General features: G+C 43.9%; 1 protein-coding gene across 1 annotated transcript; it reads left to right on the forward strand.

Annotated features, from left to right (window-relative positions):
* Positions 1-21,722: 21,722 nt before the first annotated feature.
* GRHL2 (grainyhead like transcription factor 2) lies at positions 21,723-119,799 on the forward strand. Its single transcript, XM_077270979.1, has 16 exons — positions 21,723-22,073; positions 63,359-63,545; positions 66,522-66,589; positions 69,605-69,992; positions 71,804-71,856; positions 72,004-72,157; positions 85,423-85,534; positions 86,618-86,712; positions 101,826-101,984; positions 105,048-105,138; positions 106,090-106,229; positions 109,178-109,209; positions 111,056-111,147; positions 112,779-112,864; positions 114,432-114,496; positions 119,167-119,799. Exons 1-16 carry the CDS (start codon positions 21,862-21,864, stop codon positions 119,282-119,284), a joined length of 2,052 nt encoding a protein of 683 aa, XP_077127094.1. The 5' UTR covers positions 21,723-21,861; the 3' UTR covers positions 119,285-119,799.
* The last annotated feature ends 24,380 nt before the right edge of the window (positions 119,800-144,179 follow it).

Here is a 144,179-nt window from a genome sequence, read left to right on the forward strand (position 1 = left end):
ACCCGGTATCAAATCTATGGCACAATCGCACTCACGGTGCGGAGGTAACGACCCAAGCTTGGGTTCGTCAAAGACGTCTTGATAATCTGAGAGGAACTCAGGGACTTCAGAGGGAATGGACGACGAAATAGAAACCAAAGGTAAGTCCCCATGAATACCCTTACATCCCCAGCTCAACACAGACATTGCTCTCCAGTCCAAGACTGGATTGTGAGACTGCAACCATGGCAATCCCAGTACCAAATCGTCATGTAAATTATACAGCACCAGGAAACGAATAATCTCCTGGTGATCCGGATTGATACGCATGGTTACTTGTGTCCAGTATTGTGGTTTATTATTAGCCAATGGGGTGGAGTCAATCCCCTTCAGAGGAATAAGAGTCTCCAAAGGCTCTAAATCAAAACCACAACGATTGGCAAAGGACCAATCCATAAGACTCAGAGCGGCGCCAGAGTCAACATAGGCGTCCGTGGCAATGGATGACAAAGAGCAAATCAGGGTTACAGACAAAATAAATTTAGACTGAATGGTGCCAATGGAAACAGACTTATCAAGCTTCTTTGTACGCCTAGAGCATGCTGATATAACATGAGTAGAATCCCCACAATAGAAGCACAATCCATTCTTCCGTCTAAAATTCTGTCGCTCGCTCCTGGACAGAATTCTATCACACTGCATACTTTCTGGCGTCTTTTCCATAGACACCGCCAGATGGTGCACCGGTTTGCGCTCCCGCAGACGCCTATCAATCTGAATAGCCATTGTCATGGACTCATTCAGACCTGCAGGCACAGGGAACCCCACCATAACATCCTTAACGGCATCAGAGAGACCTTCTCTGAAAGTTGCCGCCAAGGCGCACTCATTCCACTGAGTAAGCACAGACCATTTACGGAATTTTTGGCAGTAAACCTCAGCTTCGTCTTGCCCCTGAGATAGTGCCATCAAAGTTTTTTCTGCCTGAAGTTCCAAATGAGGTTCCTCATAAAGCAAGCCCAAGGCCAGAAAAAACGCATCCACATCGCGCAACGCAGGATCCCCTGCTGGCAATGAGAAGGCCCAATCTTGAGGGTCACCCCTGAGCAAGGAAATCACAATCCTAACCTGCTGAGCAGGGTCTCCAGCTGAACGAGACTTCAGGGACAAATAAAGCTTACAATTATTTCGGAAATTCTGGAAGCTAGCTCTATTCCCTGTGAAGAACTCCGGCAAAGGAATTCTCGGCTCAGATACTGGAGCATGTACCACAAAATCTTGTAAATTTTGTACTTTCGTGATGAGATTATTCAAACCCGCAGTTACACTCTGAAGATCCATTATTGTCAGGTGCACACAGAGCCATACAGAGATGAGGAGGAGAGAGAGAAAAAAGACTGCAGCAAGGCAAACTGGAGGGAAAAAAAAAAAAAAAAAAAATACCAGCAGACTTCTTATAACTCTCCTTTCTCAACCTGGGTCTTTAACACTTTATTGGCCGGTCAAACTGTCATGATCTCTGCAAGCAGAGATCATAGCAAGCCTATAGAGGGACAAGCTCTCGGAAGATGGAACTATACTGACCATGAACTAAGCCTGCCGCGCAACTAGAAATAGCCAGGTAGCATTTCCTATTTATTGCTAGATGCCCAGCTCTGGCCTAAGACCTAAATAGCTAGCAGAGGGAAATATAAGACCTGGCTCACCTCTAGAGAAATATTTCAAAAGCAGACAGTAGCCCCCCACATATAATGACGGTGAGTTCAGATGAAACACAAACGCAGCAGGAAAATAGTCTTAGCAAATTTGAGGTCCGCTTACTAGATAGCAGAAGACAGATAGTATACTTTCATGGTCAGCAGAAAAACACTAACAAAACACCATCCAGAGATTACCTTAAACTCTGGCATTAACTCATAACACCAGAGTAGCAATCCCTGATCAACGAGAGCTTTCCAGACACAGTAACAAAACTTCAGCTGTGAACTGGAACAAATAGGCAAACGAAACATGGACAAAAGTCCAACTTATCTAGTAGTTGTCAGAAGCAGGAACAAGCACTGAGAGGCATCAGATAACATTGTTGACCGGCAAGAAACCACCAGAGAAATGAGCTTAAATAGCGACACCCACTACTGATGGAACCAGGTGAAACAGGAAAGAGGATGACAAGTCCAATTCCACAAGCGGCCACCGGGGGAGCCCAGAATCCAAATTCACAACAGCAGATATACTTTCTATGTCTTTAGTTAGATGTAGAATATTTGTATTATCTGCTGTGGATATTTTTAGGAATTTAATACTGACCGCTTAGAATTCCGTCCTATCCTTTTCTATTTAGCTAGAAGTGCCTCTTTTGCTAAATCCTGTTTTTCTGCCTGCGTGTGTCTTTCCTCTTATACTCACAGTCAATATTTGTGGGGGGCTGCCTATCCTTTGGGGTTCTGCTCTGAGGCAAGATAGAATTCCCATTTCCATCTATAGGGGTATTTAGTCCTCCGGCTGTGTCGAGGTGTCTAGGACGTGTTAGGTACATCCCACGGCTACTTCTAGTTGCGGTGTTAGTTTAGGGTTTGCGGTCAGTACCACCTACTCCTGAGAAAGTCTCTCATGCAACTCCAAGGTCACCGGATCATAACAGTTAACCTCTGCGACATGTCAATGGCTGTAAACAGAGAGAAACTTGTAAATAACTCATGAAAGAATAAAGTTACGTTAAAACCAAGCACACCATTGTTTTTCTTGTGAAATTCTCAATAGGTTTGATGTGTCAGATGACCCTCTTCCCATTGGAAAAAATAAAGTTGGATCCAAAATGGCTGACTTCAAAATGGCCACCATGGTCACCACCCATCTTGAAAAGTTTCCCCCTCCCATATACTAATGTGCAGGAAGACAGGAAGTTGATATCACCAACCATTCCCATTTCCCATTATCAATATACATGGCCCACCCTGTAAGTTCCAATAGTCTTAAAGGAGTTATCTGGTGCTTTTAATTTACATTTTGGGGGTGAGTGGCTCTTCAGATGTGGCGCTCATCAGCTGCTTGATATGATTCATACCGGCACCTATCCTAGTAATTCGGATTCGGCGTACAATGTAACTGCTGGTCAGTCTCATCTCTAAATAGAAGAGAAAGGTGACCGCTAACCTCGTTAATAACTTATAGAATGGGCGCATTATCGCAGATCCTGCAGAACCTCTTTTTAAAGAATAAACAAGAGCTTTATATCTATGATCAATTGAATAGTGTGCAGAGGCAGAAATGAATATAATAATGAAAACCACAGTGCCCTCTTACAATACCACCCAGATATAAGCAATGATGCCCCCAAAGCAGTGTCTGCCCCATTATCACCATAGAGGAGACAGTGCAAAATAGTTCCAAAGTCTGTAAGACTCCCTATGGGGGTTATGAGGCCTCCGCGCACCCGCTTAGCTGTGTGTATGGGCACTGCACTGGTGAGAAGCGGCACTGGAATAGTATTATGGGGTATACGTTTTTGAAAGATAATTTGGTCAGAGAATACAAACACACTGTTAAGCTTATACAAGCGTAAACCGAGTTATGTAAATATGAAAAATAAAAGCAAGTTTAATGAATGTTCAAAGTTGACGTTTGGTATTTTACAAAATACGGGACGTAACAATTGTTCATAGTGAAGGGCGGTAATACAGGTCATCACCAACAAACATTATCCTGCTGTGACCAGCTTGTTTACTGCATCTTCCACAATTCTAAAAGGAAACCTTAAGAACATAGCAGATCAAAAGGTTTTAAAAGATTTAAAGGGAACGCTCAGTTGTGAGCTCATAAATGATATGTTGATCAGCAGCAACAAAGGATGAGGACCTGCTGTTTTCCTCAGTTCTTGTTGCTTGGGTTGCTTTTCAGATTAGTCCCTTTAAGAGAGAGATTTGTTCTGTGACTACAATTTATCTACAGGTTCTACAGGGAGTCTACTGTAGTCTGAGACACGCCCCCGTCGCTCTATTGGTTCAGGCTGCTGTTCTCTCATTTCTCCTTGCAGCTCTGTCTCTTCTGATTGGCTGCGGTATATAAACACGAGTCTATCATAGGCATAACAGGAAGTCAGTGCACAGAGAACATTGTATTGTCGGACATCTCAGGGTCTCAGTAAAGTTCGCATGGGGTTTCCCTAGTTTCCTCTCACACTCTAAAACATAAATTTGACTTTCTATGAAATTAACTCTAGTAGAAAAGCACAAATATAAGTTTCTATGAAGCCCGTTATCTGTATGTCATATATTATTGCTATAGATTGAAATGATCCTTTAAGCAATATCCTATTTTCCATAGTAAACGCGAGGAGCGGGTAAGACCCAATTATCTGAAACATCGGTGGTTTGAGCATCTAACAGGGAATTCATTAGAAGACTGAAATTTAGGGAAATTGTGTCCCGTCATGCGGATGAGCAATGTTCCAGGATGCGAAGATTAAAAATTGCCCAAGGCGGTAAAACTTATAAGCATAGCTCTGAGAATCACAGTGAATAGTGTCAGCCTCAGAGCAGGCGGCATTAAAGTGACAGATTTCTCCGCTCCATTTTATTATTTCTGGGACGCTTCGTTTGCTTGACTTGTGTTTTAGAGAATTAAGTACCAAGAACATCCAATTTGAAAACTTTACATTTTTTGAATACTTTCAGACTTTATAAAACCAACAACTAACGTTATATCATGCTGTGCGCCTTTTTTCCATTTTAGAATTGGATTCGATCCTGATTTTGTTAGAGAGGTAGGGCTGCTTTTTTGTACGCTCCCTGGAATGTAATGGCATAATATCACTATAAGTGTGGTCCAAATGCGGTTTAATTTTCATGGACTGTCAGAACGTAGAAGTGGAGAAGGTGGAGAAACTTTGTTTTTTTATTTATCCACGTACGAGAGAAACTAACCTATTATACCGATCAGAGTGTCATCCATTTTTCTCATACATGGAGGAATTAATAAAACAAAGTTTCTCCACCTTGTCCATTCTGTCAGTCTATGAAAATTGGACCGCACTCGGATATATCATCCAGGTGCAGTCTGATTTTTTTTCACGGACCCTTTGACTTGCATTGCCGATTTTGATCCGACTCTAGGATCAAACTTGGACATGTCTCCGAGATTTTCCACACACTTCTCCTTCTACGAAAAATCAGGGATACGTGAATGGCCCTATAAGTTATCACAGGTATGAGTGCTGTCCATGAAGTGCAGATAGCACTTGTATGTAAAATTTGTATGGCATTGTATTTGGTGGGGTGGGGGGCCTAACTGTAGGAATTGAGACATTCCCAATAGTGAAGCAACTGAGAACTCTGGGTTTTTTACCCACGTGGCTGAGCAGGGAAATGCTATACAGATCCATTGAAGTGACTTGCGTTGTGTTGTCGATCCCTGTACAGTGGCACAGTGCACCAAATTGCAGCAGAAAATCAGCACTTAGCAGAAGTCCCAGAAGAAGGACCCTCACCAATCAGGAATTTATAGCAACTGAAGAATGCCAATGATACACGGGAAGCTTAGGCTATCTGCAGTCACATCTAGATGTAGTGTACTGCAGCCTTCGGGGATATGTATAAATTGTTAACCTCCATACGCAATAATAACAATAGAATAAGGCTGTCTTTTGTATTAGGTTATCGGAGAGAAGGATCCTGCCTTTGAAATTTCAATAATCGATCTGTCACGGGGATGCCACAACAGAAAGGGGCCAAAAGATTGCATCGTTTGGTTTCATGAACTTTTGCACTGATTAGAAGTACTTCACCATCTTATTAAACAGTGAAGGTTTTTTCCTTGCTGGCAGTGCAAGGGTTAATCTGTCCAGTTGAAGCTCCTGGAGTTTTCCTAAATGGATTGACTCAGCTGTTCAGTGTTGGCCACTCCCTTCTGCTATATAACTTAGGAATTGCCAGTGTCCGTTCTTACTGCCTGGTTTGGAGTTGGAGGTGTACATCATGGTTGGAGTTGGCATTTGGAGGTTTTTGTTCAGGAGGCTGTTGCTTGGAGTTTTGTTTGTGTGCACATCCTAGTCCTCTCCTATTTGGTTTTTCCTTCCCATAACTCCCTTATTTTCCACTCTGCTGTTTGGTGAGTGTATTTTGTGTGATTGGTATTTTCATTTATCCCTGTCTATCTTCCCTTGTTTGTCTGGTTAGTGTAACCCTATACACTTCGCCTTATCACCTCCTTAAGTGGGGTAGGGGACAGATCAGGGTTGATATAGGAGCATAGAAAGGCATGTGAACCCATCGTTTCCACCTTCAGAAGAAATTCGGGAGACAGGGATAGACTAGGTTGCACCTAGTTCTAGGGACCTGGTTAGCGACCACAGTTCCAAGGCACTGCGTGACAAGATCCTTTTGTCATAAGTTGCTGCTGAATGATTCTAGCATCCTCTCTCTTCTAGAAATCAAAGGAACGAGCTGATCATTTCTGTATTTGGAAGAGATAAGTGTCAGCCAACAATCATTCTGCCGATAGCTACCTAATGTGCATGAGAGGCTTAAAGGGAACCTGTCATGTGCAAAACTCTATTTACCTGAGGATACACACATGGCCAAATTATTGGTAACCAGCCAGAAAGTCCAGAACAGTCTGTAAAAATAGGGCACTTTTTTGCTTTGTCTATAAAAAAAGTAAGTGGTACGTGATATTTTTGCAGCTGAAGAAACTTGTACAGATTATTTTGACTATAATTATTATCATTTTACACCTTACGATGAATGCAGCTGAAGTCTTCATATCAGAATTATGTGTTGTAGACATGTATCACTCATAATCATGATGGTTTGCTATGGTTTTCCAATGTGTCGATAAAAATATTGTATGTCTGATTTTTTGATAAGCTGTCCAGTTGACAACTCTGTAGCCTTCTGGTTAAGTAAGAAAAAAACACAATTGTCACAAATGAAATTGACACTGATAAAAGTACTTTTCAATTTACATTTATTGAATATCAACTAATGAAAATCAGACATTGCTTTTGAATTGTGGCTCAATAGAAAAAAAATAATGAAAATGGCCTGGACAAAAATAATGGTGCCCCTAGTAAAGATTGAAAATAATTTGACCATATGGACAAGTTAAACTAAGCTGTGTCCTGTAATTAGCATCACAGGTGTCTACAAACTAATCAGTAAATCTGCCTATTGAAGAGATGAAAAATAGTCACTGTGCTGTTCGTTATCATGGTGTGTACCACACTGAACATGGATCAAAAAAGATGAGGAGAGAGTTGTCTCAGTAGGTTAGAAGGGAAATTATAGATACACATGTTAAAGGTAAAAGCTATTGTCGTGGGTTTGTCAGAATGCTGCAGACAGTTGCTCTGCATCTGGCTGCAAAAGGTCTCTGTGTTTGGCATTGCAGACACCTTCTTAATCCTCCTGCCTCTTGGATCCAGTGGCAACCTCCCTTCAGCTCTGACACACCTGGACCTGGGTGTTTATAGACTCCCAACCTGCTTCAGGGGGTCGCCGGTGATATTCACATTTTTCCCTTGTGAAGGCTTGGAGCTATAGCAGTCGGCTTATTTCCTCTCTAGTGCTGTTTGAGGATGTTTGGTGTTACCCCTCTGATATTGTATCTTACAGTTATTAGGTTCTTTAGAAGGATGTAGATCTGGTGATTTATTCTGACGGAATATAGGCTGAACTGGATGGACAAATGTATTTTTTTGGCCTTGCTATGTTACTATGAGTCTGCTCAAGCTAAGTTACTTCCCTGTTATGATCCGGTGACCTAGGAGCCGCATGAGAGACTTTCTCAGGAGTAGTGGTATCTGTACTGACCGCAAACCCTAAACTGACACCGCAACTAGAAGTAGCCGTGGGGTGTGCCTGACCCGTCCTAGACACCTCGACACAGCCGGAGGACTAAATACCCCTATAGGTGGAAATGGGAATTCTATCTTGCCTCAGAGCAGACCCCCAAAGGATAGACAGCCCCCCACAAATATTGACTGTGAGTATAAGAGGAAAGACACACGCAGGCAGAAAAAACAGACTTTAGCAAAAGAGGCACTTCTAGCTAAATAGAAAAGGATAGGACAGAATTCTAAGCGGTCAGTATTAAAATCCTAAAAATATCCACAGCAGAAAATACAAATATACTACATCTAACTAAAGACATAGCAAGTATATCTGCAACTCCTGAGAATCCAGCATGACTGAAAAATCAAAACAAAGTCTAAGCTGGACAAAAACACAAATGGATTGCACTGAATTACAAGCACACTGCATGTGTGCACAGAGACAAAAAACCAGACACTTATCTTAGCTGAATTGGCAGCAGAGCATGAGGAACCAGAGAGAGCAGCAATCCCTCCAAGAACAATGGACAACTGGCACTGACTAATGAATCCAGCAGTCCTAAATACCCCAGTCAGGCCTGCAATCAGCAAGGACACCTGACCAGAATTGCCAGCCAGGAACAGCTGCAATACCACCAACAACCACCGGAGGGAACCCAAGAACAGAATTCACAACACTTCCCCCTTGTCTGTCTCCCTTTTTGTCTTTAGTTCACAGGGGGTACTGACCAGAGTTCATCCTCCTCCCTCCCTATCCAGGGCTTAGCTCTAGGGAGATACAGGGCTTACGTTTCCTGTTCAGCGATTGGTGAGTAACCAATTTAGGGATGTTAGGGCAGGTAGGATGTTATCAGATATGCCTAGGGATCTCTACTCCCCCTTTCCCTAGTGTCTGGGCTTCCTTCCTCTCATCCCTTTGTGTTGCACTTTGTCTTTCCCACACTGTGCATGACAGCTATAAAACCTTCTCCAAACAGCTTGATGTCTCTGTTACTACAGTTCCACATATTATTCAGAAGTTTTTGGGACTGTAGCCTACCTCCCTGGACATGGCTGCAAGAGGAAAACTGATGACAAATTGAAGAGACTGATAATGTGAATGGTAACCAAAGAGCTCAGAACAACTTCCAAAAAGATTAGGGGTGATCATCAAGGTATATTAGTGTCAGATCGCACCATCCGTCACTTTCTAGGGCTTGGACAAAGTGGATTTCATGGAAGACGGCCGAGGAGCATATCGTTGGTGGATTCCGGGAGTATTATAAGTAAAGGCAACATTTTAATGCTACTTATAAGCAGAATGACGCTCAACAGCATTTTTGCCCATGACAAATTCCCTTCAAACAATGATTATAATGGTTGCTCAATGTTAATCTCACCATGGAGCTGACATTTTGCACAGTTTATTGCCAAATTGTAATAAAGCATTGTGTTGCGATCTTCATCCGAGTTATATGGCCATCTGACTCTTCCATCAAGGTGAATTTCAACACCATTCCTTTTGATCTCAGCTGAAATAAGCAGCAACCGGAGGTGTCTGGCAACAGCTTATTCCCTTCTCTCTATTTACACATTAGCCAAGGAATGAACTAAGCTTGAATGTGCAAAGCGTGATTCAAAAAGAATTTGTGGATGGTTTTTGGACACTGTTAAGTTCCCGCTCTGCTGTGTGAATTGAGGTAATATGGCTCCATAGTGCTGTAAGATACAGCAGGAACTTGGGATGCAGTAACGGGCAGGAGGCAGAGCAAGGGTTAACAGATTTATTAACAGGGGAATACTCCATGCAGGGAGGTAAAGGGTTAAACAGGGATTAACAGTATAAATGGCAAAAGGATAAGATGAGGCAAAGAACAGCGATCCAGATAACGGCAGTTCGGTAGCACGTGTATCAGGAAGTCCGTTAACTGTAACTCCTTCTGTGAACTCAATAGCGCCGGCAACGGCTGGCGAGGTGTATCTTCCAAGGAGGTCCTGTATGCAACAAAAGCCAGCCTTCTGGTGATAGCGGTCGGTCTCTGGCACCTTCCGCCGCCCCTAGTCCATATACTCTGTGACCAGAGGAACGTGGGTCACGGTACTGTCTGAGCCCAACGTGGCTCCACAACTATTCTTCACTGATGAAGTCAGGTCAAAAGTTTCAGGGCAAATACTCGCTGCCAACATCAGGGCGAAAGTGTCAGTCTCATATAAGGTCCCTCTTGGGCAGAGCGTGTGCGGTACTCACGGTCACGTAGTGTGTGGCACCCGGTACTCTGGCAGTCACTGGACGCACACTGCACATCCCGCTCTCCCTGATCCCCGCTGTTGGCGGCGAACGACGCTGGTCTGCATGGCACTGGTGCTCCGGAGCGGAGCCCTCCCCTCTGTGGCTGCTGCAACACCTGGATCAACTCAGCTCTGTGTGCACGGTTCTGCTCTGTACGGCTCTGCTCTGCATGGCTTTGCTCTGCACGGCTTTACTCTGCAGCAGTCTCTCTCTCCAGATTGTTGCTGAGCACACTACTCCCCTCAGAGCTGCAGTCCCCGTCCTTCAGGCCTGCTGCAGCTCGGCCCGTCGCAGCCCCGGCACTCTCTGGTGGGAGAAGCAGAGCATGCTGCTCACTGCTCTTCACTGGCGCCACACTCACTTGCTTTGCGCGCTTTTTCCTTTTATTCCTCCGCTGCTGCACGTGCTTTTCTGGCTCTCCCCACCCCTCTTGGTCAGGAGAAAGGTCCAGCTCACTCAAGCTTCCCCCCCAGGAACAGTGGATGCAGCCTCTCAAGTTCCAGATCCGGCACACAGATACCCGCGGTCTGCTCCTCCCCCTTAGGGTATGTGCACACGTATCTGTGAGGGCTGCGGATTTTTCCGCAGCGGATTTGATAAATCCGTAGGGCAAAACCTTACAGTGTAAAGCTGCACAGCCTCTAAGATCGCTGTGCAGCCTCTACACATTCCTGCGCAACCTCTACATATTGCTGTTCTTGTATATTCAGGTTCATATGGAATCCATCCACCCTTCATATGAAATAGGAGATATAAAGAGTTACAGAAGAGGAATTTTTGGATGGTTTATGGACACCATTAAGCTCACAATCTGCTGTGTGCAACGAGGTAATATGACTCTGTATTTCAGAGATGCAAAACCTTTGCACATGGCTGCGCAGCCTCTACACCTTGCTGCGTGGCCTCTACATGCTGCTGTAAGGCCTCTACACATTGTTGCGTGGCCTCAACACGTTACTGCGCAACCTCTATTCATTGCTGTGTGGCCTCTACACCTTGCTGCGTGGCGTCTACACCTTGCTGCAAGGCCTCTATACATTGCTGTGCAGCCTCTACACGTTACTGCGCGGCCTCTACACCTTGCTGCAAGGCCTCTATACATTGCTGTGCAGCCTCTACACGTTACTGCGTCACCTCTACACCTTGCTGCAAGGCCTCTATACATTGCTATCCAGCCTCTACACATTGCTGCAAGCCCTCTATACATTGCTGTGCAGCCTCTACACGTTGCTGCGCAGCCTCTACACATTGCTGCGCGGCCTCTATACATTGCTCTGCAGCCTCTACACGTTACTGCATGGCATCTTCACCTTGCTGCAAGGCCTCTATACATTGCTGTGCAGCCTCTATACATTGCTGTGGAGCCTCTACATGTTACCTCGCGGCCTCTACACCTTGCTGCATGGCCTCTATACATTGCTGTGCAGCCTCTACATGTTACTGCGCAGCCTCTACACATTGCTGCACGGCCTCTATACATTGCTGTGTAGCCTCTACACGTTACTGCGCAGCCTCTACACATTGCTGCAAGGCCTCTATACATTGCTGTGCAGCCTCTACACTTTACTGCGCGGCCTCTATACATTGTTGTGCAGCCTCTACACGTTACTGCGTGGCATCTTCACCTTGCTGCGCGGCCTCTATACATTGTTGTGCAGCCTCTACACGTTACTGCGTGGCATCTTCACCTTGCTGAAAGGCCTCTATACATTGCTGCGCAGCCTCTACACCTTGCTGCGTGGCCTCTATACATTGCTGCGCAGCCTCTACACATTGCTGCGCAGACTCTACACCTTGCTGCGCGGCCTCTATACATTGCTGTGCAGCCTCTACACTTTACTGCGCAGACTCTACACCTTTCTGCGCGGCCTCTATACATTGTTGTGCAGCCTCTACACGTTACTGTGTGGCATCTTCACCTTGCTGCAAGGCCTCTATACATTGCTGCGCAGCCTCTACACCTTGCTGCGCGGCCTCTATACATTGCTGCACAGCCTCTACACATTGCTGCGCAGACTCTACACCTTGCTGCGCGGCCTCTATACATTGCTGTGCAGCCTCTACACTTTACTGCGCAGACTCTACACCTTTCTGCGCGGCCTCTATACATTGTTGTGCAGCCTCTACACGTTACTGCGTGGCATCTTCACCTTGCTGCAAGGCCTCTATACATTGCTGGGCAGCCTCTACACCTTGCTGCGTGGCCTCTATACATTGCTGCACAGCCTCTACACATTGCTGCGCAGACTCTACACCTTGCTGCGCGGCCTCTATACATTGCTGTGCAGCCTCTACACTTTACTGCGCAGACTCTACACCTTTCTGCGCGGCCTCTATACATTGTTGTGCGGCCTCTACACGTTACTGCGTGGCATCTTCACCTTGCTGCAAGGCCTCTATACATTGCTGCGCAGCCTCTACACATTGCTGCGCGGCCTCTACATATTGCTGTGCTTGTATATTCAGGTTCATATGGAATCCATCCACCATTCATATGAAATCGGAGGTATAAAGCTTTACAGAAGAGGAAACCCTATTAGGGGTACGTGGAAAACTGAGCCGAAACACGGCCATGTATATCAGGCCTTTACTGTACATTGAATATAATGTAATTTTCTGGGCAGAGGTACAGCTTCTTTCTCCAGATATAACCTAAACTGACCCACCATCTACCTGGATGTGGCGCAGCCATTAGGAGATCTCCAGGCTGCAGAGATCTAGTTACAGGCTGATAGGATCTGCAAATCTGAGGGCTATTGGTAAAGCACAAACACAAGATCAGCTTCTTGATATCCTGGCAGCAACATTTTTGCCAACCAATGTCCTACCAGGTTACCTGACTATTATTATGACTGTTTGTTGTTCTCACGCAACCTGGGCCACAGTGTATTGTGCAAAAAAAAAAAAATTAAGCGCGAAGCTTCCTTCTTTCCTCCACAAGGTAACGACATTGCAAATGTCTGCAAGAGTCACCAGCAAATAGAGACAGCCTGGAGGAATGATGGGTGTGTGATAGGATTACAGGTGGGGGAGGGCGAGGACTAACATGGAGAGTACACAAAGCTTTGGAGAGCTGCAAGTCTCCAAGAACCAGGAGTTTGTGTTCGCAACATCGCAGAATGAGCGTTAGTAGGATTTTGGGGGTAAAAGGGTAACGACACTTTGGAAAAACTTCTTGACAAGTGATATTTCTTGATCATTGATGTTCCAGGTGTTGAAACGCGTCGGTTACTAAAACCAAGGGGCAGACAGCGAGCGCAATACAAATAAACATCACATACACATCTCATCCCCAACGCCGTGTCTTCGGTTTACTTCGAATGCAACCATCAAAGTCCAAATGACGGCTGCAGTCAGTCACTGGACAGATGTGATTGGCCGCAGTTGTCATGTGAGGTATGCACAGCTGCAGCCAATCTAAACAGATGACGAGCGTGGAGAATTGGGGATTGCGGCGCTATGAGGGCAGGGATGAAATAGGGGAGTATATCTTATTTACTTATTCTAAGGCCTCATTCAAACAGGGGTAAAATAAACCAAAGACCAAGTGATTTTGGTCAGGTTCATCAGAGTTTGGTCCAGTTTTTTTATACGTGAAGAAAACAAATAAACAAAAAAAAGTCTCCACATTCTCCAATCTAACGGTCTGTGAAAACCAGACTGCACTCGGATGCCATCCGAGTGCTGGCCATTTTTTTTAACAAACCTATAAACTTGAATTGACAATCCCATCAAAAACAGACCTGTCTCTGCGATTTTTTTTACATTCACTAATATAGATACAAGTGATATCTGCTAAAAGCATGAATAGCCGAAAACTGAGGCCTAACAGTATTGCAGAACGTGGACAACTTTTTTAATTGGAATAACCCCTTTAAGGTTCACCTTAACCCGAACTTTTATTAAATTAAAACACCTATAAATTTAGCTTTAAAAGTAAGTAACCGCCTTATTTCCAATCCCATCAAATCATTCTTAGGAAGCTGATATCTCGACTCCATCCATTTATAGGGAATGTCTTACGAAAACAATCCTTGACCATATGCAGTATTAAGGTTTATGGACATGAGAGAAGTAGGGGTCCTATTTTAGTTTCGGAGTCCTTTTAAATGTAGGATTATGCAGCCATTCTTAAGTGGATTTTCATAGTAAGTACACCAGCCCCACCAGGTCTCAAATATGTGTTTAATAATGTATCCAGCTTGTATGATGACGTGGTGTCAGATCTGCTTTGACATGGTCTATTAGGCAGTAGGAGAGACTACAGCTACTTAATGTGGTGTTAGACCCCCCCGTGCTGTGCCCGCCCCTGCCTTGGTTATTATAGGTTGTATTATCACTGGGGTTGAATTTTCTTCTACAAGCATCACTGATGGCCAACACTTATGTTGTCAGCTATGTTGGAAATGCATTTCCAGAATATAAAGCAGTGATTATTTTTTTCTTCCCAAATATTCTAGATATGGGGATATTCTAATGCCTGAGGGTGGAAGGCTGGTGCCGGGGGTCACATCACATCTAGTAAAGTGCATTTCCATAAACTGTTGGGGTTCTGTGTCATGGGAGACGCAATAAAACTACCTTAATACATTAAAAAATCTAAAATGTTCCCTTTAATCTTTTGCAGCTAAGCCCCAGGTTGTCGGCTATTGAGATTCCTATCAAACCACAGTATCTCGCTATTTCCTACTGCAGTTCCCAGCACCGTCCTGGGGGCGGATTGTGCGGAGCCGCTGGAAGCATTACACTATAGGCTGTTTTCACATGTTGCGTTTTTCCAGAGATTATTTTTTATTTTCAGCTTTTTTTTTTAAAGGCAAATTTTCTGCTGCGTTTCCCAGTACCGGCAAAGTGTATGAGATTTCAGAAATCTCAAGCACACACCTTATTTTTTTTTTTCCTTGTTTTGTCAGAAGGGCTTGGTTTTTGCAAAATGCGGCAGGTCACCTCCTTCAGCGTTTTTTGGGCATTTTCGCAGAGTTTTTCACCCATTGAAAGCAATAGATAATGCAAAAAATGAAGCAAATGGTGACAAAACCTGATGAAGGTGAATCGGATTTTTTTTATGCTCTAAGCTTTATCAGTATGTACAAGAGACAAATGTACCCTGACAAAAACGCAGCAAGAACGCAGAAAAAATAAGCAAAAACTAAGCGAAATCTGCTTTTTGTAACCAACTTAATCGCAGCTGAAACTTGGCATAAAAAAAGCTGCAAAAACGCAATGTATGAACATAGCCTTAAACTTCCTCTTGCTTTGCTAGTTGCCAGTGGTTCACATGCCGCACATCGCTATTTATCATGTTCTAACTATTTATCTCCATTTTCCTGTATTTTACCCAGATTGAATAAGAAATCTATTTGACTACCAACTGTGATTACTGATCATGCAAAGGTTCTGGGCTTCTTGCTTTTGCGCCCTCTTCTATAGTGTTAGGCATGTGCCCGCATGTGGTTCTACTACATGAAAATTAATAATCAGACTGTAATCCTACATCCGCTATGGGGCATTCGACCTTGGAGGATTCTCTTTGGTGAATAAGGAAGTATCTGGGTCAGATTAATACAAGGGTGGTCTTTACTTAGATCTCTCCTGCGGGCACTCAAGACTGGCGAATACAATAAGGCGTAGAGTCTGAACAGTTCAGTTACAGGTCATCAGATATCAGAATGCATATCTATGCATTACTAAATAGATTTAATCGACTTGTATTTATTTTGAAAATCCATGTCAGAGTGGCAGTATAATCCTTTTGGAAAAGTTTAACCCAATCTTCTCCCAGCTAGCCTGACTGTCAGCTCCTCAGTGTCCCTCCTCCCTGCTGAGATCTCACACTGCTCTATATAAGCTGCAGGGGACAGTCAGGCTGGGTGGGTAGAGACTGAATACATTGGACACATGAGCTATATCATTCTATAGATGGACTCATCAACTGATTATCCTAAAGAGGTTATCCGGCTCAAGGGAAATATAGTCACTGTTAGGATTCAGCTCTGCTTGCTGGGTCGATTTGCCTACCGGCATACCTGTTGAATCCTAACAGACTATATACTTGTATTACACACTGTTAGGCTTTGGTAAACTCCAGTGCTTGCTGAAAATTTCCCCAGGGTTGGAAAACCCCTTTAATTTGAGGATTATACAGCCTTCCACTAAATGCAATTCAACTAATGGCTGGTTAACACTAGACACTCTGCGGCATTAAACGACTGCCGATCTGCCACAGGTCTCCTGATCTGCAATCGTTTAGTAGCTTGGTTACACAGGCAGACTGCTTTTTATATGTGACACAAAAAGATCAGTGTTCAGTGTGCATAGACTGCCATTGTTCTCGGCAGCACATTTCCTGTTTACACAGGACAATACGCTGCCGAGAGTAATACGTTTTCAGTAAGCCAAAAGACGATTTAACCCCACGAACGGCTGTTCTGCTCATTTGTTGAGTGATTAGCAACCTGTTTACATAGCACAATTATTGGGAAATGGGTGTTCCTGATTTTTGCGCAATGAAAAATGTGTGACACAAGAACCTCCAGACTGTGATTCTATACTTGACCTCAGCCTTATGTGACATGCAGTTAGTGGCTGTCGCTGTAGGATAATAGGTGGGAAGCCTCATTCTCAGTCCAGTTTGACTCCCGGTCATAGCTACTTGAATGTTCAGCCGCTCGGCCGCCACAGCTCCTCAGCAGTGGCCCGAAAGACTCTATGTAGTGAGACTATTGCCTTACATCATATGATGCGCTGGCTCAATATTGCACCCACTGTGCCTGTATGCGATGGCCAGACCCTAGAACCATGATGCACAGCTTATCAGGGTAACTAGTCCGGAACATAACCAGGGGGACTCGTCTACTCCTTATAGGACAACCAACGGGCAATGTTGTTGCGATCATCCAACTATCTAACATGTATTTGAGTCTTTCCTATCTTCCCTGGTGGCAGGTGACAAGGAAAAAGAGGAATTGGACATGTCGGCTTACAATAAGTCTAATCAGGGGTGCGCCAGGGAATGAAGAGGTAGCGATCGTACCCTGATCCCCGAGGAGGTCCAAAGGCCTCACTGTAAGAAAATCACCAATATTAATGATGGACCGGACAAGTACGGGGGCCATGGTACAGATTTTGCATGCCTACAGAAATAGCTGTCAATCAATGACTAAGACCACCCACTGGACTCCAAAGGCCAGAATGAGTCAGGCAATAAATAACAAATTATGCTGACTTTTTGCCTATAAAACCATATAAATGTTTGATACCTGCAGATCAAACTGCATATTCGTGACAGGTTCACTTTATATGTATGACCATCTCCCCTACATCTTAGGCATTGAAAAAGGAGAACTTCATGCTATAGCACATGACGGGTGTTCTGATGGAGGGCGCTCCTTCGCTTTGCATAGGTTATATGCGAATATAATGGGAAAGCAAACACATTGCATCATCTATGCTGTGCTGCCACAATGGCTATGAAAATAAGGGGCGGCTTATAGGGTAAAGGCTATGCTGTGGTCAGAGGGTAATGCTGTATGTCACATGCAATGCACAACTACCACCAGGGAAATATTTCCTAAACAGTCTTATAGACTAATGTCGCGGTCTCCATTACCCTGAGGACATATCACTTGATCCGATGTAGTTATATAAGCATAAGCCTCAAATACACATCAGCCCGGCTTCAGAATTCACATAGACTATTAACCAGCACCTGCACAATGGATGGCTGCAAAAACCTTATGCCCTGCCAAGTTCTGTAAAAATTATATAATGCCAGGAACGAGGGATGGCTAGATTGGCATTGAAATAACCAGCGAATGTTAAGGTAACACACACGATCTGTGTCAGACTGGGGTGATACTAGCTCTGGGGGCCCACTGTTCAGCTACATGCAAATATTACATTAATAATTCATGATAATCATGATTGATAAGATGCCGCCTTTGTCTGTACGCAGTGATTCATGTTTATTGTGCCAAGTATTGCTCATATAGGAGTATGAGAGGCCCACCGGGAAATTCACCAGCTCTCCTATGGGCCAGTCCGAGCCTGCATACGCTAGACTAAAGTGGGCCACACCTGCCGATTTAGGTGAGACTGGATGACCATCTGTTGTGTAAGGAGGCATTTACACTTTCCCCAAATATGTGACTTCCATATTGCTGAGTGTACACGTGCTTTGCATCATGAGAGGAGAGTAAACCACTGAGTCACTGGTGGTTGCTATGGTAGCCATGGGGCCTAACACATACAGAACCTGACAACTAAATTTACTGGGAATGGACCAAATTTTGAGAAGCAAACCTGGACTGAAAAGGGATGGGATTTGTGTAAACCCTGTTCCAAACTCTATGTTCTTGAGTGTCGTTTGAGGATGTTACTTGGTGTGTTGGTGGTGTTCCTTGGTATGGGGCTATTAACCCAACACAAATGGTGGTAATCATGCCAAAGGCCTGGATACACAATCGTTCAGCCGATAGCTATCTCGCCTGACTTCGCCATACACAGCTTCCTGTGTTCCCTTTGAGAGAGTCATTGCCAGAATCCTCTCCTCAGTACCAAACAAGAGGCTCAGGCACTGAAATTCAACAGGCCGGATCATTCTTACCCCCAACCTCATCTGTCTTAAAAAACTCAAGGGGCTCTCCATACATATGCTGAAATCACCAAGTTTAGCAAACTTTTAACTAATGTGTGTTTATTATTCTTATAAATTTTTATAGCGCCATTTATTCCATGGTGCTTTACATGTGAAAAGGGGGCAAGTATAGACAAATACAATAAACATAAGTAAAAAAACAAGGCATACGGGTACATAAGGAGGGAGGACCCTGCCCGCGAGGGCTCACAGTCTGCAGGGGATGGGTGAGGATACACTAGGAGAGGGTAGAGCTGGTTGTGCGGCGGTTCAGTAGGTTAAGGATCACTGCAGGTTGTAGGCTTGTCAAAAGAGGTGAGTCTTCAGGTTCTTTTTGAAGGTTTCTATAATAGGCGAGAGTCTCATGTGTTGTGTTAGTGAGTTCCAGAGTATGGGGGAAGCACGGGAGAAGTCTTGGATGCATTTGTGGGAAGAAGAGATGAGAGGGGAGTAGAGAAAGAGATCTTGTGAGGATCGAAGGTTGCGTGTAGGTCAGTACCGGGAGATGAGGTCACAGATGTATGGAGGAGACTGGTTGTGGATGGCGTTGTATGTCATAGTAAGGGTTTTGAACTGGAGTCTATGGACGATAGGAAGCCTGTGAAGGGCTTGGCATAGGGGAGAGGCTGGGGAGTAGCGGGGAGACAGGTAGATTAGTCGGGCAGCAGAGTGTAGGATGGATTGGAGTGGTGCCAGAGTGCTAGAGGGGAGGCCAGAGAGTAGAAGGTTACAGTAGTCAAGGGGGGAGATGATAAGGGCATGCACTAGTGTTTTTGTGGTTTCGTTGTTGAGGAATGCGCGGATACGGGAACATTTTTTTAGTTTGAGACGGTAGGAGGAGGCAAGGGCTTGGATATGTGGCTTGAAAGAGAGGGCAGAGTCGAGGATCACCTCATGGCTAACACTATAGTACTCCTAAAATGCCCTGCCAAAGTTTTACAGTGACAGTACTGAAGAGATTGTGAATACATGGTGAACTGAAAGGCCCCGTCTCACTAAGCGATTTACCAACGATCACGACCAGCGATATGACCTGGCCGTGATCGTTGGTAAGTCGCTGTGTGGTCGCTGGGGAGCTGTCACACAGACAGCTCTCCCCAGCGACCAACGATCAGGGGAACGACTTCGGCATCATTGAAACTGTCTTCAACGATGCCGAAGTCCCCCTGCAGCACCCGGGTAACCAGGGTAAACATCGGGTTACTAAGCGCAGGGCCGCGCTTAGTAACCCGATGTTTACCCTGGTTACCAAAAAAAACAAACACTACATACTCGCCTTTCGGTGTCCAGGTCCCTTGCCGTCTGCTTCCTGCTCTGACTGAGATCCGGCCGTACAGTGAGAGCAGAGCGCAGCGGTGACGTCACTGCTGTGCTCTCACTTCTCACTGTACGGCCGGCAGTCAGTCAGAGCAGGAAGTGGACGGCAAGGGACCTGACGGACATCAGAAGGCGAGTATGTACTGTTTTTTTTTTTTTACATTTACGCTGGTAACCAGGGTAAACATCGGGTTACTAAGCGCGGCCCTGCGCTTAGTAACCCGATGTTTACCCTGGTTACCAGTGAAGACATCGCTGGATCGGTGTCACACACACCGATTCAGCGATGTCAGCGGGGCCTCAACGACCGAAAAAAGGTCCAGGCCATTCCGACACGACCAGCGATCTCACAGCAGGGGCCTGATCACTGGTACGTGTCACACATAGCGAGATCGCTATGGAGGTCGCTGTTGCGTCACAAAATTTGTGACTCAGCAGCGATCTCGCTAGCGATCTCGCTATGTGAGACGGGGCCTGAAGTCCCCGAATAGGGCTAAACAAACACAAAAATGTTGAATAAAATGTTGAAAAATATTTAATAAAATACAAACATAAGCACGCACATAAATAGTATTGCTGCTTCCATGAACTATAAAGTTTTTATGTTATATCATCCACATACCATGAATGTTATAGAGGCCAAAACTGCCTGTGGTTTAAAAGTGTCACCATTTACAGGTATACAGGGGTATCTCCGCCATTATGTTTGCCCTTTTGCAATCCGATCTTAGCGTATGGGAGTGGTGCCAACCAGTGCATGAGACATTTATTATAGTGTATGCCAAAACTGGAGGGCTTTGTAGCTCGAATCTACGCCATCTTGTAGATTTCATTTTCTTAAAGCCTATTTAATTTAGAGGCACGTGACTCTTAATCCAAGTGGGCTTATGGTTCAAGATTGACATATGAAACTTCTGTCTTGGCAGATTTTCCTTTTTATTCTGTGAATAGGTGTGGTTTAGAGGAAAAGTTGCTCAAAATGCAAAGAAAAAGTGCACCATATTGCGCTAAAATTTAGGAGCAAAAATTGGTGCAAAATAAGGTAACGAAATAGGTGATGTAAAGTTAAGCCCCTCCATAAGCATTAGAGTAATGTAGGCCAAGCTGGAAATACAATCAAGGGGTTTGGCAGACAGACTAATGTATATGGGACCCCCTGTCAGATGGGGGGAACATAAGCTTCCGGCCTGTTTGATTTCGGAGTGATGATGGTTTTGTTTTCTCCGAGATCAGCCACCGCCAGAGACATCTGGCAGCGGCTCTCTCAAAAAAAAAACAGGAGATGACTGCCGACCGAACAATTGGCCAAATGATCAACAGCTATCTAATGTGTATGGGGGGCTTTGTACAAAAGTGTCTAAAAATGTGCAAAATTGTCATCCAACATGATCCAGTGTGTCAATATTGGACTGGATTAGGGGGAAGGGGGTGTTTTCCAGTGTTCCGACACAACCACTACGGGCTTGAGTCCATTTGTATGTGTGCAATAATGGGTTAATTATAAACAATGCACATTCTTTCCTCTCCTTCCTGCTTTACGGTCATGATGTAAACGCCTTACCCGCGTAGATGTTCATCTTATCAAATAAAATATAACTTTTCTTCGTTGCCAGCCACGCACCCCTGTGTATACAGGTGATATCTGTATACAGGTGATTTCTCGACATAGATTTAACCCCTTCCCTTGCAATGCGTCTCTGCAGCAGCGTACATGGGAAGGGACATAGGACAACACTGACCTGTGTGACTGCTCTACAAGAGGTGGAGACTGGGGAGGAGAGACCTGGGGGCGTAGCTGTCTACCTGTCTCTCACCTTTCTGGCTGGGCTGGGAATGAAAGAAAAAAAAAAGTCAAAGGAGGGGGGAGGGGTGGAAGGTAGAGAGGAAAAAAAAAAAGAAGAATTACCAGTAGCACTTGTTCTGCCATCTCTTTCCCTTCCACACACCTTTACCTGCACAGACTTGAAAGTCCAGTTCCACCAGGGAGCTAGGGAGAACATAAAGGGAGAGTTCATTGGATCAAACATGTCACAAGAGACGGACAAGTAAGTGATCATACTGGTTTTGGGATCTGGTGGCAGTGAGAAGCTGGGAAAGTTTTTTTCATTCCTCTTTTTTTCCCCTTGCGGTTGGATTGATCTTATGAGAGCCCCCTAACTTGTACTCTCATTCATCACAAACGTATCTGCGACCATGCTGCTTTAAAAAAAGTTTTTATGACTTTTTTTTTTTTTTTGTTTCTTTTTTTTTTTTCCTTTACCTGGAGAGTTTCATGGAGGCCGCTGAGCTGGAAAAGGGCCCAGGAAGGGAGAGAGATTGGCTTTTGTGTGGAAGTAACAAAAGACTTTTCTTTAGCTGGACTAGGAGCCCTACTCTGTGACCGGTGGGCTCTGGTGGGAGATGCATTCATAGGACTTGTTGTGCCTCTTTCTTCCTTGTAGTCAGTCCATCTCAGAAATGACAAATGGGATGTGTCCCTATGGGTGCCACTATTTTAGTTAACCCTTTTATAGTACAAAGTAGGGACAGCACATCTTATTTTAAATATTTTTTTTTTCTAATAAAAAAAAAGGCATGTCGGTAATGTTTTTAATATTTTTATCAGTTTTTTTTTTTATATACATGACTGAAATGATTTTGTCTTTTTATCACTTTTTTTATTATTTTTTTTCTATAAAAGCATCTGTGTAACATTCTGTGATAAAACATAATATAGGCTCATAGATTGACAGCCGGGAGAGACCCGGTGATACATCTCGGCTACTAATATCTTCGGCACGGTTTTGACTTAACCTGTTCTAACCATCCACTACTTTTTCCAGTAAACATACTATATCATATATTTTGGATCTCACATTGTCTGATCATTTTGGATTCATACAGTCCCTGGATTCCTGAGGGTCTATTATTGAGCCATATGTTACTTGGTAACAGACCACAAGATGGGTGGCTTTTCAGGAGGTCCTGTCATGGTCTTGTCTTTGGTACAGCTGGAGAACTATTGATGACCCAAGTCTGGTCTATCATGACATTTGACTTATAGTCCACCAATTTTTGTGCCGAGAAATATTTTTTGATATATGATCTGTATGGAGGGTGGCTTCGTTGTCCATCCTTGGGTAAGTTTGGGAAGTTTTGGGCTGCTCATTCTGTGCCCCAGGCAGATAGACTGTTTGTCTCTGAGACAAGTTGGGACATTCAGTCTCCAGAGTCTTGTCTTTCATCTCATTAAGATTGTCTTTTCATGCCCTGATTTGCTATTGTTCTTGGCTCAGGAATTAATGATGGACAAGCGCATTGAATGGACATTACCATTGGTGTAAAAACCCTTGCTGACTCTCAGATAAGCACCATAAATAACTCTTTGTTAAGTTTCTTAGCTCAGTCAATAGAGGTGAAGAAGTTTTCCCCCAAAAATACAATTGGACTTAATCCAGGGATTGTAATTTGCAATAACGGGTCCACCCATCGCAGCTATAAAGTGCTGCAGGCATCAACATAGGACTTCTGATATGCTGCAGCTCACTATAGCAAGCCTAGGCAAGTTGTACGTCAACCTCTCAGGCATGACACAGGGGAGAGATAAAGCAGCTAAGATTTTATCCTGTCTGTGAATAAAATATTTGCATTTGATTTATTTCATGGGATCATCAGTTTCACAATACCCCTTGAAGGGGTTGTCATCGTTTAACTTTTTCAATTTTTTTTTTAAAGAAAAGTTCCCAGATTATAAATTGGAGAAGAAACTAGGGAACCGAAAAAGAGCAATAAAGTTTTCTCCAACGGACAGTGGTATAGGTGAAAGGTTATGCTCAACTGGTCCAGTTGTGTGAGGCACAACACCTAAAATGCATAGAGACCAACTGCTGCAGCCCCATGGGTTGGATAAGCGATGTAGTGCCAATTGGAGAAAGGAAAAATGGGTTTCCCGAGGATCCAGATGAAAATTCCACAAGACAGATAACGTGTTAATGCGGCTAATTTTCAACGCGTTTCGAAGTCACTGACTTCATCAGGAAAAAAACACAATATTGTGTGAAGCGCGTTGAAAATAAACCGTATTAACACGTTATCTGTCGCTTCGAATTTTCGTTTGGATTCTCACCAATAGCGCAGAAAACCCATTTCTCCTTTCTCCAAATGGCAGATTATGAATTGAGCAATAGGATTTCCAGCAATTAGACATGGTTCACGCCACTTTTTTGGGGCAGGACTTGATATATCCATTTGTACTGTAAAAAAATGTATTTAAATACATAAGTCTGTATTTACATAGAATATAACGGGGAAAAAAGTATGCCTTATGGGTTTCTGTTTGACATACGTTTGTGCACATATTCATTTTGGTCTTTTACATGATGCAAAAAGCCGTTTACTGCACTTTTTCGTCTTTAAAAAAAAAGAGGATGAAAAATGGATCCATTTTTTTTTTTAAACACTGTAGTTTATGGAAGATGCATGGAAAAGTATTGTATGCATCCATTTTTTATTTTTCTAGAAAATAAGTGACATGATCGCCTGACACTACCCAATGTCATTTAAAAATATTGGATTCATTTTAAATTAAAAAACAAACACACGGATGCAAAATATATTCAAAATGCAGACATGCTTTAAAATGCATCAGTTTTACAACAAATTAGTTTTTTTTTTTTTTTACAATATAGAGAAGTGAAGCTGCTAAAAAATTACAAAAATGTGAAGTAGGCCTTAGCTGGGAGAAAGTGTTCAGTTATTTTACAGCGCCCCCACAGGATAGATGAAATATTACACAAGGCATACAGAAATTAATGGGTTGTTCGTGTAATGAAAGGATGTCAGATTTTTCAGAGTGAGGGACACACTTTTGTAGCCCCTCTACTTTCTAAAGCCCTACTACATGTTAGATATCTGTCAGCTAAACAATGGTTCCGGTGATCATTTGGTTGGCAGTTTTCTCGGCTGTCTCTCCCGTATACTGGAGAACTCGCTATGCCACGTGATCCTGTGTTCTCTATGAGAGAAAAGCTGCCCGGACCCTCTGACTTTGCCTCATTTCTTAGAAAACAAAAGTCAAAATCGGACACGCCGGATCCTTATCTCCCCCGACATCGTCTGTCAGGAGCCCCATACACATAAGTCCACATCAGTTAGTCTAATATTTATGGAGGTCTTTATAGTGATGAGTATCAAGTAGAGAGGCACTACTACATACACAAGGCATAGACATGAGGCATTGATGCTGACCTATCACCCCATGATACAAGTATTCAAGGTGGGGAGAGGAGGTCAAATTTACTTGGCTAGAAAAAAAAGCCTTCAGCATTAGAGGGTGCCTGATTGGACATGGCAGACCTCAAACCCCAAAAAATTATGGGTTGATCTTGTGGGAAAACAACTTGATCGACCAATATAGACCTACTGTCTATGGGTGACTTGAACTCCTCTGTTATCGTCTTGTTATAGGACAAATTGGTCAAACATGGCCATTGCTATCTGGATCTCAACCAATTTTGACTTTTAGAAAACAGTGGGCAAAAGGATGTTCACAATGGCCGACTATCTGCTGTAAAGATTTGTCAACTTGTTAAAAGGGTCCCCAGTGCCCACCCAAAAATCAGGACACATAGGCCCCGATTCATCAATTGAGGATTTTTTAAGTCACTTTCCATTTTTTTTTTTTTTTTTGGCTGGAGTTATCCACTGATGGGTTTTTTTTTGTGTCAAATTCATTAAAATGATGCGTTTGATTCATGAATTTTGAGCAAAGTCAAAAATGGTATTTTTTTTTCTTTTAAGGTATGTGTCCACAGGCCGTATTACATCTGGAATAGCTGTGGATTGAACGCTGCGTGGAGCCGCAGCGTTCAATCCACAGCGTTTAGGTGTTACAGTATAGTGGAGGGGATTTTATGAAATAGGGGGCGGCGTGAGTTTTCCGCTCCGTCCAAAGCGCCGGCCATCCTGAACGTGGACACGCACCCTAAGGCTATGTTTCCACGGTCTGGAATGACAGCGCTTTGGACTCAACAGATACCCGCTCCGTCCAAAGCGCTGCCAGCTTTTGTACGTGCAGTGATTCCGCATGTGCGGAATCATTGCATTCTATACATAGACTGTGTAATCTATCTTGCGGAGACTGAGCGTCTCCTCAAGCTAGATAGACATGCTGCAATCTATAAAGACGCGGCGCATGTGCGTATACATAGGTCTGCCACCTGCGTCTTTGAACAAATAGTGGAGATGGGATTTCATAAAATCCCCTCCACTATGCTGTAACATCAGGACTCTGTGGCTGTACGCAGCGCCTCCTGACCGTGGAAACATAGCCTAACTGTTTTTGTGACTTTTTATCCCTTAAGGTCACCCATTTTGCAAAAAGTTTCAAAGGTTGAGTAAAAATTTCTGGAGTGAATGAAATCACACCAGGGGAGACAGGAGTACATTTACGACTAATTTTGCAACTGTGCTAAAAGTCGCAAATGATGAATTAGACGAAAATATCTGGAAAAATCTAAACCCTACGCACAGTGATGAAGTAAAAAAACAAAAAAAACAGGTGAACACATAAAACTGACTTTAAAAAAAAGAGGTGCAAATGGAAAAATGAAATAGTGCGAAACGCCCAAAACGTAAACGGGCACAAATAAAATAATAAATTGGGCCCAATGTGACCTCCACTTGGAACCCCCATCGATCAGATGTAATCTGTGAGGAAACTAACAGTAAGGCCGGGGTCACACTTGCAAGTGTGATGCGATAAACTCGTGTGAGCCTCTCTCATCAATACTCGGCACTGCCGCCGGCACTTGGGACCGGAGCATGCGGCTGAATAGAAATACATACAGCTGCAAATTCGGACCCGAGTGCCGGCGGCAGTGCCGAGTATTGATGAGAGAGGCTCACACGAGTTTATCACATCACACTCGCAAGTGTGACCCAGGCCTAAGTGTTGAATTTCTTCAGAGCACCATCATAGGGGAAATAGAGCATTACACGGTGCCCTTTCACATCAATAGGCTATCTGTGTAATACAAGACAGGACAGGTTCTTCAGAGGCAGAAAACCTTTTTCTAATAGCTCTCCACTCTGACCAATAGATGATAGTACTGGTCAAATGGACCTCCAATTTCGTCATATTTTATCAATGTGGTATATGAAAAAATACATATTTTCCAAGCTTCTTTCACCTATTAAACAGTAAAAACAGACAGCATTCACATGATGGCCTTTTTTTCACAGACCCATTTACATGAACGGACGCTTTCGATCTGCAAATCGGATCGATAAATGGACAAGTCTCCTATTTAAAAAAAAAAAAAAAAAAAAACAGAACAAACATGTGAAAATGCCAATAGACTACACTTAGGCTACTTTCACACATCCGTCTTTTTGTTTCACGCTAAATCCGGTTCTTTAGAGAAAAACCGGAACCGGTTCCCCCATTGACTTGTATTAGCGCCGGATCGCGCCACATGGCCCAGCGTTCCTTCCGTTTTTTTCCGGATCTGGCTAAAATTCCGATTCCGGCGTCTGAAAAAAACGTCTACTGCAACTTTTTTTTATCTCTGGCGAAAAAGCCTGAAGCACCGGATCCGGCGCGTCCGGCTGCTTGCTACAATGAAAGCCTATGGGAGCCGGAAGGTGCCCGATACGGAAAAAGGCAGATCCGGTGGCCTGATCTGGTTTTTTAAAACTGAGCATGCTCCCATTTTTTTTTTTTTATCCAATAATCTAGATAGGCTAGCCAGATCCGTCAAAAAAACGGATCTGTCTCATCAGTTTTTCAAAATCTGCGCCGGATCCAGTTTTTCCAACATTTGCCGGATTTAGCCTGACACTGAAAACCTGATGTGTGAAAGTAGCCTTACATACTTGTTATATCGAAGTGAAAACATGGATTGAACATGTGTAAGAAACACTTTTGTCTGAATGAAGCCCAAGTTTTTTGGAATTTCCAGCCAAATAAATCATCTAAAAAACTAAGTTCAATAAGATATGTATCAAAGAACTGGCTGTCTGAACAATGCCAAAAGAAAGTTGATGCTTAGTGTCCTTGTTATGACCATTTCAATACAGTATAGCGTGCATATGTTTTGTCACCATTTGACTGTTTTTATATTTTTTTTACATCCAGGTTTTGGATTGGCCTCATTCAATCATTTGTTTTTCATGTTCTACAGGTTCGTGAAAAAAAAAAAAATCAGACAAAACTCAGATGCCATCCCATTGCGGTCTGATTTTCATGGACTGATAGATTGTAGAAGGTGGAGAAACTTCTTCTTTTCTCATAAGAGAAAAACTGATAAAACTTTCACGAAACTCTGACACTCTGCTGAAACTCAGATCAATAACACTGATGAAACTCAATATGTTTTTCTTGCCTGAATGAGGCCTAAAGCAGAGATTTTTCTCTAATGTACAATCACTTTAATAAAATACATCAGCCACATAGAAAAGGGCCGATAAAAAAAAATACTTCTTTACCATGATCATTACGTGCTATATGCCAAGTTGGTTGAAGGGAAAATATGCATCTTTGTTTCTAGGGGCATAACTTTGGAACGGAGGGTCAAAGAAAAAAAAAAATCAGAATCAGTGGGATAGTGTCAAATGGAGGAAGGACTGAGTCTTAAGGTACCGTTACACTAAGCGACGCTCCAGCAATATAGACAACGATTCGACCTAAACTAGATCGCTGGAGCGTCGCTGTTAGGTCGCTGTAGAGATGTCAAACACAGCAGCTCCAGAACGATGCAGGAGCGATCCAGTGACGTAACGGCAACTCGCTTATCGTTCACGCTCCATGTAAAAACATTGCTGACATCGTTGCTTTTGCTGTCAAACACGACGATACTCGCCGATCTGACGACCAAATAAAGTTCTGGACTTCTAGCTCCGACCAGCGATATCTCAGCGGGATCCAGATCGCTGCTGCGTGTCAAACACAACGAGATCGCTATCCAGGACGCTGCAACGTCACGGATCATCGTCGTTCTCGTTGTAAAGTTGCTGAGTGTGAAGGTACCTTAAATGAAAATAGTCTAGTGAAACCAAATTTGGTTCTCCATGGAGCGTTCCCCTAAACAGCTCCATGTTACTCAGCTTCATGGACCTTATTGACTATGACATAAAGGTAATTAAATGATGGGGTTCCACAGTGGAGACTTTCCGAGATACCTTTGCAGATTTTGATATCTTATGGTACCGTTACACTAAACGACTTACCAACGATCACGACCAGCGATACGACCTGGCCGTGATTGTTGGTAAGTCGTTGTGTGGTCGCTGGTGAGCTGTCACACAGACAGCTCTCCAGCGACCAACGATCAGGGGAACGACTTCAGCATCGTTGAAACTGTCTTCAACGATGCCGAAGTCCCCGGGTAACCAGGGTAAACATCGGGTTACTAAGTGCAGGGCCGCGCTTAGTAACCCGATATTTACCCTGGTTACCATTGTAAAAGTAAAAAAAAAAACACTACATACTCACATTCCGATGTCTGTCACGTCCCCCGCCGTCACCGCTGTGCTCTTCTTTACGGCCGGCACTGAGAGTCAGTGCGGGAAGCTGACGGCGGGGGACGTGACAGACATCGGAATGTGAGTATGTAGTGTTTTTTTTAGCTTTTACAATGGTAACCAGGGTAAATATCGGGTTACTAAGCGCGGCCCTGCGCTTAGTAACCCGATGTTTACCCTGGTTACAAGTGAACACATCGCTGGATCGGTGTCACACACGCCGATCCAGCAATGACAGCGGGTGATCCGCGACCAAAAAATGGTCCTGATCATTCCCTACGACCAACGATCTCCCAGCAGGGGCCTGATCGTTGGTCGCTGTCACACATAACGAGATCGTTAGCAGGATCGTTGCTACGTCACAAAAAAGCGTGACGTTGCAACGATATCGTTAACAAAATCGTTATGTGTGAAGGTACCTTTAATGGTGCAACTTCAGGGTTTCCTCTGTCTGGGTGTGACTTACTGTCACAATACTGCTCCCTTGGGGGTCGGTGGCAATGGCCTGTGATGTGGAATAGTGGAGGAGATGGACAAGGAAGCCGGAGAGGCCAATCATAGTTAACAGCAGATCGTGTTTTATTGACATAGAAGATGAAAAGGGAGAACATATAATTGGCATCAGATTGCCTGGTATTCACATTTGAATTTGATGGAGTTTTCATTCAGATGGTTACACATGGCCCTACGTTACAGTTCTTCTCCAATATAATCTCACAGTCATATAAATCCATAGAATCCTTCTGTGATCTGTTTGGCTGAAGCAATTACCTTTTTACAGATGCTCCCATGAGGCAAGAAATATAATTCCTTCTCTAAATCTTCCACCACTGTTACAGGGTGACCTTGTCCAGTCCACAGCAGTCTCAGGGCTACCAGTAACTGCTCAGCGGAGGTTCACAACTCTGCTCCTGTCTGGGCTTTTGCCACTTTTACTGAATCCATGTTCTGACAGAACCTACTGCTGTCTAGCTGATGCTCCCTGTGCTGTAATTACAGGCACTCAGGTATGCTTGGCCTAAACAGTCCCTTACATAACTGAAGTAACTCCCTGAGATTCCCACTAATTGCTAACCCTTTCGTTACCAAAACTCCTACAGCTAGCAATAGTTTTCACAGTCCACTTATGAATAAATGCAGCAGCTGAAAAATTCATCAACATAAGCATACCTCCCAACTTTTGAAGATGGGAAAGAGGGCCAAAGTTTGCGGTGCGCAACACGTGGCGCGGCAAATTTAAGGACACGCCTCTGACCACACCCATTCATAACTAGTCACACCCATATCCACATCCCAACCACACCCATTTAGCACTGCTGATCACACTGTTTCATAAAGAATAATTATAAACAAAAAAATATGGCCACACAGTGCTCCATACTGTATAATGGCCACACAGTGCTCCATACTGTATAATGGCCACACATGATGCTCCATACTGTATAATGGCCACACAGTGCTCCATACTGTATAATGGCCACACATGATGCTCCATACTGTATAATGACCACACATGATGCTCCATACTGTATAATAGCCCCACATGAAGCTCCATACTGTATAATGGCCCCACATGAAGCTCCATACTGTATAATGGCCCCACATGATGCTCCATACTGTATATTGGCTGCACATGATGCTCCATACTGTATATTGGCTGCACATGATGCTCCATACTGTATAATGGCCCCACATGATGCTCCATACTGTATAATGGCTGCACATGATGCTCCATACTGTATAATGGCTGCACATGATGCTCCATACTGTATAATGACTGCACATGATGCTTCATACTGTATAATGACTGCACATGATGCTCCATACTGTATATTGGCTGCACATGATGCTCCATACTGTATATTGGCTGCACATGATGCTCCATACTGTATATTGGCAGCACATGATGCTCCATACTGTATAATGGCCCCACATTATGCTCCATACTGTATAATAACCGCACATGCTCCATACTGTATAATGGCCCCACATGATGCTCCATACTGTATAATGGCCCCACATGATGCTCCATACTGTATAATAACCACACATGATGCTCCATACTGTATAATGACTGCACATGATGCTCCATACTGTATAATGACCACACATGATGCTCCATACTGTATAATGACTGCATATGATGCTCCATACTGTATAATGACCGCACATGATACTTCGTACCGTATAATGGCCACACATAGCTACTCCTACACACGCAGCTGCGCTCCATACACTTTTCACACACAGCTCTGCTCCGTACACATGCGCTCCGTTCCATACACCTCGTACACATGCAGCTCCGCTCCATACACCTCGTACACCTTTAGCTCCGCTCCATACACCTTGTACACATTTAGCTCCGCTCCATACACCTCATACACACACGGCTCTGCTCCATACACCTCATACACACACGGCTCTGCTCCGTACACCTCGTACACATTCAGCTTTGCTCCATACACCTCGTACACATTCAGCTCCGCTCCATACACCTCATACACACACGGCTCCGCTCCATACACCTCGTACACACATGGCTCTGGTACATCCACACTGTAAACACCTCCTGACCCCACACAAGGCAGCTTACTTACCTCATCCAGCAGCACCATGGCAAGTTAGCAACCAGCACAGCCGAGTCCTGCAATCCATGGAGGTCCCGATCATGTGACCCCTTACTCCTCCCCTCCTGTGACCTCATCACAGGTCCTGTGCACACAGAGCAGGCAGCCAATATGTGGTGTAAGGCTCTGCGGGTGCAGGGATGACCGGCTGATATGTGTCCCCTCTCTCTCCCTCTCTGAACTGTACCGCACATGCACACTGGAAGACTCAGAAACATACGGAAGGGGCGTGGCCTAACACAAGGGGGCATGTGACGGCTGCTTCTCCTGTTGTCTGCGGGAAGCAGAGTGTCCCGTGTGGGACAGTGGGGAAAAGCATCAAAACCGGGACAGTCCCGCACAATGAGGGACGGTTGGGAGCTATGCATAAGGTGCAGACGACCGTATTTTCAGTCCGAGTGCAATCCCACAAAACATCTGATCACACTCAGACCAATGTTATCCTATGGGGCCATGCACAGAATCTGTTCGAGGAAAAACTTACAGCATTCACAATTTTGCAAATTTGCATCGCATTCGGCCATACAAGTCAATGAGTTTGCCAAAAACATCATACTGCACCCACATGACATCTGAAATCAGACTGATTTTCATAGACTGAAAGAATGGAGAAGATGGAGAAAACTTTTTTTTTTTTTTTTTCCATCTTTTCTACATCTGAGAAAATCAGGTCACACCAGTAACCAACTCCAGGGCCCCACTTTTCAGCTTCATGCAAACAGTCTCGGACTGGTGCATAGGAGAACAAGGGAAATCCCCCGGTGGGACCCTGTGGAGATCTGGGCCCCCAACCCCACTGTATGGACAGTACTTGGCATAATTCACTTGATTCACTGTGTAGAGTAAAAAGCAGCATCTCATCATTCATTAACCAAACTACCCAGTGTATTAACTATATAGAGATATAGGTACTTTTTTGAACAAGGGTAGTGTGATATTTGCATGCAGGTGAAAAGTGGGCCCCACAAAGTCAAAGTTACTGGTGGACCCTTGTCACCCCAGTCCGACACTGCATGCAAATGTGACATTTTTCTCACTCACAAATTTCTATAACAATGACCTGGGTAGATTGGTAAATGAATAAGATGCCGTATATATATATATATATATATATATATATAGATATATATAGTAATTCAAGTATATTTTGCCAAGTACTGCTCATATAAGAGGGTGGTGGCCCACCGGAGGATTCTCCTGTAGCCAGTGCAAGCCTGCACTATGCTGTGTGTGATCATTGTGTGATTTACCATAATCTGCCCCTTCTCGCGTATGAGAGACCATATGGTGGTGTGACCGTAGCCTAACACATTACAATTATCATATGATCATCAGAGGGTGCTGATCATTCTTCCACTCTCTTCCACAACTATACAAGTCTGCTCTCACCACTTTGTGACCTGAAGTTCTCCCACATTCTTACCTACTAGATTATTAGCACATTTCTATCATTTTTAATGGACGTGAGCAGTCATTCACGAGCTTTCACTGTGAGATGAATGACATATCATCCATATGAATAAGCAGCCTGCTAGGAGTAGTCAGGAGAACAGATTAGCGCCGCTGTGTTCCTGTGATCGGTTTCTCATGATCCCTTGCTTCATGTTGAGTAGGACACCTGTTCCTGAACAAGATATCTCTGTGTTTGTGTAAGTGAATGCTGAGATTTGTAATCTGAATCTACAATGAGGCTCAGCGCTCCGGGAATCATATTGTCTTGGTTCAGATAAATCCGAGTGGTGATTCAGCTTGAGAGCAGATGATGGTGTTAGATGGGCATTTGGCTGGTTATATGGGCACTTGAGCCTCAGAGCAGGATATGGATCCTGCATATCAATGGGTGTATGTACTAGAAGTGACATTAAGTAACTGTAAATGGAGGAATTAGCCATGAAGACTGCAAATGGTCGATTTATTTTCACCGAGTTGAGAATTTGAGAGAAAAGAACATGGAAAAACTAATGACGTGGTTGTTACAAAGTGTGCAAACCAAACAATGTTCTGACCACAGTCAGCACTTGTGTTTCTTGTATTGTTTGCTAATTACACAGGTCTACAAAAAATATTTTTTGTAATCATCGCGGGTGACTTTGAACTTTTCTGAATCATCTTTTTGTCCTGATTTAAAAAATGTATACAGTTTTTCTGTAGTATGTATAGTTTCCATGGAGCAGCATCATTATTATTAGGTATAGGAAATATTCTGGTGACATTGAGGCTACTTTCACACTAGCGTCGTGCACTGCACGTCGCAATGCATTATTGTGGAGAAAAAACGCATCCTGCAAAGTTGCCTGCAGGATGCGTTTTTCTCCATAGACTTTTATTAGCGACGTGTGACGATTGCGTCGTGTTTTGGTGCACTGCTGGCACAAAAAAAGTTACATGTAAGGGCTGTCCCACACGTCCAGATAATTCCGGTACCGGAATAAATCGGTACCGGAGTTATCCGTGTCCGTGTGCCTGGGAACTCACGGAGGCCATACCTGCGGCACACGTGTGCCGCCCGTATGGCGAGTGGGTACCACACGGAGCGTGTGGTACCCACTCTGCATGGTGCTGAAGCTGCGATTCATATCATCCCTGCAGCAACGTTTGCTGCAGGGAAAATATGAAGAATAGTGTTTAAAATAAAGATCCATGTGTCCGCCGCCCCCCCACCCCCTGTGCGCCCCCCCCGCTGGTCAGAAAATACTCACCCGGATCCCCCGTCGGCAGTCGCTCCTTCCTGGTCTGGCCGCGGCTTACTGTATGCGGTCACGTGGGGCCGCTCATTTACACTCATGAATAGGCGGCTCCGCCCCTATTGGAGGTGGAGCCACATATTCATGAGTGTAATCGGCCGCATACAGTAGGAGGCGCGGCCAGACCAGGAAGGAGCGACAGCCGACGGGGGACCCGGATAAGTATTTTCTGACCAGCGGGGGGGGCGCACAGGGGGTGGGGGGGCGGCGGACACATGGATCTTTAGTTTAAACACTATCATTCATATTTTCTCTGTAGCAAACGGTGCTACAGGGAACATATGAATGGCGGCTTCAGCACCATGTGGGGGGGACAGCGCTTACTGTAGCGCTGTCTCCGGCACGCCACACGGACCCCAGACGGAGAATGTCCGTGTGAGGTGCGTGTTTTACACGGACCCATTGACTCTATTGGGTCCGTGTAATCCGTGCGCTCCCACGAACACTGACATGTCTCCGTGTTTGGCACACGGAGACACGGTCCGCACACGGTCCGCACAAAATCAATGACATCTGAACAGATGCATTGATTTTTATGGGTCTACGTGTGTCAGTGTCTCCGGTACGGGAGGAAACTGTCACCTCACGTACCGGAGCCACTGACGTGTGAAACCGGCCTAACTTTTTTGTGCGTCGGGACCGCCATTTTCGACCGCGTCATAAGACTGCTTCCGCTGCCCACTTCCGGCATTTTTGTCAGTGTGCGTCGGTACGTCGGGCCGACGCAGCGCGACGGCCCTGTACCGACGCTAGTGTGAAAGCAGCCTGAGAAAACGGTAATCTACATATCAGAAAAAAATGCTTCACTTTCAAAACAGTTTTTATTGAACCAAAATAATTTCACATGCAAAATAGAAACCAAAATATGAGCAGAAATTAAAAGTGCTTGACATTAGACTGTCGTTGATGCGATTTTTCAGGGTTGTCCCTATATAACATCCAACAGTAATCTGCCATCATTGAGTCATTCCAAAAACCCTGGAAGCGGTGTTCCATTACTTTAATGTCCTGGTGAAACTGCTTGCCTTGTTCATCACTTACATCCCCAAGATTTTGAGGGAAGAAATCTAAATGTGAGTGCAAAAAGTGCATTTTCAGAGACATGCGACATCCAAGACACTGGTATGCATTTAGCAGTTCCTCAACACCTGCAACATATTCTGGAGATTTTTTTTTTTTCCTAAAGGTACCTTCACACTAAGCGACGCTGCAGCGATACAGACAACGATGCCGATCACTGCAGCGTCGCTGTTTAGTCGTGTGTGGTCGCTGGAGAGCTGTCACACAGACGGCTCTCCAGCGACCAACGATGCCGAAGTCCCCTGGTAACCAGGGTAGACATCGGGTTACTAAGCGCAGGGCCGCGCTTAGTAACCCAATGTTTACCCTGGTTACCATTGTAAAAGTAAAAAAAAAAACACATACTCACATTCCGGTGCCCGGCGTCCGCTTCCTGCACTCCTCCTGCATCCTGTGTCAGCGCCGAACATCTCCGGCATCTCCCACAGAGCACAGCGGTGACGTCACCGCTCTGCTTTACGGCCGGCACTTACACAGGATGCAGGAGGAGTGCAGGGAAGCGGACGCCGGGCACCGGAATGTGAGTATGTGTTTTTTTTTTTTACGTTTACGCTGGTAACCAGGGTAAACATCGGGTTACTAAGCGCGGCCCTGCGCTTAGTAACCCGATGTTTACCCTGGTTACCAGTGAAGACCTCGCTGGATCGGTGTCACACTCACCGATTCAGCGATGTCAGCGGGAGATCCAGCGACGAAATAAAGTTCTGGACTTTCAGCAACGACCAGCGATCTCACAGCGGGATCCTGATCGCTGCTGCGTGTCAAACACAACGATATCGCTATCCAGGACGCTGCAACGTCACGGATCGCTATCGTTATCGTTGTAAAGTCGCTTAGTGTGAAGGTACCTTTAGGGTACCGTCTCACAGTGGCACTTTTGTCGCTACGACGGTACGATCTGTGACGTTCCAGCGATATCCATACGATATCGCTGTGTCTGACACGCAGCAGCGATCAGGGACCCTGCTGAGAATCGTACATCGTAGCAGATCGTTTGGAACTTTCTTTCGTCGCTGGATCTCCCGCTGTCATTGCTGGATCGTTGTGTGTGACAGCGATCCAGCGATGCGTTCGCTTGTAACCAGGGTAAACATCGGGTTACTAAGTGCAGGGCCGCGCTTAGTAACCCGATGTTTACCGTGGTTACCAGCGTAAAAGTAAAAAAAAAAAAACCGTACATACTCACATTCCGGTGTCCTTCAGGTCCCTTGCCGTCTGCTTCCCGCTCTGACTGACTGCCGGCCGGAGCAGAGCACAGCGGTGACGTCACCGCTGTGATCTGCTTTCACTTTACGGCGGCACTCAGTCAGAGCGGGAAGCAGACGGCAAGGGACCTGAAGGACACCGGAATGTGAGTATGTACGGTTTGTTTTTTTTTCCTTTTACGCTGGTAACCAGGGTAAACATCGGGTTACTAAGCGCGGCCCTGCGCTTAGTAACCCGATGTTTACCCTGGTTACCCGGGGCCTTCGGCATCGTTGGTCGCTGGAGAGCGGTCTGTGTGACAGCTCTCCAGCGACCACACAACGACTTTCCAACGATCACGGCCAGGTCGTATCGCTGGTCGTGATCGTTGGAAAGTTGCAGAGTGTGACGGTACCCTAAGAAGTTTTCACAGATCCACTTGAAGCTTTTCCAAGATCTCAATTCCTTATCGTTTAGAGTTCCTTCAAACACATCATCTCTCATAAGCTCTCTAATTTGAGGACCAACAAATACCCCTCCCTTCAGTTTTGCTGGTGAAATGCTGGAGAATTTCTGTGAAATGTCAGATCAAACAGTAGAGTAAGTTCAGTTCAGTGGTGGTGACAAACTAAGAAAAAAAATGTGATGAGCCGAGACTATATGTAGATATTATCCCAGAGATGAGAAAGGCAGCTTGTATTTAGAACTGATTTTCCTGGAGGTAATCTGGTAGATAACTTTTTACAGTTGTGAGGTAAACAGGTCAGCTTATTTCTAAGGCTACTTTCACACTGGTCCGTCGGTACGGGCCGTCGCAAACCGTCGGCCCGACGTACCAACGGACAGTGTGTTAGGCCACGTTCACACTTTGCGGCCTGCTCTGCGGGTTAATCCCGCAGCGGAATTGATAAATCTGCAGGGCAAAACCGCTGCGGTTATCCCTGCAGATTTATCGCGGTTTGTTCCGCGGTTTCCGCCGCGGGTTTCCGTCTATACTATTGATGCTGCATATGCAGCAATATGCAGCATCAATAGTAATGTAAAAAATAATAAAAATTGGCTATACTCACCCTCCGATGTCCGGATCTCCTCGGTGCTGCAGGCGGCTGTGCCGACAAGGACCTTCGTGACGTCACGGTCATGTGACCGCGGCGTCATCACGGTCATGTGACCGCGACGTCACCACAGGTCCTGCTCGCACAGCAACTGAGACCGGACGCCGCGGGCAGCGCTGAGAGGTGAGTATAGCATCATTTTTTATTTTAATTCTTTTTTTTTACACCCAAATATGGTTCCCAGGGCCTGGAGGAGAGTCTCCTCTCCTCCACCCCGGGTACCATCTGCACATTATCCGCTTAACTTCCCGCAACGTGGGCACAGCCCCATGCGGAAAGTGAGTGGATCAATGCATTTCTATGGGTGCAGAATCGCTGCGATTTTGCACCAAGAAGTGACATGCTCCTTCTTTTTCCGCGGAAATCCGCAGCGTGGGCACAGCGGGTTTTGTTTTCCATAGGGTAACATTGTACTGTACCCTGCATGGAAAACTGCTGCGGATCCGCACTGTCAAATCCGCTGCGGATCCGCGACAAAACCCGCAAAGTGTGAAAGTAGCCTTAATGTAGCACAACGGGGGCAGCGGATGCAGTTTTACAACGCATCCGCTGCCCCATTGTGAGTTCCAGGGAGGAGGGGGCGGAGTTTCGGCCGCGCATTGCTGACGGTCCGCCAAAACACGATGGATGCGACGTGTGGCAATCTGTCGCAATGCGTCGCTAATGCAAGTGTATGGAGAAAAATGCATCCTGCGGGCAACTTTGCAGGATGCGTTTTTTCTCCAAAACGACGCATTGCGACGTGCGTCGAACAACGCTAGTGTGAAAGTAGCCTTACAGATAATCATTTGTAGACAGGCAGCTTCTCAGTGTGATATTGGCTGCTTTCAGGTTCTCTCTCTGTGGAGACCCTCACTCAGTTACACCTCAGTGGCTGAGCGGTTTTCTTCTCTCTGAGGCAACTTCCCCTCCCAGAAGTGCAGTGAAAATCCTCTCACAATGGTGGCTGTCTGCTGCCTTCCCTTCTATCTCCCTGTGGCAGGGCTCAGATCCCTGTAAGGCCTGTCTCCTGTCAGAGTCTCACATATCAGTCCTTGCTGCCATCACCATCCTTTTCTGACTGACTCAAATCTTACTGCCTCATAACAGTTAGCTCCTCCCCATAACATGTGACTTTCCGAGAAGCAGTCATTGGTTGACTGCTCTGTCAATACTCCTTCCCATAAAACTCACTAAAACCTTTACTGATGTTGCCCCTGTAAGAAAATTCGCAATTAAGTAAGACAAGCAAAGAAATGGGAATAACACAGGAAAAACCACATACATTGAAAATGCAGAAATAACGTAATAACAAAAATACTTCTATCTCAGAAACTTTATGTGATGGCACAAAACTAAGCATATTTTTGGCATCAGCACATCAAACTCCATAAAACAGACATATTACCTTTGCTGCTGATTTTTTTTTTTGTGTTGACAAGTGTTATAAGGGCAGGTAGCCAAAAAAAAGATGATTTTGGTTATTCCAACAATAGATAAATGGCCCATTCAGATGAGCGAATAATTGAGCGTTTGTAGGAACGCTCATTCCCAATTATCATCTTATTTAAACAGGCCAGTAATCCCTCGGCAAACAAGTAAAACATACATTTGTCGGCTGCCATGATTTTTAATCAACAATATCGGCAAGTCCTCACCCAGTGTAAATTGGAGATGCGTTGCCAATATTATGTTGGTGTATAGGGAAAGAACAATCATATTAACAATTGTTCTGTGACCATTACTGTTTTGTTGGACTGTATAAGCAGGCCAGTAGATGACTGTCAATCTGCATTTTTAGCCAATCGGCAGTCAATTAAGTCTGGATTGGTCTGTCTAAATGGGCCAAAGAGATCACTGTTGTTGTGACTCCCCATGACCCATTGAATGTTCTTTCATGTGTGCAAGATAAACGTCCCGTAATAAGCGCTAATTGATGACATGGCAAGTTGATTACTGCTTAATAGAAGTTACATCTTGCAATTATTGCAAAGGTTTAGAATGAATGATCACTTGTAGGATCACTGAATCCATACAGTTTTTATCAATACTTTCCCATTTATAATTAATTTACCCACTGAGGATACTATGATCTAGATTTACTCAGTAAAGGCTTGGATTTTATGCATATCAGATTCATGTTGGTGCTAATATATGGCAGTATTGCACCCTTCTGATACTTACCCTACTATTGACTAAAGTTGGCCATAAGCTTTAGATGGCTGCAGGCCAAACGCATGTTCATCCTACAGCCATTCCTCCTTTACGTGCTGCATTTAGATGAATGGATAATCGTGTGGTTGTCAGTTAAAGAAGTCGGCAAAATGCTCATTAATTGGGTAAACAGGTTTTGTTTTTTTGTTTTTTTTTGCTGGTATAAACCTTCTTATCAGCAGTCAGGGAATGTGCTTCCGATAATACTAAGCTCTATGAGGGCAGAACAATCATATCAGTAATTGTTTTTTCCCATTGTTGTTCAGTCATGGCCATAAGTTTTGAGACTGACTCGAATTCTGATTTTAACAAAGTTCTCTGCTACAGGGTTTTTAGATCATTTAGTAGATGTTTCTATGGTTACTGAAGTAGAATTATCAGAATTTCAAAGTTTTTAAACTTTTACTGGCAAATACTTAAAGTTAATGTAAAGACCGAATATTTTACAGTGTTGTCCTTTATTTTTCAAGACTTCGGCCCTTCACCCTGGGCCAAATCCTGACTGACAGCCCATTCATAGAATATTTCAGGATTTTTGTGTTTTTGTTTGTCCTACCCCTATTTGAGGATTGACTAAAGAATGGGATTGGCATCTGGGTGGGTTGAACCATGAACCCAAAATTTCAATGTCTTATTTACTAAGCAACTTCACTTCTGCATCATGACATGGTCTCCATCATGCTGGAAAAAGCATCACCAAATTGCTCCTGGATAGGAATGAGCAGAGCCATGGAAGTTCAGGGTCTGGTACCCAAACTTCAATCAGAACCCCAACCCTATTGAAAACATTGGGGACCCGAACTTCACTGAAAAAAATCTCTCTCTCCTCTCCTTCCCTCCTCCTATCTCTCTCTCTGTCCTCTCTCACTCCCCAAACTTTTTAAGTTCGTTTTCTCTCACTTCTACTCTTGGATCATTGGGAGAATTTGCTCTTGATGTCTAGACCCCATTTTTTATTCTTGGCAGTATTCTGTATTCTTGGGCAAAATTGTGAGTGAGTCCCATCCATGAATGAGAAGACCCCACACTTGAATGATCTCAGGATGCTTTACTATTGCCATGACACAGAATTTGCAGGTAGCGCTCAACTTTTCTCCTCCGTACATAATTGGAGAAAATAACCTTGCAGGACTGCAGAGTATTGGGGGGAATTATTTTCTCTGAATTCCCCTCCAGACTGTTTTGGACATCTGGAAGAATGATTGTGCAGAGAGGAAAAGGAGCCGTGTGTCAGAACAACGGTAAAACACACTGAGACCATTCATGTGTGGGATTGCTTTTCATCCCATATAGTAATAATACCATAAATAAAGAAGGGGATCTAATCTTCCTCCAAGAACAACTTCTCCCAATGATCGAGGAGCAACTTGGTGAGGAACAATGCTGTTTCCAGCATGATGGAGATCATGTCTGAAGGCAAAAGTGATAACTAAGTGGCTAAGCTTTGGCCATGACTATACTTGAGCTGGTAAATAAATGCAGAGTAACTTGTGAAATAGTCGATTGTCGCTGGATAAAGTGGATTGCCGGGTTGACCAAAATCAGGATGTCTGAATCCAACAATACACATGTACAACAAACTCAATAGAATGTTGAAAGTAAGAACATTAAAGTAAAAAAGATCAGGATTGTTAAAATCCAACTGCCCAATCCCCTTCTCCCTACTTATGACATTTGCCATCGAGGGAGAGTCAAAAGGCACCCATACAGATTGAAAGGTTGGATGGAATCTGTGGGTTTGGCTCACATCAATAATAAAGATTTTTAACTTGTTTTATAATGTCATTAGCATGAGCTGTAATTTGTATTTTCTCTCCATCTTTACGGCCTCCGTACACATTAGACTAATGATGACTGAACCCACTGATATGGGGGCTTTTAACGGATGATGTTGAGGGAGAGATGCATCTGTCATGTCCGATTTGGACTGCCAATCCCACTTTTATTCTCCCTGAGATAAGCTGCCTCCAGATGAGTTTAGCAGTGGCTTAAGGCTGAGTCACACATAACGATATCGTTAACGATATCGTTGCAACGTCACGCTTTGGGTGACGTAGCAACGATCCCGCTAACGATCTCGTTGTGTGACAGCGACCAATGATCAGGCCCCTGCTGGGAGATCGTTGGTCGATGAAAATGATCAGGACCTTTTTTTGGTCGCTGATCACCCGCTGTCATCGCTGGATTGGCATGTGTGACGCCGATCCAGCGATGTGTTCACTTGTAACCAGGGTAAATATCGGGTTACTAAGCGCAGGGCCGCGCTTAGTAACCCGATATTTACCCTGGTTACCATTGTAAAAGTTAAAAAAAAGTACATACTCACATTCTGTCTGTCACGTCCCCCGGCGTCCACAGGGTTAAAACTGCTTTTGGCAGGAGCGCTGCTAATATGCACGTGCTGCTGCCGAGAGCTTCCCTGCCCTGACTGTGTCAGCGCCTGCCATAAAGCAGAGCACAGCGGTGACGTCACCGCTGTTACTGCCGGCGCTGAACCCTGTGGACGCCGGCGGGGGACGTGACAGACATCAGAATGTGAATATGTACTGTTTTTTTTTTAACTTTTTTTAACTTTTACAATGGTAACCAGGGTAAATATCGGGTTACTAAGCGCGGCCCTGCACTTAGTAACCCGATGTTTACCCTGGTTACCCGGGTGCTGCAGGGGGACTTTGGCATCGTTGAAGACAGTTTCAACGATGCTGAAGTCGTTCCCCTGATCGTTGGTCGCTGGAGAGAGCTGTCTGTGTGACAGCTGCCCAGCGACCACACAACGACTTACCAACGATCACGGCCAGGTCGTATCGCTGGTCGTGATCGTTGGTAAGTCGTTTAGTGTAACGGTACCTTTAGGCTGAGCTATTTTCTGTGGGGTAGTCAGGAGAGATAGTTGTTGGTCAAACCATTGGTTCAGCCTGCAGCTATCTATAGTGTATGGGAGCTAAAGAAGTTTAGTTGTTTGAAGTATAAAACCGTCCATACACAGGGGATTTTAGTTGTTGTTTTTTTCTGATCAACTTGCCATTCACTGTTCAAGGATGTTGACCACAAAGACAACTTCAGGATTAAAATGGCAGAAATGCAAAGGAGTCCCTATCGATGAACTGGGCTGTGCTTCTATTGATGCTTGTATCTGGTAAAATACACTAATCAAATTGATCTTGATGGGACAAAATAAACAACATAAAACAATCATTTTTAGATCTGTATTGTCTTCTTTATTATTGACATTCGTGTACCCGTACGGAGACAGTCAGATAAAATGTTGAGCAGTCCACTGTATGTCAATCGCCTCTTTTGACCTAATTGTCCTCTTTGATTAGCTCTAATCTCTGTTTTCCTACCGTTATCTCTACTCTTATCATGTCCAGGTTTGTTATTGTGTACACTCAGGACTTGACCCGACTATAACTTCCTCAACATTGAATTGCCAATAAACACAGATATTTTTTTTTATTTCTTTATTCACCAATTTATACAGAGATTTTTTTTATTTCTCAAAGGAAATATTTTTGAGAACCATCTGATATCTGAGACAGAACCAACACTTGAACCATCCTAAATATTACCATGGTACAATATTCAATGTTTTTATCTGTAGGGGATTGGCAGACTCCAAAGTCACTTTATGGGGGTCATTGGTATGGAATGTTCATTAGACTGGCGCTGCGGACAAACGCTGCGGAATATGTTGGCGCTATATAAATAAAGATTATTATTATTATTAGACCTTGGGCTTTAAACTAGTGATCAGACTTTGCTTAAATCAGCTGCAGATTTGGTATAGACATGTATAACAAAGATGGTACCTTACAGCAAAAAACTAAATGAGTACCAACTAGTGATCTAGATTCATGCTTTCACCTCCTCTCATAAACCCTTCACCAGGGTCATAGCTATAGTACGTAGAGGGGCTGCAGTTGAAGCCAAGGAGGTCCCAAAATGTCCCGTTGGCCAAAATAAGTGCAATATTATTAAAGACCTGTGATAATTTGTTGCCCTGTTAGATATTTTTCACTGTGGCCTATGATTTTCAAGTCATGCCGCTGTTCTTCACTGTTCTCCCCCTTGCTTGTTTGCTATCATCTACTGTGTCGTTGAGGCCATTAAGAGTGTACAACAGCTGCAGGCTTATGTAAGATAGCTGCTCTCTGAGCAATACAGTCTATGTTCATTGTTAGAGTGAACTCTCGGGTATTTTTTGTGTCAGTTCTCTTCCTGTAATATTCCATGTTGTGAAGATGTAGATAATGGATGCTGTATGTCCCATGTTAAGCACTGCATTATCCCGCTATGTCTGAGTCCGGAAAGATTCTGCTGAAACCTGCAACAGCACCTTGTGCAGGAGAACATAGCACATGGCATAGAGCTGAGTTGGAGCATGATGATGAAGCATAATGTTATAGCATCCTTGATATCACATGACTTGTCATGCCAGTTCCATCCTGATGGTAGTTGCTAATTAGTATATGGTGACACTGACAGTGTGGTCGTGCGAAGTGCCACATTGGACTTCATAGGTAAAAACCAAAGAATTACTGATCCTTAATCCCTCTTGTAATATTATTACCCTACGTAAAACTGACAAGCTGATTACAACCATTATCCCCTGATGAAGCTGGCACACTGGCGATACACATGAATGTCTGGAATCACTTATTTTCAGATGTTCTTTGGATCGACCATACTGTGAGCCCCGCTATGGATACAAAATATTTGGCTGAACTGTGTTTTCGGCTTTATAAAAAACTTTTTTCATATTTCATTGTTTTACTACATTTCTTTTTATCTATGTGTACTTTATTTCTATTTTATATAACCTTTACACTATTGTACTCAAGCTACTTCTTGGCTTTGTTTCTATTTAGCTATATATTAGGGAGTAACCTATGGAATATACTTTTTGCTATGTTGTAATCTAAGTATATTTGCCATTTTATTACTGTTGTGCTGGATTCTTAATATGTAAAGTCCATGGAGTTGCTCTGAGAAAATTTCCGTTTGAACCATACATGGAATAATAGTATGAGAAACTAGAGCACAAGACTTTTTTTTCCCAAGTTGAGCTGACCACTCGCATGACAAAGTTGTTGGCCAAACACGTTTTCAGCCAATAGCTTTTCCTCTGGGAATATACACCCCTTACACTAGGGGTGGATATATTAGTAGTGCAACCTGTGCGGCCACACAGGGACCCAAGAGCTAAGCGAGTGACTTCCATTTTCAAAGCAGGTGGAATTGTGCATTATGGTGAGCTATTGGACTGTAAAGGGCCCATACAGTATATTGTTCTCGCACAGGGACCCTCTTCTGTCTGTGTCTGCTCTTGCCTTACACATGCATCTGTTCTCAATGGGGAGAGATGAGTAAGCCGCTGACAGATACCTATGATGACAGCTTATCTTGTCTGGGAATAAAATAATTGGAAATGTTGAAATCCAATTGCCCGATCCTTCTCTAACCTGACATCTGAGAGCGGTCCACTGCAGTCCACATTATATGGTTGGCTTTTCCCACTAAAATTTGTGTTTTTGGTCAATGTGAGTCCAAAGGCACCTGCATGCATATGAGATATAAGTTGGTCAGATACCTTAGATATTAACGGATCAGTCGACAATCTTATGTGTATTGTGCCCTTTCAACCTGATGAAGGTCGGGCATGTTCAGCTTAAATGCCCAACTCTTTCGTTCCTTGGGAGACAAGCGGCCAAAAGTGCTCTCTATCAGCGGCATGCTCCACTCTCAACATTAAAAACACATCAACGTTTGGCCGAACTGAACATTCATGTGCATAGGGGAGCCTGAAGACATGGTTTCCAGCTGTTGCGTGTGCACAGCCAGCTTTGTTGACCATAGATCTGGGATAATTATTAGCAGACCACTGATGGAAATTATCGATTTCAACTGCCATGAACAATTGGCAACTAGATTGATAAAAAGTACCATTATTTGTTTAGACTGACGACCAAGTGACATGTGTTTGTAATTGTTCATGTTCAAACCCCAACTGGGGCATGTTGGATTTTTTTTTTGTCCAATGAGGTGGAATGTGTGTGGGTCACTTAGGCTACCAACAAATAATCATCCCAGAAAACTGGACCACCAGCTCTTACCTTATTGGTCTGTTTTAAGAACGCTAATCTAATCGTTGGCAGGTTTTTCTTATATTACATTGCACAAATATGGATGCATTGCCATTTCTCGATTTCATCGTGCAAATGAACGATTGTTCCTTCGTCAGACCATTATCATCTAATCTGTATGGCCAGCTTAATACTTACAATTTTAAAGTTAAAATAAATGAGTGGATAAGTAGCCCACTAGATATTACCGTTAAAATAGTATTCCCATCTAAGAATGTTACAGCATATCAATGACCTCTGGATCTATGGCCAATGATCAAGAGAAGCTACTAAGCACTATTGCCAGTTAAACCGCTACCAATCCCTAAGTAATGACAAAACCTAATGATTTATCATGGCGTCCACCGGCCAATGAACCAGTGTAGCATCGTCGGTGCTCATGTGACATGTACTGACAGGGAGAGGAAAGTGCAAGCTGCTGCTTTTTTGTGTCCCTGATTCATACGATGAGTTTCACTTCTTCAAATTGAATGTTACCCTTTCTTCATAATGTGATAGAGGGAATTCGCCCCTGAGACACTTCCCCACTTCACCCCCCTTGTAACCAAGAGAATAGAGTAATTTAAACCCCCCATACACATTAGAATGCTCTCGACCAAACAATGGTTCAGCTGATCATTTGGCCAGCAGCAGCTATCTCTCCCGATTCCTCCATTCACGGGAGCACTCGGCTCAGCCGCACAGCTGTGTGTTCACTATGAGCGATCCACTGCCAGATTCCAGAGATGGCGGTTTATCTCTACGGGAATAAAAGGATCGGTAGTCTTAAATTGGGCATGCCGAATCCTTATCTTTCCTGAAATCATGTATGGGAGAGTTACTTGGCCCCGTACACATTTAGACTGTAAGCCGAGGCCACCAACATCAATAGGGTAGGCCAATGTTAGTACATTGTGTATGGTAAGTGGTATGGTAATGATGTAAATACACCATTGTAAATACACACCTGTGCTTTGTATCTCCCCACCTCATTGTAGATTGTAAGCTCTCACGAGCAGGGTCGTCTTATTTTGTCTTATTTTTGCTTTATTACTGTATTGTTAATGCAGCGCCCCAGAGTCCTGGTCGTTGCAGTACTGTGGCTCCGCCACTATGGGGAGCTATGGTACGTCTGATTGCACTAACGGAGTCTCTCTGACCAGGTAACACCTCACTACACTTCACACTCCGGCCACCAGGGGGGGTGGTTCTATCTACTAGGCCACTCCTCACATTCTGGTAAAACTGGGGGTTGGACAGGAAGACAGAGAGAAGTACCTGGGAAGAGCTAGTGAGAGGACCTGTCGGGGATGGGATCCTGGCAGACTCCTCAGAGCAGGACTAACCAGTGCACAACGGGAATACAGTAAAGAGGAATTGGGACCAGAAGGAGTCGTGCTGTTAGACCGAGGCAACATCCTTCTGAGGCGCAAACAGTCGGTGGCCGGAACGCCAAGCAAGTAAGAGACTTTAAGTACACTGCAAACCACGGCCGGACAGCCAATTACAGGTTGGCTGTCTCACTTAACACCTAAGCAGACAACGGAGGCAGCTGTGGGAGAGGGGCGACTCTAGGGTCCCGGAAGAACTCCAGGCCTACCCCGTCATACGGGTGCGTCCTACCATATCACCTGGAGGACGGAGAGAACGAACATTAGAGAAAGACAGAACCAGTTGTGAGGACTATCCCGGGAGCTCAGCAGGGAAGGACTACAACACCCAGCGCTAGAAGGTAGACACTGATCCCCACCTGTAAAGAGAACTCCTGATGTGCCTTTGGACCGGCCGGTCTCTGACAACCCCGTTAACAGCGCTCTGGACTGAGGACTCTAAAACCTTCAGTAAAGAGGTAAAGAGACTACAACCTGGTGTCCTCATTATTTACCGCGACCTGCACCCCACAACCGCACCATTATCACCACTTATTGCACCGGACGTCCCCCACTGATAGACAGGGCCACGGACCGGGTCTAGCCACCGTGACCACTCCTGAACTGAGACTCAGAGGCCCGGTACCAGGTACCCCTCGGCCCTGCGGCGGTGTGGGGGCGCTCCATTTTTGGCGTCACGAACAGGATCTACTTAAGCCTGAAGAATCAGGTCATGTGTGCCTTGGAACTGTGAATTATTGTGCTCGAACTGTACTTTATTGAAAGGACTGTGTATTGCCATTTACCGCCAAAATTCGCCATTGCCGCGCACGGAGGGAGGAGCCTTAGCTACGTGGGCGGAACCAGCCAAAAGAAGCGCGGAACGGAAAGCGCGGTAAGGCGCCAATCCCGGAAGAGGAACTCCGACCTCCAGCAGGTTAGTGGGAGGAAGGGACAGCCATGTCCGAGTCGGGAGGAGAGGAGGTGGCGGTCGCAGCCGCGGACGCAGGGGCAGCTCCGGTCCCTGCAGCGGGCGAAGCCGCGGCCCTAATACCACCACCGGTTGCCGCAGAACCCGCTGCCCCCGTCAGCCAGTCGGACACTGCCGCTAACGCAAAAGCCATAATGCCCTTCTCTATGCCCTACCTGCCCGGAGCGGCCTGGCTCCCACGATACTCTGGGGAGTCGCATACGTTCACTGACTTTAAAGAGGGGCTCTGCAGCCTGCTCGAGTTCTATCCCCTAACCGAGCCTCAGAAGGTCCATATGATAACCGGCCAACTCTTTGGGGCGGCTCTGAGAGAATTGAAATCCTGGCCCGCTGAGGATAAAGGAACTGCACAACAGATTTTTGCCAAGCTTAAAGCCACCTTTGATACTCGCACTGCTACAGAAATTAAACTGACTTTTTATGGATGCAAACAAAGGCCACAGGATAGCTTACGGGACTATGCCCTTAATCTCCAGGAGGCGATGCGGGCCATTAAGCAGAGTGACTCCGGCAGCATGCAGGATGAGGATAAACTTCTGAAGGAGCGGTTCATTGAGGGGCTCCTGTGCAGTCACCAGCGGGGCCAATTGCACTTCCTGGCCATGCAAAATCTAGACTTGACTTTTGCGCAGTTTAAAGATAAAGCTATCCAGGCATTGCAGGAGCGACAGCCCAGCCGTGCAATACCACCCAGGCGCCCCGCTATCACATACCACCAGGAGGTGGCATCGGATACCCCAGTTGCCGCGGAGGTCGACGCCCAGAGCTTCGGGGACGACTCCCCTGCAGGACTCCGTCTTCAGATGCGGGAGCTGACCAGGAGCGTTGCTGCCCTAGCCCGGACGGTGCAGTCCCTACAGGAGGCCCCCAAAGAAAAGATCCAGCTAGCCTCCGGACCAGAGGATGTTCCCTGGACGCGACAGAAGAGGACCCCACCGACCAGAGGCTGGGACAGCGATCGCTTCCATCAGGACGGACGACCCATCTGCCGCCGATGTCACCAGGTGGGCCATCTTGCAAGGTACTGTCCTTTAAACGAGCAACCCCTGGGGCAAAGGGCCAACCCCCAGGAGTAGGACGGTCAGGCCCGCAGCATTGGAGAACCAAGTATATTGGAGGACGACCAGTTCTCCCTGTAGTGATTGATGGAATCCCCTTGAATGCTTTGCTGGACACCGGTTTTCAGGTGACGACTATACCTTACGTGCTCTACAAACGGTATTGGGAGGACGCTGATATTACTCGTGGCCCTGACGATGATTTCACCATAATAGCTAGTAATGGTCAGCCGTTGCCACAAGTGGGGTATAAGGAGGTCACCATCAAAGTGGGGCGGGTGGAATTGAAAGCCCAAGGGATTGTGATTGTTGATATTGATCGTCGAGAATGTAATCCCATGATGACTCTTGGTACTAATGTTATAGAAAATTGTCTTGCAGAAGTGATTGTTTTGTTGCAACAGGTGGCAGAAACCGCTGGCCACAGTGAGCAACGCGCCCTGCAGAAGGAAATCAGGGCTCTGATGCAGAGACAGCAGGTAGAGCTGACTGGTGGTGAGATTGGTCGTGTCACTGTGAGTGATTCAAACCCCATCGCGATACCCCCCAAGAGCGAAATGTTAATATGGTGTCGAGCAGCCATAGGTCTCAGGGGTAAGGACTACCAGGCCTTGGTAGAACCCGTATATTCAGACAATAGGCCTACTGTTCTGACAGCCCGGGGGGTGGTCGACGTCCGTCAGGGGAGAGTGCCCGTACGTGTCCTCAATTGTGGGGAGGAAGAGGTCCACCTAACCAAGTATACCACGCTCGCCAAACTGTTCACTGTCAATAATAGTGTAATACAGACACCTGAACCCTTGGTCCCGTCAAACGTGGCGGAGAACAAAGGTTCTGCAGAGCACTCGAAAGACTGGTGTCGGGAATTGCATGTGGGCACTGACTCTACCCCATCTCATCAAATACAGGGAGCTTACAGGGTGGTACACGAGTACGAGCAGGTATTCAGCAAACACCCCTTAGATTTTGGGCAGGTGAAAGGGATCCAACATCACATCCCCACGGGAGATCACCGACCCATAAAAGAGAGATATCGCCCTGTACCCCCAGCTCATTACCAGTGTGCCAAGGACATGTTGCGGGAAATGAAGGAGGCTGGGGTGGTGAGAGACAGCTGTAGCCCCTGGGCAGCTCCGTTAGTCCTTGTTAAAAAGAAAGATGGTACAATGAGGATGTGTGTGGATTACAGGCAGTTGAATCGCATTACACATAAGGACGCATGCCCACTGCCCAGGATAGAGGAGTCCCTGGCTGCTTTAAAATCTGCTAACTACTTCTCTACCTTAGATCTCACCAGTGGGTACTGGCAGGTTCCTGTAGCGGAGGCGGACAAAGAGAAGACAGCCTTCACGACACCAATGGGTCTCTGCGAGTTCAACTACATGCCCTTCGGATTGTGCAATGCTCCCGGGACGTTCCAGAGGATGATGGAGTGCTGCCTGGGACACATGAACTTTGAAACTGTGCTGCTGTATCTGGATGACGTCATAGTCTTCTCTAAGACCTACGAAGACCATCTGAAGCACCTGGCCGAGGTGTTTGAAGCCTTGTCCAACTTCGGCCTAAAGGTGAAACCGTCCAAGTGTCATCTGCTGAAACCTAAAGTGCAGTACCTGGGCCATGTGGTGAGCGCTGAAGGAGTGGCCCCAGACCCCGACAAGGTCACAGTGATCAAGGACTGGCCAAAGCCCAGTGACCTCCACGAAGTCCGGCAGTTCCTCGGGCTGGTAGGCTATTACCGGAGGTTCATTAAAGACTTCACCAAGAAGGCCGCACCCTTGCAAAACCTGTTGGTGGGCCAACCAAAGAAGACCAAGGGGAGGAACACCCCCTTTGACTGGAACGGGGAGCTGGAGGAATCCTTCACCTGCTTGAAGTCGGCGCTGACGGGAGAAGAGGTACTGGCTTACCCCGAATACGACCAACCGTTTGTGCTGTACACAGATGCCAGTAATGTGGGACTAGGAGCCGTGCTGTCTCAAGTCCAGAAAGGCAAAGAAAGAGTGATCGCTTACGCCAGCAGGAAACTCCGTCCCACGGAAAGGAACCCTGACAACTACAGTTCCTTCAAGCTGGAATTCCTTGCCCTTGTCTGGGCAGTGACGGAGAGGTTCAAGCACTACCTGGCCTCCGCGAAATTCACCGTTTTCACGGACAACAATCCACTAACGCATCTGGATACTGCCAAACTCGGGGCTTTGGAACAGCGGTGGATGGGCCCGGCTGTCCAACTATGATTTCACCATCAAATATCGGGCAGGACACCAGAATGCCAATGCCGATGCCCTGTCCCGAATGCCCAATTTACCAGAAGTGGGAGAAGACCCGGAGGCACTTGAAGAGGTGGAGCTGCCTGCCTTCCATCGCCCCAAAGCCACTCAGAACTCTCACCATGTGAAGAACAGGCACAAGAACCCACCGGATGCCACGCTGAATCCCCTGCCCCACCACGGATGGGCAGAAACCCAGGATAGTGACCCCGCGGTCCGTCAGGTGAAGGAGCTCTTGACGCAGGCTGGGTTGCACCCTGGCCCAAATGATCCACAAGAAACCCAACAGCTGTGGAAGGGGAGAAGCAAACTGTTTATCCATGATGGCAAGCTGTGCAGGAGGAGCATCGACCCACGTACTCATGAATTGGTGTGGCAGATAGTGGTGCCAAGGCGAGATGCGCCCATGGTTCTGGGAGCCTACCATGATGGGGCCGGACACTTCGGATGGAGGAAGCTGGAGAAGCTGCTCCGAGGGAGGTTCTATTGGATTGGCATGAAGAGAACCATTGAGAAGTGGTGTCGGGAGTGTGGTCCATGTAGTCTGCGCAGAAAGGACCGTGACAGTCAACGGGCTCCCCTGCGGCCTATCATCACCAAACGGCTGCTTGAACTGGTCGCGCTGGATCATGTGAAGCTGACACCTAGCCGGTCGGGCTATATCTACGCCCTTACCATCGTGGACCACTACTCCAGGTTTTTGGTGGTTGTGCCTGTTAAAGATCAAACGGCCAGGACTGCCGCCAGGGCCTTCCAGCAGCACTTTTGTAGGCCCCATGGCTACCCAGAGAAGGTACTGACCGACCAGGGACCTGCCTTTGAAGCAGAAGTGTTCCAGGAATTCTGCCAACTGTACGGGTGTAAGAAGATCAGAACCACACCGTACCACCCTCAGACCAACGGGATGTGCGAGAAGATGAACCAGGTGGTAATCGATTTATTGAAGACCTTGCCTGTGGAAGAACGGAGCCTGTGGCCGACAAAGTTGCCTGACTTGGTGGATATGTACAACCACATCCCAGTAAGTTCCACCAACTGTACTCCAGCGTACCTGATGCGAGGAAGATCTAGTCGGTTACCCGTTGATCTGGATATGGGGGTCCTAGTACCCGAAGATACCCCGCCGGAGGCAGATTGAGATACAGAAAGGCAGCGAAGATACCGCGAAGTACAGGAGTGTGTGGAGAGGAGCCTCGCCCAGGCTAGGCAAAAACAAGAAAGGGACTACAACCAACACGCTCCTGCGATTCCTCTATCACCTGGTGAGCAAGTACTTAAACGAAAGAGGAGGTTACATAAACTCGATGACCAATGGGAAGCGGAACCGTATACCATCCTGCCGTCCGATTTCGACAACACAAAGGTCTGCCTCATCAGCAAGGACCAAGGGGAGACCTCAACAGCGGTATCCAGGGATCACCTTAAGGTCTGCCCCGATAAGTTGAAAGAGAGAGAGACGGTCCCAAAGATCTCCCCGCCGGAAGAAAAGGAGAAGATGTTCCATACCGTCCTTGGTGAATTTCCCCAGTCCTGGACTCAGATAAATCAAGCCATCGTGGTGCCTGTTCTAATGTTTCAACAGCCGGACCCGCCAGAAACAGTGGTGGCACCAGATCATCCGGCCCCGCTACCTCAACAAGCCTTACTTGATGATGCCATGCCAACCGTTGAACCGGTAAATCCTCCCTCTGCTGTCAGTGAATCTGCTGTACCCACTGTTGATAGCAGCAGCTCTGAGAACCCCAACCTGCCAGTGCTACCCCGACTCACTAGAAGTGTAGCTAGAAGACAGTGCACTACACCAGTGGTAGCAAGCATAGCGGGCCCCGTTAGGCCAATAGCAACCCCTGCGCTGCGAAGGTCCACACGCAGCACTCAAAATCAAACTCCCCTCCGCTACAAAACTTGGAGGTATTAATAAGGGCTGCTCTTTAGTTAAGAATGTTTTTGTGTATGTCTTTTGTTACAGGTTTTAAATGGACAATAGAGTAATGGATGGTGAATTGCTCAAAAACTTTCACAAGGGGACCCCTTTGTTTACCCGGGGTCCCCGCTGTTTCAACCACTGAACTGAGAGTCATAAACTGTGCATGACCTAACTTTTGCAACGTTCAAGAATCCTCACCTCCCGTAAAGGGAAGCACTGTTATGTTCAATTGTTATGCTATTTCAAAAATTTGTGTGTTTTCTGTTAACATGTGTTATTGTTCTTGTTTTCCCAGTCCCGGAGTACTGGATTTAACCGGGGGGGAGTGCAGCGCCCCAGAGTCCTGGTCGTTGCAGTACTGTGGCTCCGCCACTATGGGGAGCTATGGTACGTCTGATTGCACTAACGGAGTCTCTCTGACCAGGTAACACCTCACTACACTTCACACTCCGGCCACCAGGGGGGTGGTTCTATCTACTAGGCCACTCCTCACATTCTGGTAAAACTGGGGGTTGGACAGGAAGACAGAGAGAAGTAGCTGGGAAGAGCTAGTGAGAGGACCTGTCAGGGATGGGATCCTGGCAGACTCCTCAGAGCAGGACTAACCAGTGCACAACGGGAATACAGTAAAGAGGAATTGGGACCAGAAGGAGTCGTGCTGTTAGACCGAGGCAACATCCTTCTGAGGCGCAAACAGTCGGTGGCCGGAACGCCGAGCAAGTAAGAGACTTTAAGTACACTGCAAACCACGGCCGGACAGCCAATTACAGGTTGGCTGTCTCACTTAACACCTAAGCAGACAACGGAGGCAGCTGTGGGAGAGGGGCGACTCTAGGGTCCCGGAAGAACTCCAGGCCTACCCCGTCATACGGGTGCGTCCTACCATATCACCTGGAGGACGGAGAGAACGAACATTAGAGAAAGACAGAACCAGTTGTGAGGACTATCCCGGGAGCTCAGCAGGGAAGGACTACAACACCCAGCGCTAGAAGGTAGACACTGATCCCCACCTGTAAAGAGAACTCCTGATGTGCCTTTGGACCGGCCGCTCTCTGACAACCCCGTTAACAGCGCTCTGGACTGAGGACTCTAAAACCTTCAGTAAAGAGGTAAAGAGACTACAACCTGGTGTCCTCATTATTTACCGCGACCTGCACCCCACAACCGCACCATTATCACCACTTATTGCACCGGACGTCCCCCACTGATAGACAGGGCCACGGACCGGGTCTAGCCACCGTGACCACTCCTGAACTGAGACTCAGAGGCCCGGTACCGGGTACCCCTCGGCCCTGCGGCAGTGTGGGGGCGCTCCATTTTCGTTGTTACCTATGACTGTTGTGTTTGAAACTGTTAAACTGTAAAGCGCTGCGGAATATGTTGGCGCTATATAAATAAAGATTATTATTATTATTATGGTGGCCATAACAAGCAGTGGCTTTTCATAGCTATGTGCAGTCTATGCTTAGGCTGCAAATAATGTTAAATTTTTCCTATGGTCACTACTACAGAGGAAATGGTCGATGGAATTTTTTCTGGTAGCAGATAAATCCAGTAGCTCTCTTAATGAAGGGATTGTCTGATAGGAGACAACCCCTTTAAATGCAGAAATTCTAACTACATCAGACACCTCTATATTTAATAAATTATTGTTATTATTATTAAATGTGGTCTTACCTGCGATTGAAATACAGAACCTTTGTCCCAGCAAGCAGCAGCTTTAGCGACGAGCAGCAGGTTGCACTTTAAAGTATAGGAGGATTTTTTCTGCCTTCGCTCTAAATAGTATTGTTCTTCATTCTAAGTGCAATCATCCTACTTTGTTTGGAGGGCACTGTGGGGGTATCACACTGTGTGGGAGCACTCATGGACTTGAAAGGGAACAATATTTTTATGTTCGCGCACATAAGACGGGCAAGGTTAGGGTACTGACTTAGTGTAAAATATTAATAATAACAAATTGCCACAATATTTGCTCCTCTTCTTTTTTTTTTTTTTTTTCAAAGTTTGGAAGTGTACAACTAAAGTAAGATAATACTGTCTTACAAATATGTATATTGTGGGACTCGTGAAATAATGGAGTAAAAATCAAACAAAAAACTTTGACTGCTATTTTAATTTTCAATGTCCTGCAGATAGTTTGGGTTACAATTTGCTATGTATTCAGTTGGACCTGCAGCAAGTTAAACTGTCCAGTAGTAATTTGCACGATGTCATGATCATAACCTTGAGGACGGAATCTTCTGGTGGTTGAATAGGATCCATAAACAGCGCCACACTTGTCTATGCGTTGTGCTGTATTCAAGTAATTGGGCCTGGGCTGCCATACCTGATAAAGCCAAAGGGACAAGAGTGGAGTTATTTTTATTTTTGGGATAAGATGCAAATTTAACCTCTAAATAATAATCCCATGTTATTCCGTTTGGGTGGTAGCTGTAGCCCAAAACCCAATGGCCACTCACATAGGACACTGATTGCCCTTTTATTATGTTTTTGGATTGCGTTACACTACTAGAATGTGAATGACTTTCAAAAGTAATTATACAACACAGAAAACCACACATGTCTGTAAATGAAGAATTGTCTAAACTCCATAGATAAGAATGGTTGTGTGTGAGCCAGTTGGCAGCGCATCGTGCACTCCTCCTCCGTGTCGTGTGGCCCGCCGGCTCTGGTAGCCGCTCGCAGTCCTGTTTGTATTGAATACATTATTCACTGATTTATTTATATCCTATTTCTTATCTCCTGAGAAAAAAAAATGAGTTTACTTAATAATTTTAGCTACACGAAACTTGGCATTGGACCTGGCACAGCCGACCTTCTGGACGGCAAAACATTTGCTAAATTTGTAACGGTTATCTCTATTTGTATACTGTTTTATGCTACTAAATGTTTACTGGCACAAATCTGGCCTGGACATTATCACATTAGGGGAAAGACCTTTGTGTTATGTTACGTAATAAACTTGTTGTGGAAGATTAATATATCGCCATCACATTTGGCTCACACTGGGGTTTTTTCACAAATCTCTTTTCTGGTTGGAAAAGTTTGCAAGAACAAATCGGCGCAGGCGAAATGTATATGTCCAGATACACAAAAATTGCACACAAATATCCACATTAAAGAGGTTGGCAACTACTTTCTTTTATTAGATAGGCCGTCAAGGTCTGATTAGTGGGAGTCCGACACCTGGCACACTCACCTATCGGCTGTTACCGATGCTGGAGGTGGTAGGAAGTTCTCAGATGGTGCCTGGACACGGTAGCTCCATCCAAACTATATTGGTCCTGGCCAAGTATTGCAGATCCACATCCTAATAAACGCTGTATGTGCAGTACCCAACCGTGGCCACTGTAGAAATGACGCATCTGCTGTTTTCCAGTAGCAACCAAGAACTTCCGGTAACTGCTGATCGGAGGCTGTTCTGGGTGTTGCCCCCCGCCAATCAGATATTGAGGGCCTATCCTTAATAAAAAAAAAAGTAGTGGCCAACCCCTATAAAGGGAACTTGTCATTAGCACCACCATACATACATAGGAGAGACCTGTCAATCAACTGGAGCTACTACTGAGCCCCCTTCATAGATAACAGCTGATCACTGAGGGTCCCAATCACAGAGAACTCTGTGACTAGCATATGTTTTGGGGACCTTAAAATGAAAAAGTGGCGCCAACTCTGCAATAATATTGTATGGGGCCCCATAAACCGTACATAGTGCTTTTGTAAAAAGTATAAGTTAACCCCTGAAGACAAATCCAAGAATCCAAGTTGTTAGTCCTATGTAAATGTTTATATAACCCAGCACATTTTTGTCATATGATGTTTTATACAATTATTATTGTTGGTGGCGGTTATCGCCTCTAAATGGAAGTGTTTTTGTCCCTATGATCAAGCTGTGATGACGAATGGGAAGAATGAGACCAAGCCCAATTAGGAAAAATATTGGTTAAGTAAGGCTCTCATACACATTAGATAAAAGTTTGCCTAATCGGCGAAGCATCGAATGTGTATGGTGGATTCCCGACTCTTCCCCGACAGGTGATGTTGAGGGAAAGAAATATCTGGTTGGATCTTGGAAATAGCCTGTTTGGTTTCAATGGACATTCCTTTTGTTTGGCACAGAGATAGGCAGCTGTCAAAGTAGTCTGGAAGCGGCCGTGCTCATAGAAAACTCAGGAACGCGTGGCCAAACTTAGCGTTAAGGAGTCAGCTTAGCAAGAGGGCAAACTAAGGTTAATTCGACCACTACTTATTGTGTATCACCAGCTTTCGGTAAAATGGCGCATAAGAACACAAGTGTGCATTGCTCTGGTATGGTTAGGCTAATATTTTTTTGAAAGGGTTGTCCTTGTTGATCCCACCAATATTTGGGGGGTCAGAGGCCCCCATAAGCTGAAGGTGGAAATGTTAAAGAGATGCAGTTGAGAATATTGTGTGTTGGTAGGGCTGCAGGTCAAAAAGGGCATGGGACAGAAACCAGATCAGCCATTGAATAGGTGGAGTAGTGATCTACATATTCCAGAAAGCTCCACAGAAAATAAATTGAGAAGTTTATCTCCATGTTGTACGGAAGGGGAATTAATGGGGAATCGATGTTCAAGGAGTCAGAACAGATTGTCTGCTCTAGAGTGTCTGGAGTAAAGAGTGCCAAAGAAAAGAAGAAAGGATTGGACTAAAACAGGCACGCACAACCTTATGATATGAAAAAATAGAAAACCTTTTTATTCAACACCACAATAATTATAAAAACATTGAAAACACAACACCCCTATACAAATCTGTAACCGTAATAGTCCCCTGACGAAGCCGCTGCGGGGGCGATGCGCGTGGGGTTCCTTCCTCACAACCCTCCCCTTCCCCCTTTATTGCATAAGGATTTTTACCGACTGGTGCATCCACTTGGCCTCTTCTGCTTAGCCACCCCGTGGACACAGTTTGCTCCAGGCCTGATCCAGTTGAGTATTGACGGCATACTCTGCCTCTTCATTTATACAGGAGCACTGTGTAGTTAGCGTTGTGATCATTTTTTCACATAGACGCTACTCCCTCCTTTAATAGGTAACTGGGGGTTTCACTATATGCAGCATTGCATTACTTCCTTTTTTCTTGGCTCTTCAGCAGGCTCGGTACACAGGTCCTTTGGAGCCATGACCCAGGCATGGGCTATCAGGTGGGGCTAGGCCTAAGTTCGGTTCTAGTGGAGCATGTCTTTGCAATATATTATATATAGTTCATCTTGCATACTCATTTGACTATTACGGTTACAGATTTGTATAGGGGTGTTGTGTTTTCATTGGTTTTAAATGTTTTTATAATTATTGTGGTGTTGAATAAAAAGGTTTTCTATTTTTTCATATCATAAGGTTGTGCGTGCCTGTTTTAGTCCAATCCTTTCTTCTTTTCTTTGGTACTACATATTTCATTGGACTAGGCATCGCACCCTTTCTAAATACTTGATCTACAGCCCGGTGCACCCTTCTTTTCTCTAGTTGGAGTAAAGAGTGAGCGCCACCGAGCCACCACCATTGCCGATGACTCTTTGTGGCCTTGCATCCAGAGTATTGACCATTCCTGCATTTTATCTGGTCTTTGTTACATCATCACGACATGACCTCCTTGCTTTCCCCCTTCCATTTTTTCCTCTTCCACATTCTCATCCCTTGCACACCTCATTTACCATTACAGAATTCCCAAGTGGCAAAGTAATGGCCAATGATTTTACCGGCAGAGGTGGCAGCTAATGCGAGGTACCATCACGGATCCGGTGTCTCTAGTCTGTATTGTGCGGGTAGTAATTTTATTTATACTGTGACATCTCCCATCATTCCACGGCAGAAATAGACCCTTGGGCCAACATGAAAGATTTATGGTTTTAATTCTGAATTCTATTAAATCAGCAGTGAGCCTCCCCATCATTAAGCCGCTCGCTTCTCGTCTCTCTGAGCACGGTGGGTGCACTTGGCCCACAATCTCTCTGCTCACAAGATTATAACTCTATGAATCATTATGACATACTGGGAAGTAGAGGATACAGTATAATAAGGTCTGGCTATAAAAGTTGTATGACTTTACTAGATTCTGAGTTTCTCTTCTTGGAAATGTCATATAACTAATATTTTCACCTGGAGGATATAGATATAGACATCTCCTTTTATTTAGCCTATTAGGTCACACTGACCTGATAAAGTGGGTGACCTTTAACGAAGTAACATAAAGTGTAAAGTTATCCATCACCTTGAATAGCAGTCTACTTGTACGTTTGACACCTAATTCTTCCAGCACCCCTTTAAGAGGACTTTTCTCTACATCGGCAGACACAGACGAGAACAAGAACAGTATATGGGCCCTTTTCACTCCAATATCTCATCATAACGCACTATCCCTCCTGCCTTGGAGGTGGACATGGGCCCCCTCACCTCTTGGGCCTCAGGTTGCACAAATGATAAATGAAAATTAAGTTCAGCAGTGGCATAACTTCAATCATGTGGGCCCCAATATAAAAGCTCCAATGGGGGCCCCTAATTATTGCAAGTCTTTAATAGTAATGGTCTTTTCATATGAGCCAAAGGGGCCTTTTGGGCCCCTAGGCTCTAGGGCACAGGTGCGATTGCAACCCCTGCACCTATTATAGTTATGCCCCTAAAGTTCAACATGCCCAACTCTTCTTTCCCCTGATATTTGCTGATTGGGGGAAGCGAAGAACCCCCATTCACATAGCATGAATGAGGACATCTGCATTACTGCATAAATCATATGGGCCCCAGGAAAGGTGACTACAATTCTTCTATGGTGCATGGCCACTTCTTTGGTGACCAGACAGAATGAAATAATGCAAATGTCTATTAAAACCAACATTTGTCCATTGGCTTAAATTGGCATCTTGCGATCCCCTACATCATCCACGCTGGACAACACTTTAAAGGAAACCTGTCATTCATTGAAATCCCTGGGGTATGGGCTATTCCATGATTGATGATCTTCCTTGTATGACTCAAGAAGTGAAACCTATCAATCACTGAACAGGACCGCTCACTTGACTCCTGTGCATAAAAACAACCGGGATTTCAATGCCTAAAATATAAGTTATGTTAAATATTTTCTGCTCAGCCTGTCCTGCTCTATAAAATGTGATCCACAGATAGGACTGCGTTCACAAAGTCAGAGGTTCCCTTTAAGATTTGATGCAGAGTGAGCTTTCATTATATTATTACTATTAATCAATAACTTTACTCCAATTGTACATTTTCCCTATTAAGGTAAAAAATGGGCCAACGAGTGCTCGTAAGATGCTTCTTCCCAATTATCGATAGAATCTGGACAGACACTGGCGACATCTGAGCAAAAGTCTCGTTCACTGGGGTGCAATGATTTTTATTCATGCGATTTAGGGGCCTGAATCAGAAGGCCATCATTTTGCTGATACAGACAGAGGTGTAGGGCTGAGAGGAAACCCGAGCCTTGATGTTTTCACATCTTACAGAGGGGAATGTGGCCCCATAGACGCCATATTTATAACTATTTATAGCACATGATTAGACTCTGTTATGGTTTGGGCATTGGGACACTAGGGCGCCAAGTTGATGTTCTAGTTACAAACTTATCGTTACCAAAAAGAGACTAACATAGGGGTGTCTTCTGTTCGGCCTTTGAGGATCATTGTGTCATCACCCCTGGAGGATCCCCTGGTACTTTTGAAGGGCATTTGGTATTTCATTCTACTCAATGATGTTGAGGGACAACCCTTAGGCTTGGGTCACACAACCGATTTTCTCTCATCCGATAAAATCTGGCCTATTATGCTAATCATACTCAGATAAGAGTTTGACCAGCGTATGATCAGAGTGTGATCCGATTTTCTTGGATGTGGAAAATTTTAAAAAAAAACCTCTAGATCTTCTTCATTCTGTCAGTCCGTGAAAATGGACCTCACTCAGATGTCATCCTAGTGAGCTCTGATTTATTTTTTTCCACGTAAACAGACATGAATGACAGTGTGGTGGTCCAATAATTGGATGCAACTTGTGAATGCTATATTTTTTGTTCTCCGACCAACTTGATATGAAGGAAAAAATCTGACATGTGCACGGCCCTGTAGAATAACATGGGGACAAGGGCGATCTCTCAAAACGATGGATAGCACTAGTGATGAGCGAGTATACTCGTTGCTCGGGTTTTCCTGAGCACGCTCGGGTGACCTCCGAGTATTTGTTAATGTTCGGAGATTTAGTTTTAATCACGGCAGCTGAATGATTTACAGCTACTAGCCAGGCTGAGTACATGTGGGGGTTGCCTGGTTGCTAGGTAATCCCCACATGTAATCAAGCAGGCTAATAGCTGTAAATCATGCTGCTGAGGCAATGAAAACTTAATCTCCGAGCAGTCATAAATACTCGGAGGTCACCCGAGCGTGCTCAGGAAAACCCGAGCAACGAGTACACTCACTCATCACTAGATGCACTCATCCAATTTTTACGATCGTGTGCATGAGCCCTTGTAGTGATGGTATTGACGGCCCATTAGCAACTTCTTAGTAGTTGTTGGGGAGATGTAACTACTTCTTTAACACATTAAAGGAATCTAAAAAATCTAAAATCTTCAGGAGAATTTTCGTTTCCATTTAAAAATAATATTTCTATTAAATTATATTTTACTAATTATCCGTCCCCCCCCCCCCCAAGGTAGGTATCTTCTAACGTCAGCGTTCACATATAAAGCTGTTCCTCTGTATAACACTGGAAGTGTCTCATGTAGATGATTTCCCTTCAAGATGTGTCGGAAACAGCAGTGTCAAAGATGACGAGACTGAAAAACATATCTTACTTTATTCCTTTTCTGCAGAGCAAAACATACAGAAAGTGTCTTATTGATACAATATAGAGAGAGGGTGGTTGGCCGGGATTAGTAAAACGTAAACAGCGCCACACTTGGTTGTGTGTGGAATTGCAGATCGTTTCAATTGAAGTGCATGGAGCAAAGCTACAATACCATACACAACCACCGTGTATTGTGATATATGAATGATCTATGGTGTCCCGTCCTGTCTATGGGCCTATTATCGTATACTTATGCTCCATACTGATAGACTAATGAGCTAATTCAGTTATCTAATGTTGAAATATTGATCTATTATTTTTTTCCTTCATGCAGTAAAAGGCTTGTGGTCTTGGTTCCCAATGAAGCAGCTTTCAATTCCCGGCGGGCTTACACCAGTGAGGATGAGGCCTGGAAGACTTACTTGGAAAATCCCTTGACCGCCGCAACAAAGGCAATGATGAGTATAAATGGAGATGAGGACAGCGCTGCCGCACTTGGACTTTTATATGACTACTACAAGGTAGAGTTGTAATGGTATTTAAAGGGGCTTTCCAGTAATATCCATATATTGGATAAGTGATAATTACTAAGTAGGTGTGCCTATAAAATAAATAAATGGAGTTTTGGCGCACATGCCAGACTGCGGCTCTATTCAGACTCTATACTATTGAGCCCAATTTTCAGAATCTGTTGGGTTCACCTCTCTTCTGGATAAATGATCACCCCATTGAAGTACTGATCTCCAAGATTTGTCTACACTTATAAAGATTGTAGCATGTATTAAAGAGGAGCTGTCATTTGCCATTAATGTGTAGGTTTTAACTAGTGTAAATGCCGCTGTTCTCAATCCGGCATTGTTTTTCTTATGTTCCTGGGCTTCTCCATTCCTGAGATATGGCCCTATCTTGAATGTCTATGAATCTAGGCTTGTTAGCCAAGTGGGCAGGGTCCCCATGGATGAGGGTGTGGTCCACAGAGAAAAGTTGTGGACCTCACCCCCTTGAGTAGCAGGACTAGATTATATGCATGAAATAGAGGGTCATATCTCAGGAACGGAGAGGCTCAGGAACGAAAGAAAAACATCGTCGGATTGACAAGAACAGTGACATTTACAGTTATGCTCAAAAGTTTAAATACCCCAGTAGAATTTTTACTTTCTTGGCCTTTTTTTCAGAGAATGTGAATAACACCAAAACTTTTTATCCACTCATGGTTAGTGGTTGGGTGAAGCCATTTATGGTCAAACTACTGTTTTCTCTTTTTAAATCATAATGACAATCCAAAACATCCAAATTACCCCAAACAAAAGTTCACATACCCCATGTCCTAATACCATGTATTGCCCCCTCTAACATCAATGACAGCTTGAAGTCTTTTGTGGTAGTTGTGGATGAGGTTCTTTATTTTCTCAGATGGTAAAGCTGCCCACTCTTCTTGGCAAAAAGCCTCCAGTTCCTGTAAATTCCTGGGCTGTCTAGCATGAGCGCTTGAGCTCTCCCCAGAGTGGCTCAATGATATTGAGGTCAGGAGACTGAGGTGGCCACTCCAGAATCTTCACTTTGTTCTGCTGCAGCCAATGGCAGCTCGACTTGGCCTTGTGTTTTGGATCCTTGTCATGTTGGAATGTCCAAGTACGTCCCATGCGCAGCTTCTGGGCTGATGATTGCAAATTTGCCACCAGTATTTGCTGATAACGTGCTGCATTCATTTTTCCTTCAACTTTGACCAAGTTTCCTGTGCCTTTTGTAGCTCATACCTCTCCAAAACAACAGCGATCCACCTCCATGCTTTACAGTAGGAATAATGTTCCTTTCATCATATTCTTTGTACACCTCTCGGCAAATGTTGTGGCCAAAAAGTTCACTTTTGGTCTAAACACTCCAAATTACCTTGTTCCAGAAGTTTTTCAGGCTTGTCTCTGTGCTGTTTTGCATATTTTAGGCGAGATACTTTGTGGCATTTGCACAGTATTGGCTTTCTTCTGGTGACTGGACCATGCAGCCCAAGTGCCTCCTTATTGTGCATCTTGAAACAGCCACACTGCTAGTTTTCAGAGAGTCCAGTATTTCAGCTGATGTTATTTGTGGGTTTTTCTTAGCATTTCGAACAATTTTCCTGGCAGTTGTGGATGGCATTTTTGTTGGTCTACCTGACCGTGGTTTTGTTTTTACAGAGCCCCTGATTTTCCATTTGTTAATCACAGTTTGAACGCTGCTGACTGACATTATCAATTCCTTGGATATCTATTTGTATCCCTTTCCTGTTTTATACAGTTCAACTACCTTTTCCCGTAGATCCACTGTCAATTCTTTTGCTTTCCCCATGACTCACAATCCAGAAACATCAGTGGCTGGATGAAAGATGCAAGAGTCTGTCTGGCTCCCAGAAACTCACTCAGCTTTTATGCACACACTGATTACAAGCAAACAGGTCACAGGTGAGGATGTTACCTTTAGTGGCCATTCAAACCCATTTGTGTCAACTTCTGTGCATGCTATCAGGCCAATATCATCAGGGTATGGGAACTGTTGATCAGGGTCATTTGGATGTTTTGGGTTGTCGTTATGATATAAAAAGAGAAAACACAGTAGTTTGACAATAAACGGCTTCACCCAACCACTAACCATGAGTGGAGAAAAAGTTTTGGTGTTATCATTCATATTCTCTGAAAAAAAGGCCAAGAAAGCAAAAATTCTGCCGGGGCTTTTGAGCACAACTGTACATCAGGTAAAAAAACTATATTTTGATAAGTAACTGGTCCTCTGTAACTTTAATTTCTTTTAAATGGAGGATTGTCCAGCTTGAGATAGAAAATCGTTGGCAGTAAATGAGCTAAAATACCAAATGCGCCCAGATTCATCTCCGTCTTGTAGGTCTTCAGCTTGTTTGGTCCCATTTCCTCCTCCCACATTGTAGCACTTATGGCATGCCATACAAAGATATGACCACTGCTGCCAATCACTGGTTGTGGCCATCATGAACGGTCATACTGGTATTACCACTGCTGCTAGTGATTGGAGGCAATATTTATTACTGGGAACATTTATTAATTTTTCAGAAAATATATTATTATTTTATGAGTCTGAAAATGGCACAAATGCGGTCAAATTATCAAAGAGCAGTATGATGAATCAATATAAATACTTTTATGCCCAAAAAAGATAAAAATATTCTGGAAGTGATATGCCCAACTCATCAGAAATGTTAGATGTTTTCTTATGGCTGAGAAGTGGTACACCAATATTTGGAGCCATAAAATTTGCACATGCCGTTATTATATTTGGCACATTTTACATTTCCTCAAAGACACAAAAAAAGCTCCTAAAAGGCGAAAACAATAAAGTAATACATTTGGTTCCTATCCGTTGTTCTCACAGTTTCTGCCTGAAAGCAATTCTTCAACCCCATATAAAATGTCCTACCTAGTATTTCTCGTAAAATCCCAATTCTGCTAAGAAAGTTATTTAAAATCTGACTTTTTTTTTTTTTTTTTTAGGTACCAAGGGAGAAAAGGTTGCTGCCCATAAATAAAATGAACGAGGTCCATGATGACCAGGAGAAAAGGTAAAGTGTTTTTGTTTTTTTTTAATTTTGTTTTTGTTTTTTATTTGATGGACTGCTATTTGGCTCATGTATTTCATAGGGGTTTTGCAAAATATTTCTATTATTAGAATAGATTAACCCCTTAATGACAGCCAATACCCAGATTTTAGGGACCAGAGGAATAACAGACTAAGGGTATGTGCACACGCTGCGGATTTGACGCTGCGGATTCGCAGCAATTTTTCAATGCGTTTTACAGTACCACGTAAACCTAAAGAAAAACAAAATCCGCAGTGCACATGCTGCGGAAAAAAACACACAGAAACGCAGCATTGTTTATTCCGCAGCATGCTAATTCTTTGTGCAGATTCCGGAGTGGTTTACATCTGCTCCTCAATAGGAATCCGCAGGTGTAAAAACGAAGGTGGAGTCCGCGGAAAAACCACTATAGAGAGAAAATTAAAAGATGAGATTATGGCTGCTTGCAGCGACCACTAGAGGGAGCCCACTACTACTATGTAACTGTATACAGAAAGCTCCATAGCTCCCTCTAGTGGTGGCTGTGGACAGCTAGAATTGTAGCTTCTATTTCTCTCTATGCAGAGGACCTGGAGCTCTATATATAAAAAAAAAAAAAAACAACAACATTTGGAGCTGATAAATATCATTGGTGAACCGAAGAAGCTAAATTATATTTGGACAACCTTGTTCATAAAATGCAATGCAAATATTCATATATCATAGATTTTCCCTGAAGGCATACGTTGAAATATATAGCCTGTCCCCATACAGGTTAGATTTGTAGCAAGTCCTAAATTTATATAGCAAAACCTTTGCCTACCACATTACTTGCCAAATTACTGGAGCATGACTTTAAAATCCATTGATTATCCCACTTTCCCATTGATCTGAACGTTGCCTGCTCTACAGTATCTTCCTATCCTTCTCTACTAATGATAAGGAAACTCATAAAACACCTCCAGGCGTTTCTGCTTCTTGTAGATAAGGAAGGTTATATTATAGCCGTTAGGTATCTAAAGGTAGAATATGGAGAGGCCGCAATGTTAACCAGAGCAGGCGTGTTTAAAAAGTGGGAATTTAAAGGGATGTTCCTAAAATCATAAGTTAAGATGAAAGAAAGATGGAGTGCTCCATGTGTGATACAGTAGAGTGATCGACAGGATCGGAGGATGTATATCACTCACCTGGATACATTGTGTATGACACAACTCTGATGTAGGTATAGAGCCAAATGAGCTGCTGCTCCAGCCACTGCACTCGAATCCAGCGGGTGGAGGAGAGCCTCAACATGTGGTAGGAAAATTGTGGCGCTGGTGTCCGGGCGCTGCCAAGGAGGAATGGATTAATTGAAAACAGCTTTAATACAACGCGTTTCGGAGTTGCATCAACTTTTTCTTCAGGTAATACATAATACACAAAGTGATTACCCATCACATATATAGGTGTGGCTTAGTTGGCTACGAATTGGTTTAATTGATTACTAATGTCACTCCTTACACCTGTATAAGTGATGGGTAATCACTCTGTTATGTATTACCTGAAGAAATAGTTGATCCAAATCCAAAACGAGTTGTTCCAAAGCTTTTTAAAATAAATCCAATCCCTTACACGTGGCCAACTGTTCCTCCTTGACAGTGCCCGGACACCACCGCCACAATTTTCCTCGCACGTCTTACAATCATAAGTTATCCCAATATCTTCTGCAGTCCCATAGACAATGAATGGAGGCGAGAAGTATAAGCATCTCTGCTCCGTTCAATATGCGGGCTCTGCAGGGGATGTAGATGCTTGTTTTGGGGTTCGTTTGGGGTCCAAGTTGTCAAAGACACCGCAATAGGTTAGTTATTCCCTATTTTATGCATATGGAATAATTTATGATTTGGGATTAACCCTGTAAAGAGGTTTTCCATGAAACTGCTTGGACCCCACTGATTATGAAAATGGGTTCCTGAACTCCCAACTTATATTCCAGTTTTTCTCCTTAGATTTTTTTCAGTTTGTTCGTACCCTGTGTATATAAAAAATGTGGGCTGCCTTTTCTTTGAGCTGGACATTACATTCATGTAATTCTCCATGGCTGCGTGTCCAGCCGGGTCTGTCCTTCTCAGCCATTATCCACACGCACGTCACTTGACAAATGCTAAGGTTTTAATAATAGAGGTTAGGACCATCCCAAATAAGATTACCGTTACATGGTGGGATGGCTTTTCCTTTTTTTTTTTTTTTAAGCCAAAATTAGGTTAACTAAGCACCATATATTATTTTCATGCACTATTGCTGTTTATATATTTACTGCAGGGTATTTGCTTATTATGTTTTTATCTTGGGTTTTCTCTGTTTAGTGGCCAGTGTGAACATGCGCTTACATACCATCTTATATTCCAGTTCATCTCTTTAGGGTTTTGGTAGTTGTTCAGGAGACTGCAGCAGGTAGGCAGGATGCAGGAAACAGCAGGCAGGCGGGGGACGTCCTGGAGACTGCATGCAGGTGGGATGTAGGTAGCCACAGTCAGGCGGGGACGTCCTGGAGACTGCATACAGCAGCTGAGTAGGTCAAGCTGTAAAGAGCAAGCCAAAGTCTAGCAAAACTGAAGTTTTAATACCAAGACACAGGTGTGTGTCTTGATGAGCCTTAGACAGGCCAATGAAGATGATCTCATGGGATCACACCGGGCAATCTACAAAGGCTCGACATGGAGCACAACAGAGTCTAGTGGTTTGTGGTGGAAGCAAGACATGGATCTCGAACAGGTGCGCAACAGACACAGTGTAAACATATTAGAAAAATAGATATAAAATGTACAATACATTTTGTAAATCAGTAAAAAATAAATAAGATGATACATTTTTTTACCTTGTTGAGAGAAAGTTATCGTCCTGTTTACCTGCAGAGAAGCTTTGCTGTGTAAGGAGGTAGATAGGGACAAATATATAGATATAATAATCCTGATATGAAACCTTCTAAAACATGGAACATTTATGCTTTTATTTGATTATGATCTTGCTTCCTTGTAGGAATGGTGTCCCAACCAGTGAGCCTCAGAGTAACCTGAGTGCTGGAGAGAATCGGGTGCAAGTTCTGAAAACCAATCCGGTGAACCTTTCCCTCAACACAGAACCCGTAGAATCCTCCAAGAGGGAGCAGTATAACAGCAGCTTATCCGGAAGCCCGACTTCTGCTCCTACTTCCTCGGTCGCTGTGGTAAAAGCAGAGGAATTTACCCCAGTGTTCATGTCCCCTTCAGTGACTTACAGGACGGACAGTGAGGAACCAAGAGGGGTTATTTTTGAGCAGACCCATTATGGAGCCCACATCAGCCAACATACAGACTACCTCAAGGATGATCAGCGCAGCACCCCGGACAGCACGTACAATGAAAGCTTTAAAGAAACCGTATCTGATGTAAGAATCGACTCTAAAATGTATCACACCTATGACCAATATATCATCATCACACTGATGAACGCTGGGCAATCATTAGTGGAGCCCAGTCTCTTTGCCACAATTGCCTTTTACCAAACTTTTCCCATTATCTGAGACGCTCGTTATATTCTCGTCACATACCCAGAATTTCTACATCCATAATTAATGAGAGGACCCTTTTTGAGCCCAGATACTTCTACTTCAAGGATCTTTTTTTAAAATATACATGAAGGTGTTAATTTGTCCATTTGTGTCATCAAGTGTCATCTGCTTGGGGCCCTCTCCTATAAGCCAGGGCAGAAAATGTCTACAAAGATTGTCTCTCGCTATGCCAGATAAGACATGAGCTCCATGTAATGCCACATTACTCCAGTAGTGGCCACTGTGTTATTAAAGCTAATGAGCAGGGGATTCTGGATCAGTGGCGATCAGTTGATCGTCTATGGGTACTATATATATATTTTTTTTTACCAAAGAAGTTGGACAGATGAAAGAACCCTTTTAGTTTAAGCACATTTTATACAAGATGCCAGAAAATTTCACAACTCCTTTCTGTATAATAACCTAAAAATCAAGCATGCAAAGCCAACGATACATCAAATCTTAATTGCCTGGCAGTACCATGCCCTAGGCATACAAGGCAGAGATTTGAGGAGAAGTGACTCCATAGACTCAACTGTGATTATTAGGTACCTAACTAGAGGCTTGTGGTTTAGCGCCTTTTACACTTGGTCCCTTTTTACCTCTTTCCTACAAGTCTCTGCCGCCTGCTTTTCCATACATATTGCCCACTGTTTGAATACACAACAAAAGGCTAATTGACAGGTACCTTTGAAGGGGAAACTATAATTAGAAAAATTAGGTGTTAGTTCTACATTTATTTTTTAATATAAACTAAATATAAAAAATTTAGATTTTAATAAATCTAAATTTTACTCTTGCAATTTTCACATTGGCGACTAGGATATTTTAGAATCCCTGTCCTTTCAGGAAGAATTTTCAGCAGGCTCCTTATTATTAGAGGCACGATTAAAGATGGTGATAGCAGCTCAGCCAAGAGCGCAATAGGCGATGCCACAGCTCCTCGTTCCTTCACAATGACCTTTGCACACACTCATTAGATGCTTCAGTAAAAAAGATAGGGGCGGAGTCCGTTTATTGCTACTAATGTACATGTACATTTCCTGAAACAACAGGAAGTTAGAGTCTAAAAAATGCCCCAGTATTTACATTTACATACACCTAACAGAAAAACCTGACTTAAAGGGCCTCTGCATAAAGTGACTGTTCAGACCAAGCACAGGCACTCGGCGTACACTTGGTGTGGCCAATGTTTAAGAGCTCCTTCCTACTTACTTGTTTTCTCTCTATCTTTCGCTTACCAGCACAAAATGACTATTCAAACCAAGCACAGATGCTCTGTGTGTGTATGTGTGTGTGTGGGGGGGTCAGATATATACGAAAAACAAGTATATGGGAAGGTGCACTGAACTGCTTGGACATTGCAAGGGTGCGCCGAGTGTCTGTGCTTCGTTTGAACAGTCCTTGTGTGCTCACAGACTGCACTCGTTTTCCAGGAAGAGTGCCACTTTTGTCCTTAGGTGGTGTCTGGTATTGCAACTCGGCCTCGGTCATTCCAATTATGCTGATAAACTGTAAAACCAGAATTAGATATAGACAGTGCTGTTTTTGGAAAATGTAGCCTGTTCTGTAAGCCTGGACAATGCTATCATCCAAAGTTATCAATAGTTGTCTTGTACTTTCTAACAAATACCTGTTCTCTTTTCCAGAAATATCGGACATCATCAGTAGCGGATGATTTCATGTATGATCAAACAGCGAGGTATGTTGTGAAGGTTTTTTTTTTAACTTTTCCATTAAATGTCCCTTTAGACTATATGGCTCATAATGCTGGTTATATATATAATCTAGTGGAGATACTATCACCTGTAGTAATAGTAATACTCTCCCATGTTTTCCCACATTATAGCACATTTCAGTATACTCTCGAAGCCACAAAGTCTCTCCGTCAGAAACAAGGAGAAGGGCCAATGACGTACTTGAACAAAGGGCAATTTTATGCCGTCACTCTGAGCGAAACTGGAAGCAACAAATGTTTTCGACACCCAATCAGCAAAGTGAGGGTAAGACATGTCGTCCTACAATCTCTAGTATATCTATGACACTCAGTCTTCAGATAATAACCAAACCCTCTAAAATAAAAATAATAATCGTCTAGTAAATAAATAGTCTTAAAAAAAAAAAAAAAAAAAACAAGTGTCCGCATTCTAAGAACGTGGTACAACGTAGAAAAAAAATAAAGTGACTTATTCACCCAAGCTTTAAAAAAAAAAATTAGCCACTTAAAGCAGCCGAAACGTCACACAAAGCATGGGTGAAAAAAAAAAACGCTTTATTTTTCTATTACAATCTTGGAGTGCCATTTTTGATTCTACATATCTTGGCAAGGGCATGAGGTGGGAATCCTAAGTCTTGCGCCCTACAAGTCTTGCGCCCTACAAGTCTTGCGCCCTACAAGTCTTGCGCCCTACAAGTCTTGCGCCCTACAAGTCTTGCGCCCTACAAGTCTTGCGCCCTACAGGTTTCTCACCCTACAAGTCTCGCACCCTACAAGTCTCGCACCCTACAAGTCTCGCACCCTACAAGTCTCGCACCCTACAAGTCTCGCACCCTACATCCTTTCTTCTACTCCATCTTCGAGCCTTGATGGGTTTTCAATCTGAAATGCTAAAATGTCATTGCAGTCACATGGGTCATTATAAAACCTCTGTCAGTGGGAGATGAAGCTGCAACTTCATATAAATTTAGAGAAATCTCCTTACTAGGGAAAGCAGAGATGAGAAGTGATGGAGCCTTGGAAGCTGCAAAGTTCCTTTTGCCCTTTTTTTTGTATCATACCCAAAAAATTGGGCTCCACTTATTTTCACATTTTGAGATGAGGGAGACTGGTAATATCACGTCTACAGAGATCTGCTGGATTTTGTGTGAGTGCAGCAGGTATCAGGCACCTGTTATTCTAAAGAATGGGACAGTAGAGAGACACCTGCCGCTTGTGCACGCGAGACAGAGATATCAGTAGACGTAACGTCACCAGACCGCTCACCTCCCAATGTAGAACCCCTATAAGACAAGAAAGGTAATAGGAATACAATGCAATTGAGCCATTACCCAGATCCTCCTAATGAGCAGCAGAACCTTCCAGAGTCGCATCAATGCATCTAATCCTACCACGCAGTAATCTGCTTTGTACTGACAAAGGGCAAGTATTTGGAATCTGTCATTTAGAGAGAGATGTATTCTTTTTGTTTAGTCCAATACACATTAAAATATAGATGCCCAAAGCTGTTGAAATCAGTCGGCTCTTCTGACAACAGTCTACTATTCATGGGGGCCTCCCAACTCTCCCCCAACAGATGATATCAGGAAGGGAAGGATCCAGTCTGCTGAATTTCAGCAGCCGAACCTTTTGTTCTCCCAGAAAATACAATAAGGCCAGAAGTCTGCCAGAAGGTAAAGAGGAGTCTGAATGTAAAGAGTTTGGAGGGAGGGAGACAAAGTAGTCTGGAGGGTCGAGGACAGAGGAGTGTTGAGGACAGAGGAGTCACTGGATGGTCGAGGAGGCTCGAGGATGGAGGAGGTTCGAGGACGGAGGAGTCTGTGGAAGGTCGAGGATGGAGGAGTCTGTGGAGGACGGAGGAGTCTGTGGAGGAGGGTGGAGGACAGAGGAGTCTATGGAGGGTCGAGGATGGAGGGGTCTGTGGAGGGTTGAGGATGGAGGGGTCTGTGGAGAGTCGAGGACAGAGGGGACTGTGGAGGGTCGAGGACAGAGAGTTCTGTGGAGGGTCGAGGGTGGAAGAGTCTGTGGAGGGTCGAGGGCTGAGGAGGGTGGAGGAGTCTGGAGTGATGGGAGCAGTGGAGTCTGAAGTGACGGGACCAGAGGAATCGGGCAACAGCTTTTATAGAACACACAGAACAGCTCAGCTGAGCCAAACATTCCTATGTATGGGAGAGTCAAGATGTCTGTCAGCTGAACGATTGCTTAACTATCTGTGTATGTGTCCTTCAATCAAGAATTGCTATTTTATGGGGAATACGAGTATTTACTAAAACAGAAAAGATGAGAAAGCAGGCAGGTTCCAATTAATCTTATTTTTATTAGAAATTACCACATGGTCAGAGAATCACACCCATTCGGATAGATCTACTCAATTTACATAACGTTCACAGCTCATTCTAACAATTTGTTAGAAATTTGTTACAAAACCGAGTTGTGATGCATAAAGTGCCCAATACCTGACTGATCGCTTTCCCAGTGTGGCACGCATCTATCTTATCCCCTGACCGGTGTGGATGACGGCTCCGCTCTGTATCGGACAGCTGTTATTGAGTTTCTCTTTGTAGCCATTTACAATAAAGCGACAGCTACAGGTGTTGGAGCAAAAACCCCGGGGGAACATCAGTAATGTCCGTACATCAGACATATACTTCACAGGTGAAACTGTTTCCATTGTAAGGTGGAGTTGTGGGTGCCGGGGCACAAAGGCACAGACGCTGAGCTGGAGATCACATTCCTTCTCGTACGTCCAATGTTGACGCCTTTAGTTAAATACTTGTAGGCGAAACTCGGAAACTGCATGTTGTCTCTGGGCGTGGAGAAATAAATGGGAAACTGTAGGACCTCTCTTCATTGTTTGTGTCATTAAAGGATTTCTGAGATAGAGAATCCCACAATATTTTCAACCTCTATTGTACGGATGGTTCTCCATTACCTTTGCCAAAACTTGGTTGAATGGGTAGGCCCATTAAAATGTCACCTATCGCAGAGACCCCCTGATTATGGGAACAGGGGACCCAAAGTCCATTTTTGAGTCTAGTCAGTTGGTGACCTGTGTAGAATTATGGACACCAGCTCATCATCTGTCTTCAGTCCATTTCTATCAGTCCCGTGTAGGTGGTTTCCATACCCTGGGCTGAGGTGTGCCTGAATGAGATAGTGTATCTCTAGCTATTGAAATTCTCTCTTTGGGTTGTCTCTTACGTTAGCAGAGGGAGTAGTTCTGCGGTGGCTACATTATAGATTTGTCGTTTAAAGACGTAAGGAAAGGGAGCCATACCTTAGGTAAACATCTCAAGAAAGGTGAGGTGAACAATGTGGCTTTTAGCCTCTATATATTGACCTGTGATGACTATAAATCATGCCGAGCCCGTATATTAAGACACGATTCTCGGCAGTGTCATTGTAGCTGATTGATTATAACTTGAATGTTTTTCATGGGAAAATCCCTTTATTGTTCATCAATGGGGGTCCATAAACTATATCAGAGGGGGTCTTCTTTTAGTGCTAAACCAGAACTTAGACAGTGGATTTGTGTTGGCATATCAAAGTGTGAGACTAGCCAACCTCTATGGAGCCCATTGGTACAATGACTGCCCCAAACTCCAGCAGACTATAACATTATTTGTCACTGGGGTCAAGACCTGCAATACTAGACACAACCTGAGGACAAGAGTGGCACTATTCCTGGAAGAAAGTGGCTACGTGTGTCTCATACTGCACGTTTGAATCCAGTTGCTTGTTGTCAATGTTGATGAGTTAATGCAGCGTTGCACTTGTGTAGTTAAGGCACTGTGCACACTGGTAATTTTTCATTGCACTAAATTAGATACATTTCCACAAAAATGAACCAAAATGGTGAACCAATACAAGATAGTTGGCCTTCACTTAAGTGGGGGAGTAGTTAAGGGGGTAAAGCAGGAATGGGGGGTTGTACAGTTTAAGGACTTGTTCACATGTAGCGATTCTGCTGCATTTTTCTCCTTGGCAGCGTTTTATAGTAGTAGCAAAAATAAGTGAGAATTCTAAAATCTCATTCACATGGTGCATTTTTTCCCTTACAGTTTTTAAGCTGTTTTTTCCTCTTTCAAACCGCAGCATGTCAATTCTTTCTACGTTTCTGCTGCGTTTTGTTTTTTACCTATTCAATTGAATGTAAAAAAAAACGCATAAAACACAAATGAAATGCACACAAGGAGGTTTTGGTGAGTTTCTGATGTTGCAGATTTTCTGTCCCATTTCTGCATCCAATAAGTAAACTGAATGACTTGCATTTTTTCTGAGATACGAGAGGGTACCCTCCAAAAACGAGAATTACTTATTTACATTTTTTGTATCCAAGATAGCGTCTTAGAACTATTAATCCCCTTTAGGCCATGTGCACATGCTGCGGATTCCATTGCGGAATTTCCGCTGCGGGTTTTCACCTGCAGTTTCCTATTGGAGCAGGTGAAAAACCGCTGCGGATTCTGCACAAAGAATTGACATGCTGCGGAAAATAAAACACTGCGTTTCTGCGCGTTTTTTTCCGCAGCATGTGCACTGCGGATTTCATTTCCCATAGCATTACATGGTACTGTAAATGCATGGGAAACCGCTGCGGATCCGCAGCAAAATCCGCAGCGTGTACACATACCCTTAAAGTCCTGTCCTTTACACTGTGTTCCAAATTATTATGCACAAAGAGTTTAGGAGAGATAAGGTTAGAATGTTTTTGTTTGTCATTTAAACTCATTGATGGTGATGTGTGTCAGGGCTTTATATCACTGAAAGCAATTGCAGATACCTGTGCAAATTAGTTTGGCAGGTGTGTCCAAATAAAGGCAAGACTACTTAAGGAGGCTGTTCCACATTATTAAGCAGCCTACAAAATGGGAAAGAAAAAGGATGTGTCGGCTGCTGAGAAGCAACAAATTGTGGAGTATTTAGGTCAAGGCATGACTACAATCAACATTGCCAAGACACTTCATCGTGATCATCGCACAATCAAGAAGTATGTAGCTGATTCCCAGCACACACGTGTGCGTGCTGATAAGGAAAAATTGAGGACTCTTTCCAACAGGCAACTTCATAAGGTTAAAAGAGCAGCTGCAAAAATGCCTTGTCATAGCAGCAGACAAGTTTTTGAAGCTGCTGTTGCCTCCAACATCCCCAGAACAACAAGATGCAGGGTCCTTCAGAGGTTTGCAGCTGTGCGTAAGCCATCCTGTCGACCACCTCTATCCACTGCACACAAGCAGAAACAGCTCCAGTGGGCCAAACGATACATGAAGACTGACTTCCAAACTGTTTTGTTCACCGATGAGTGCCGTGCAACGCTCGATGGTCCAAATGGATGGAGTGGAGGATGGCTGGTTGATGGATACTCCATGAAAACACGGCTAAGGCGCCAACAAGGAGGAGGTGGAGTAATGTTTTGGGCTGGAATCATGGGGAGATTGTCGGCCCCTTTATGATCCCTGAAGGGGTAAAGATGAACTCCATAATCTATGTGGAGTTTCTAAAACAACACTTCCTGCCATGGTTCAAGAGGAAGAACCGTGCTTTCCGCAGCAAGATCATTTTCATGCATAATAATGCACCGACTCATGCTGCAAAAAACACATCTGCATCTCTGGCTGCTATGGGCATAAAAGAGGACAAACTTATGGTGTGGCCACCATCTTCCCCTGACCTCAACCCCATTGAGACCCTCTGGAGCATCATCAAAAGGAGTGTCTATGATGGCGGGAGGCAGTTCACATCTAAGCAACAGCTCTGGGAGGGTATTCTGTCCACATGCAAAACAATTGAAGCAGAAACCATCCAAAAAATGACAAATTCAATGGACGAGAGAGTTCAGAAGCTTCTTTCGAACAAGGGGTCCTATGTGCAAATGTAACATCACCTAGAATAAAGTTTTCACTTGAAAACTGTTTGATTTCATTTTGTGATAAGCTGATAATGCTTATAACTTCACAATTGACCATTTTTTTTGTTCAAAATAATAATAAAAAAGGTTGAAAACTCTGCTGTGCATAATAATTTGGAACATGCATTTTGAGTGTTTATTTTTTTTAAAAGATACTGTTTTCATAGGCAGTTTGTTCCAAAACATTGCAATTATACTAGAATAGTAGATGACTGGAAAATAACAATGACTGCAATTCAGATAGGTAATTTAGAGAAAATATGAGGAAATGTTATTTGCATAATAATTTGGAACACAGTGTAGATGATATGCACTTGGCCCAATGTTTTTTTTTTTAATATTCTTCTGGACTAATGCTGTTAGCCTCCAGCTATTTTTTGTTAACCTCTTCTACGTCCTGAAAACGCTTTCCCATTAGGTTTTTCTTCATTCTTGGGAATAAGGAGAAGTTGCAGTCTCATTTTTTGGTATAAATATAAATAACTCACAAAAAAACTCATTGTGGGAACGTGACCTAAAATGTGTCTGGTATTCTAAATTCCATAAAACAGGGAGAAAAAAGTTTTACTATGAAGACTGAGGGAAAGCTCTACTCTGGGAAGAAAAATTAAACCTTAGGAGGAAATTCTGAAGGAATGCAAAGACCTGTATATTTTACCAAGGAGTGGCTGTTCTTGTGAAAATTCTTCCTATGAAAGTGTTTGATGGTGACAGAATTCCTGTTCTTACATGTAGGGACACAAGAGAAAGGGGAGGAAGCAGCAGCTGTACGGGAAAGTGCACGGATCCGGAGATTGGAGCAATGTTCGGGCAGCGCAAACTTTTGTGTAACTTGTGATTAACCTGCAATCTGGATATCATATGGGACTTCTTAATTATTGATGTGTATATGTATATCTATATATAGACTTTCCAACTTTTAATTTATCTTACAGTTACAAAGTTGTTTTTTTACAGTGTTTATTCCAAAATGTATTGGATAGATTGACATTTCAGTTTCTGAGTACAGGCGCCATGACTCCGGACTCACAGAAAGATCAGGATTGGGAAGGCGATACTGATTTGCCTCTATAATGTACAGGGAAAGACAAAGATAAAGACTATGCTCACATCAATTACATGGAGAGTCAGGGGGTGGCGCTGTCCATGTGCAGCGCCCCAGAGTCCTGGTCGTTGCAGTAGCATGGTTCAGCCACTAAGGGGGGCCATGCTGCGTTCGATGGCACGGAAGGAGTTCTCTGAGCAGGTATCACAGTCACCAATACATTTCACAGCTGGGCCTCCGGGGGGAGCTAAGGGTGCTATTCATTAGGCCACTCCCCACCATAGTGGGTAAACTGGGGGTCAGGCAGGAAGTTAGAGAGAACGCTGACGGGATTGAACGGAGCAACACCTGGTGGCAGAGGGTGTTGTGAAGGGAGAGACTGTAGGGTCTCTGCCAGGGGTGGGATCCTGGCAGAGGCTTGGCATGGAAAGAACGTAAAGGGACCGTGCCTGCTCAGCATAGCGGCGGTGCCCAAGGAAGGACTAAGAAGCAAGATAGATTGTGCTGAGTGAGAAACGAAATCAAGCGAAAGGAGATACCAGTGAGGGTTGTGCTGAAAGAGGCAGCACCTTACTGAGGCGCACTACCGGTGGCCGGAACGCCGAGGAGGTAAAGAGTTTCAAGCCATACCTCAGACCTACGGCAGGGCAGTTAGCTTGAGGCGGACTGTCTCACGCATCACCCAGGAAGGCAAAGGGGGGTACCAACAGGAGAGGGGCGCAGATAGAGTCCCGGAAGATCTCCGAGCCTCCCCGTCATACGGGTGCGTTCCTACCATAGTATCTGGAGGGACGAGGAAGATCATTGCGAATTAAGTTGTTGTGAGGGAACACGAGAAACAGACACAACAGTTGTGGGGTACTTTCCGTAAGCACAGCAGGGAAGGACTGCAACACATAGCGCTAGAAGGAAGGCACCGATTTCCACCTGCAAGGAGAGCTCTGGAAGTGCCATTGGACCGGCCGGACTTGCGCAGCCTGGTGAGCCGTATTCCGGACTGAGGACCCAGAGAGCTTCAGTAAAGAGGTAAAGAGACTGCAACCTGGTGTCCTCGTTATTTACCGCGACCTGCACCCCACAACTGCACCGCTACAACATCGCTTATTGCACCGGACGTCCCCCACTGACAGACAGGGCCACGGACCGGGTCTAGCCACCGTGACAACCCCAGGACTGAGACCTAGAGGCCCGGCTCCGGGTACCCCTCGGCCCTGCGGCGGTGTGGGGGCGCTCCAACTTGGCGTCACGAACAGGATCTACTTAAGCCTGAAGAATCAGGTCATGTGTGCCTAGAGACTGTGATTTACTGTGCTTGGACTGTACTTTATTGTAAGACTGTGCTGCGCCATTAGCCGCCAAAAGTTCCCGCCAAAAGGCGCCGCCATTGCTACACCCAAGGGGAAGGAGGGCGTGTTATGGGCGGAGACTCCCAGTGTGGCGCGAGAAATGGCTACCGCCCCCTGCACTTCTGGCTGCAGAGGAATGACCTGCCCCAAAGCAGAAGAGAAACACCCCTTGATATGCAACGGCGGGAAGCTGGCGACGGAGAAGCCCGACCTCGGAGAAATGGCGGAGTTAGGTGCATGCACTGCCGGCGACTATCAGGCGGCGATGACGAGCAGCAAGTGCCTGAGCGAGGAAGAAGCGATCCCGGCCTACCATCCTTCACCAGCGACGGACCGGGAGCCTGTGAAGCTGACAGCGGAATTACCTCCACCAATCCCGACCTCGGAGTTGGAGGAGGAGGAACCACAGCAAGCGGAGCCGAATCCGAGAATCCCATTGGAGGAGCCACGGTCCGGGCTGCCGCCGACTCCAGCGCCCTTGTCGGCGGACCGGATCGACCACGGTGGGACCACACTAGGCGCAGGTACGAAAGGCGCCCCTGCCCCCGCACTCGATCCCGCTCCCGCGACCGATTTCCCCCGCAACAGTAGCCCTTCCTTCACAATTGACCGGGCGATCCTCACCCCTGGCGCGATGGGGAAACTGTTACCACCATTACCCACCAAGTGGGGGGAACCCATAGAGATGGACCCGGGAGGGGTGATGTTTCGATGGGATACCCCCTGGGTCGAGCAGGACGGGGTTCCAGTGGATGGTCTCACTATTGCGGTGTTTACCTGGGAACAGTACAAACAATGCATACTCCAACACTGGAAGCAGCGCGAAGAAGTTGAAAAACAGGAGATGCAAAGTAAGAAGTTTATATATGGTGGAAAGGACGCAGTAAGACGAGGAATTGTATCGGCCTTCTACCCCAAGAAAGGGTGGGGCTCCATTTGGGAATCAGGTTTACCTACTGGCATCTTCGTTGCTGGCTACGACGTGGACACCCCCTGCTGTGATCGGGAGGGCGAGCCGCTACGGGAGGGAGATCAAGTGACGTACACCCGCCACCAGAATGCGCAAGGATGGCGTGCCCGGAAGGTGCGGCGATGTGAGCCTGAGAGAGTCTCACCTGTGGCCCCAATTACGGGTGATCCAGAATTGCCGGATCTCGTTACTATCTCCACGGTGCGCTTTGTAGTAGCTCCCGAGCTTGCCCGCCAGGTTAGTCTTCAAATCCAGACGCCGAGTGACCTGGTGGCCCCTGTGGAGCTTGCCGCTGGAATCCGTGTCACAGTGGCCGGGGTCCAGGAACCAAAGCCACCGGAAGGAGAATAAACCTCGATACCATGAAAAATGTAAATAGTTAACTGTTCATTCCTTTAACTGTTCCTGTTTGCTGCTAAACCCGTCTAGGGTTAAAGGTGACCCCTTTGTTGACCCGGGGTCACTGTTGTTTTCCTGAAGTTTATACAGTTTTTAAAAAAAAAAGAGAACTGCAGAAATCATGGACTGTGCATGATTCGAACTTCCCTTGTAAATAGTTTGCACCTTCTTAAAGGTGCTCCCTACTGGTTTTAGCCAAAGACACTTTGCGAAGATATTTGCCCTATTTGTTTGAGCCAAAGACACTTTGTGAAGATACCTTTCCTACCGGTTCTAGTTAAAGACACTTTGCGAAGATACCATGCCGGAACCTTTGCATGGGCCGGTAGGCTGAGGAGACGAGCTACCTTAGAAAGACTTGGTCTCCTCTTAAAGGGGATGTGAGAAACTGAACTTGAGAGAGATACTGTTGCAGAACAGTAATGCCATAATGATGCCTTGAAAAGAAATGTAACTGTTTTACATGCCGAGTTATATGTGTTGAATTTGTTAAAATGTGAAATTTGAATAATGTTTTGAAGACAGGAAAGATGCAGAGAGCCCGTAGGGGTAGAAGTAGAGGTCTGCATAGTTGAAAGTAAGAGAAGTAATAATGAGGGTGAGGATAGAAGGTAAACCCTGCGTCCCCATTGAAAAGTTACTTTATTGCTAAGGACAGAGAGTGAACCCGTAGGGGTTAGAGAGTGAGTCCTTAAAGGGGCCGAGTAGAGCTGGCTCAGAGTTCTTCAACCGAAAGGAATGTTATGTCTATACTGTGTATAGTAGCGAAAGGCAGTAGGCCCTGGCTGAACAGGGCGGTCCTGTAGAAGAAAGGAGAGGCAGTAGGCCTGGTGCCGTAGGGACAGGCGGTCCTGCAGGTTCACAAGAAGGAGAATGTAAAGTTGAAATGCCTTATAATGTGATTATAGGAAGGCCTTTGATAGACTAAGAGTGTGAGTTTCTTAAAGGCAATGTTAAGTTATTATTTCAAAAATTGCACTAGATAGAATACCCGGTTGGGTAACAGAAGTTATTTATACTCTGTAAATTATAAGGTTAATTATGTTTGTAACGTTACAAGTGTCCTCACCTCCCATAAAGGGAAGCCTACTTAAGTATACTTATTGTTATTTGCACTCAACAAAATTGTATGTCTTTTTGCTAACCTGTATTGTTGTTTTTCTTCCCAGTCCCAGAGTACTGTGTTTAACCAGGGGGGAGTGCAGCGCCCCAGAGTCCTGGTCGTTGCAGTAGCATGGTTCAGCCACTAAGGGGGGCCATGCTGCGTTCGATGGCACGGAAGGAGTTCTCTGAGCAGGTATCACAGTCACCAATACATTTCACAGCTGGGCCTCCGGGGGGAGCTAAGGGTGCTATTCATTAGGCCACTCCCCACCATAGTGGGTAAACTGGGGGTCAGGCAGGAAGTTAGAGAGAACGCTGACGGGATTGAACGGAGCAACACCTGGTGGCAGAGGGTGTTGTGAAGGGAGAGACTGTAGGGTCTCTGCCAGGGGTGGGATCCTGGCAGAGGCTTGGCATGGAAAGAACGTAAAGGGACCGTGCCTGCTCAGCATAGCGGCGGTGCCCAAGGAAGGACTAAGAAGCGAGATAGATTGTGCTGAGTGAGAAACGAAATCAAGCGAAAGGAGATACCAGTGAGGGTTGTGCTGAAAGAGGCAGCACCTTACTGAGGCGCACTACCGGTGGCCGGAACGCCGAGGAGGTAAAGAGTTTCAAGCCATACCTCAGACCTACGGCAGGGCAGTTAGCTTGAGGCGGACTGTCTCACGCATCACCCAGGAAGGCAAAGGGGGGTACCAACAGGAGAGGGGCGCAGATAGAGTCCCGGAAGATCTCCGAGCCTCCCCGTCATACGGGTGCGTTCCTACCATAGTATCTGGAGGGACGAGGAAGATCATTGCGAATTAAGTTGTTGTGAGGGAACACGAGAAACAGACACAACAGTTGTGGGGTACTTTCCGTAAGCACAGCAGGGAAGGACTGCAACACATAGCGCTAGAAGGAAGGCACCGATTTCCACCTGCAAGGAGAGCTCTGGAAGTGCCATTGGACCGGCCGGACTTGCGCAGCCTGGTGAGCCGTATTCCGGACTGAGGACCCAGAGAGCTTCAGTAAAGAGGTAAAGAGACTGCAACCTGGTGTCCTCGTTATTTACCGCGACCTGCACCCCACAACTGCACCGCTACAACATCGCTTATTGCACCGGACGTCCCCCACTGACAGACAGGGCCACGGACCGGGTCTAGCCACCGTGACAACCCCAGGACTGAGACCTAGAGGCCCGGCTCCGGGTACCCCTCGGCCCTGCGGCGGTGTGGGGGCGCTCCACATGCCTGACCGTTTTAGGAAAAGGCATAGAGGTGGTAGAACCTGTGTCTATACGATGAGACAAGGAGGCAGTACTATCTGTACCATCATCGTTAACAGCATGTATGGGCAGGATTACATTGGAGTGCTGCTGATATAACGAAGTCGATTGGTGCTTGCTTACACCCGTCTTTCACACGTTTTGTCCCTGTACAGTTTGCATGTTTTACATCAGCACTTCGATGTGTGTTTTGCTTGTTCTTCATATTCGCACAGGCCAGTGAGGGGGAACGACAGATCTTCTAAATACTCATTGGGCTGATCATTGGCCTATGTAAAACAGTGTAATTTTCATTTGTGGGGATACTCCATTAAAGCTCTACCTATAGGATGGGGGATAGCTTACTGATCGCTGCAGGTACAACTCCTGGGACTTCCAGCACATTCAAGAACAGGGCTTTGCAGAGCTGCATCATGAATGGCAAGGAGGTGCATATGTATGGTCTTCTCTCCATTCATTGTCTATTGGACTTCTAGTGCGGTAACCTCATGTGGTGCACGGCAGAGGGCTGTGCTCCTGGCGGTCTATAATTTGCCTCACAGTGGCCCAGCTTTCTGTCCTTCCATCCCCAATTGCACACAAAGTCCCACGATATATAAAAGGGATATAACAGTGGGACATAGTTGGTCGCTGTGCCAGTTGCGTGTTAGACCATTTGAGACCGGCTTCTGGACGTAGGGCTGATGGTGAATCCCAAATCTGCGCACATCAGAACAGGTAATATGGAGAATTAGGGTTTGCACAGTAGCTGCCTCTTTAGGTAGAGGATGATGGCGGTTTGTGCAAATAATCCCCAATCATGAAGAAGCAGTGTGAACTTAAACAGAACAGTCACTTTCCTAATGATAACGGGGCAATTAATATATTCAGATAGTAGGTAATTAACGATCGTTTACGCTCCTAGTTGAAGATTGACTCATACATGCGGACAGACAGATCTCTGTGGGACACTTGTCTTGTTACATCAACTCAAGGTATTCTTTCCTTAGGGCTGAGCTATGCTTCTGTTCTGAGGCTGCTTTTCCTACTAGAGGTGCAATAGGAATCGTCCTAAAATGAAGGCAGTTCGATCCCCTTCCTTTATTGGTGCCTTCTAGACCCAGCAGTCAGGGGGAGAAAACTCCTCCTGCTATCTGCCTTCCTCTTCTCCTGCTATCTGCCTTCCTCTTCTCCTGCTATCTGCCTTCCTCTTCTCCTGCTATCTGCCTTCCTCTTCTCACTTAATGGCTAACCCCTTACACACAACTCTATTCTTACCAGATCACAGGAGTTAAAGCTGCAGTCATTGGCTGACTGCCCAGGGGAGTTTGTTCCAGCTCTTTTCGGAAGCTACTGCATACCAATCAGAGCTGGGGCAAGTGAGCGAGCCTCTGTGGGGACGCAATTAACTCTTTTTGGGCTGCCTGTCAGCAGGTCTCACAATATGTTACAGCATACAGTTTACACAGAAATCGCAGTATTTGCATATACATATATACATCTATCTAAAGTTATTCATTGCTTTTCCCACAGAGTGTCATCATGGTTGTGTTCAGCGAGGACAAGAATCGTGATGAACAATTAAAGTACTGGAAATACTGGCACTCCCGCCAACACACGGCGAAACAGCGCGTCCTCGACATTGGTAACAATACTTCCTATACGCCTGCTTCCCATTTTATGTGACGTGATAAGCTTTAGTAAATCTATGTCAGCTCTTATTTAAAGGGAATCTGTCACCAGATTTGTCCTATCCCATCTGAGAGCAGCTTAATGTAGGGGTAGACACCCTGATTCCAGCGATGTGTCATTTAATAGGTTGCTTGCTTCAGTTTTGATTGAAAACTGTTTTATTTGCTGCAAATCTACCAGTTCTCTGAATGCCGAGCTGTATATAACCCCACCTACACTACTGATTGGCAGCTTTCTGTGTACACTGTGCATAGGCGGAAAGGTGTCAATCAGTGGTGGGAGCGGGGTTGGGCTTCCTGACAGCAGGTTTACTAGTACTCTAGTGATAATTTCCTGCTGATAAAACAATGATATTATAAACACTACAACAAGCAGCCCAATAAATGAGACATTCCTGGAATCATAAATCAAGGACAAGGGAAAGGAGGAAAAGTCAGCAGGAATCCAAAGTCTATCCATGCAAGGAGCCGCCCTGATCAGAGGCGTTGTCCATGGCAAAAGGATGAAAGAGAGTAATCTCCAGCATGTGACTTCATAGAATAAAAATCTAATTTTATTTAGAACATATTAAAAACAGGTGTTTGTCTTGGTACATGGTAGATGTGGGGTCCCCGGTGGTCCTACTGACGCGTTTCGAACATTCAGGTCTTATTCATGGTATCATTCCTGGAATCAGGGTCTATGCCCATACATCATGCTGCTCTCAGAATACGTATCAAAAACCTGGTGACAGATTCCCAAAAAAGGGCTCTTCCACCCAATGTAGACATATTTAGATCTCTCGGTTCATTAGCAAATGACGTCATCCAATCCAACTTTCTATTCTGTCAGGATTTGCTTGAGGATCATTGGCGCTTTTGGCTCCATTATAAGTTCCATATACCATCCTTTTTCTAATGATGGCATTGCCTTTACTGGTACCCTCCATAGTTAGTTATGCCATCTTGAAGGCAGTCTATTTTACTAGCCTTTGTAAGACCATTATCCAGTCCTGGACAGTTTTGGTGCATTAATACATTTTTTACCTTCTTCACAGCCGACTATAAGGAAAGTTTTAACACTATTGGGAACATTGAAGAAATCGCTTACAATGCGGTGTCCTTCACCTGGGATGTCAATGAAGAAGCCAAGGTAAGCGAAACGCGTTCCTTCATTTACCTGTGTGTGTGCAGTGGAAGCAGACATGCACATTAATTAGATGCGGTCAGAGCTTAAAGGAATGTTATTATTGTTTGCACCATTTTCAAGATCTCTGCTTGTGAAGCTACTAGGAAGCCCATGAAGAAAGGGACTCAAACCAGGTAGGGTGCATCCCCCATTTTAATGGATGGGGTTGTGAGGACTTTGGAAGAATCCCCTTAGCATGAGGTCTACAACCTAAGAGAAATTTAAGGGGTTGGATTAGATGAAAAAAAAAAAACAAGGTGGCTTTCCCCCCAAAAAACAACGCTACTGTTGTCCATGGGCTGTGTGTGGTATCATACTTACTAGGAGTAGCCGGAAAATTCCTGCGAACCCAGGATTAGGTCTTGCTGGCACGGGGGTAATCTTTGCTGTGGGTTCCCCCTCTTCTCTACATACACCCCTGATAATTACAGATTGAGGCACGCCAGGTATTAGTAATCACTGGCTGTTCCCTGAACTTTAGTCATATTTTTTTATTCTGTGATCGTTACATGCAAAAAACTGGTTCAGACCTGCCATAATGAAGCATTTCCTTTTCATTATGACCTCTGTCTTATCATTCATCAAACACTAGACCATAAAACCGAAGAAGGGGGCAGCTCTGCCAAATATAAAGGGCCCGCATTTTCATTTGTGATATATTATTATTTATTTTTTTTTTTTAATGTCAATTTTTCTTTTTTTTTGTTCTTGTGTTCGTCATTGACATTTTCTTCAAAATGACGTAAGGGATTGATGGATTTGATGCTCTTCAATTTTGTCTTTTATCTTTGGTGCTCCTTTTTTTTTTTTTTTTTTTTTTAAGAGAAAAAAGTTGCAAATTCTGCTAAAAATATGGCAAATGTTGCACAATAATTTCAGATAATAATAATTTTATTTATATAGCACCAACATATTCCGCAGCGCTTTACAACTTATAGAGGGGACTTGTACAGACAATAGACATTACAGCATAACAGAAATCACAGTTCAAAACAGATACCAGGAGGAATGAGTGCCCTGCTCGCAAGCTTACAAACTATGAGGAAAAGGGGAGACACGTGAGGTGGATGGTAACAATTGCTTTAGTTATTTGGACCAGCCATAGTGTAGGGCTCGGGTGTTCATGTAACGCTGCATTAACCAGTTAAGTGCCTAAGTATGTAGCAGTACAGACACAGAGTGCTATTAACTGCATAAAGTGTATGAGAACATGATGAGAGGAACCTGATTTTTTTTTTTTTTAATGATAGGCCACACAGGGATCGTTAGGTTAATGCGTTGAGGCGGTAGGCCAATCTGAACAAATGAGTTTTTAGGGCACGCTTAAAACTGTGGGGATTGGGGATTAATCGTATTAACCTGGGTAGTGCATTCCAAAGAATCGGCGCAGCACGTGTAAAGTCTTGGAGACGGGAGTGGGAGGTTCTGATTATTGAGGATGCTAACCTGAGGTCATTAGCGGAGCGGAGGGCACGGGTAGGGTGGTAGACTGAGACCAGAGAGGAGATGTAGGGTGGTGCTGAGCCATGGAGAGCTTTGTGGATGAGGGTAGTAGTTTTGTACTGGATTCTGGAGTGGATGGGTAGCCAGTGTAATGACTGGCACAAGGTAGAGGCATCGGTGTAACGGTTGGTGAGGAATATGATCCTGGCAGCAGCATTCAGGACAGATTGGAGCGGGGAGAGTTTGGTAAGAGGGAGGCCGATTAGTAGAGAGTTACAATAGTCCAGACGGGAATGAATAAGTGAAACAGTAAGAGTTTTTGCAGAGTCGAAAGTAAGAAAAGGGCGAATTCTAGAAATGTTTTTGAGATGCAGATAAGAAGAGCGAGCCAGTGATCGGATGTGGGGGGTGAATGAAAGCTCGGAATCAAGCATGACCCCAAGGCAGCGGGCAGCGGGCATGTTGCTTTCCAGTAATGGTGGAACCGCATACGGAGATGGCAATGTCAGGCAAAGGAAGGTTAGGCTTCTTTCACACTAGCGTCGGGCTCGGCCCGTCGCCGTGCATCGGGCCGAGGTCCCCGATGCTAGCGTTGTCCCCGCCGCACAACGGGGGCAGCGGATGCATTTTTCCAGCGCATCCGCTGCCCCATTGTGAGGTGCGGGGAAGTGCGGGGAGGTGGGGGCGGAGTTCCAGCGGAGTTCCGGCCGCGCATGCGCGGTCGGAAAAAGCGGACCGTCGGGAGCAAAAAACGTTACATGTAACGTTTTTTGCTCCCGACGGTCCGCCACAGCACGGCGCAACCGTCGCAGGACGGTTGCGACGTGTGTCATTGCGTCGCAAATGCGTCGCTAATGTTAGTCAATGCTGAAAAAACGCATCCTGCAAGCACTTTTGCAGGATGCGTTTTTTCGGCAAAACGACGCATTTGCGACGTAATGCAGTTAACTCTAGTGTGAAAGTAGCCTTAGTAGAGGGAGAGAACACGAGGAGTTCAGTTTTTGACAGGTTCAGTTTCAGATAGAGGGAAGACATGATGTTAGAGACAGCGGTAAGACAATCACTGGTGTTTTCTAATGTGCATAAAATGACATCTAAGGGAGACTGGAGTACATTTACGCCAACATTTTGCGATTTCTTAAAAAGGATTCTGTTGATGATGACTCCTGATAAAAAGAACTGCGAACTCGTTTTCAAATGTATTTATTCATTCATTTATTTTTCTCACTTATATAGTGCGATTAGTTCCGCAGTACTTTACAGACATTTTCGCCACTGTCTCTACTGGGGCTCTCAATCTAGATGTTTCAAATTGCAAGATATAATTAATTGATGAATCCCCTGCATCTGTAAAACAAAAACCATGCCCATATTAGCTAACTTTAAAAAAAAAAAGAGAAGTGAACACATTAATTAGATTCGATTTTGACAAAATTGATATGTGATGCATGGAAAATGCCCCAAAGATTCATTCATTAAGCTGAGGAAAGGGGTTAAACAAAAGCTTATACTCGCCTATCCTAACCCTGCCTCACACCTGTTTTGCGGCCATTGCTCCCTGTGCGTTCCTCTCGTCTTCTGACTTCTGGTTTCCCAGTCTGATTTGGATTCACTCCGTCTGATTTGGGACAATGCACTTCATGGACACAATTGGGAACTATGGTGGCAGAACGGCAAAATTAGCTGGATTCACGTGACTCAAATCTCGAAAAATTTGGATTCTGAAAAATTATGCTCATCTCGAAGGTATTGTTTTTTCATTTTTGCTCATCGCCATTCTGTTAGAAGTACAGTACATGTTGGGAAAATCTATGTACCTGGATGACTAAAGCTGGCCATACACATTAGACGTATGTTGGCCGAACTTGCCAATATCGACAGGTTTTGCCGACGGTCTAATGAGTATGGGGATGCTGGCCAAATGATGATCAGGAGAGATGGCAATCAGGCATGTCAGATTGCGGACTGCTGACCACATTGTTCTTGCTGAGATAAGCCACCAGCTTACATGTCAGTCGGCCGCTCTCTCAGGCCAGTCTCTCACGTCCAGATAATTCCAGTACCGGAGTTATCTGTGTGCTCACGTGGCACATCAGTGTGGCACACGTGCAGCAACCGTGTGCCGCCTGAGGACCACACGGACCGTGCAGGAGAGCCAGCGCTACAGTAAGCGCTGTCCCCAGCGTGAGGTGCTGAAGGCGGCATTCATCTCTTGTCCCCTGCAGCGCTCGCAGGAGAGAAGAGATGAAAAATCTATTTTTTTTTTTGTTAAAAATAAAGTTTGGGGTCACCTCCCACCTCCCATTCCCCGCGTACCCGCCCGCTTGCAGAGAAATACTCACCCAGCTCCCGCAATGCCATAGGGGTGGAGCCGCATATTCATCACTGTAATGAGCAGTACCACGTGACCGCTGACACAGGACAAGCTGCCGGCGCTGAGAGGAGGCATCGCGGGAGCTGGATGAGTATTTCTCTGCAAGCGGGCGGGTGCGCGGGGGGTGGGGAGGGGTGGTATGCGGGAGGTGACCCCAAACTTTATTTTTAACAAAAAAAAAACCTTGATCTTTCATCCCTTCTCTCCTGCAAGCGCTGCTTTCAGCCGAGCAGGACAGAAGGGATGCATACTGGCTTCAGCACCACACGCAGGGGACAGCGCTTAACTGTAGCGCTGTTTCTCCTGCGGCGGGACGTACACACGGAGGAGAGTGCACACTGTTCTCCGTGTGCATGTGTGCGGGACGTTTTGCGGACCGTGCTGCCGGAGAAAAGAGGACATGTCTCCGTGTTTTGCACACGGACACACGGTCCGTAAAAACACGCAGACATGTGCATAGACCCATTCATTTGAATGGGTCTACATGTGTCAGTGTCTCCGGTATGTGAGAAAACTGTCACTACACATACCGGAGCCACTGACGTGTGAAACTGGCCTCATAGAGGACACAGGAACACATGGCCAAACGATTGCTCCTGTGTATGGGAGAGTCGGTCGAGATGGATGGCAGCTGAACGATCCTTTGGCTGACAGTCATCTGATGTGTATGGTTGGCTTAAGAGGACAGAACCTAAGGGATGTGTTCACATTGCTGTGGGACACCAGGAGGGAGGAGGAGGACACCTGGGGCCCAGCAAGAAGAGGAGCTCAATAATGACCGGTATGATGTGTTTAGGTAGGACAGAGGCAGACAGAGCAGGGACATCACTGACTCTTTAGTCTTTCTCTATGACAGTGACAATAAAGTGAATAAATGAAGATGAGGAGAATCTTGGTGATTTGTGCATTATAGTGAAGTCTCAGTGCACAGATTGCAGCTCTGCATGTAAGCAGACAGGGTTACTTTATAGGTTAATGGCGCTTGTTTTCCAGCGCGCTCCTCCCTGTCCCGGCTATGCAGGATTATTATTGTGTAAATACCAGATCTCATGTTTACCCAACACAGACGCACAACTTACTGATGCTATGTTTAATTTCCACCACTTTGTGCTCTTGTGGAAGACATTATCCTGCTGTGAATCAGAATAACAAAGAGACTTTCTTAAAGGAGCCCTGTATAGACCTAAGTTACAGTACAAGGGTGCCGTAGAGCCTCCGACCATCTGATTTTTTGGAAACCCAGGCGCTGAGTATTACAGGGCACTATTTGCATACCTCTACACTTTGAAAGTTAGGAAAGAAGGACAAGTATTGAGAATGCGTGTATATTTTTGCCCTAAACCTGCCCTGCAATGTTTGTGCACCCACACAGTGCAAATGTATTAGTAAAGCCTCTTAGTGTTCCCTCACAGTAAAATGCCCTCCTCGCAGTTTCCTCCTCGCAGAATGTCACCCCAGGATATCCCTCCAAAAAGAATAAAACCCCTTGAGTATCCTACACACAGTATGTTGTCCCCACTCACGCCCACTGATGCCCCCCACACTGCAGGAGGCTTCCTGAGTGCCCACATTGTCCTCTTTACACAGAACGATGACCCCAGTCCCACACAAAGTGTGATGCTCCACAAACATAATTCCCCATACACAGTATGATACCTCCACAAAATATGATGCACTCATAGTGCCTCATCCTTGTAGGGCGCTGGGTAAATAAAGCAAAAAATACTCCCCTAGCCCTGTTCCTATGATGAGCTGCGGTGCTTTGAGCTTTTGGTGGCTCGGCTCAAGAGGAACAATGTAGTTAGTGAGTTGTCCCACCGGCTGGACCAAGACTCGGAGAGCTCAGGGTAAATGGTGGAGTAGGGAGCTGGAGGCTCTCTACTCCATCATTGTATTCAATGCTATCTCCTTCAAGAGGCACATCTAGTTGAATTTCGAGTCTCCCTCCCTGGAAACTCGAAGCAAATCTGGGAATGTCCCACTTGATCCGGAATGTTTAGAAGGTATGTGTGGCATCACTATTCGCTAGTTAAGCACTTTATACCTCTGATGTTAGGGTATTATGGTGGAATTATTTTGTGCATTGAGAGGTGGTGTTTTTTGGATATTGGTCAGTATGATTTGCCCAGGGGACTCCACATACCATAATGTAGACCAGATTCAATGGACTCAAGAACTGAGCATGTGCAGCTTTCAAAATGAGTAAAGTTCTAAGGCTAGGGTCACACCACCGGTATTCTCTCATCCGAGAGAATTGGGACGATAATGCTAATCACACTCTGATCAGAGTGTGATCCGATTTTCTCAGAGGGGGAGGAAAAAACAAGAAATACTTGAGTACCCTACAACTTTCAGTTCCTGATGTATATGTTACATGCAGTCTGACACTCATTGTGCAGACACTCATGATTTAGAAGGACAGTGAGGACCTCCTGTTGTCAATTTGCAGGAAGAATAACAGAGGATGGGCACAAGGAAGAGTTATGTGTATGAGACATGTTAGGAGAGGTCACAAGTGTTCTTTAAAAGAAAAGCATTTAGTATTGAGCGCAGTTGTATATCTGACCACGCCTGAAGCATAATATACGTAGATAGTAAGAAAATCTTACGCAATTCTTTGTATTTTATTGACTGTGTTGGGTTAAAGTATAAAAATTTAAGAGACTCATCTAGCTGAATAACTAACCAGAATGTGAAGCTCATATTTTCTCTGTGTATATGGAGATGATATCTGCTCTGTATTATGTGCATTTCTGCCATTGGGGAAATGCATGGAGCATATACTGTAGATCGATTTTGCATTTCAAAGAAGAAATTTTGAGATGACAGGATGCCCGGAATCATCATTTGCATTTTCAGTTTACTTGGCTGTTATGGTAATGAGATAAACAATAAATGCATTATGCCTGCCTAATATTCGGATTAGTTATGGTTAAGGAATATCCTAAGGCTATAGATTTTATTATGGTGATATATCCCCTTCATATGTCGCCCACCCCACTGTACACACTGTACTTCGTTCAGAGAAGCTGTCACAGTAGTAAAGGCTGCATCACTAAAGCCTGTTATACTTCAAGGGAAGCTGTCATCAGAAAATAACTATTGTTTAAATCAGGTTTGTGTGTTTTATTTTTTTAATATTTTTTTTTTTCAGTTTTCCATATTACCATAGTTACAAAAAAAAATCAGAAATTTTGCATTTTTCACACAAGCCACTAGGCCTTATGATAGTCACACTTCATACCTGTACAGAAGACTTTTCAGCAGTCTCATTATCATCACAGACAGGATTACAATGAAAGTAACACCTCTCAATGTTGTACAGTCATGGCCAAAAGTTTTGAGAATGACACCAAAATTATATTTTCACATGATCTGCTGCCCTCTGGTTTTTATTAGTGTTTGTCTGATGTTTATATCACATACAGAAATATAATTGCAATCATATTATGAGGACCAATAGGTTATATTGACAGTTAGAATGAGTTAATGCAGCAAGTCAATATTTGCAGTGTTGACCCTTCTTCAAGACCTCTGCAATTCTCCCTGGCATGCTCTCAATCAACTTCTGGACCAAATCCTGACTGATAGCAGTCCATTCTTGCATAATCAATGCTTGCATTTTGCCAGAATTTGTTGGTTTTTGTTTGTCCACCCGTCTCTTGATGATTGACCATAAGTTCTCAATGGGATTAAGATCTGGGGAGTTTCCAGGCCATGGACCCAAAATCTCTATGTGTTGTTCCATGATCCATTTAGTTATCCCCTTTGCTTTATGGCAAGGTGCTCCATCATGCTGGAAAAGGCATTGTTGGGCGCCAAACTGCTCTTGGACGGTTGGGAGAAGTTGCTCTTGGAGGACATTCTGGTACCATTCTTTATTCATGGCTGTGTTTTTAGGCAAGACTGTGAGTGAGCCGATTCCCTTGGCTGAGAAGCAACCCCACACATGAATGGTTTCAGGATGCTTTACAGTTGGCATGAGACAAGACTGGTGGTAGCACTCACCTCTTCTTCTCCGAATAAGCTGTTTTCCAGATGTCCCAAACAATCGAAAAGGGAATTCATCAGAGAAAATGACTTTGCCCCAGTCCTCAGCAGTCCACTCCCTGTACCTTTTGCAGAATATCAGTCGGTCCCTGATGTTTTTTTCTGGAGAGAAGTGGCTTCTTTGCTGCCCTCCTTGAAACCAGGCCTTGCTCAAAGTGTCTCCGCCTCACAGTGCGTGCAGAAGCACTCACACCAGCCTGCTGCCATTCCTGAGCAAGCTCCGCACTGCTGGTAGTCCGATCCCGCAGCTGAAACAGTTTTAAGATACGGTCCTGGCGCTTGCTGGTCTTTCTTGGGCGCCCTGGAGCCTTTTTGACAACAATGGAAGCTCTCTCCTTGAAGTTCTTGATGATGCGATAGATTGTTGACTGAGGTGCAATCTTTGTAGCTGCGATACTCTTCCCTGTTAGGCCATTTTTGTGCAGTGCAATGATGGCTGCACGTGTTTCTTTAGAGATAACCATGGTTAACTGAAGAGACACAATGATACCAAGCACCAGCCTCCTTTTAAAGTGTCCAGTGATGTCATTCTTACTTAATCATGACTGATTGATCGCCAGCCCTGTCCTCATCAACACCCACACCTGTGTTAATGGATCAATCACTAAAGCGATGTTAGCTGCTCCTTTTAAGGCAGGACTGCAATGATGTTGAAATGTGTTTTGGGGGTTGAAGTTTTCATTTTCTGGGCAAATATTGACTTTGCAAGTACAGTAATTGCTGTTAAGCTGATCATTCTGACATTCAGGAGTACATGCAAATTGCCATTAGAAAAAATGAAGCAGTAGACTTTTGAAAAATTAATATTTGTCTCATTCTCAAAATTTTTGTCCATGACTGTAGATGACACTGAATCCACCATTCACCTCTTCTCCCTTCCTTCACAACGACCTTTTCCCCAGATCTGGGCATGCCTGGGAAGTTCTCCTGTAGGAAGTCAATGAATCAGTCTGTCACAGCTTATGCACACAAGAGCAGAAAGTATGAGCCTCTTACTCAGCTTTGTGGCCGCTGTGAATATTGCAAGATCATATATATATATATAATGTGTGTGTGTGTATATATGTTTGTGTATGTATGCATGTATGTGTGTAATATATATATATATATATATATATATATATATATATATATATATATATATATATATATATATATATATATGTGTGTGTATATTATACACTGCTCAAAAAAATAAAGGGAACACTTAAACAACAGAGTGTAGATCAAATTTCTGTGAAATCAAACTGTCCACTTAGGAAGCAACACTGATTGACAATCAATTTCACATGCTGTTGTGCAAATGGAATAGACAACAGATGGAAATTATTGGCAATTATCAAGACACCCTCAATAAAGGAGTGGTTCTGCAGGTGGGGACCACAGACCACATCTCAGTACCAATGCTTTCTGGCTGAGGTTTTGGTCACTTTTGAATGTTGGTTGTGCTTTCACACTCTTGGTAGCATGAGACAGACTCTACAATCTGCACAAGTGGCTCAGGTAGTGCAGCTCATCCAGGATGGCACATCAATGCGAGCTGTGGCAAGAAGGTTTGCTGTGTCTGTCAGCGTAGTGTCCCGAGGCTGGAGGCGCTACCAGGAGACAGGCCAGAACACCAGGAGACATTGAGGGGGGCCGTAGGAGGGCAACAACCCAGCAGCAGGACCGCTACCTCAGCCTTTGTGCAAGGAGGAACAGGAGGAGCACTGCCAGAGTCCTGCAAAATGACCTCCAGCAGGCCATAAATGTGCATGTGTCTGCACAAACGGTTAGAAACCGACTCCATGAGGATGGTCTGAGTGTCCGACGTCCACAGATGGGGGTTGTGCTCACAGCCCAACACCATGCAGGATGCTTGCCATGGTTGTCCTCCTTAAAGGCGATAGTCCAAATGTCTCTTTATTTATTTTAATATATAATAGTTTTTGTAATATGGTTTAATTAAAAAGTCCCTACCCTTCCCTGTCAAATCTAACTGCTTTACATATACCGTATTTTTCGGACTATAAGACGCACCGGACTATAAGGCGCACCCAGGTTTTAGAGGTGGAAAATAGGGAAAAAAAATATTTGAAGCAAAAAATGTGGTAAAATATTTAATAACATAAATAACATACTATTATATGTGGTGTTATTATATATAATAGTATGTTATTATGTTGGAAGCTGCGGGACCAGTGTGGTGTCTGTGAAGTACTATATGAAGATGCTGGAGGGTGAGTATAAGAATGGGGGCACAGGGCTTATAGTGAAAGCACCACTCCAGCACTGCAAAATAGCATTGGAGTGCTGCTTTAAAATCCCATGGGAGAACTATAACTCCCAGCATGTCCTGCAGATCCTATGACATGCTGGGAGTTATAGTTCACCACAGGAGGGGCAGAGTGCTTTATTGTGTTTTGTAGACTAACCTCTTAATTGTGGCAGCCAGCCAGCCACTGGGGTGAGGTAACAGCATCCCATGGCTGCACACACAGAGCCCTCCCTCTTGTTGCCTCTCCACAGCACAGGTTATGAGGAAGCTGCAGATTCTAGTGGGGAGCCTGAAGGACCTGTGATGATGTCAGGAAGAGGGAGATGCTCCAGCCCGCCCACTTCTGACATCATCACAGGTCCTGTTTGTGCACAACACTCGGCATCCAGGCATGGCAGGCAGGTATGCAGCGATCTCCTGGCCCCTGCTGCTGGTGCTGCCTCCTCCCCAGGACACACAAATCTCCCCGGAATCAGTGCTGGGGAAACTGTGTGTCCCTGCATAAGTGCAGTACTCATTTGCTGCTCCGGCTCACCGCTCAGCTGATCGGTGGGCGGGGAGCAGCTAATAAATATTCACTGCACTTAATCAGCGGGGCCATGTGGTTTCCCCAGCAGCTGATTCCGGGCAGCGGGGACAATCCTGAAGTGGGATAACAGTGCGATCCCACTCGCTGCTGCCCCCTCCCCACATGCTACATCCGGACCATAAGACGCACCCACACTTTCCTCCCAAATTTGGAGGAAAAAAAGTGCGTCTTATAGTCCGAAAAATACGGTATATATTTTTACCTACTTTCATTTTTATAAAGTTTAATTTGATAACCCCCAGTGCTGGGATACTCAAACAAGACGTCATCAGGGGGCAGAGGCTGCTCTCTCTGCCTTTTCATGAAATGAAGCATCGTCAGTGATGTCCGTTTCAAGGGCTGGGCAAGTCCCTGTTCAACTGAATATGCAACAGTTGTCCTTTCCGTCCTATGCTCAGTACAAGCACACTTTTTATTATGCACACTATTCTTCCTATTGCACAGTGACAGTGTGCTCCTTCACTGCCTCTGATGAAAAGGGACAATCCAGCAAGAGAGTGCACTGTCAGGGTGCATTGTAAGACGATAACCTGGTGAGTGGGGAAAACTGAGACCAGCCCTGTCCCAAAAGTGGAAATGATCAAATTAACAAATCCTTGTGAAGATAAATATACTTTTTGGGGGGTTTTGTGTGAAATTATGTCCAATTTGCCTTTTTCTTGCCTTTTGTTTTTTTTTTGTTTTGTTTTGTTCTAATACACACAAAGGAAATAATCATGTGTATAGCAAAACGTGTAATTGTAATAATTTTCTGGGAGATATACTTCAGTTTCTGGAACAATTTCAACACTTTTGGCCAGGACTGTATAATATGTAGCAAACAAATAAAGTTGCACTATGTAGTGCTATAGCAGGTAAGCATGAAATATAGGCCTACGGAGTACAACTTTGTTTATGTATAGAGATGGCTACTCTTAGTTTGCGCCTGTACACACTAGTCTTCTGTTTGGAAGTCTTTTGATATTTGTAACATGTGTATTTCATGATCCTGTCCTAGGCCCTGGGCAGTTGCCAGTGTTTTGCCTCCTTATTGGTGGCATTATAGAACTTTCTACCAGGCTCTCCTAGTTCTGTAGATGGCAGATGAGGTACGGCTGAAGTATTTGCAGGTAGATCCAAGGATACTTGAGTCTCACTGACTTGTTATTCCTGCAAAGAAACAACGACTGGCACAGACTTCATGCCAAGACGTTATTAAAAAGTATTATGCTGATCTTTGTTTGCTTTTAATATAAAGAAGTTTGCATTTGCTCCAGTACTGGCAGATCACAGGTTTTGAGCAGAGTTGGTTGCCAGGGTGTGGTGTAGGGTAAAAGTTTCAATAAATGAGTGTAAACACCCGCCAGAGTTATTAGCATTGCTATAAAACTGAAAGCTAGAGCTCCTGAGCGACTGTTTACAGACCTAGTTTTAGGAGTCTTCCCATAAAAGTGCACTCATGTCATAGGAGCTAAAGGGCAATGCTGCTTCCATATTCTACTAGAATCCAGATGACCTGTATACAGTATTGTATGCAGTGTGTGTATGCACGTATTCAGTGGATATTTTAAAAAAAAAAAGTCTACACACCCCTTTTTTTTATCATGTAAAAATCATTCCAAGAAAAATAATTTCAGAAATGTTTCCAAGTTTAACGACACCCATAATTTGTACAAATCCATTGTGAAACCAACTGAAAACATTTTAAGGGGGGGAAATTAAAAAAAATAAAAAAATAAAAAAGAATGTTGTTACATAAGAGTTAACACCTACTTATAATTGGGGGTGTGGTTGTGTTTAAAATTAACCAATCATATATAAACTCATGGTAAATAGTAGTAAGCACACAGCTGCCATCATTTACAGTTATTCTGATTAACTCCATATAAAGTTTAGCTGTGTCAGTAGGATTTTCCAGATATTTTCTCAGTTGTATTTTACAGTAAAAGCCATGGTCTGTAAATTGCATACAACACAGCAAAAGCATCTCATTGTTAGTTATGAGAGAGCACAAAAAAATTCTAAGGCATTAGAATGAAGATGGTCATTATGAAGTGGCTTATATTTGGCATAGTGGTGAAATTACCTAAAACTGTAAGTCCTTCAAATATTGGTGAAAAAAACCCAGAAAATTAGTGAGGGAGTCTGACAACAGGTCTACAACAACATTAAAGGAGCTGCAGGAATTTCTGCCATGTACTGGCAGTGTACTGCACATGACAACAATCTCCTGTATTCTTCATATGTCTGGCCTGTGGGATAGGGTTGTAAGGAAACTATTTCTTATTAAGGAAAACAGCCAAGCCTGGCTATGTTTTCCAAAATCTAACATCAAGTCTGTCAAAAAGCAAGTGGGGAAAGGTGTGTTAGTCTGGTGACACCAAGATTGAACTTTTTGGCCATAATTCCAAAAGGTATGTTTTAGCAAAACGCTAACCGTGCATGTTACCAAAAGAACACCATACCCACAGTGAAGCATGGTGGAAGCAGCATTATTATTATTATTATTATTATGCATTATGCTTTGAGGCTGTTTTTTGGCAGCTGGAATTGGGGCTTTAGTGAAGGTGGAGGGCATTATGAACAGTTCCAAATATCTGCTTTTAAAAATCTGAAGATGAATTTCATCTTTAAGCATGAAAAGGACCTTAATCATACCTACAAATCAACAAAAGAATGTCTTCTTCAGAAGAATATCAAATTTTGGAATGGCCCAGCCAGAGCCCAGACCTAAATCCAATTGAAAATCTGTGGGTGACCTGTAGGAGGCGCTGTACACAGGAGAAGCTCTCAGTCTGACAAATTTGGAGCTACTGCAAGGAAGAGGGGGTAAAGATTGCCAATTCTGGATGTGCCATGCAAATAGGTTCCGACCCAAAAGGAATGAATTCTGTCATAATTTCAAACGTTACATGAACAAAGTATTAGTTTAAGGTTGCACATATTTATGCAACCACATTATTTTAGCTCTTTTGAAATCTTTTTAGGTGGAAAAAGAAAAATAATGTATTTTTTAAATTGAACTGTTTGGGCTATGGGTGACCTTGAACATGGGAAAAGTTCTGAAATGATTCTTCTTGGTATGATTTTTGTACATGACAAAAACATGCCATTTTAATAGGGATGTGTAGACTTTTTATATCTACCGTATATCCACACAGGTGGTCTGGATTTTAATAGTCTTTGCTCTTCCGAAAATTGGGCATCGTATCATAGCACTATGGATGAAGTGTCCAAAAACAAGACCATGCGGCAGACGAAGATCGCTACATATATATAAATTTATAAACCTATAATATATATTTATTACATGTACTATCAAGTCAAGTGTGACCGCTGCATTTGGTTGGCTCCATAGAGGAACAGTTCACTGCAATTGCAGGTTCAAGTCCACTAGGAGGGCTAATAAAAAAAATGAGGGAAAAAACTATAAAAAATGCTATAAATATAAAAGTTAAATCGTTACATTCCTAGGAAGTTAATAAAATTAAAAAAAAAAATAAAAAATCATATTTGGTACTGCTATGTGCAAAACCTTTCGAGCGAAGAAATATTAACGGCCAAGATAATTTTTGGGGCATTTTATTTTACCTCTCCAAAAATGTTAATAAATGGAGATCATAAAGTAGTATGGACACCAAAATGATACCAATAAATCAAAATATTAAAGTAAATTAATCCGATTTAGAAAAAATAAATCCAGAAGTTTTTATTTTTTTTGGCTGCTGCAACATTTCAATAAAATGCAATAAAAGGCCATCATAACATCATATCTACTCCAAAATGGTATCCACAGCTCAGGATGCAAAAAAAAAAAAAAAAAGCCTTCACCCAGCCCCAGAAAAATTTAAATGTTTTGGGTCTCTGAAAATGACCATAAATGCAAAAACTTTTTATTTCATACAAATTTCAGAATACATGTTTGGTATCTGCGTACTCATACTGACCTGGAGAATCAGGCTTTACCATATAGTAAACATAGTAAATAAAAATAACTCCATAAAAACATTGTGAAATTGCCTTTTTTTTTTTTTTTTGCAATTTCACCTCACTTGGAATTGTTTTCCCGTATTCCAGTACACTATATGGTAAAATCAATGGTATGGTTCAAAAGTACAACTCGTTCTGTAAAAAAAAAGCCCTCATTGACGGAAGTATATAAAAAAAACGGAATATGGCCATGGTGCGAAGGGGTGTGAGTGGTAGTAGTGATGAATGAATTTGCTCGGATAAGGTGTTATTGGCCACTTTTGACAAGTCCTCCTTAAAGGGTTATATATATATATTCTCACACTATATCAATGTGTACTCTGAACCAGGGTTTACGATTTGCATTGTCCTACTTTGAACCATTTGCATACGTTTTTCTGCTCCTCTTTCTATAGATCTTCATCACGGTGAATTGCCTCAGCACTGACTTCTCCTCTCAGAAAGGGGTGAAGGGACTTCCACTTATGATTCAGATCGACACGTATAGCTACAATAACCGCAGCAACCGGCCGATCCACCGGGCCTACTGCCAGATCAAGGTCTTCTGTGATAAGGTAACCTAACAATGGGAATCTCCCGACAGCCCGTAATCCATTATTCCCTTGGATGAACAGGTAATGGTTCCTACCGGTGACTGACTGCTGCTGCGAGGGGCTTTTTAATGTTTAATGGATGATAATTCTTCAAGCACATCTGTCCACCGGTTACAGATCGTAGGAATACCCGATGCTTAAGACAGCAGCCGTGGCTGGATGTGTATATATGTGTGTGTGTGTGTGTGTGTGTGTATATATATATATATATATATATATATATATATATATATATATATATATATATATATATATATATATATATATTTTTATATGAAAAAGTTTGGGCACCCCTATTAATCTTAAGCTTAATGTTTTCTAAAAATTGTTTTTTTTGCAACAGCTATTTCAGTTTCATATATCTAATATCTGTTGGACACAGTAATGTTTCTGCCTTGAAATGAGGTTTATTGTACTAACAGAAAATGTGCAATCTGCATTCAAACAAAATTTGACAGGTGCATAAGTATGGGCGCCTCACCAGAAAAGTGACATTAGTATTTAGTAGATCCTCCTTTTGCAAAAATAACAGCCTCTAGTCCCTTCCTGTAGCTTTTAATGAGATCCTGGATGAAGGTATTTTTGACCATTCCTCTTGACAAAACAATTCCAGTTCAGTTAAGTTTGATGGTCGCCGAGCATGGACAGCCCTCTTCAAATGATCCCACAGATGTTCAATGATATTCAGGTCTGGGGACTGGGATGGCCATTCCAGAACAGTGTAATTGTTCCTCTGCATGAATGCCTGAGTAGATTTGGAGCGGTGTTTTGGATCATTGACTTGCTGAAAGATCCATCTCCTGCGTAACTTCAACTTTGTCACTGATTCATGAACATTATTGTCAAGAATCTGCTGATACTGAGAGGAATCCATGCGTCCCTCAACTTTAACAAGATTCCCGGTGCCGGCATTGGCCACACAGCCCCAAAGCATGATGGAACCTCCATCAAATTTTACTGTGGGTAGCAAGTGTTTTTCTTGGAATGCTGTGTTTTTTGGCCGCCACGCATAACGCCTTTTTGTATGACCTAACAGCTCAATCTTGGTTTCATCAGTCCACAGGACCTTCTTCCAAAAAGAAATTGGCTTCTCCAAATGTGCTTTTGCATACCTCAGCCGACTGTTTGTGGCGTGCTTGCAGAAATGGCTTCTTACGCACCACTCTCCCATACAGCTTCTCCTTGTGCAAAGTGCGTTGTATAGTTGACCGATGCGCAGTGACACCATCTGCAGCAAGTTGATGCTGCAGCTCTCTGGAGGTGGTCTGAGGATTGTCCTTGACTGATCTCACCATTCTTCTTCTCTGCCTTTCTGATGTTTTTTCTTGGCCTGCCACTTCTGGCCTTAACAAGAACTGTACCTGTGTTCTTCCATTTCCTTACTATGTTCCTCACAGTGGAAATTGACAGGTTAAATCTCTGAGACAGCTTTTTGTATCCTTCCCCTGAACAACTATGTTGAATAATCTTTGTTTTCAGATCATTTGACAGTTGTTTTGAGGAGCCCATGATGCCACTCTTCAGAGGAGATTCAAACAGGAGAACAACTTGCAATTGGCCACTTTAAGTAGCTTTTCTCATGATTGCATACACCTGGCTATGAAGTTCAAAGCTCAATAAGGTTACAAAACCAAAAAAAGTGCTTTAGTAAGTCAGTAAAAAGCAGGTAGGAGTATTTAAAACAAGAAAATGATAAGGGTGCCCATACTTATGCACCTGTCAAATTTAGTTTGAATGCAGATTGCACATTTTCTGTTAGTACAATAAACCTCATTTCAAGGCAGAAACATTACTGTGTCCAACAGTTATTAGATATATGAAACTGAAATAGCTGTTGCAAAAAAAACAATTTTTATAAACCGTTAAGCTTATCCAAAATTAACTCACATGTCATGCAAAGCTCTCCCAACTGGCAATCCAATGGTCTATAATAATAGAGTCAAAAAAAGGAAAGCAGCACAAAAAACTGAAAAAAATAGTGGACTTTATTGCTTGAACGGCGTGTAGCGACGTTTAGGATGTAGTAGGCTTGAATAAGGATACTACATCCGAAACGTCGCCACGCCGTTCAGGCTATAAAGTCCACCATTTATTTTTTTTTCAGTTTTTTGTGCTGCTTTCCTTTTTTCGACTATATATATATATCTATATATATATATATATATATATATATATATATAATTTATATATATATATTGGAACAGAGATTCTTAATTATGTGAAAAATTACAAAATCAAAGATTTTGGAAAATCTAGTCATTAAAATAATATTTTAATATTTTATGACAGAAAACTCCTTTATAGGGATCACTGCATGGGAAATGGGGAGAGGTATTACATGGGGGACATTCTGATGATTGGCGGTCCATGCAATATACCCACTGATCGAGTCTTCGAGCCGTTGCTTGTTGGTAATTCTTCATTCTAGCTCATAAAACGTGAGGTCTCGTTGATTTCTTTATGACCTAATAGGGCATTGATACTAATAGCTACTCATCTATCTGCTCTCCATGGAATCTGATAGGCACCAACTGTCCTCTCCTATCTCAGTTATGTGGAAATCTGTAGTCACTGAAGACACATTTTTATAGATTTTACTGCTAAATTAAGAAGAATAAAATGTCAATCCAGGAGAAAAAAAGTGAATTATTTTGATTAGATATATTACAAAAGTGCTAATTTTCATGCGTACTAATGAATATTAAAACGGTTACTCTTTAAAGACCTTGTTAATTTGTTAAAATTCATGATCTGTTCTTAAGATAGACCATCGATAATACAAGCAATCTTCAGAAAATCAGGTTACGCTAAATGTACTTTATTTTTTTATTATTTTACTGTTACCATGATATATACTGTATACAGCTTATTGATTTAGATGGGGATTGTGTAATGCTTAATTTTTCCTCTGGTGGTGCTGCAGGGGAACATTTGTTTTCTTTTATTCTAGCTAATTGCTGTTTGATGGAATAATTGGATAATTTAATTTCTTAAATCTGCTTTTTCCTTATTTTATGTTTTTAGGGAGCAGAGAGAAAAATCCGAGATGAGGAGCGAAAGCAAAACCGAAAAAAAGGAAAAAGTCAGCCTGCGCAAAATCAGTCCATAAATAATTGTAGGTCACAAAATGATGCAAAGATGACTTACTGTCTGACAATAATTGCTCCAATTTGGATAACTGAGTCAAGATTTCAAAGGAATCTGTCATCAGATTCATGCTGTCTGAACCACGGGCAGCATGAATCTGACAATGGCAGTGCGATTGAAGCCTGGTATGTTTTACTGTGAAACTGGGACTATGAGTCTTGGCTGATTAGTCCAATGCAGACCCCAGCGGTTCCCCCCTTCACTCCCTCGATTCCTTTGACTTACATAGGGAGATACTTGTAAGTCAAAAGGAGTGGGGCAACAAGAAGCCGCTGAGGGCTGTACTGGACTAGTCAGCCAAGGAAACACAAAACATACCTGGCTACAGCCACAGGTTTCCTTTAAAGAAAATCTCCCTAAAAATGATACACTGTGTTTAAGGGGTATTCTCATATTATTAAATTGTTTTAGTTAGTCAGCTTGAAAATAAGCAAGTTTGCAATTAACCTCTGTTACATAGAGTAAAGCTTGTTTACATGAGGCTTGACCACCGGAGCCTGTCCAGCGCCTGCAATAGTTATATTCCAGGAGAGGAGTTAACTCCTAACATACCAGCCAACTCTCTCCAGCCCAATGATTGCAGTTATTGGCGCTCCTCGCTCTCAAAATTTGCTCTTTGTTTGCAATGCCAGGGCAAATCTGAAAAAATACATAACGAATGTAACTCTTTTATGACTCATTTTGCTGCAAACTTACTATAGTTTTGCAGCAAAATCTGTGACCAAATTTTTTCACACTATCACATCCAATGTGGAAGTTTCCTAATTATCCAGAGTTTACTGCATGTTCTGTGTCTCTATCTGATAATCCAGAAATACAATACTCTAATATTACTCTGGTCCCTCAAATGCCAGACTGATGATCAATTGTATGTGAATTATTTTATCCTGATCCTGTCACCTTGTCAATTTTTATCTAGCGTCTGATGCTAAATTATCAGCTTTACCGCTGCAGAAGAAGAGCGATATCACCTTCTTCAAAACAATGTCTGACCTGGACTCCCAGCCCGTCCTCTTCATCCCAGATGTTCATTTTGGAAACCTACAAAGGACCGGGCAGGTATTTGATATCCATGTTCTTTAGAGAGTCGTAATGTAATAAGGCCTCACAGGAGTGAGCATAAATGTTATGCCAAATTACACTTTACATAAATTCGCTTCATCTAATGATAGATAGTCATTACAAACTGCAAATCCTCTACAGAGACGGACTAGATATGCCGGGGCGCCATTGCAGATTTCTGACTCCCCCCTCCTCCATTCAAGCATAAGCAGTCACTTGCTCCATGTGAAGGTTATTCCCATCTTATACATTTATGGTATATCCAGTGGATATAGTCTGATAGGTCCTGCTATAGAGATAGTTCCAGAGGTGGGACCTGCATCTAACACCTATTGATGGACACATAGGCGCAGCGAAGTGGCCATAGATACACAATCATTCTGTTTTACGAAACACAACATGCAGACAGTCACCACATATGTGCAGCTACTTTTCCGCCACAAGTGGAGAAACAAAATATTGAATACAATATGTGACACTTCAATGAAGTCAAGGATTCTAGTTGAAGAACCTATACTCATAAAGTGGATCAATATGGTGTAAGCAAAATACACTCTCTTCTATGCCTTTAGAACTCCAAATTAACAAGATTTGTTTTACAAGCGCTCAGGAAATAAATACAGCACAGCCTTGTTTGGTGTACTCAGGACTTCTGGTTTATTAGCACATGTGACCTACTTAAATAGTGTCACAGACAAAGTAAAAGTTACCTCCAGACTAACAGCCAATAGGAACCTTAGGGTCATGATAGAAATGTGACATTTTCCTGCCCAGCAGTGTTATTTGATCACCATAACACAGGGATTACAAGACAAAATGAATACGACAGTCACAAAACGGAATCAATTTTCTCACAACTGACCACATGGTAGCCGCTTCTTTTACCTCAACATCCTGATAACACACTGGTATCTCCTGTATTAGACTAGTGAGATAGAATGGACACCAGTGTGAGCAGTCCATCCTACTTCATCACCCCTGATATCTGCAGTACTAGATCAGATAGGCACAAATGCTTGCAGTGAGAGTAGCCTCTTATTAAGTCAGCACCCCATTTATTAGATCATAAAGACATAGTGGACAGTAGTGTGAACAGCCTTTTCTTATCTCAGCACCCCTGGTATCTCCAGTATTTGATCACATAGACAGGGTGGACAGCAGGGTAAGCAGCCTCTTCTTACCTCAGCACCCCTGGTATCTCCAGTACTAGATCACATAGACAGGGTGGACAGCAGGGTGAGCAGCATCTTCTTACCTCAGCATCCCTGGTATCTCCAGTATTAGATCAGATAGACAGGGTGGACAGCAATGTGAGCAGCATCTTCTTACCTCAGCACCCCTGGTATCTCCAGTATTAGATCACATAGACAGGGTGGACAGCCGTGTGAACAGCCTCTTCTTACCTCAGCACCCCTGGTATCTCCAGTATTAGATCACATAGACAGGGTAGATAGCAGGGTAAGCAGCATCTTCTTACCTCAGCACCCCTGGTATCTCCAGTATTTGATCACATAGACAGGGTGGACAGCAGGGTAAGCAGCATCTTCTTACCTCAGCACCCCTGGTATCTCCAGTATTAGATCACATAGACAGGGTGGACAGCAATGTGAGCAGCATCTTCTTACCTCACCACCCCTGGTATCTCCAGTATTAGATCAGATAGACAGGGTGGACAGCAATGTGAGCAGCATCTTCTTACCTCAGCACCCCTGGTATCTCCAGTATTAGATCACATAGACAGGGTGGACAGCAGTGTGAGCAGCCTCTTCTTACCTCACCACCCCTGGTATCTCCAGTATTAGATCAGATAGACAGGGTGGACAGCAATGTGAGCCGCCTCTTCTTACCTCAGCACCCCTGGTATCTCCAGTATTAGATCACATAGACAGGGTAGATAGCGGTGTGAGCAGCCTCTTCTTACCTCAGCACCCCTGGTATCTCCAGTATTAGATCAGATAGACAGGGTGGACAGCAGTGTGAGCAGCATCTTCTTACCTCAGCATCCCTGGTATCTCCATTATTAGATCAGATACATACAGGGTGTTTTATTTCAGTCAGGAGGCCTGTTCAGACATTGCAATGAATGCCCATGTAAAACCGGCCTCAGTCTGTAGTCCAGGCTGTTTGTTTCAAAACTGTTCTCATTCATCTACAGCATACCTGTATCTAGAAAATGGTGAGTAAGGCTAGGTTCACATTAGCGTTTGAGTCTGCAGCGTATCATCTGCATTCTAACGCATCGTTTTATATCCGCATCATCTTACACGTGACACCAAAAAATGCTGCGTGTGCATGCGTTTAAATGCGTATTGGCATGTGTTTGCATTTTTATGCGCATGGTAGAGTTGGTGACATCATTTCCTAGAACTGCTCAGTCTAAAGTACGTATGCGTATTGAACGCATGCGTACTCATGTCCTTGCATACCAATGCGTTCCCATAGACAGTAATGCGTTTTTTTAAGCACTCATCCGCATGCACATCCCTGCGCATATTTGACGGATTTTGATGCCTCCAAAAATGCAACATGTTGCGTTCGCCGCACACCGCGAAACGACTCATGCATATGCATATTAAATATATGGACGCATGACGCATGCGGATCTATGCGGATCAAACGCTGCGTACAAAGACGCAAATGTGAAACCAGCCTAATTGAAGCACAAAGTATTATTAAAAAGTTTTAGAAGTTCATTTACTTACAGAAAGATGAAAAACTTTTTAGGAAACATTTTTATATTTTCTATGATTTACTCCTACAACATTCATTTTATTTTTTTTTTGTGTTCAGTGCTAATCTAGCAATAGGATATTAAATCGATGAACATTGCGCTCCTGTTAAAGGCTATGAAGATGGATGTCGGACACATCACTGATAAGCTGTGATAATGGGAATGAGCTGTTTGTGGTGTTCTGATTTATTACAATTTGTTTCTTTCTTCGCAGGTTTTCTACAATACAGAAGATGAAATTGAAGGGTAAGAGATAAATTGAAAATCTGTTGTTATTATTACAAGAGTCTTCTCCTTTTCCACAGTCTATGTCATAAATATCTGATAGGTGGGGTTACAATCTCTCAGAGGCCGCATATTATAAAAATGGGCATCCCAAATTTTTTCAATGATTTTTATGTAATTATTACCATTATGCTGATGTTTAACCACTTAAGTTCGCCATAAATATTAGATGTAAGGTGTATGTGTACCCCACCAATTTTAGCAGGACAATATACTTTGCATAGGCCTCTGATGGCAGGTTTCAGGGGAGAGAAGGATCACGTAGTTGGAGTCTGATAGCCTGATCCGGCAAGATAAGCCGCTACCAGAGGAGGATGAGAGCAGCTTACTCCTCTCTCTCGACCGGGGACACAAGCATGATTGGCCAAGCTGAGTGTGCATGTATCTGTGGGGTCAACGGAGATAACGGCACCATACCACTACTTCCCCATATGTAAAAATGTGCTGCCAGGTTCCACTTAAAAATCACCCCACAACTTTCAGACACTTTCAGAATTGCTTCCATGTTACAAACAATATCGGAGTACAGGCTGCCATAGATTTAGGCCACTCTTATTTTGTCAATCTCAAAACCATATGAACTTAGTCCAAGAGTCCTTCTCATGCTCCACTGGCGGCTCCATGCTGGCTCAGTAAGACCCCCCTACAAGGTCCAAAGCCATAGTAAATCCAAGATTCCAAGGCACCAGAGAAAATGGGGATAAAACATAACCTTTATTCCAATACTCCATTCTTAAAAATCACATGGTGAAGTACAATTGAGGTAGACAAGTGAAGCAACGTTTCAGCCCAAAAGGGCCTTCTTCAAGCTTCTGGCTTGAAAAATGCCCTTTTTATGCCGAAACGTTCCTTCACTTATCTACCTCAATTGTACTTCACCATGTGATTTTTAAGGATGGAATAATGGAATAAAGGTTATGTTTTATCCCCATTTTCCCTGGTGCCTTGGAATCTTGGATTCTCCAAATCATATAAAGCAATAATTGGAGGACACACATAGTAGTTTATGGGACCATCCTGTTTTGTGATAAGCATCCAATTTCCAACAGACATATTTTTTTCTCTCTCATTTACACAGAGGTATTCAATTCTTCTTGGGGAGAATCCTAAGGTGCTTCTCAATATCTTAATGACGCAGTCTATGTGGAAAGACTGGCAGGTCTTAATAGGGATTTCATAGACCGGCTTTGGTCAACTCAAGACACTTTCACTTATCAGGGCCCTTTGGGAACCTCAGCCTTCATCCTTTAACCCCTATATAGGGATCTGGACTTGTGCAGGGCTGCCGGGGTTACATCCTCGAAACGGCTGCTGGCCAGTGGAGCGATCTGGTAGAAGATCATCATGATACTGGGTCAAAACCAGGATATCAGGAACAGAATTTTAAGATAGTTAGTAAAAAATATATGAGCCACAACCAGGAACTAGTAACAGAGATTAGAGAATTAGGATTTACCTAAGCAGGTTAAGAAACAACCTGGCAGCAATCTGCCAGGGGTTTGTATAAGGGGTGGCCCTGCCCAAAGCTCACAGCAAAGAGCTGATTGCAAAGAATAATTAGCAGGCTGCAGTAAGACACAGATTCTGTGGCCAAGCAGCAGCACAGGTCGCAGCCACACTAATGTTATGCAGGACAGCGCGCATTTCCCACAGCACCATCTGCAGTGCAAGCGCGCCGTCGCCCAACAACAGTGGCAGAGGATGTAGGAGATGGTTCAGTAATGGAGGAGATCATTTTAACACATGGTAGCTATGAACTGCCCCCTACAGATCAGGAGTTACATATATCTGCTATGGTTCTGTACAGGAACAGCGTGCTGGTAAAGAGAATGCTCCGGCCTGTGGATGAGGAATTTGGACCCCCTGCTCCAAAGCACATGAAAGAAGGAAGCAAAAAAGGTGATTTCATTAATTAGTAGAATTGAATATATTACAATGTAACATGGACAAGTGACGGCCACAGGACGAGGGTTACAGCAGCTATCAGCAGACTGACCAGTTTATAAAACAAAGGGAAGGACGTAAACGGTGTATCAGTAACATATACAATGACAGCAGTTACTCTCCATAACACTGACTAAGAGTATACACAGGTACACTTAAGCAGAATTAACAGTTTTATGCAAGAAAAACACACGATTAACCGTTTCTATGCATAAATCCATAAAACGACAGTGTTGTGACAGTACTTTAGTAATCACCTACTCAGAGCAATTTTTGAAGTGTCTTACAGAAGAGGCCTTTTCTCCTAACTAGACCTCTATAAAGTTATTTATATAGGCGCATATACATTCAGATATAAGATGGTACAGGTAGGTGCCGAGACTGAAGTAGAAGGGTCCTTGCTGGGCTGAGTCCCGAAAAATCAGAAAGGCCGACTTGAAGCTCTTAGAGAATGCCGATCTCTCCAACGCAGGGCTTCTATAAGTCGTTCAAAATAAGTCCTCACGTGGGTTAGCCCAAGATGCTGTGTCCTTGGTTGACCTCATGACAAGCCGAACAAGCATCCTAGAGTCACCAACAACAGATCCAGAGTCACACCGCTCCAGCCAAACCTTTTTCCAACGATGCGCAGCTTCACTCTCCCCTTGAACTCCCCTAGAAACTGTCACCAACTCCAAACCCCCCACGCTGCAGCTCCGGCCTCTCCGCTGCCTTCAACTGGACAGATCATGTATTGTCACAAATCTGCAACAATACAATAAACTGTGATTAACCCTTCCAGCAAAATAAAACATGACTCTTAGGTGGTGGAAAAACCGATATAGGTTAAATCGACTGCCATCTGATTCAACTAGGACCACAATCTCTCTAACTGGGGAAAAAAAGTGGTTTCCACAGTATATGTATGCGTGAGGACTCCTTTAAATCCTTTTTCTAGGAGGTTTTCTAGGATTTTACTTGGATGGTCTGTCCTTGGTATTGGCCCAAATGGGCTGTGCTGCAGAGGTGGACAAAGCCATAAGTGCGTGAAGCACTGCAGTAAAGAGATCTGTAGGTCCTTAGTGTGGGACCCTCAGTAATCACATGTTAAGGGCTTATTCTAAGCTTAGCCCATCATTATAAAATCCAGGGAATCTCTTTAACATAGCCAAGATGTTTTTTTTTTTTTTTATTGGGTAGGTCAATGATGATGAATGATAGTTTCTTATGCCCTCTTTATGAGCCTTTGTCAATGCTCTACCAAAACCATGTTTGCATGATATCAAATGGACAGAAATGGACAGAAACCTCGCCAGATCCCCCGATGAACCCCACCGACTCACATGTCAGATCTGGCTCAGTTATGGGTGCATGACGCCTATGTGAATGTAGCCTGAGTTTCCCAACCCTGGACCCGACTGCCTAGTCTCAATACTCATCCAAGTTACCAATGTAGAAATCCCCTCTTACTGATGGCAGTCCGCTACTGATTAGTCGCTGCTAGTAAAATTCCTTCCTCCCAATTTTTTTCAATTAAAAAGCTCCATTATGTTTTTATGTAAGATAATAAAGATTTTATCTTTTACCTTTTGCTTTGCTATTTTCAGTGCTACTTTATGTGAGGAAGGAAACTGATGAAGTTTTTGATGCTTTGATGCTGAAGTTTCCTACAGTGAAGGGACTATTGGAAGCGGTAAGTGTAATGTAGACGGACATTGTGCTCGGCGTGATGGGTTCGCATCTGCCGGCTCCGAGCCGTCGTATATAGGACAAAACGTGCCACCAATCAGGTTTCCATCACATCTTGTTTTTATTTTCACTACATTCTGTAGATTCGTCAGGACGTGAACATATGTCCTGGACATATGCGACTATGCATTACTTACGTGTGTCGCCCACTGACACCTGCTGTAAATTCTGTATCATAAAAACTCAACAGTATATATATTTTTTTCTTGCTAAACTCCAACTATACTTTTCCGTTTGCCAAAAGTATAAAAAGTATGTGTTACTGTAGTAATGCAGTGTATTGAGAAGCACTGATTGAGGGCCATCAGTCAAGCAGGAGAATGCGGTTCTGTGAATAGAGCTGGAGTGACAGAGGCTTCAGATCTACAAATAACTTTTCAGACTCATCCGCATATCAATTCAAACGCTGATTTCTCAGTAACAGAAGAATGGATGACTTGTCTTTGAAAGAGCTATGTGTACTTATATATAATTGGGGGGTGAAATCCTGTTGATAGATTCCCTTTAATATGAGAGGTTGGAAAAGTTGGGCTTGTTTAGCTTAGAAAATAGATGCCTCCGAGGAGATCTCATTTACATGTATGGTCAGTACAAAAGACTGGCGCATGACTTATTCCTTCCAAAGACCGTTCTAAGGCCCAGGGGGCACTCATTACAGGAGGAAGAAAGGCGATTCCAACAGTTAAATAGGAAAGGGTTATTTCCAGTTAGAGCAGTCAGACTGTGGAATTCCGACCACTGGAGGTAGTGATGGCCGACACTATACCAGCTTTTATAAAAGGGCTGGAACTTTTCTCACAAAAATGTCACTGTGGGATATAAATAATCTAGCGATAGAGGATGTATAACTGGTGGAGAAAGGCAGAACTTGATGGAGCTGGGTCTGAAACGACGTATGTATCATGTCTATATGGAAAACAGCCGCAGTTCCTTACATAATTGTACATAAATCTACGTCATTTTACTGTAAAATCCTCAGAATCCCTTGAAATCCGCCAGATATTTTGGAAACCCCCCATTCAGATGTATTAGACTGTAATCTATTGTAGATTCTCAGTGTAAAATCCATATTAAATCTTCCTGATCTCATCACAACCTAAAGCCCCCCACGATAGTGGTCATCGAACATGTTTTTTTTTTTTTTTAATTATTCGACAGGCATCTATTTCTCCCCGCTCCCCATTTAATACTTGCAGATTTTGACGCTATAGGATCCCTAATGATTTTTTTGCCATGTGTGAACAATACCCTTCGATGGTTAATCAAAGTGGAATCTAATAGGATGATTCTCCTTCTGTAATGCAGCATGTAGTGTTGTGTACTGCAGGTAGAGGGCAGTGTAGTGCAGCAGATAAACATTGCGGGGAGCAATAACATAACCTGTCACCTGTTCCCGTCTGCCGGGCACCTGCTTATCCCGTAAGGTCAGGTTTACGTTCTCCCTTGCTAGTGTTCTCTAGTGTGGTGCTCTGTTTGATCTGTTTTTATTGTGTGTTTTTTTTCTATTTCAGTTATCTGAAAAATATGGTATCCCTGTGGAAAAAATTGCGAAAATCTATAAGAAAAGTAAAAAAGGGTAAGACGACTGCAATAGGTTAAAGGGGTATTCCCATCTCCAAGATCTTTTCCCAATATGTAGTAGGTGTAATAAAAATATTAGCAAATGCCTCCTATTAGAAATTGTAGTATAGTTCTTCTGATTCACTATGTTGCTTACCTCAAGTGCAGGGCATTGCAGCAGCTTGGGTATCCATGGCTACGACCAATAGTAATGAACTATCACTATATGAGTGGTGGTAACCATGGATACCTAAGCTTCCACAATGTCCTGCTCATGGGGTAAGAAACGTAGTGAATCAGAAGAACTACACTACATTTCTAGTTGGAGGTATTTGCTAATATTATTAGACCTACGACATATTGGGATAGGATATTGTATATGGGAATACCCCATTAATTGACTGTTTTAATTAACCTAGCTCAGATGAAGAGAAGACTGTACATTTATTGGGATTTATTTAAATAAAGCTGAATTTATGGCAACTAAAAGTTCAGATGCGCGGAACGATCTGCGGAGGATCGAGTTTGAGTCTAATTTCGTGAAATTTGTGGTTTCACACAAAATGTGATCACTTTGACGTTATTTTATTTTACTTTTTGCAAATCGCAAATCTAAAGACCTCATTCCCCAATGTTCCCAGTGTGAGACATGTATTGACTGACAGTCTGCTCTCCTGATATACATGTCTCACACTGGGAACGCCCCATTCTATTTATCCACTTCATGCGAATTTTCATTTTTCCATTTAAATTTTTTCCTCATTTTCTTCCAAGAGCCATAACTTTTTTTTTTTCCTCTCAATGTAGCTATATGAGGACTTGTTTATTGCAGGATGAGTTTTACATTGATTTTACCATATAGTGTACTGGAAAATGGGAACAAAAAGTGCAATTTCCTAATTTTTTTTATTTTATTTACATGTTAAAAAACTGACAGTACACTATGATTCTCTGAGTCAGTACGAGCACGCAGATACCAAACATGTAAAGAATAAAATAAATAAAATAAATTAAAAAATTTTGCTTGTCACCATTTTTCGAGACCTGTAATGTTTTCATTTTTTGGAATTTGGGGCAGGATTATGGTTTATTTTTTGCGCCCTGAGCTGATGTTTTTAGGGTAGATCCAATGTTTTTATTGCCTCTTATTGCATTTTATTGCAATGTTGTGGCTACAAAATTCCTTTATTTCAGAGTTTTGATTTCTTTTCTCATTACGAATGTATTTTTGTTATATTTTGATAGCTTGTCCTTTTGCGAATGCATAGATACCAAATGTGTGTATTTTTGTATTTATTTTGAATTGTTATATTTTAAAAGGAGGGTGATTAGAACTTTTGTGTGTTTTTTTTCCATTTTTTTTCATATTTTTAAAAACTTTTTTATTTTATTTTTGTTTGCTATTTATCAGCACTACTATGTATAGAGAAAAATATGATCTCTGTGTCTGGTGTAGGAGGCATAGGAGGACTGTAATAATAGGCATGGGGGTCATCAACAGACCCCCAGCTGTCATGGCCACCCACTGGCATCCCGCGATCACGTCACAGGTGCGCAAATGGGAGCATGGAATGGCACGCCCGCCCCCCTACCTGCACATGTTAAGTCTAACAGGTTAACAGCTGCAGGTGGAGTTTCGTTAAAGGCACATGATTGGCTCATTAAATCTGCCATCATGTGCAGGGAAAGATGCAGGCTCGGTATGTTAGCTTGCAGTATTGTAACTATAGTCTGATGGACCTGGTGCCAGATGTCCTCCATCCTGGTATCTATATATGCTGCCTTCCACACTGGTATTTCTTTCCCTAATCCTGGCCCCACCCTGGTATATGTCTCTTATCCTGGGCCCTAGCCTGATATTTATATCCCCATCCTGGTATCTATATATGCCGCCCTCCACACTGGTATTTCTGTGCCCTAATCCTGGCCCCACCCTGGTATATGTCCCTTATCCTGGGCCCTAGCCTGATATTTATATCCCCATCCTGGTCTATATGTCCCCTGTTCTGCCACTGTTCTTTAATGTATAGCAACAAATAAACCATTATACTCACCTGGGGCAAACATAGAAATAATGAGGCCCCATAGCAGAAGTCTAATGCACCCCTCACAATCCAGTATAATGTGCCCCCATAGTCATCCATGTAGTATAATGCACAGTCCATCGTCACACACATAGTAATGTATATTGCATGGCCCATTGTTATACAAGTGATATAATGTACAGTCCATATGCATGCATACAATATAGTGCACAGCCCATAGTCATGCACATAGTATAATGCGCAGCCCAGAGTCATGCATGTAATATAATGCACAGCCCAGAGTCATCCGTGTAGTATAATGCAGAGCCCATAGTCATCCATGTAGTATAATGCACAGCCCAGAGTCATACACGTAGTATAATGCGCAACCCATAGTCATCCATGTAGTATAATGCACAGCCCATAGTCATCCATGTAGTATAAGGCACTGCCCATAGTCATCCATGTAGTACAATGCACAGCCCATAGTCATCCATATAGTATAATGCACAGCCCATAGTCATACATGTAGTACAAGGCACTGCCCATAGTCATCCATGTAGTACAATGCACAGCCCATAGTCATCCATATAGTATAATGCACAGCCCATAGTCATACATGTAGTATAAGGCACTGCCCATAGTCATCCATGTAGTACAATGCACAGCCCATATTCATACATGAAATATAATGCACAGCCCATAGTCATCCATGTAGTATAATGCACAACCCATAGTCATACATGTAGTATAAGGCACAGCCCATAGTCATACAGGTAGTATAATGCACAGCCCATAGTCATACATGTAGTATAAGGCACAGCCCATAGTCATACAGGTAGTATAATGTACTGTCCATAGTCATCCATGTAGTATAATGCACGGCCCATAGTCATCCATGTAGTATAATGCACGGCCCATGGTCATCCATGTAGTATAATGCACGGCCCATGGTCATCCATGTAGTATAATGCACGGCCCATAGTCATCCATGTAGTATAAGGCACAGCCCATATTCATACATGTAGTATAATGTAATGTCCATAGTCCTACATGAAATATAATGCACAGCCCTCACCCATCAGGCCCGGTCGCAGCGTTGTTGCGCCCCTGCTAGCCCGCATCAATGGCAGGGACACAACATTTGACGTAAGTATATGTCATATGTCTCGAAGGGTTTCATATAATCTCTGGAGGCAGGTTCTCGGGGAGATCTATGTCCGGCCCATAAATCTTACCATCTCATTTACATATTAAGAAAATTGATATTAAGAAAAATGTGGATTACTCTGGAAAAAGACATCGGGTCTCGGATATCAAGGTGTCATTTTATTCAGCTTCCTACAGATTCCCTTTAAAATGTTCATATCTCATTTCTCTGGTAATGATTGGTCTGATACTAAAACCGCACAAAAGTGAAATCGGGGTTGGAATTTGCTTCCGTTTCTATCTGTTACGCTTTTGTACTGATATTTCCTAAAATTAAAATCTATGTGAGTTTGTTTCGGGGCTGGAGCTGCTCCGCGCTCTACTATGACTCATGTATTCGGGAAGTGGAGCACAGCAGTTTGTCAAACAACGGCTGTATATTTACACTGGAATCCAGTGTTACGGTCAGATCGGTGCTCCGAGTATAAATAATGAGTCACTCCGAGCTGAAATATCTATTTTATAATGCCGCAGCCTTTCCTAGGAGTCTCCGGCTCATGACATTAGGCACTGCGAAGGCTCGCTGCGACCTGTGACCCTGGGAGGGGCGCTCTGTGATGTAATGGTCGCACAGGTGGAGCACAAATTGTGGTCCGGAAATATATTTTCCATTATTTACAGTGTATTTAACAGTTTATATACTTGTTTTACTGATTGGGTTAATAGTTTTAACTATTTGCCGCACCTTTATTTAATATTCGGCATAGGGATGAGCCTTTTTTTTTTTTTACGCCAAGGCTATGATGCTTGAATTCTTCTTTCTCATATTTTCCAAATAAGGATAATTGTACAGGTTTATATAACATGGACCCTTAAATATAAAGCAATTTTAATTGATGTTCTGCAGTTTATTTTTTTAATATGTTTTCATTCCTCACCGTTTTTAAAATATCTACTTTCAATCAATGGAAACTTTCTTTAAAAACGGTTCTGGTCAGGCCCATTTGCTACATATACCACAACATTTATATTTAACACTGATTGGTACTATGGAACTTAAAGGTGGTACCAGATTCGGGGCTCGAGTCTTCAGTCACTGTATGTGACTGAAGACTTGTGCATGCTCGCAGCAGTCATGTGAACACAGGTATGATATTTGCAGACATCCGGCCACATTCCGACTAGACTTGTCCGGTCTCTCTCAATTCACTTGTTTTAAGTGAGGCCACCCAAGTCTAGTCAGCATGTGATCGCATGGACTGAAATCGCCCACTGATTGTGAAGACTCACAAGTCTGCAGTCACATAGAGTAACTTCAACCTAGAAAGTATTGATTCGGGGGGATGAATACAAATACACGTCACGATTTTCAGATTAATATTTTTTAAATAGTTAGAAAACCCCGTATCATGGTATATCACATAAAATCCAAATAAAATAAATTTTAAGTTTGTGGGTGTAACTTTCTAGGCCTCCGCCAGTAAATGTTCTTCTGGTCTTATCTTCTTCTTAGCATTTTGGTGAATATGGATGATAACATAATCGAGCACTACTCCAACGAGGACACCTTCATCCTGAACGTGGAGAGCATGGTGGAACAAGGCTACAAGATCACACTGACGGAGATCTAACTCCCAGCCAAGCTGATGCCTGATGGGAAGGCAATAACCATGGACATGAGAAGACATCTCTTCCCCATCAGAGACATTTAGAAATTGTAATTAGTGCCTATGACAGCGAATGCAAGATTCAATACATGGTCCGTATAGGAAACCAAGACAGAGGAACCGTATTTATATTCCTATTCTGATACAAGATGGAGTCGCTTTGGATGCAACCATTGTCTTGAAGCTCATCACCTTCTCAGAAGAAGATTCCATATTCCATTGTTTCGAGGAAGATGGGAATTCTAGATGATTTAATGACTTCCAAAATCCTCCTCCATGCAGTATCTCCACAGCACGGTAGTGAAGGCACGAGGGCCGACTGACGTGGTCTTCTGCGTTTTTTTTGTGCTATCCATCAACTGGTTTTAAGCTGAATGTACAAAAAGTATTTTGTAAGTAATCTAAAAAAAAAAATGATTTTTTAACACAATGTACAAATTATTTTGTAAAGTGCAATATTATATTTTCATTTTTATCGTTTCCTTTGTTTACTGCTGCAATGGCGATGACCAATCAGAAATTGTAAGTCCGTTTTCATTCGATACATAATGAAGATGACTCATCAGATCCACTTTTATGTCTTACAGGGGTTTTCTGAAATCAGTAAAACCCCTGCACTCCAAGTAAAGTTTATAAAGCAAACCTGTCCCTTTCTCACTCTCCTCAGGTCCAGTGCCGAGTCTCAGCGGCTTCACCCAGTGTCTGTTGTTATTTTCAGCGTTGAAGTTATTTTAATAGCACTGAAGCCAATAACTGAGCGTAGCGGCTTGTTGTTGTCCACTCGGACAGAGCTGCTCAGCTCACTGATTGGCTGCAGAGATGTTGACGTGACGTCAGAACTGCAGAGAATATCAGACACTGGAGGCAGCGGCGGAGACTCAGAGCTGGACCTGGGGAGGATGAGTAAAGCAGGGTTTAAAAAAAAAAACTGCAGGTGGGTGATAGAGGTTTTCCAAAACTGGAAAACCCATTTAAACTGCTGAACAACAAGGTCTGTTTTTGTGTTGGTTTCAATACATGATGCCCTGTTTGCACCCCAAGCTCCAATCCCCACATACAGACTACACGTAATCTGCCCACTTTCTTGTCCTGGTATTTTTTATGCTTAGTTTTACATTACTTTTTCTAATTCTTCATTATGGCTTGTGCAGTCTGCTCATACTTCCTGTTACCTGAGTGGGTAAAACATTAAAATAAGTCTGTGTGGCATTTAGAGGCAGCTCCTTGTATAGAAAATCAAACTTCCCGTAATCCCGTCACTACATGCATCTACATGTACTCGCCTAAACAGGAGCCCAAGTGGTCGCTGATTTCAAAAACCCCATTTTCAAATACACTTTTAAAGAATTCTATTTTTTTTTCTTTGAAGGGGTTGTGACCAAGCTTTCACTCAGGAGCACCTGATGGGCACTGAATTCAATGGGAACTCTGTAATACTTTCTTTGCCCTGCAGAGGCACTATAGGGAATTTGAACACTAGTTGTTGTTTCCTCCACAAGTTACAGCTGATCACAGAGGATCTTGGCAAATTAGACACTCTGTGATTCGCGTCATCATTGGGAGGCCTCTAACATTGAAAGAATTGTTCAAAGAGGAGAACCCAAACCAAACTCACATCATCTAGAGCCCTCTAATAAAGGGGAAGGGGATGAATGCGTGTATGTATATACAGTGCCTTGCGAAAGTATTCGGCCCCCTTGAACTTTCAACCTTTTCCCACATATCATGCTTCAAACATAAATATACCAAATGTAAATTTTTGGTGAAGAATCAACAACAAGTGGAACTCAATTGTGAAGTTGAACAAAACTTATTGGTTATTTAAAATTTTTGTGGAAATTCAAAAACTGAAAAGTGGGGCGTGCAATATTATTCGGCCTCTTTAACTTAATACTTTGTTGCGCCACCTTTTATTGCAATTACAGCTGCAGTCGCTTGGGGTATGTCTCTATCGGTTTTGTACATTGAGAGACTGAAATTCTTGCCCATTCTTCCTTGGCAAACAGCTCGAGCTCAGTGAGGTTTGATGGGGATCGTTTGGGAACAGCAGTTTTCAGCTCTTTCCAGAGATTCTCGATTGGATTGAGGTCTGGACTTTGACTTGGCCATTCTAACACCTGGATACGTTTATTTTTTAACCATTCCATTGTAGATTTTGCTTTGTTTGGGATCATTGTCTTGTTGGAAGACAAATCTTCATCCCAGTCTCAGGTCTTTTGCAGACTCCAACAGGTTTTCTTCAAGAATGGTCCTGTATTTGGCTCCATCCATCTTCCCATCAATTTAAACCATCTTCCCTGTCCCTGCTGAAGAAAAGCAGGCCCAAACCATGATTCTGCCACCACCATGTTTGACAGTGGGGATGGTGTGTTCAGGGTGATGAGCTGTGTTGCCTTTACGCCAAACATATCGTTTGGCATTGTTGCCAAAAAGTTCGATTTTGGTTTCATCTGACCAGAGCACTTTGTTCCATGTTTGGTGTGTCTCCCAGGTGGCTTGTTGCAAATTTTAAACAACACTTTTTATGGATATCATTGAGAAATGGCTTTCTTCTTGCCACTCTTCCATAAAGGCCAGATTTGTGCAGTGTCCGACTGATTGTTGTCCTATGGACAGACTGTCCCACCTCAGCTGTAGATCTCTGCAGTTCATCCAGAGTGATCATGGGCCTCTTGGCTGCATCTCTGATCAGTCTTCTCCTTGTTTGAGATGAAAGTTTAGAGGGACGGCCGGGTCTTGGTAGATTTGCAGTGGTATGATACTCCTTCCATTTCAATATGATCGCTTGCACAGTGCTCCTTGGGATGTTTAACGTTTTGGAAATCATTTTGTATCCAAATTTGGCTTTAAACTTCTCCACAACAGTATCACGGACCTGCCTGTTGTGTTCCTTGGTCTTCATGATGCTCTCTGTGCTTCAAACAGAACCCTGAGACTATCACAGAGCAGGTGCGTTTATACAGAGACTTGATTACACACAGGTGGATTATATTTATCATCATTAGGCATTTAGGACAACATTGGATCATTCAGAGATCCACAATGAACTTCTGGAGTGAGTTTGCTGCACTGAAAGTAAAGGGGCCGAATAATATTGCACGCCCCACTTTTCAGTTTATGAATTTCCACAAAAATTTAAAATAACCAATAAATTTCGTTCAACTTCACAATTGTGTTCCACTTGTTGTTGATTCTTCACCAAAAATTTACATTTGGTATCTTTATGTTTGAAGCATGATATGTGGGAAAAGGTTGAAGAGCTCCAGGGGGCCGAATACTTTTGCAAGGCACTGTATATAACTCTCCATGGGTGCATATAGGGTGCACTCATCTATTGAATTTGCGGTAAAGATACATTATCAGCTCTGTGAATACCTTTCATATTTTCATTTCCAATCTTTCTAAGTTTTATTGAACATTGTGGCAAGTTTGTATTTAGATGAGTAGTACATGACTGAAACTATTGTATTTTTACCTTTTTGATGAATGTGAAAAACTGGAAAAATGTGCTTTTTTTTTTTTTTCCTTAAACCTATATTATATATAAGATTTGAAATATGTTTTTTACACCTGTGCTTCCGTACCGAATGATGAAATTGTAAATGTATTGGATGATGTTTCCGTATTGTTTGTACTGGGGAAGTCATCTTGGTGTGAAGGTCAATCAAAAAAAAAAAATCAGATTTTTAATACTATAGAAAATCTTCCCCATGACTGGATGTATAAGTAATGCTTCTGGAGCTATTTTATCGGTATGACTTTGTAGGATACACTCCATGGCTTTAAAGCAACATAACTTATTGAAAAGGGACAACTTTTGCTCTATCACAAATGAAGCAGGACTCAAAGGCTTCCATTCTTCCGTTAAAATAAAGCTTTCTCATTCTACCTTACAAGTCGTGCTTTGTCATTTACATTCAATGCAATATGCAAACATTAGGAGTGAAAACGAATTAACCTCTGGTTACTGGTTATGTTTTTGGCACAGTTGTCGCATTTGTCACCAATATTTAGGATATAATGCTGAATAGGCCAATTGGCTTAGATTAGTACCAGAACTTCAAATATTTAACTAAACGCTTGAACATATAAACCTTAATTATATCTCATGGGATAAGAAACATGTAAGTGCCACGTATTCGTACAAACACATAAAGCATCAGATAGGAGGGGAGTTTACGGTTGTACTCCCAGCTCAGTTGATAATATACAAAATGCACAACAGAGGCCAAAAAAGTAAAAAATCCAGGGGATCAGAAATTGTCATCTCTGGCAGGTCAAATCATTGGACTGTGCATGAAAATTCAGAAAATCTTACTGCGTTTGGAGAGCAGAATAACACTTCCGGTGCCAATGTGTATGTGGTCAGTTCAGTCAGTCTGATGAGTCTTGGGTTGGATGGTCTGTGTAGTGCAAGGAACTGTTCCTGTCCCTGCTTTACCCTAAAAAAGGGTCTGCACTGACCCTGAGGACCTAACCTAGGTTATGCCACCACTATCCATGCCAGCCAGTAAACACTGGTGTGTAGCTTTGGACTGCCACGACAAAGTTCACCGGAGTTCACAGATGATGAACCCCAATTACCTCACTTGCAGGACTGCTCGCTGCATGAGAAAGTAGAAGTTCTCACGCAGTGAGTGGTGCCGTAAGTGAAGTCCCTGGGGTTCATCAGCTGTTAACTCCGGTGAACTATCTCACTGAAGCTCAGCACTCCATACAGCAGGAGCGTGATTACGCTCCTGTCTCAGTGTGAGCCAACTGGCCGGGAGAGTGGTCACTGATGTGACTGCAACCCAAATCAACAAGGTAATCGCGGGACAGAATGGATTATCTTCACATCAGACAGGTGAGGGATATGGTTGTTATTTATTTTTCTTCTTTTCCAAGTGACAAGGGCATCGGTGGATTAGGCAAAGAGGTGAGTATAACAGGGCTTTTTTTGTATTTCAAATAAAATAGCTGTCAGTTTTGCCTGCACTGGCTATCAAAAATAGAAGAGACCTCACGTCATTTTATTTATTTATAGTACAGGCGCCGGCGGAATACTCTCATCAGTGGTACCTGCTCTCGCTGTTATCAGCAACAGCAGGTATAGGCTGATGAGAGTAGTACCATAGAGTAGTAGTACCATTTACCATACATCATGTTTTATGGTAAACGTATATTTTCAATATTTTTGTCAATGTTAATTTTTTCACATTTCGTATCAAAGCCACTGAGTCTGTGAAAAGGTGATTGTGTAGGTAGGGAGGTGAAGTTAGCTATGAAATGACTTATTGTGATTGGTGGATCCAGTTATCAGCTGTTCATAGAGGTTTTACATATCTTTGTAATCCTGCCTCCGATGATAAGGAGCCTGCTGAAAACTCTTCCTGAAAGAACAGAAAGTAGGAGTCTAAAAAGACCCAAGTGGCCAGTGTGAATATTGCAAGATTACTAATTATGTTTTATTTAATAAACATAGTGGTATGGCAAAAAAAAAAAAATATTTCCAAAAACATTTTATTTTTTAATTAATGTAACACAAAATCCTGATTTTAAACAATAGAGCATTTTTCTTATGATAGCTTCCCTTTAAGTGCAAAAAAAAGTGCAGTCATTTAACAAAATTGCAACTATCAGAACAACACACATGGATCCTTCTTCCACTCTTACCTTTAATCATCCAAGTAGCATTTCACTAGCGAACACAATCACTGGGGTGACATGTTTCGACCTCTTACGGTCCTATGAGCTATATGGTGGCGGTCTGTCCTTGCCTTATAAATAAGAACCTACTATGATAACATACAGTAATTATTCACATGGCATCGGCCAATTACGGAGCCAAAAATAACATGCTACCTTACTGGATTTGTTGAATTAAACTGTTGCTATGGGAATAAACAGTGCATAAAACCAAAATGCTCAGTCTGAAAGTATGACAGTCGTCTCGGATTTGCACTCATGCAGGGCACATAGCTCGTGAACCTGGAAAGATTAGTCATTACCTCCTTCCTGTATGCACTTGCATTGAAGGATCTCACTTTTAGGAAATACATATCCTTCATCTCTCCTTAATCCCGCTTGGGGATTTCACATCTTCGAGGTCTGCATTATGTATGGCCGCAATAACACTTTGCACAGATTCCTGTATGAGAATTTTTCAGTTCAATTACTGGAACAACCAGACTTCTTCACGGTGAGAGTGCTGCGCCCCAGTGATCCGGGTAAATCCATTAACAGAAGTGGACACTTTTCTCCAACATACTTCTATTCTTTTTAATAAGCAATTTTACCCATCCAGTCAGATATACCTCTCCTCCATTCTTAACTCTCATGGAGAATGTTTGCAAAATTTTCATATTTCCTTTTTCCCGGTGGTTTCCAGGTTTCTAGCTTCACAAGTCCCCACAACACTGAGCTCAGACAGCTATGCGTGGATCCTTACAGATGACCTGTCATTTGCCCAACAGATGCAACATTTTTGCATGGTCTAAATGCCATTACTTTCCTGAATCTGATGTTGTTTTTCTTTTGTTCCTGTGCCTTTCCGTTCCTGAGATATGGCCTCCTCTTTCCTGAATGTCAATGTAGCCTTTTTTTTATCTAACTGGGAATGGCCATTAAAAAGGCTTCCATGGTGAAAAGTGTATGGCCATGCCCATTTAGTTAAAAATACTAGATTTACAGAGAATACCTGAAGAACAGGGAGAGACAAAAGAACTAGAGAAAAACACTGCGCATGCTCCGGAGCCTACTCACAGTCAGAATTTTCGACCTAGTGTGAAGACCAGGCCAGAGATGTGACGTCATGGAGATGCGGAAGACCGGTCAACGGGCAGGGAGCAGTGGGGACAAACAGAAAGGTGAGACGTGAGGTGTGATGATGTTTTATTTTCTTTTTAACCTTTTGCCTGCCGCTTACCTCTACAGTTGCCCTCAAAGCTCTCTGGTTTTCATCAGAATAATAAAGCTATTATCTGTCATTAAATCACCTCTGTTTTTTCCGAGATTACTCTGTCTCCCTCCCAATCTACATAGCAAAGATACCAACTAGCTACAAAAAACACAGAAAAAAGGATATGTAATTGTGTCTGCTCTAGCGATCAATGTAAAAAAAAAAGCAGCATTTTTTGTGGCATTTTCAGAAGAATTTTGCCGTGCACTTTTTTTTTTTTTTACCTGAATCGCTCCAGCCAGGCTGGTTTCGCATTTGCGTTCAGGAGGGCTGCGGATGGCTGCGTACTTCCTCCCTGAAGCTCCGCCTATGCTCCGCTTACTTCTGACTATCTTTAACATTGGGTACGCATGGACATGCATTGTATATGGATGCGTCTGCATGTGGCGATTTGACGCGTGTGGCAACCGCACGGAAACGCAAAATTTTCTCCCTAGGGTTTGGGAGACGGAATGCTGAACACTTCCATGGGACAAGGAGGAGATGCTCTGTCAGGATTTGAACCCAGCAGCTCCTGTGCACCAGACGGCAGCTCTTCCCGCTAAGCTATTCAGCTCACTGGACAGTTCCATGCTAACCCAAATACTTGTACCTATGTTGTTGCAGATGTCTCCATCCTGAGCTCCTGTTGGTCACCACACTGAGTTTCTGATGGGCTCATCCTGATTGCACACCCTATTTAAACCTGGCCTTGCTCTCCTTTCCTTGTGTGATTATTGAGCTACCAGCCTCTAGTCAAACTTCCTTCCACCTGCTATTCCTTCAAATGACACTGCTGCTCCTGGTAATGACCTCTGGCTTCCTTGACTACGATTCCTGCTTATTCCTTCAAATGACATTGCTGCTCCTGGTAATGACCTCTGGCTTCCTTGACTATGATTCCTGCTTATTCCTTCAAACTACATTGCTGTTCCTGTGTACTGACTCCTTGGCTATCCCAGAGTATGCTACCTTCCGGTGCTGCCCCTAGTGGTTGCAATCTCACTACTCCAAATCGGGTCAGTCCATAACATGCTCAGTGACACTGGTGGTGATGGTGATGCTGTCACATCCTTTCTTTGCAGGTAGGCAGCTGGCCCTGTGGATCGTGAGCGAAAGGAAGAGGCCGAGACCGCAGAAGAAGAGGGAGCAGGAGGAGGCTCGGATCTGTTACGCTTTTTAAGGTGTGCACTCCACTGCACCTCGTGCTTAGAATTCAGATGCCTTGTCATACAGGTGGTGCTCTGGTTCAAAACAATTACGCCTAACTTTAGGGCCTGACGGTACAGCATGCAAACCACCTGTCACTTGTCGGCTGCACATTCTCTGAAGAAATGCCACACCAATGAGCTCTTTTGCGATGTCTTTGGTGTGCTGACTTCAACATCACATTGGGCAGCAGCAGCCAACTTACTGGCTAGAAGCTGCCTATTGTGCCTTTGAACCCTGCTCCCTTTTTTGCTGTTCTGCTGTTGCAGCGTGGCCACCTCCTCTTCCAAACTCTGCATGTCACTAGGATGACCTCTGCTCCATGTGAGGTCTCTGACCTCATCATCCCCCGCATAATCTTCCACCGAGTCCTCAACCCTGCACTGACATGTCCAGCGATTGTCCACTGACCGCGTATACTAGCATTCCCACGTACTCATCCTCCAAAATAACAAGTGGTTATCAGTGCACTCAATCTCTTACACTTCTGGGGCAAGGACAAGTGGATGAGCCATGGAAACACAGAAAGCAGAAGAAACTGCTGGATGACTTGGCGCTCAGACTGCTTGGCTGATTTGCAAAGGGGTGAGGTGGAAGCCTGAAGACCATGGTCCTCAGGTGCCAAGTGTGCACTTTCTGGATTTTCAACATCTTGCGGCTTCACCACTTGTGCAGCAATATTCAGACCTATAAAAAGACGAATAATGTCCCGTCTCCTGCGTACACCAGAGAAAGGTGTTGTATTTGGGCATGTAGCAGGTACAGAACGACTATGTCCTCTCCCTGCATCAGCTACACCACCACCAATCAGCAGCTACACCTGCACTACCGCAACTACGTACACACAATGGCTTAAAGGCACAGTACTCCTACAGGTGGAGCGTGCAGAGTAAACATAGTGGCTTTTTGGCACTGTACTCCCACAGGCAGGGTGGCAGAGTACACACAGCAGTTTAAAGGCAACGTGCTCCTACAGGTGGGGAGGGCAGGGTATACACAGGGGCTTAAAGGTACAGCACACCAACAGGTGGGAGTTGCAGAGTACACACAGCGGCATTTTGGCACAGTACTCCCACAGATTGAGTTGCCGAGTACACACAATGGCTTTTTTGCAAAGTGAGCAGCCCGAATCTGTCCCTCACTCCAGCTGCATTCTATCCTTACACTAATGAGAGCAGAATGGCGGCGGCACTCATGATACAGCCTGTATAGAGGCCGGGGTCACATGGTGCCCCGGCCAATGAAAGCCATGCCAATTCTTGGCATGGCTGTAATGGATCCGAAAGTGCCCAGAGTCTAAAAGCTTGTTGATTGGCAGCACTGCAGCCTTTCAACAAGCTTTATTAGACTGGCTAACCTGAACAGGAAGCCGAGTGTTCATTAAAAAGTCTGTGTTCAGGGTTCGGTGTCTGACTTTAGGTGTCTGGTACGGACCCTGAACTTTATCCTTTAGGTTCACTCATCCCTAAATGTAAGTTAATTCTACCATTCTATGCTGGTTTTTGAAAAGAAAAATAAAAAAAGGAAGAAATAAAGGCCACTGACTCACCTCCAAAAAAATTAAAAAGATCAAAATGCCACAAAGCAGATTGTCATATGCAGCGCCCCAGAGTCCTGGTCGTTGCAGTACTGTGGCTCCGCCACTATGGGGAGCTATGGTACGTCTGATGGCACTGAAGGAGTTCATCTGATCAGGTATCACAGACACCAATACATTTCACAGTCGGGCCTCCGGGGGGAGCTAAGGGTTCTATTCACTAGGCCACTCCCCACCATTGTGGGTAAACTGGGGGTCAGGCAGGAAGTTAGATCAGAAAGCTGACTGGGTTGGAACCAGGCAACACCTTGTGGCAGAGGGTGTTGTGGGGGAAGATACAGTAGGGTCTCTGTCAGGGGTGGGATCCTGACAGAGGCTTGGCAACTTGAACGAACGTAACGGGACCGTGCCTGCTCAGCATAGCGGCGGTGCCCAAGGAAGGATTAGAAGCGAGATAGATTGTGCTGAGTGAGAAACGAGATCACGCAAAAGGAGAAATACCAGTAGGAGTCGTGCTGTAAGACCGAAGCAACATCCTACTGAGGCGCACTACCGGTGGCCGGAACGCCGAGGGAGTATCATAACATTCAGCTTCAAGCAATACTCCAAACAGCGGCAGGACAGTCAGTCTAAGGCGGGCTGTCTAACTTAAATCACCTATGCAGTCTTGGGGGGCAACTTGTGGAGAGGGGCGACTCTAGGGTCCCGGAAGAGCTCCGAGCCTACCCGTCAAACGGGTGCCGTCCCAACCAGAACACCAGGGAGGGACGGAGGATTAGCAGAACATCATCTAATCGAGTTGTGAGGGAACTTAAGAAACAGACACAACAGTTGTGGGGACTTTCTGTAAGCACAGCAGGGAAGGACCGCAACACATAGCGCTAGAAGGAAGGCACAGATTTCCACCTGCTAGGAGAACTCTGGAGGTGCCATTGGACCGGCCGGTCTTGCGCAGCCTGGTTATCCGGATTCCGGACTGAGGACCCAGAGATCTTCAGTAAAGAGGTAAAGAGACTGCAACCTGGTGTCCTCGTTATTTACTGCACTGCACCACTAACATTCATCTAGCCACTTCATTCACTGTGCGCCCCTCGGCAGGGTCACGGACCGGGGCCTAGCCACCGTGACAACCCCAGAGCAGAGACTCACAGGCCCGGTACCGGGTACCCCTCGGCCCTGCGGCGGTGGGGGCGCTCCACATACACTTAAAATTTAATTATAGATGTGAAATCATCTGGATCATACAGCTTGAGAATAAAAGGTTGAAGAGCGTGTTCTTGCAACCTTAAAGTGTAGCTATCCTCTTTGGAATGTTATGGGGCAAGAGATTAGCTGCAACTGCAGCTCAGTTTTGTGCTGGAGATTTCCTTCAGATGTTGGTCCTTCTCCAGCTATATTTCCTGCATTATGGGCACACACTGAGGTTTCCAGGACAGACAGTTTAAAGACTTCAACCCCTTTGTTATTAGTTGTTCTCCAGAGCGTTGGGCTTTTATCCTGCGTATTTATCTCCCACAATAAACAAACAGATAATTAAGGCACTTTATGTTTTTTGCTAAATCTTTTTATTCTTTATTTTGGATCTACTTCAATGCTTTCTCTTTGCTGTTACATCACTGTGAAATTCCCTATTTTTTGGAATGAGATCAGAGCACCAGGAAAACGGGTATCTCCAGTGGGAAGAAGAAGGTTGTCACTGGGCAAGACATATTGGCTCCTTCTATACCTCTCTAGACAGGAATAGGTACCATGTACAGGTAGCATTACTTCACAAACAATGCCTCGAAAAATATTCATACCCCATGAACTTTTCCACATTTTTTCATGTTATATTCACAGTATATTTTATTGGGATATTATGTAATATACCAACACAAAGAAGCAAGTATTTGTGAAGTGTAAAGGTAATGATATATGGTTTTTAAATATTTTAAAAATATAAATCCGAAAATTGTGATGTGCAATTGTATTCAGCCTCCTGTAGTCTCAAACCCCTAAATAAAATTTTGAGTTGACCAATTGCCTCCAAAAGTCACATTATCAGTTAATGAAGTCAACCTGTGTGTAATTTATTCTCAGTATAACTACAACTGTTCTGTGAAGGCCTCAGAGGTTTGTATGAGAACGTTAGGGACCCAACAGCATCATGAAAACAAAGGAACACACCAGACAGGCCAGGGATAAAGTTGTGGAGAGCAGTAAGGCAGGATTAAGTCATAAAAAAATTATCCTAAGCTTTTAACATCGTTCATGTCATGTCAGCATTGTTCAGTCCATCATCCAAAAATGGAAGCAGTATGGAACAACTGCAAACCTACTAAGACTTGGCTGTCCTCCTAAAATGACATCCCAGGCAAGGAAAGCACTGATTAGAGAAGCAGCCAAGAGCCTAATGGTCTCTCTGTAGTAGCGGGAGAGATCCACAGCTCAGGTGGGAGAATCTGTCCACAGGACAACTATTAGTAGTATTGTCCACAAATCTGGCCTTTATGGAAGAGTGCCAAGAAGAAAGCCATATTTGAGGGAAAAAAAGTGCAGAAAACATTTACTGATAGAGGCCTAGGCAAAGAGGTCTAAAAATGGCTCACTTTTCACTCTTGTCAGCTGCTGCCAACCGGTCACTATATAATACAAAAGTCCTATATAGTAGGGTCCCACAAAATGTATACAACAGTACATAAAGGCTCACCATATATACAGTGCCTTGAAAAACTATTCATACTCAATTAACTTTTTAACATTTCTTCACATTACACCCACAAACTTTAATGTATTTTAATGGAATTTTATGTGCTATAACAACACAAAGTAGCATGCATTTGTGAAGTGTAAAAGAACTGATACATGATTTTCTAAATATAGATCTGAAAATTGTGTTCCACCCCCCATGCTAACTGTGTCCTCAACATGGCATGTGGAGAAGGTGCTCTGGTCAGAAGAGAACAAATGAGAACTTTTTGGGAAACGTACAAAACGCTGTGTGTGGTGGAAAACTAACACTGCAAATCTCTCTGAAAACACCATCCCTACTGTCAACCATAATGTTGCCAGCTTCATGCTGTGGGGAAGCTTTTCTTCAGCAGGGACAGGAAAGTTGGTCAGAGTTGATAGTAAGATGGATGGAGCTAAATACACGACAACCCTGGAGGAAAACTTGTTAGAGGTTGCACAAGACTTACAACTGGGGCATAGGTTCACCATCCAGCAGGACAACGACCCTAAACACCCTGCCTGAGTCACAATGTAATGATTTAAATCTGTGGTTCTCAAACTCCAGTCCTCATGGCCCCCAACAAATCATGTTTTCAGGATCTCCTTAGTTTTGCACAGGTGACAGAACCTGTGACAATTTCTGATGCCTTCATAATTATTTCACCACTTGTGCCTTACCAAGGAAATCCAGAAAACATGATCTGTGAGGGCCTTGAGGACTAGAGTTTTGGAAACACTGATTTAGATCAAGGCATATTCATGTGTGTGAGTGGCCCAGTCACAATCCTTACCTGAATCCCACTGAGAATCTGTGACAAGATTTGAAAATTGCTCCACAGACGTCTCCATCCTATCTCACCGTGCGAGTGTACAAAGAAGAATAAGCAAAAGAGGGGAGAAGCCAGCGCTGCCTATGGTCAGAATGCAATACATAAAGCGCAAATGCACATATTAATTTCTAACAGTATTTCAAAATGAGACATTTAGCAAACAATTGATCAATTCTTTGAGCCACCATGCCACATCACGGCATTCCCATTATGAGAATGCCGTGACATAGTGGGGTGGCTCAAAGAATTGATCAATCGTTTGCTAAATGTCTCATTTTGAAATACTGTTAGAAATTAATATGTGCATTTGCGCTTTATGTATTGCATTCTGACCATAGGCAGCGCTGGCTTCTCCCCTTTTTTATTTTTACAAGGAAGAATGGGCAAAAATGTCACCTCTAGATGTGCAAACCTGGCAGAGGCAGACCCCAAAAGACTTGCAGCAGTAATTGCAGTGAAAGGTGGTCCTACAAAATATTGACTAAGGGGGAATGAATACAAATGCACGTCACAATTTTCAGATTTACATTTTGAAAATATTTAGAAAACCATTTGTATTTAGCTTTACACTTCACAGATATTTTCTACTTTGTGTTGGTATATCACATACAATACCAATAAAATATATTTAAGTTTGTGGATGTAACGTGAACAAATGTGAAAAAGTTCACGGGTATGAATACTTTTTCAAAGCATTGTATCTGCAAAGCTGTGCAAAGTGGGAAGAAAACAACCGTCACTCGGCAAGACGTTTTAGCTTCTTTTATATCTTCCTACACTGGACTCTGTAACATGTACAGATCTCACATGTATGTGTGGCATAGCGCATATGTATTCCGCTAAACATCCTCAGCAATCTTCCAGAGTTAGTGAGGCCGAATTGGCTTTTTAAATTGAAAGATATTTTGAGACTGCACACCTCCTCACATTATTCTAAAGACCGCCACGCAAATTAGTCTAAAGGTACCGTCACATTTAGCGACGCTGCAGCGATCTAGACAACGATGCTGATCGCTGCAGCGTCGCTGTGCGGTCGCTGGAGAGCTGTCACACAGACAGCTCTCCAGCGACCAACGATGCCGAAGTCCCCGCGTAACCAGGGTAAACATCGGGTTACTAAGCGCAGGGCCGCGCTTAGTAACCCGATGTTTACCCTGGTTACCAGTGTAAATGTAAAAAAAAAAAACCACTACATACTTACATTCCGGTGTCTGTCGCGTCCGCTTCCCTGCACTGTAAGCGCCGGCCCTAAAGCAGAGCGGTGACGTCACCGCTGTGCTCTGCTTTACGGCCGGCCGGCGCTGACACAGTGCAGGGAAGCGGACGCCGGGGGACGCGACAGACACCGGAATGTAAGTATGTAGTGTTTGGTTTTTTTTACATTTACACTGGTAACCAGGGTAAATATCGGGTTACTAAGCGCGGCCCTGCGCTTAGTAACCCGATGTTTACCCTGGTTACCAGTGAAGACATCGCTGAATCCGCGTCACACACGCCGATTCAGCGATGTCTGCGGGAGATCCAGCGACGAAATAAGGTGCTGGCCTTCTAGCTCCGACCAACGATGTCACAGCAGGATCCTGATCGCTGCTGCATGTCAAACACAACGATATCGCTATCCAGGACGCTGCAACGTCACGGATCGCTAGCGATATCGTTGTTAAGTTGTTCAGTGTGAAGGTACCTTAATGCCCCCCCAAACACATTAGACTAATGTCTACTGATCCTGCTGCTATCCATGGCTTAAGCTGACAATTTAATGTGTATGGAGGCCTCCAAGAGATGATTATCAGCAAAGTTAAAGATCCAACATTACCGATTTCAGACTGCTGATCCTTTTGTACTCCAGAAATAAAATGATGTTGGATATTTCTGCCATGGAGTAGAGCAGAGTGAGTGCTCCTGCATATGGGAAGATCTGGGGGGATGTATACGGGTGGGTGGGGGGTTGTTAATATCAGCCAGACCTGAAAGTCTGGAGATTTTCTGAAGAATTAAGGGTCCGACATGTCTGATTTTAGACCACTGATCATTTTTTTCTCCTGTCGGATAAGGCATTGCCAGAGATGTCTATCACAGAGAACACAGGAGTGCTCAACCAAGTGAGCACTCTAACGTATGGGAGAGTCAGGAGAGAGAGTTGTGCCATGTGCAAACCATCGTATGCCAATCAGTTATCTATTGTGTATGGGAGGCTTAAAGCAGTACTCCGAGGAAATAAAAAAAAATTGGTACTGTCTGTACTTTCATAAATGTTAAAGATGGGATAACCAAGTGCAATTCTATTTTCTTCAGAACACTTGTAATTCAGTGTGACAGGAGCTGCTCCTCACTGCTCCCACCCCATGTCTGGGACAATACAGCAGTGTGAAGCTCCTCGCTGTAAAAGCCAGTCCGAGGTGAGGGGATGTGACCTGCTTCTTGTTAGTAGCCCTGCAGTGAAGGAGAAAGTATCAGGGTGCTGGCTGCTAGTAGATATATTCGCCCAGTCAGGGACTACAGCACATTCCTTGCAATTTACGCCACTAAAGTGGAGCAACTTTTGAAGAATTTTCCAGGCGGATCTGACCGGGACTGGTGTGAAAAAGACTTTTCAAAGTGTTTAACTCTACAATTCTAGTATAAACACTTTGATTAATCAAAACCTTAGTAGGAGCAACCTTACTATGTCTTGGACAGAAAATGTTATATTTTTATGGTGGTATGTAGGGTTGAGCGACTTTGACTTTTTTAGGGTCGAGTCATGTTTCGCGAAACCCGACTTTTTGAAAAGTCGAGTCGGACGAAATCGGCCGATTACTGTGAAAAGTCGAGGATCGGCCAGAACACGAAACCCTATGCACGTCGATGGGGATTTTTTAATTTTTTTTTTATTTTTTTTTCTCTCTCTCTCTCTCTCCCCTCCGTCCCAGCCCCGAAAATTTAGTTTTTCACATTGCAAATCCCTGCTGCGCACAAGCGATAAAATGATCATAGGCGTGCACGCCCCTAACCCCTATGTCATCACTCTGCCCACACTCCTTCATTGGCTGAAAAAATGGCGCTAAACGCGTCATACGAAACGCGACTTTGACGCCAAGATCGCGTACCGCATGGCCGACCCCACACAGGGATCGGGTCGGGTTTCATGAGACGCCGACTTTGCCAAAAGTCGGCGACTTATGAAAATGAACGATCCGTTTCGCTCAACCCTAGTGGTATGTTAAGATTCAGAGGTATGAAAAACACTTCTATAAATAATTGTTGACCTTGGACAAAAAAAAAACTTGGACAAAAAAACAAACAAAAAAGTGTTTTATTTTAATTATCTGTGGATTCTTTTTGTGGAAATTTTACTGCGCCATTCTCGTGAACGCTTTGTGTTCTATAAGAAGGACTCATCCGGCAACAGCTTATCTCCCAAAGAACAAAAGGATCGACTGTTGAAAACCTGAGATGCCGGTGTAATACCCCAGGGTCCTGGTTGTTACAGTGGCATTGCTTTCCTCAAGGGGAGAGTGATGTCACACTTGGAAGCAAGGGAAGATCTCCTCTATCAGGTAAAAACTAACATGCATCATGTTCACAATCCAGGCCAGAAGGGGGAGCTCTGATCCTGCCTATAGGTGGCTCCCCTATATAAAAATTCTGGTCTGGAGGGAAAGTTAATCAGTGAGTGCCTGACAGCAGACGGGAGCAGGCCCCTTCACACTGGTCGATTCTGCTACGATTACGACGCATTTGCGTCATATTCGACATCGCAGTACGAGCTCGTAGCCAGCGGTCACACTCTACGATGTTAACGCTTTTTCTGACGTAGTTGCGATGTGAACGTCACGCGTCGCAATCGTACGCTACCCTTCACACCGCCATAGTCCTACGACTCCGAGCGTGACGTATTACCAGCATGGGCGTGCTAAAACGTCACGCCCAATCAGGAGACAGGTATGCGGAAGCCCAACCCACGTAGTCGCATTACGAGCTCGTATGACCGCTGTCACATACTACGATTTCGACCGCCACAGCGAGACATTTACGACGAAAGAAAGTTCTGCTCTTTCTTTCACATCGTACGATGCTGGGCTGCGTCGCAGATCGTAACGCCATGTCACACTTTGCAACCTCGGAACGAGGACGGATAAACGTCACAAATCGAACGCTCGTTCAGACTTTGATTGCACAGTGTGAAGGGGCCCTAAGGCAGAGAGACGTGTGAAGGGCCGTGCAGCCAGAGGTGCTGCCGCTCCTGGATAGACAGAGATGCAGAAGGAAAGAACAGATTGTAGAGAGCGTGCAGGAGAGCAAAGCACAGGAGAGTGACACCTGGGGAGGACAGCTGCGACTGGGCTACTTCCGTTGCAAAGTGCAGATACCGGAAGACCGAGGTTGTGTCAGACTCTAGGAGGCACAGCACAAACCGGTAGGACAGCTGGATTACATATCACCTGTCCGCTGTAATACCCAGGAGACACAGTGGCGCATAGAGCCCGGGTCGTGATAGAGACCCTATAAAAAAGGCTCGAGCAACCTGTCATACGGGTTTTTGTCCTACCTTCACGGAGGACAGAGAGGAACTGTGAGGACCTTGCTAGAAGCCATAGGCAGTAAGGGACTATAATACCACCGCGCTAAAAGGAAGTATTTCATCTCCACCTGGTAGAGGGGACTCTGAACTTGCTTCCAACCCGGCCGGACCCTGCCTGTACCTGTGATCTGGTGCTCTGGACTGTGGATACCTGAAGTCTCCAGTAAATCAGATAAAGAGACTGTAAACCTGTGTCCTCGTTCTTTACTGCACCATTCACCATCTTCACCTACATACCGGGAGCCCTGGGGACCTACTTATACTGTGGGAAGTGATACCATCCTAGCTGCCATAACATCACCCCAAGGACCCCCTTAAACAGCGTCGGTCCCTGCTGACCAAATACCACAGGTGGCGTCACGGACACAAACTTTATTACAACTACCTTAAAAGACCTTTCCCTTTTACTTGGGCGCTCAGGGCCACAGACAGGGTCGCAGCCACCATGACATCCCCTTTAAGTACCGGACCCGGTACCGACTACCCCACGGCTCTGTCGAGCAACTCACCGGATCTTTCTCTCTCCCCCAACATCATCTGTCAGGGGAGAGTCAAGAGGTCCCCATACACATAAGGATGTTGATATTGGCGAGTTTAGTCGACATTAGTAAAAAATATATGAGGTCTAAAACTAATCAGAGTCTCCAGCAAAAAAAAATAATGAAAAGTACAAATCAGTGGAATTATCCTATAAAAGACAAATCATTTTAAAGTGACATTCTGGATAGCGCGGTTCAAAGAATGACAGACATAAACTAAAATCATACTTAGACCTTTGTCAGATACATCAATATAGACAAAGGCTGTGATGGAATCTAGACAGCCACTTTATAAGGCCGCACAGCAACAGAGCAGGAGGTCACAGCTCCCGTCTCCCCATAAGCCGCTCCACAATCATTGGGGATAGAGGGTTTACGGTCAGTGCTTAGGAGGTTGACGAGTTTATGTGAAATACTTTTCTCCAGCCTAGAAATTTATGTCTCTCTTCAGCAATGTAATAAAGAAAACATTGTTCTCGGCCATAACTATTTTATGTTGCTTTGTGAAGTACATTGAGCCATTTAAGATCACTTTTGTAAGCCTTACGGGTATTTTCAATTATGTGACTTATACTATACTTTGTACTTTAATCCCTCTGTGTTTTCAAGAGCGCTGCTTGCCACTGCAGTCAGTGATTGGACGCGTTATTGTGAACCTCAGCTGGACACTGTCGGAATGCCTTTGGATGCCGTTCACTGATCGCAAGCAGAGTCTTTTCGACAGCCACTGATAGGAGATAGGCAGCAAAGAGCTTTCTTGGCCTGCCCTGAGCTTAGCAAAGGTCGTTGTATAAGAAGGGGAGGAGGTGAGCTGTGATACCAACTATTGCGAACTGTGAATCCTGTGCCATCTACAGTATGTAAAGATGATACCTGTTATCTAGGGAGGAAAAGGAGGTGAGCTGTGACATCACTTATCGTGAATGGTGAATCCTATGTTATCTACTGTATATAGAGGTGTTATCAGTCATTGCATAGGAAGAGGAGGTGAGATTGAATATCACCGCATGTAAATGGTGAATCCTGCTTTATGCTGTGTGTAGAGATGTTATCAGTCATTGCACAGATGGGGTGGAGGTGAGCTGGGACATCACCTATTGTGAATGGTGGATTCTGTGTTATCTAATCTATATTTAATTGTTATTAGTCATTGTGACGCATCGTACAGGGGAAAGGGTGTGTCGACTTCACTCACCTCTGGGGACCCAGCAGGGATCGACTCTCTGGTGCCACCACTTACCTCAGATCAGTCAAGGAAAAAGGGCAAGGACAAATAATCGCTGGAGAGGCTTTCTTTATAGGTACGAGTTGTTGAGGAGCTCCCAGTGAGGGGGATATATATCTCCAGGCTGGGGATATATATGTAAATCTCCCAGCCATCACTGTCAGAGTTCCTCACTAACACAGTACAGTATGCTGCCACCAGTTTCTCGTTAGATATAAGCCCCGTCCGACAACAGGCTTATATCGGGTCAGAAACCAACCCCGAGTAGCGCATAATAACCAACTGAGCGTGCAGACATGGGGATTCGTGAATCGAGATAAAAGAGCAGCCCAAGATGAATTCTGTATTTATTCACCAAAGGTGCACTAGAAAGATACAGGGAACATTATTACAATAACCAGCACAGGACAGTGAACATTGTACCACGAAGGGGCCCGGGATGGGGGACATTATTATTGAAAGGTGCTCAAAATGGGGGACACGATACCAGGAAGGGACCCATGGTGGGGGACATTATTACAGGAGGGGTACATTATACCAGGAAAACACCCATGATTGGGGACACTATAACAAGAAGAGGCCAAGGACGGGGGATTTTATTACAGGAAGGTGCAAAGAATAGATGATGTTATGCCAGTAAGGGGCGTAGGATGAGAGACATTACTACAGGATGGGGGCCACGATGGGGCAGCTTATTACAGGAAACAGTCAGATGGGGACATTACCATATGGGGGATCAGCACAAATGTCTTTATAGGATCTAGAATGCTACAAGGGCACATACATCTGACCAACATGCTGGTGGGAACCCATGTCCAAATTTTGCATTGTTGCCTCCACCTGCCACTAGTTATGCTACTGTACATGATACTGTTTTTATTCTGTGTAACAACACGGAGCTTTCTACTACACATGTTCTAGAGCACTCGTCCTATTGACATAACAATATTTTGGCTATTTTAATTTGATAAAAATTAGCTTGCTAGACAAAAATGGTAACTAGAGGTATTTAGGAATTTATTTACAAAAAAACAGTTGCTTTAGTTGTATTTAGTTTTTTTTGTATTCTAGAGAACCCCTTTAACTGTTATAGTCCTAAAACAAGGACATAAATATTGGAATCTATAATTTATGCATGGACATTCGTAGTTTCTTAAAGAAGCACTCCCGTCAAAGTTTTATCCTCTTAATATATTGCAAGCATCATATTATATAGAACTGTGTACTTACAACTGCTCATTTTTCCTTTCTACCCAGTTAAGTCTTCTTTCTTCTCTGCTCTATGTGGAACCAGGAAGTCTCTTTTCCCTGCATGGGCAATTCTCCTCTTCAACTCCTGACCCAGCTGCTTCGCTCCCTTCCTTCACGCCACCCCCCCCAGGAAATTTTGCAGCGATGACAACTCATGCAAGGAAAAGAGACTTCCTGTTTCTACATATAGTTCAGGAGCATTCAGCTACTGTATATACTCAAGTATAAGCCGACCCGATTATAGGCCGAGACACCTAATTTTGACACGAATACTGGGTAAACTTATTGACTCGAGTATAAGCCAGGTATGCATTTTCCTCTCATCCCTGTCCTGCTATGTGTGGCTCCTCCCGTCCTGTCCCGGTATGTGGCTCCTCCGTCTTGTCCTGGTATGTTCGGCTCCCCCCGTCCTGTCCTGCTATGTGTGGCTCCGCCTGTTGTATGCATGGCTCCCCCAGTCTCCTACTTGTATACATGGCTCAGCGTCCTCCCCCTTGTATGCATGGCTCGGCGTCCTCCCTCATCCTCCCCCCGTCATACTCCCCCTCCTGGCATGGTCGCTGCACGTCCCTGCATCTCCATTGTCCCGACGCCGGCAGCTCTTCTTGACTGTGCTCAGCGATCATGTGGTACCACTCATTAAGGTAATGAATATGCGCTCCATGCCTATGGGAGTGGAGATGCGTGTATATTCATTACCTTAATGAGCGGTACCACGTGACCACTCAGCACAGTCAGGAAGAGCAGCCGGCGCCAGGAAAACAGAGATGCAGGGATGTGCAGCGACCACGCGAGGAGGGTGAGTATGATGTCACAGCCGCCGGCTCCTGCCGCTGCTCCGCCGCTCCCCCTCTCCCTCCCCGCTGGCTTTCTGGACAATGACTTGTGTATAAGCCGAGGGGGGAGTTTTCAGCACAAAAAAATGTGCTGAAAATCTTGGCTTATACACGAGTATATACGGTAGTTAGTTTTTAATCACATGATGTCATAGACCTAATGGAAAAGAGAAGAATTAACTAGGTAAAAGGGCAAAATGAGCAATTGTAAGTACACAGTGCTATATAATATGATGACTGCAATATATTAGTAGAATAAAACATTTTGAATGGAGTGCTTCCTTAAGTAGGATCTTTGAACAATGTAATCCTAGTTTTTCATCTTTTGCAATCTTGTATGATGTTTTTTTTTTATGGTGCTGTGGACAATCAATCATTTTTGTTTTCTCTATTTTAATATGTCCACCATTTTGCTCTTTCTGACCTTTAAATATTTTTCTCTTATGTTATGACTGATTATAGCTAATACAGACACTCTTCACAGCACGCAACCACCATTGATGCTCATTTTACCCTGTATTTTATTTCAATCTCATATTTTCTGTCCTAATATACAACACTCTTCAATACAATCCTCAAGTTCTGAAATTTCACAGGTTTCAAAGCACAAAGAAAAGTGAGTTTCTTTTCTATTCCTGTTACACGGATGCAGTAAATGTTCTCTGAATCTAAATCTGCCCAAAGATATTTTTATAATTTTGACCAACTTTTTCTCGTCTGCTGCTATTAAATTCGATGATCTGGTAATCTGTGTTTATACTTCACTGTGTTTATATTTTTCTTGTTTGACACATGTATTAGTAGGTTGTGAATATGGTCGTTATTTTTTATGATTAAATCTTAGGTTAGTTAATCTTTTACTTAAAAGGAGAATGTCATTTAAAAATCACCTATTGTTTAATTCCAAATTTTACATTAACATTAGGAATGAGCGAATGTGCTTGGTGATACTTGGATATCACTCAAGTTTCTGAGTGCTCGGATGTGCTCAGCACTCAACAAGCATTAGCTGGTGCTCGAACAAGCCCCGCATGTTTGGTGCCTGTTATACAGCCAATAAGCATACAGGGATTGCCTGCAAATGACTGTAATGCCGTAGCCATCTTGGTAGTGGCATTACTTTGATTGGCTGTCTGTACGAGATCATCGGGGCTATGAAAGGACCTGTGTTGCCACACTCGTCACACTGACGCCATTGCAAAGCTCAGGGACAGTTCTTATTGGAGGGAGAGAGTGCTTGTCCAGGACTGTGTGTACAGTTTAATGAATCAAAGTCCTCTAGTGTTAATACTGGTCCTTGTAAGGGCTAATCTTGTACTTTGCTATTTGCATCAGTTACATTCTGCATTTAGCCTAAGGAAGGACAATTGCAGAAGAAGGGAGAATGGCTGAAAACACTCTCTAGGCAGGGCTTAGGTCTTTGCAGTTCATTGCAAAAAATATAGCTGTGGCAGATGATCACATTCTTTTTTTGGGGGTGGAAAAAAATGTCTATATTGTCATCTGCAGAGTATTACATGCTTTGCGGTACATTTTGGTGTTTTATAACACTCTAAAAAGGTGTTGAAATTTTTCTCTGAATTCAATTATTCTCCCATAGAGTATTACGTGCTTTGCAGTATATTTCGGTGGTATATAACACTTCAAAAAAGAGTTGAAAAAAATTTCTGGATTCAATTACTCCCCAATAGAGTATACAGTTTGAAGTTTTGTAACACTACAAAAAAAGCGTTGATTCAAAAAAAGTTTCTGGATTCAATCACTCATCCATACAGTATTACATTTAGGTGATATGCGGTATAACACTCCAAAAAACGCTCTGCATGGGAAAGTCCGGTAAATAGCATAAAACACACAAACAATGGATAGAAAAAGGGAGAGGAAGGCCCTAACACTAGGGAGCTAAGGATGGGACACCTCCTAAGCATAACCCATGGCTATGCCTAAGCTCCCCTAATGCCCTATGCGGGTCCTTCCGTCTTTCCGTCCCCGCTGCATCGTGTGCCTAGTCCCTAGCTGTCACCTCTCTATACCCTGGCTAGTGCACAGGCTGGCAAGGATGCTAGCCTTACCACTGCAGATGGTATTAACACAGGGGGTAGCGACAAGCACGAGACAGACAAGGAAAGGAACAACGAAGCTTAGCTCCTACCTCTGCTACAAAAGCTCCACACAGCAGAGGATACGGAACAAGGACCCCGAGCTTCACTGAAGCAGCAGATACACCGCTGACACCAGAGAGCTCCAAACTCCTAGGCTGATCTTCAGAGACAAACTCTATTACCAACAGTCAGCTGATGCGTCATCTGACCATTTAAAGGATGGTGAGAGTGGTCACGACCCACATCAACTGACCAGCAACAAAGCAGCTGCCAGCAAGGAAGATGACATTAAACCCCGCTGCCCCAAAAGTAAAAACAATGTTCAAATTAAGACAGAACCATAGCTGTTACGACTCCAAAAACGAATCATGACAGGTACCCTGTCAAAGGCCTGGTCCAATTTCATGACACCCTCCCAGCGTCCAGACCCTGATGACCAAGTATTTTTGACAAGGAGGGAAAAGTTTTTAAAGATGGTCAAGCAATACCTGGATGACAAAATCAGTGTACTCCCTAATTTCTCTGCGGCCTTCAGTATTGGGTCACAAAGCTGGACATCGGGCAAGAGCTGTCCCCCTCTATGCAGGAGGTGTTGTGCTGCCATACAGCTAGCGTCTTGTCTCAGCAGGTTTTCAGTGCCGCCGGGGGTAGGTCAAAACAGACAAGCGCTTTCACCTGTCAACAGATAGTGCTGACAGGCTCACTCTGTTAAAAATGAACAACGCTTGGATTAGCCCCAACATTTCCACACCACCAGATGACAGCAGCACATAAAGTTTTTTTAATCTTCAAAATTTGAATGAGGTCCGCTAGTTATTGCCTTCAATGGTCTATGGATGACTGTATGACCCTACTTGCAATTTTTGGCAGGCTTTGCACTGTCTGCAGAGCTTTTATGAGCGTAGAAGTACCACAACTACAGGTTGTTCACAATATTTGAATGAGGTACTACAGTTAGTGCCTTCAAGGGAGTATGAGTGATCCTTCTTGCAATTTTTGGCAGGTTTTCCACTTAGTGCATAGCATTTATGAGTCTATGAGTACAACTACATGACAACTTGAACACGGTGCATCTGAGTCGCTCTTCCATCATATTCTTGTTTCCTTCATAAATTACAATGACATTTCCAATGTT

Source organism: Ranitomeya variabilis, chromosome 6, assembly GCF_051348905.1.
Source record: "Ranitomeya variabilis isolate aRanVar5 chromosome 6, aRanVar5.hap1, whole genome shotgun sequence".
NCBI classification, from domain to species: domain Eukaryota; kingdom Metazoa; phylum Chordata; class Amphibia; order Anura; family Dendrobatidae; genus Ranitomeya; species Ranitomeya variabilis.

Bases quoted from the DNA above. Each gene is read 5' to 3' on its own strand.
- GRHL2 (XM_077270979.1), top strand. From the start codon at position 21,862: ATGAAAGAAAAAAAAAAGTCAAAGGAGGGGGGAGGGGTGGAAGGTAGA. The intron at 71,857-72,003 runs GTATGTTGTGAA...CCCACATTATAG, and splicing joins ATGTATGATCAAACAGCGAG to CACATTTCAGTATACTCTCG. The intron at 109,210-111,055 runs GTAAGAGATAAA...GGTTCTGTACAG, and splicing joins ACAGAAGATGAAATTGAAGG to GAACAGCGTGCTGGTAAAGA.